The sequence below is a fragment of the Anabas testudineus genome, chromosome 16, assembly GCF_900324465.2.
Source record: "Anabas testudineus chromosome 16, fAnaTes1.2, whole genome shotgun sequence".
Lineage (NCBI taxonomy): Eukaryota > Metazoa > Chordata > Actinopteri > Anabantiformes > Anabantidae > Anabas > Anabas testudineus.
The window spans coordinates 19,355,656-19,499,834 of record NC_046625.1 but is presented as its reverse complement, the minus strand read 5'-3'; the positions used below and the strand labels follow the sequence as shown (position 1 = coordinate 19,499,834).

The window sequence follows — 144,179 nt, the reverse complement described above, 5'->3', positions numbered from 1 at the left end:
ATGCATGGACTAGTTTTTCAGCATCACTTTGAGACGGGATGCTCCTAATTTCACCAATATTCCTCAGGTGGAATGTAAGGTTTTATGTAAAGGAGACATCCTGGTCAAAGATAACTCACAGTAATACGTAGTATTAAGAAAATGATCAGACATCATGTCGCTGATGTTTTTAGGACCTAACCAAATAATCTCTGTCCTGTCTGAATTTAGGAGTAGTTGTGATGTGAAATGAATAACACTGACATTACTGGACTGATCAAGTGATTTGGAATTACATCTAAACTTGCAGCATGGCAGCAGCATCAGACATATTGTCTGTTGTTTTAAAACATTAACAGCATTGAAGCATCCCCTATTTTTAACATTTAAGATGGCAATCCTATTTTAGTAGAGTCGGCTGTGTGGAGCATGTTGTTGTTGTTGAGAGCAGGTGGTTGCCGAACTGGTCTCTTATGTCATGTGTGCATGTGTATAGGGCCTCCTGTGTTAACCAATGTTGACAAGTGAGTATAAAACCTCTCTGTCCCACTGCCTGAGTAAACAACATTACACCCATATCAGCACAATACATTGTGGTTATGTATGGCTGGGTGTGCATCTGTGCATGACGTGTTTGTGTGTTTGTCTGAAATAGAATTAGAAGGTGGGGGGGGGAGGGAGAGGTGGTGGGGGAGGGAGAGGTGGGGGGCTTAAAATGTTTTTATAACCAGAGACCAGAGTCAGGTTTTAGGTTTGCAATAAAAACAGGAAGGTGTGTGTGATGATATCTGAAGAGTGCATCACCTCGTGTGATTGAAATTTCTCGCTCTGATAGTCAATCTTTGTGTAATATAACCGGTTTCATGTCAGTCATCAGTGATTGCTGAGCGAAAACAAAACTGAGCCTGTTCAGGTCCTGCATGATCTGTGGTGTGAGAAGGCGTGCTGCTTTCAGGGCGCTCAGTCTCTTTCTCTGAGGATGCTACAAAGGTGCTCCCATATATGGCACCCACAGGCAATGATGGTGAAAACAAGCATAAGGCTACAGGATTAGGCCACGTTATAGCAGCTCTAGGAGGCTGCACTTAGGCAGAGCACTAACAAGGAAAGGGTACTGCTAACATGCTGATGTCAGAAGTTGAGCCAGATGTCACCAGTTAAGTCAGTCAGCATGCAAACATTTGCTAATTTGCAAACATCAAGTGCAGCTGAGGCAGATGGAAATTTCTTGCATATTTGGATTTTGGTCATGAACACACATGTAGTGCAAACTGAAAATTTCAACTGGTACCGCAACAAATGAAAGAACTGATCCTACAGAGAAACTGAATATCTGCAGTAAGCATCAAGGCAGTCCATCAAATAGTTGTCAACATGTCCCTGTGAATGGCACCTTTCAAACTCATGGTGCAAAAGGAGAAGTCACAGGCTCATCAGAGTCAGCTGGCTTCATCCTTTGGGGACCACATTCACGGAAGAAACTGGCAGAAACATTGTTGAGCTCCACCTCCACCTCCACCTCCACCTCCACCTTCAAGACCTGGAAAAGAGGACAGTCTGCACAAATACACGAAGGGCAAAATCAAAGCACACTGTTCACACATGGGAAAGTGCAGCAACCACAGAGAAGGGGAGAGGCAGGCCCACGAGAAAACAAAAGAGAGAGAAAGGAGATGAATGAAACAGGTTAAGCTGCCTCAGGGGCAAAGATCTAGTTCCAACACATGGCCAATGGTCCAGCACAAGGTGTCACTTGCATTGACAAACCCACATACATTAAACTGCCCTGCTGTTCCCTGCAACTCCCTGGAGCATTTTAGTGTCTTTCTGATGGCCGCATTGGCTTTACAGTTACACACTTTGGTGGCAGCACTTTAACCACAAATGTCAGTGACGTAAGAAGAGACCAGCCAGTAGACTTCATGTTAAATGAAAACCAATGCATCCAACAGCTGTGTGAATATTTTATTCAAGACAAATCAGCGGATGAACAGCCAGGCCCTGTGTTCGTTCAGTCACGATTGCTGGCGTGGCTAAAAGCTCTGTTCAGAACCTTCAGTTTGAACTGAAGTGGTGCAGATCGTGGTCACGACCCAACAGAAGATGGCAGAGCGGAGATATGAAATGTTTATCTGTGCATATTTTGTTCCGTCTGATCGCTGTTATTCTTTCGTGGTTTCTGTGGGCACTTAACAACAGGCCAGGAAAAGCCTTTCTGAACGTCTGTCATGTATCATTGTGCTTGTCGCTGCGCCGCCACTCTTAACCCCCCTTCACAACTGTCTTTCCCTCTGAACAGATGACATAACTGGCTGTGATTCAAGCCAATGGTTTGAATATACCATCTGCTTCATATGAATGCATTCTTTGGACCACTAATAGCAGCCTTAAAAATCTATATTTACATGCTTGCACTGCAAATTCGCAAATACTGAGATAAAGCATACCATATTGTACTTACCAAACCATCTTGGCAATTTGAAAGGTATTTTAAGCTTTGAAAAAAAATATAATCAAATTCAGTGGTGTCACTAAAAGCCACCCGGGTTGTTTATTATCTGACCTGCCGTGATGCACTGTACAACACGGAACTCTTATTCAATTTCTGGCATTAAGATAAGAATGAAAATAGCTTTACATTTACAACAGGCTCAAAACACAGCTGAATAGATGAAGCCAAGCAATACAAAGTATGTTTAAGCTGGTTCCATAACAAACATAACCTTTCGTGGGCAAAACGCAATATTCTCTCAGAGATAAATAAAACCATTTCAGGCTGGTTCATCAGTGACTGAGGTGATAGGATCCAGATGGTAGAGCTGATATAAAAGCCAGGTAATTTCATTCAAGGGCACTGTGAAAGGAGTAACACTCCTCGTTTGTGTTGGAGCAGACAGAGGCAGACTCTACCCGTGTGTAAAACCACACTGAGATGAGGCTGTGTCCCCCCAACTGGTCGATCCTCATAAACACACTACAGAAGAAATGTCATTACTTTCCAATTAAATCTGACTGGTTGGAGAAGAGGTGTACAATTCAAAGAGAAGTGAGAACTCCCTGGAAGGGGCTGGTAAGCGATGATGATAATTTGATCATTGCTATGAAATTAAAAGGCACTAAAATAAGAACGCACACTCAGACGCTACATACAGGACCTTGATTGACTCATGTCTTCCTATGACGTTTATGACAACATGTACAAGTAATTCTGAATCATGAATGTGTACAGAAATAAACCGTTTTACCTGATTAATTTGCAAACGTGTCCAGCCAAGCACATCAAATTCTAATCAGGTTACCTGTGGTTTACCAAGAATGGTTGGTTCCAAGAATTAGCCAGAGGCAATTTTGTCATACCAGTTATTTTCACTTTCCATGTACTGTATAGTATCACTTTAAATATGTAAGCATATATTCATGTGGAGTTACAGCAGTCTGCAATATTCCCTCACTAAATGTCTACCATTCTTGAGTTATTGTGCTACCAACTGTGTCTAAAGATGAACAGATTCTCAGAGTTACACATGTCTGCATAATGAAATAATGACAAATATGATTTATGTCATTCAGCCTTTCTGTTCCGGACTAGTGACCAGCCTCGATGTCATTACCGACGCTGTCACTGCCTACTGCTCTGCCCTGCAGTAACCCACGTCCCTGCCTCTTTCCCCTGCTCTCACCTGCAACTTATTATTCACAAAGTGCATGTACCCGTCTGTTTCACTGTGCCCTTTGGCAGATTGTCTGTTATGTGTCCATAACCCTAAAGTCTTTCTTTCAGTGGTCGTGTCTATTTGCATTCTGCCTTTTCCTTTCCTGTTGCTAAGCATTTATTATAAAACATACATTTACAAAACGTGTTTTTTAATTGAAAATTTGCCATTTTATGTTTTTATGATTTTAAGTTGCTTCTCTGTCTAAACCACATGTTGTGGCCAACCAACCAGCCAAGATGTCAGCTGTTACTAAACTGCATAGATTACATGTACATTCACAATGAATATGTGAAAATACTGTGTTAAAGAAGTAAAAAGAATCTAATGCTACTTTATGTTTAATACAATTCTATCTAACAAATGTGCTCTTTTGTTATGTGTTGTTATCCTCTAATTATGTTTTAAAGCAGCCTTTCTCCCTGGCTTTTTGGTCTATAATCTTATGCTAAGCTAGGTTAAACACAGCCCAAATTATTTTGATCTTCAAGGAAACGAGTGACAAATTAGTATTTGACATTTTCATGTCAACCATCTTTTTTATATGTAATCTTTATTTGTTCAGTCAGGTGTCATTAAACTGTAGTAGAGGAGGTCGCAGCAAGTGCACTCCTGATGCAGATGAGGATGAGGAAAAACAGAGTGCATCAAACTGTCAGGTGGTGGAAAAGAAAATGTAGAACACATCATTTCTGTCCTGTTCTGCTTAGTCACGCTTCACTCAGATCTGTTTTGATCTGCTGCTATTTTTGATCTTTTCAGTTTGGTCACATGATTCATTTACATTTATGATTTCATTTGTTTCCATTGTGAACATAGATGATGGATGGATGAAGGTTCCCTTTGTACTTTGACACACATTTCTTTTATCACATGTTCCACAGAACAAAAAAAACCCAAAAAAACATATGAGGTAACTTAACGGCTAGCCCACTGCACATGGCCACGTAAATGTCCCTGGTTTGAGTCCAACTGGAGACTTTTGTTGCATGTCACAGCCGCTTGTCTTACCCTTGTTTCCTTTCTGTCTTTCTAGTGTCAAGCTATTAAATACCCCAAAAATCTTTAAACATAAATGGATGGATGATGCGAGATGGATAGCCACCTTTTAATTTCATTGTAGAAACACACAGGTGTGCATAATGAGATTAATGATAGCTAAATTTGTTTTAGCTACTCTGTCCTCATTGCCCTGTTATTGCTCACGCTGGATCACTGTCACATTGCCATGGTTACTGGCACAATAGATTGGAAGAGAGACATTGTTAATATTATTAGAAACACATGTGATTTTCTCATCTACAGTATAATAAGTCAAAATGTCTGCTGTGAAAGGAGGTCTATTATCCATCTACTCATCTTAAGAGGAAGCAAATATGGTGGTAGATGGTGTCTCTGTTGAAACAAGATAACATATTATGTCATTTGTTCAAAATGTCACGTAAGGATTCACTAAGTAATCTTGATGCCTAATCTCTATGTATACAGTCCGACAATTTGTTTAACTCCAATACACACATGGCATAACGTATAAGCCTTGAAGCTCTCAGCCAAGCTACTCTAAGAGCCTCTTGTGTGCTGTAAGACTGCTGAACTTCAGCTTTGTGAGACTGAGGCAGCATTGAGATCTGCAGGTTCGGTGTGTAGAGCCGTCAGCGAAGTTCACGGGGGTCAGTCTGAGGATGTGCTCTGTTTGCATTGCAAAGCCACGCTGCTGCCAAAGTGAGTCACACAAACCTTTTAGAGCTCTCATCAGAATTGCATTTTTGGAACGTCAGGTTTTTTTTTGGTCTCACGTCAGCATCTTACTGCACCACTGGTTAAGTTTTTTAAATGAGAATTATAAACTTTTACAGCTTCAATCCAGATAGGAAAAGTCATGTAATTAACTTTTCCCTCTGTATGGGTGGGAAAGCCGTGAGCTATGTATACAACGATAATGTATGTATACAATACAATTTGTATACTCCATTCCTTGGAAAAGCACTTGTCTGGGCGCAAAACAGTAATTCATTGTCTGACAGCTGTTTTCTTTACTGTGAGCCTGCCCTGCTTGGATCTTGGGGTGTAATTCTGTACTCACGGCCAGCTGGAGGTTTTCCTTTAAAAAAAAAAAAAAAAAAAAAAAAAAAAGGGCATGCGCCCAGTGATGACACATCCGCTAGCAAATAGCACCAGCAGAGCATCACTGGACCTGAACTCTACACACGTCTCCTCTCGTTTAGTTTCTATCCACTTGTTTCATTGCCAAAATACATAAAACCAATATCCAGTGGGCTCATAATTTAATTGCATTTTAAATTCAATTGTGTCAGTGGATTTTGCTTGTTTTCATACTTTTCTGGACATCTTCAGAAACACCTGCTTCACTGTCTCAGCTCAAAAACAACTCGTGGACGACTGCCGCAGAAAGCTGCATACTGTTTTTCATGTACAGGGCAGGTCAGTCACGCTATGTAGGATGAATTTGATTCAGATTTTGTATTTACATTTTAATCTCTACGCCCTTCTGTAAATTCATTGCCACAACGAGACAGTGATTGATTATTCAACATCAAAGATACTGATGATATTTTTAATCTGGGGCTCTAGTGAATTAGTTTTGGATGACAATTCCAAAACCTGCTTATTTTTCTAACACAGTACCTCTTCTCAGCCTCTGTCTGAAACAGCTTGTGCACTGATTATGTTTGTACTTAGGACTTTCAGGAACGTTTTGGGAGGGCGAGCGTCGACAGAGCAGACAGATTTTGTTTTTGTGTGATTTCTTCCACTCACATTCAGCACACAGGTTTAACCCTCTGAGGCTGTTGCTATTTGTTTCACCCATATCTGCAGTCATATGCACAGACAGCCTGAGAGGACACAACATGACTCCTTTAAGTATGCTGACATGCCACCAGTGGCACACTGCTATTCTGGGGGTGATTAGTCAAAAATTGCCACCACTATGTTGACATGTCAGCAGTGTACATTTTCTAATTACCATTAAATCAGTACTCAGTACATGTATATTAAGAGAACTATAATTCCAGCCTTACACTGTTGCAGTAAGTAATAGTAAGAAGCCCAAGCGCTGTGCAATAAAAGCATCTTGACAGTGTTACTACTGCTATGAATGTCACTTTTTTTCATTTCACACATAAACAAAGTAACTTATGACTGGATTAAAATGATGGCAAAACAGTCCAGGTTGTAACAAGCTGAGAGTCGCTGCTCTGCTCTGAGTGCCAGGTCTCTTGATGAGTCATGAGCAGACCCGTTTTATAACCATTTTCCCTTTCATTTCCTGTCTGGATGACCCGAGCATCTCTGGCGGGTAGCTTGTAACACAGCTATAGCTCAGTTTGGTCACCACCTCTGCTCTTCGTGTGTAGACAGGATGTTCAACGGACCGCACAGAGGGGTCATCAGAGGGGAAGCCCTGGGGTGATTTTCCCCAGATGGTGCAAAAACATCAGTGTATTCCCTCCAGTGTTTGAGAGTGATAAAAACCGCTCACCATTAGAGAATAATGTTGATCATTGATTGTCTCTAATATCCTCATAAAAATGGCTTAGGTGATTTTCATGGTTTTGCAGCAGCTGAATGATTACATGGCCCTCTGTGAGTTGAGCAATATCTCTGGCCTTTTGACCTGATGAAACACTGATCTGATCCACTGCTGTTCATCTCAGCTGCAAACAAGAGGCTATAGTGGAGGATGCAAATGCTCAGATAGAACACAGCAATAACTGCCACCCACAACATTGCTCTTTGAGGGAATTACAGCAAATCAATGCAAAGCAACAAGTGGAGCAATGATGAAGACTTTCAAAGATAAGGGCTGCCAGTAGCTTCGTCTTAATGTTTTACTGGCACAGAGTGCCAATTTTCAACATACCTCTCTCCTCAAATGCTCATTAAAGCTAAAATTACACCAGTTAAAGGCTTATAAACCGCTGTATTGCAGCAGCTTGACAGTGAAAGCACAGCTCCTGGAAAGCCATTCCTGTTTTCCCAGACAAGTCTCTGTGCTCCAGCGATGGAGCAACACTCAGATCCAGAATTGCTTCTCCAAAGTTATACTTACCTGAGATAAAGATGGCAGTAATTATCAGGTTTTCCATCGTCATACCTGTTCTAGCAGAATTCCTATCACATTGTACACACCTGTCTCAGCTCAGGTAAGTACAACCCTCATGCAGTGCAGCACTTCTTCAACCCAAATGACAGATGCTCAAACACCACTAAGAATTCTTGGTACAGAAGTCCTGCTTGTTAATGAAAACACGGATAGCCTGAAAAGATGTGACTAAAGAGCAGTAACTGGGGCACGTTTTGGGAAAAACACTTCATGGCTTTGTAGCCAAGAGTCGTCCGTTACTGTGGATGACAATGGAGATGTTGTTTTCACATCTGTGCATCAAACTGGAGCAAGGGGGCAAATTTCTCAGCTTAGCATAAATAGATAAAAAAAAATGAAAGATATGTGTTAGTAAAACAGCTTTACAGAGCACACCCAAGCTAGTCTCTGACCATTTGTCTGTTTCTTCAAAATACAATAAAGTATGTCCCGGGGTTTACTCTCCAAGTACAACAACAGTTTTTAATGAACTAATCTAACTATTTATGATGTGTATACGTGCCCAGTTTTTGCTTAGTGCTGTAAGTGGTTTGTTTTGCCTGAGAACAAGCCTTTCCCCCTGTGCTTCATGAGGTCATTGTATCTGAGTTACAGTCCCTCTTCGGGTCATGGGCCTGTCCAGTTCACGCTGAGGCCCTCATGTGATTGTTGCTGTTGTTCTGGGATCCAGCAGTGCCGGTCCTCGAGTGTTCGAATGTTGACAACTCCAGAGAAAAATCTGGAAAGCAAAAAATGGGGAATGGGAGGGAGAGAGAGGGAGAATGAGATTAGAGAGGACGCTGCGTGGAGAGAAAAAAGAGAAGGAAAAGAGGGAGAGCCAGCAGAGTTTAAATCTTGTCCGGTTGTGGTTGCCATGCCAAGAGCTAAACAAGCGTTTTATCAGTTTCTGGGGCTCAGATTTATTCTGGTGTTCTGAGTTTCTGCCTCATAAATTAATGCATGATTCAGCCTGTGAAGAGTGTTATGGTGTGCTGAGCATCGGCTGGATAACAGGCCCACTCATTCATGGAGACTAACAACAAAACCTATGAGTTCAATGTAAAGTCTGATGCTTAAAATCTTGAAGATGAACAAAATAAAGAAGACAAAAGACAATAGTTGGCCTTTTGATGTATCAGGCCAATATGTCCTTGGAATAGATTTTTTTCATTCTGGCCGCTCCCAAGTTCACAACTCACTTGATGTGTGCTGGACACCAGTCTCTCCGCTTTAACCACAACGGAGTGAGAACAGGCGTCGGCTGACTGCCTCCTAGTGCAATGAAACTGACAGAAGATGGGTGCTGTATTGTATTCGCCTCTCCTGACACGTGTAACCGCGCATGCAGTGCACACCTCTTTTATGATATGGCGCTATAATTGCAGACACTTAGCCCCACCGCAGAGCTTTTCTCTAAGGTTGCTGGCTGCAGATGCTCCTCAGCTGAAACAATAAAGGGATCAATGCCTTGCTTTTCTTCTCCTCATACCAATATTTTACTGACCTGTTTTATTTTACCCTTCCCCCTCGTCCTCCTTCTCCTCTCCCTCTTGTATGACTCCTTCATGTGCTCGGTTTTCAGACATGTCAGGAATCTATTTCTGCTTCTTATTAGGCGTGACCGCAACGACCCTGTGCTGTGAGCGAGCCAGCATGTCCCTTCCCACAACAGGAAACAAAATCACCTACAATTAGCCAACCAATACAGAATCTCTGGCTCTCATCACAAATCTTCAGCCTTGAAAATCACATTCTGTTAGACATGGCAGCGACTTTGTGGATGGGCCCATGGAGACGTAACACAAAACACGGGGATTGCCTCATGCTGTGGAGAGTCTTACCCCAGTGGCAAGATGGATCCAATATTGTGACCCAGCCATTAGCACCAAACGGAGGAACATTACTGCTCACCATCAGCCAGTCAAGACAACTTCTTGGTACTTTCATAGGCTGTGTCAAGATAGTGTAATGTGTATCCTGGCACCAAAAACAGAAGCTTTGAAATGGAACTTAAAATATCAGAATGAGCCATTGGTGCAAAAAGTTGAGGTTTCATGGGAAAGTCAACCACTTCTGTCTGATAGATTCACACCGACAGTGTCGTGAAAGAAAATTGAAATTCCATCTGCTTTGGTTCCTCAACCTCTTTTCAGGCCTAGTTCTTGAACTGAAGGGTCTGATATGTTCAGCTCAGTTCACGAATCACAGTGATAACGTGTCCACATATACTTAGCTATACTGTGTATAAGGCCACATTATGGGAAAATAAACCCCCTGGGGTCAAAGATGAGTAAGAGGCACCCTGCTTCTCCGATAGGACCCCCCAAATTACAGGTGGGTTTAAGACACCAACTGTACCAGATCCACCTATCTGAAAAAGCTTGGTCCTTCCTGCAGTTTCTGATCTGTTTCAAATCAACGTGATTAAAAAAAGAGAACAAGTGAACTCTCTCACTCAGATCAAATTATCCACATATTCCAGCACACAGCACACTAGTTTGGATGGTGACTATGCGAAACACTCGTAGCATGTACTGTAGTGGTTTCAGTTGTTCTCAAGTCCATCAGTGATAACATCACATCCCCCAGTAGCACTGGGAAAATCAACGTGGGATGAAGAATTTCTGATGTCTTCCATCCTTTAATAGCACTTAACCTCTGTATTGCTTCACTCAGATGATTAAATGGGTGAATGAAGAAGAACATTTGCACACGTAACCTCCGCTGCCTGTGGAGACTGGGATAGCACAGCAGCTTGAGTGCTAGTTTAGTAAGGTCACTCCCTAGGACTAGAGAGAACTACTGGAGCAGACACAGGTTCTGATTTCCAAGTGGCTGATGCCAGAACGCTAGATGGATGAGGACAGTTATGCTGGCCAAAAGTGTTTGACTAGTCCAGCTCAACTGGGACTGGAAAAAACTTTAATACACATTACTTTTGGTACATCACGAATACTGTGTCCTCCAGAAGATCCCTTTAGACACAAAACTAGCTTATTTAAAGCTCATAAAACATAAAATCTGTGAGAAAGCCGCACCTGAGAATGACTCAGTTGCAGCTTGCATGGACCTCCTTTGAAAAACCCCTGGAAGTCCCTCAGTGACACTGGAGCTCAAACCTGTTTTCAAGGTCAGAAAATAGGCTCATCCACAAACTGTAGCTACTAAGATAAGACTATTGGTGATAATTGTTATAGGAGTGGTGCACTCAGGGGGTTAAAAAGGCCTTACTAACACTTAAGCTTCAACCCTGAGGTGCTGAAGTGCAGATGTCTGTCTGCATTTTAAAAGCAGGAAGGAAAAAAGGGAGGTGAGGCACTACTTTTCCATGATAGTAAAACAATGCCTACTCATGTGGCATGCAGCAGCAAGGCACAGAAGAAAGATGTTGAAACATAGCTTATTCATGAACAGAGTAACTAGATTGATCACGCACAGGTCACGTTGCATAAAATTCCCAATTTATTTTCCCCATTAGACTAGGTAATCTCTTCGTATTTACCTAGCCACCTGTCCTCTGTGTGCCATTTGCATTGTTAACATGAAAGGTCACTGTGTTTACTGTCACATGGTGTTACATAAAAGTTCCCCCATTAATGTACCTGCACACAATAACAAATTCAACCCAGACTGAAACTACTTGATTATTCCTTTTTTATTGAGTGATACCAGTGCTCTACTGTTTTATGTTTGCACATAATGAAACAAGACACAGCCATGTTTGTCTGGAAAGGCCATACACTCCCCTTAACTGCAAAGTTATACTGTTGGTATTATGTAAAAGCTCATACTTAACATGTTCTTTTTCAAAGGAGAGAAGCACACATAAGTGCATTTTCATAAGGAGAGAAATTACTTGCTATTAGACTAATTGCTGATACACATCAGTGAGAGAGAGAGAGCAGACTCACTATTGGAAAGCTGTGGGATTGGAAGAGCAAATAGTTGTCCAGGAAAAATGAAATGAATAACAATCGTTAAGGTACCACTCACCACACATTTACAATATAATAGAATGAAAGCCTTAATGGTTGTGATGTCCGACAGAGATTCTAACAAGAAACGTATGGGAAAAAAAAGTGTTTAAAGTGGAGTACATCATATGCAATATTCAGTTGGATAGTGCATTAAAAACATGATGGAAATTCTGTTGCTTATTTGCATTTACACATCTACATTCATCTGTTCTGATAGCACTAGAGTCACAGCCTGGCTTTTAAACATAGGAGCATAGTGTAATTGTGTGGAATACAGTTGAGGTTGGTTCATCATAACTGGAAATATTTAGGATTTTTGTAAAATGTTGTCATGTAGTCATCCCCTGACTTGTCACACCACCAGGAGGTTGACATTTGGGTCTTGAATGAATTATCTTAACAATTATTGACTCTTAGTTCACTTATGATCTGCTACAGAGAGTGAGACATTGAAAACATGAAAATGGAATATGCACTAAAACATTTGAACTCACATTACATAATTGCCTCAAAATGACACATCGAAATAAATTGTGCTTTTCTAAGACACTTAGTAGTGTGCAGCAGCCGAAAATGCAACACGGTGTGGATTATTAATAGGGTGGAGAATAAAAACTCTCTAGAGATGTCACATGCTCTTGACCACGCTTTCCCAGAAGCTCAGTGATGAGGTGATGGTAAGAGTGTGTGTACCCATTAGCAGTGCTGTAGACTGACACTCTGAGCTCTGAGGACCCGGCATTAAGAGTCCAGCTGAGGACTATGGCTGAGACAGATTTGCCTTTGCAGAAGCGGCTGTATCCAAGCCAAAGTTTGGACCAAATACGCAAACCCTTAGCAACAAACCTGGGAGTCTCACCCTGCCAGATGAGTTTCAGTCTAAAAGCATTTGCTCAATAGATGTGTATATCTCTGAGTTGCTGCAGTAACTACTTTTTCAAAAAAGCACCTTTCAGTTCTAAAGTATTGAAGCTTAGTGTTACCTTTGATGTAGGTGGTGTTAAACTATACAAAAATATCCAGGTGTGGACCATGCTGTCCTCAAACAAGGTTACACAGAGTTGTTCCTCAGTCAACATGGAAACCATAGAAATGCCAGCCGACAGGAAGAGAGTTTCCCCGGATTCCTCACACTCTTCAAACTCTGTGTGTGTGTGTTTAGTCTGGGTTATGTGTGGAGCGTGAAGTAGGAATCACTTATGACTCACTGGTGAAGCTGAGCAATTACCTACGTCTGATTTGCAACAATTTATCCACTCTGATGTGTGATTCATCGGTCCCTGGGGACAAACAGGCAGCAAATGAAGTTCTAATGGATTTTGTGTTGATGGCAAACACAGAAAGACACACTGTACACTGTACAGACCCAGATAGGTGGGTGGAAGGAATATAAGAATAAAAAAAAAAATTAAATAAAAATACAAGGCAGCAGACAGAGACTGGAGGCTACTAAGGTTAGAAGGAAAAGTCAAGGGAAACATTATACACAAAGGAAACAAATTCAAGGATCTGATAAAATTATAAAGTTATATTTCAAAATATAATTATTTCTATGTAAGAGATACAAACTTGCGTTTAGATTTAAAATCTAATGTGATCTGGATGATCAAGTGCTGACTATGCAACGCTGTTTGACTTAATCACTAGTTTAATAGGATTTGTGGTCATGTTTCACCAGAAACGAGGGGCATACCTGTTACCCCCCAGGATGTGTCGACGTTTTCATCTTTTGGCTCAAATTTCTCACATGCCACATTTCATTGCATCAAAAGCAATAGTGCTTCAGGTGGTTTAGACACCCAACACAGCATATGAAGTATCATACATTTACACCAGTTAATACTTATTATGGCAAAGCAGGTCTTTTGATGGGGGAATCCCCAATGTCATTTGAAGATGTTACCTGGGCAGCATGAATGCAATGATAATATTCAAATCTAACACTATTTCATTTATATTTTTTAGATCCACATCACATTTAATGTCCAAAGATGGAATTTGTCTCTCAGTATAATCATGGTCAAAAAGCTAAACAGTTACTGTACATTGTTACAGCTGGTAGACAGCCAAAACTGAACAAAGGGGCATAAAAAGACTGTAGTAAGAAAAAAACAACAACACTTAAGCAATGCACAAATTACAACGTTTCTAAGAAGCTTTTACCAGGGACGCATTCACGGCATGCCAGCAGAGAAATGTGTAAAATTAGAAGGGCCACGGAGTTCAGAATCCCCAAAAGTTCAGCTCTATATGGACTGAGTCAAACCACTTTCATATGACCACAGCAAACCCTAAACAACAAGACAACAAACGCCAGAATTCAGAACTGCACAGTTTAAGGGAGAAACGGACACAGTGAAGTAGAAAATGTAAGGAAAAACTCTAGTTGTCTGTTTACAGCTAAACAATGGTAACACTGGCACAGCAGCAGGTATGTTTGTGATAAAGCTGTTCACACAGGGCTGCACTAGATGCTACTGGATTATATCGGAGTATAGGTATTTGTTGCACTGTCATACTTTTCTGGATTTACTGTACATAAGATCGCTGGATTTGATTTACACTTCAGCGACCTCAGCCAGACTCATGAGACGGTGTTGCATTTGCCAAACACATTGACTAGTGCTCATTCAAAATAAAAGTACGGTTTTGTTTCGGAACACAAACAATAAAACATAAAACCTAACTCATGTCTTGCCTGTCCAAGTATGTGAGCCAAGCAGGTTTATGATAGAATGAAATACGAGTGTGCTCTTTCATTTTCCCCAGGCGTTACTATATTCTACATGTATCATCGGCTGGAGAGTGTAAGGTAACTTTTTTTGCATGTGACCTTAGGTTATTCCTCTCTACAGGACAGCTTCACCTCAAGGATGTTGCTCAGCATTACTGCATGAACTGCCTGCCTCAGATCCTTCTACAACCTTTCCATAGGATTAAGCTCAGGGCTTCGACTGGGCCATTCCAAAAAGCTACCTAACTCTACTTTTAAACATCCTCGAGTAAAACCCATTGCATGTTCAAGGTCATTGTCTTTCCACACGATCCACTTCCTAATCACCCACCGATCATGATGAAGCAGTTCTGTGTTTGATTGTCACCAAACATAATGATTCTCATCCAAGCCAAAAAGTTTTACTCACCTGAACACAGTGTTCTTCCAGCAGCTTATTGGCTTTTCTATGAGCCCTAAGCAAATTGTAAACGAGAAGAGTGCTGTCAAAACCTAAATTAAAGTCTATGGGATTTTCTTAAATACTGTATGTCCACTTGTACAGTAGCCAGTGTCTTCTTCATATGAATATTGTGTTCGGTCTTAAAGCTGCACTGAACGTTTTGGGAGGTTGTTTATTTCAGTGTGTGGACGGCCTCTGTTTTTTCCCTTTCTCTTATATTTACTAGTTTTTTTTTTTGTCTTGAATAGTTCCCATTTTAAAAACTTGACAGAAAACTGAGGAAAATGGAGCAGCCTCTAAATCATGACAAGCCCACTATATCCATGCTGATACCCGTGCTGACAGAGATGTGTATCCACACACCCCTTACATATCTCACCCTTAGTGCAGCATGTAGTCTGCCAAAACATCTGTCCTAAAAAGTCAAATTTCACAAAGTTCCTCCAACCTGACAACTTGATACTTGCTGTGGGGATATATCATGTTGCATTCTATTGTTTTGTTAACCCCCTGTAGCACAACAAAGAAAAGAGCTGTCACTTTCAGTGGCTTGACAACAATGCAATCTTGGTGCTGATGTCACCTGAAGGAGCTAAACAGCAATGAGTTTGCTGGAGATGCAATTTACACTGTGACACATGAGAAAATATTAACAAAATAAAGGTACAACAATGCCCGATGGCTTACTCTGCCACCCAGCTAGTCATCAATAATAACAACAGAGAGTTTCAGCAGAAGAGTCAAAATTCTCTCACCTCTCATAATCAGCATATAAACAAAACCGTGGTGGTAACTGGATGTTTACGTCTGGCACGCATACTCAAGGTGTGAAATATGAAAGTGTGCGATTTTATTTCTGCATGCTCATATGTCTGCGACAGGCTGGTGGCGGTGTGTGTTTTGTTCGCTTGGCATGTCACCGTGGCCTCGCACACATGCAGCAGCATTATCACCGTCGTCTAGAACAGACACTTCACACAGCAGTAAACACATTCAGACCCAAGGTCAGCTGCTTGACGTCAGCCTCCGCTTCGCTTCTCTGCTGCTTGGAAACACAGGCACACACACACACACACACACACACACACACACACTCATACATAGAAATCACCTGGGCAAATACAGTGTGCATTAAGTCTCTTCTCCACACACTGTGAAGATGCTCTCTAATCCTCCCCCCTGTTTTCTGCTGCCTCACACATAAACACATTTTCTTCCCATCCTAATACCATGAATGTGATGAATGGCATTGTTCAGCCTGTTGTTAGTGGTTGATGTGAGACCACACGTTGCCATAGAAATCAATAGACAGCTTTCATGGATTAACCAGACTAACAGGCCAGAAGATGAAGGCATGAATTACTGCAAAACCGCAGTCACTTAGAAAAAGCAACTGATTCCAGGGTTGGGGCTTGGATTTACTCTGAACTTGATATTGAACTATATTGACATTTACAATATTAAGTTTAATATAAGTTAATGTTTTTCAAAATGTGTAATTTAGAGCAGAAAGTGAAAATATAACATTATCTACATTTATAACATGTAAAGTGTTTAATTACTGCTTACAGCTTATGCAAATAAAAAAAAAGCAAAATATTAAAATATTTCCCAAGGCAAATTAAAAAACTATATTTACAAAACAGAAATGTCCAGCTTCTTTTTTTAAATTTTATATTTATGACAGAAAGAAGCTAGATAAGAACCCACAATTTGACATCCATAGACATGACTTTTATGTAAACATAACTGCCTCTATTAAGGTTTCCTTAAGCTCTTAATGGAGGGTTCTTTAGCCTGCATCCAATGTGTTGCAATAGCTCTCACAGCAGTAAATGTGTTAATACTGCAGATTAACTTGTTAGCAGTACGGTGCTGTAGTAGCGAGTCCTAAAGCTTAGAAAACCCCCTAACACTAACCCTAACCCAGTTTGGGAACACTAACGTCACTAAGCCGAGACTGGTTGTATTTATACATGTGGCCTTGCAAACTATTCTAATTCAGATCCACCTTAGTAGAATTATCAAGATCTGGTCAAGCTAAGAGGAAAGGCTTTTGTAGAAGAGATAAGCATGTAAAATCTAATTATATGTTGGAAGCAAGGTTGTGGTGACGCTGACGTAATGCAATCCTGGTGTATTACCATACAGAACTGTGTTTTGGACAGTATTTTCTGTCTTTTTTTGTAACTGAGATGCTATTCTTCAGGAGGAGCCACTAAATAGATGGTTTAATGCCTCTAACGGTCAATGAATATGTGATTTTAAACTGAATTCTGGGACCAAGTTGTTGTGACGCACTTGCCTTCACTACTCTAAAGGGATTGAAAGCCTAAGATTTTTCACTATAAGCTATGAAAACTAAGCCTTATGTACAGTTGAAAGGTGGCTTTAAAATTTTTATTGTGGAAAACTGAGACTGTGTCACAATGTATTCAGAGTAGTTACAATGGATTGACCCAGTTTCATGGTGACAACAAAACACAGCAACGTCCAAAGACTCTTCTCAAATGACTCTTTTACCATAATACATTTCTCCACTGTATAAAATGCCCAGGAATAGGAACCATATATATTTCTAAAATATAATTGAAGTCACAACTTTTATTTCAATCCTGATTCTAAAGAGAAAAAAATAACAACAAAAATGAAGACTGCAAATAAAGTAATTGCTCACAATTTAATTAAGTTGGTTTCATTTTGTTTATGTCTTACATCCTTGCCAACTGCAACAGACATTGCACAGTAAATTCAGCAGTTACACTTCTGGACAGCACGTCTGCTGCTCATCTGACCTGACGCAGCTGCACCTGGTAGCTCTGACTCAGTAAATCCTTTCACATTTAACATTGACTCAATGTGTAAAATGTGCAAAAATATCTGGTCTTGACATGACGTAGTGTGGAAAACTGAACCCTAATTATTTGTTTCGTTGTGCACAAACAAATCACATCCCGTAAAAGTCGAGTCAAAGAAAAGGATCTCGGAGCTGACTGGAAACAGTCTTTATGAAGTTACGGTAATAATGAACACTGGTGCAAGCTGTAATTGTTTCCTATCATCTGGCATCCCCTTCGTCCCCCATCATCTGCTCACCAGGTCAAATACTGCAGAACTATCTTCATGCGCCAACCTTCTTAATGTATGCATATTTAGATTTAGTTGAAAATGTTCTGAGACTGCTGAAATGAGGCCAAACTAACTCTGAAAATAAACACCAGATTTGAGATGGCAGATTCTCTCAGCATCTTAATCATTTTCAGACGTTGTCAGATGTTATGTAAGTGATCTGAGAAGCAGGATCGTATAGTGATCTCTCTCCAATACTGAGAGAATGCCTCTTCCTAAGGTCGGACATTTGTTGGTCCTACATTTGGCTGATTTGGTGCGGAAAAAATGCTCATAAAGTAGTAATAAGCAAAAATAGCATTTGTAGTGGCAAGGAACATCATCCAAGTCCAGCGCAGTAATTGGTGGAGACAGTTCAAAGTCATTTCGCTTTCTGACAAACTTGCTCTTGTTTCTTTACTTGCTCTCCAAGAGACATGGGAACCAGATGACTGGCTGTGCTGCTGCCATTTAATCCCAGAATTCATCTGTGTGGCATTCATGCCCACTGATTCACCCCTGCTTGTTTCTTTGTATTTAAAAACACACATTCAGGCAGTAAATCGCAGGCTTTAGTGTCATGTTCCTGAAATGCTTCCTTTAGTCAGGATTTATCTGTGTTACTGTATCAGATATGCTCATCCTCTTTCCTCTAATCAGTGTGTGCAACTACTGCTTCCACGGTCCAAATATGCTCGTGAAATCCAAGCCTTTTGTGAACAAGCTCATGACCGCCACGGCTCGTTGGTGTTACTTTTATGTCCTCGCTGAAAGTGATGATGAGTTCTGGCAGCATCCAGTCCACCAAGACACAAACATTTCTTCCATGGGGCTTTACCAAATAAAGCAGTTATAAACAAGACCCCAGCTTTCCTACCATTCCAGCATCCGAAAACAAAACAAGATGCGGAGGCTGCAGAAACACTTCCCAGATGTTAGTCATGAAGTGTAAGAGACTGGCTGTATGGTAGGATCACTGTTCTGTTCATGCTGGAAAAAAAGGACCATAAAAACCTGTATGTTACGCTCACTGACTTCTGATGACTCCGTTTTGAATGTCCCATGTACGAAACAGTATAATTACACACTTATAATGGCATTTGTTGGATTCCACTGTTGTGAGCACATGCACAGATAAACCAGAATGTTCCCTAACACATGCTTAATTGACTAAGCCATTACAAATTATTTCCATGTGAACACAATTTTCACAGCAACCATTGCTCATATTCCAAAATTTGTGTTGTGCACATACAGTATTTCAAGGGTAAGAGTGAAAATATTATTTTGCTGCCTCATTTAACTTTTGAGGGATATAAAACAATGATGGTAGCAATGGGGATTTTTGTTAATATAGCATCCAATCCTTCTGGTTTCCAGTCTTGATCCCTGCAGGTACCTCTCATCAGTTCTGTCAGGTAGAGAAAATGACAGGATGTACTGCACATCATGTAACATCGTCCCTGGCAGGGAATGTTCAGACTGTCATTCTCTCATGGTCGTTTGCTGGAGCTCAACGGGGCCTCATACGTGGTATCTGTGGAACCTTGAGAGGTCCTACTTCGCTGGCCTCCCACTGCTGTGTGCTGGCTGAGTGAGAAGAAACCAAATCCCTTGAGACACATTAATATTTAGGCACACAGCGATGTGAGGACAGCTGCTGACAAGCCGCTTTGACTTTCAGGCCTGCCAAAGAAAACAAAGCAACACAATGTATGGTCCCATGTGTGACAGAGAGCAGTCAGATGTTGCTGTTAGGAGCTTTTATGAAGTCTGATCAGCTGACCATCAACTCATTTTCTATCAGTGCTATGTGGTTGATGTTTACTGAGTTCACGTTTTTGCCCTTTCATACCACTTTTACTGTAAAGTGGATTTTGAAGTGACAATATGCAATTCTTGGGAACGTGAGACTCAAAGTCAGGCCACACCACTCCTAATAGCCTGTAGTTTATCATATGTTTTCACATCATAATATATTCATAATATATTCTAGTAGGATGTGACATCTTTATGACAGTTCAAAGGTTTGACTCAAGTGCACAAAACGTTGTATAAGTTAGTAGGAATTTACAGTTCACTGAGTGTTGACTTGGTTTCTGCTGGGATCTAGATGATCCCTATTGGGTCTAACCCAACTACAACTGAACTGTGTCACAGGATATTTGCATAAAGTCGAGACTTTCTCAACTTTCCCCTGTCATGTAGCCAAGATCCTGTTGAATCCGTCATGCTCTGCGGGGAGACTCGGCTGCAAAGACAGCTCTTGTCGACAATGAACAGCAGCACTCACTGGTCCAGGCTGTTGAATCTCTGTGTGAACGCCCTGTAAAGCCAAACACACTGGTACTGTATATTGGCAAAGGCAAGAGACAGGGTTACTGCAGGGCAAACCAGGAGGGAGTGGCACGGTCTGAAACAAAATATTTTATTGACTTGTGGAGAATAGAGAGGCAGAATGCAATAACTTGACGGAACATGTCAGTGTAGTTGTCCTTCATTTTCACTCTCTAACACTGAAATCAGGACCTTCATTGCCCATGAATTAGCAAACACTCCACTCCAATACTAATTAATTCATTCTAATCAAATCTGAGGTAACTGAATATTTATCCATTACTCTTAATTATTTCTAATCATTTGATCCCATTTGATTCAATGTTTATCCTCTCTTTGCTAACATGTCTATTGCTTTGGCTCGCTGGAAACTGTTCATGTACTCTAAATAGTACCACATGGCTCATTGGTTGGTGGAGTTGTGTACTGTACAGCCAGCCCAGTGCAGCTGGATCACCTACTGCTTATCCTAAAGGTCAACATCACACCTATTTGCTTTTGCTAAGTAGCAGTTGGGAACCAAGGTTTAGGAAGCGGAGAGAAATCTCCAGCTTCAGTACAGTGTTTAAAGTAGATCACCAGGGCCTAATGTACTAAACGTGGCCATAACTTAAAGCATATCCGACTGACGTTAGGCCCTGCACTGGATGTCATTCTTGGAAGTACAGCTGTGAAGCAAGGGTTTTTAAAAACAGAGGAGGGATGTTTTATGCTCACCCATTACGTCCATCTTGGGGCTCCACATTTACTGTAAATGTCTACTAGCAAGGCCTTAAATATGTGAAGTGAGTATATCATTATGTATTTCATCTGGAAAGTTCCTTTCACAATACACACACACACACACACACACACACACACAGAGGAGCAGGTGTGTGTATTCTCACACACACTCTTGTACATGGATGGACTAACATTTCAGTATAACAAAAACAGTTGGGTCCCTGTATTTAGGTGTGGGGTTGTGGACCCGCACGTTAAACATTCCCATAAAGGCAGAATCTGGGGAATTCTCCATGGCACACATGCACGTTTCCAAGTATGCTTGCGCCTGCCTGCGGTACAGAGAGGATGACAGGATATATGAGCTGGGGTGCCCTAAGGCTGAGGTTTACTGTAAAGTTTATGTGAGTGTGTGGGCATGTGTGTGAATGTTGCAAGGTGTGGGACACTAATATGTACCTTTGCACAAGTGTAAATGTTTTAGAGGCATCTTGTGAAGCAGGCCGAAGCATCTTTGACATAATTACACAGTCTGCCAAAGCTAAAGACGAGGTTCACAATCAGATGAAGACTGCCAGGTCAGTGAGAAGTGCGGAAACCAGACTGCCAGAAATGGGGAAGTTGTTGACGAAAAGTGTGTGTCCATGCGTGATGGCACGTTTGCATGTGTTGAGAAGTGTTTTCTACAGCAAGCACCTCATGAAAGAGGTTGCGAGTTTGAATCGGTTCAAAATAAAATGCACGTCCAGTTAAATTTCAAACGTCCCTGCCCGCTGTTCTTTTGTTGCCCTAAGAAAAAAGAAAAAAAAAAACACAAATCATGAAAACCGTGTTTACTGTGCTCTGCTATTCATCATTTCATGTGGTGGCAAAGATCTCTGAAGAAGATTATGGCAGCTCTCTAGTAATCTTTTGCACTATCTGCAGCACTTACCCGCTCAACAACCCAGATGCAGAGCAGCAGATTTCTGAAGAATGCCTTCACCATACGCCTTACATTAGTCATTCATGTTCAGCATGTTGCCTCATTTTTGCATCAACTCTCTGACCTCTGCAGCTCTACCTCTGCACTGAAATCTTGCAAGCAAAAGACACCAGTTTAATCAGTCTATTGGACAAATATGCAGGCCCGCACCAGTTCAGAGACATGGCCGGTGGTGCTTGCAGACATGTTTCGTGCTCTGTCTATGTCGAGAAGGGTCAGAGCTCAGTGCTTCTTCAGTTCTCATCTGGGATTTATATCTGTAGTCTGGCAAAACATTTTCAACATCAGTTCAATAAAGCAAGTCTACCCTGTGGCTATACGTGTCAGTACAGCACTCACTGCGGCCGGTCTCTTCTTGTCGCTGAACTCTTGGTATTAACTAGTAGGCAAGTGGTTTCAGGTAATGCTTACATTCATTTTCTTTGTGCCCAATCAACCAAACCACGTGTTGTAACCATCTGATGAAATGTTTCTGGCTTGTGAGTTGAAATAACCACAGGCTATGAGAAATATGTTCAGAATAAATAAATGATATAGACAATAGACATAACAAAGTCTGTAAATAGCCTAAAACTATTTCACATTATTGTCTCCTTATTTTCTCTGAAGCTATCTTGAGGTATCAGTTAACAGTCTCACTAGCTCTACAGCTTTCTGTGTGCAGGTTTGTCAGTTCACCACCACTTTTGGTCCAGAACTATGGTTTATGGCCAAATACCTACGAAACTAACAACAATCCCATCAGTCTTAGCTAGACTTTGTGTTTAGAGCTAATTAGAAAGTGCTAGTATGTTAAAATGCTCAACCCAAATGGTAAAGATTATACCTGATAAACACTGCTACCTGGAGCATGCTGATGTAAGCATTTAGTTCAAAGCACTGCTGTGCCTTAGTGCAGCCACAAAATAACAAAGTAAATTAGTCTCTCTTGGGTTTTATACAACTGAACTGCAAAAACACTCTTTTAAGGAATGTAACTGACTGAATTTTTTGTTAACATAATGAGGACATGTCACAAATGACAAGCTGAAGATAAACTGATACTGAACATATCATTATAATACATCCAGACAACACATTTCTTACTTACAAAAATATCAGATTCTCAGCTGTGACAGATAAAAATGCCTCTAATATATCCTCCTTCAGAAAATAAAACTACCATTTGTCAATATTGATTGTTGTAACATGGCATGACATCAATATTACAAATGATTGTACTGATGACTGTTTTCTGTTGGACGTCATATGGGTGTCAAATTAGCTTATGCAGCACCCTTAAATGATGACTCAACGTGATTTACATCTTGTTCTCTTGCACAGACATAGTGGTACATCGTTAACATGTTTCTATCTTGCATCTCGTGTCATTGTTACATTACAATGTGTGGGCAAAACTTTTCATTTTTCTAACTCAAGCATTGAGACAATGAAATCATTTTGGCACAAAAACATAATTGTGCAGAAATAAACACCACTGTTAATCCAGTTCTGTAATGTGACACAATGATGCAGCTACAGGGTCCCAACACTAATGGCCAGAGGGTGCTTTAGCTGCTAGTCTAAGATAGCTGACGACAACAACTCAACGGCCTGCAAAACTTCCCATTAACACCAACGTTGCTCTTGATCTGTTGACCTTTCTAAATTAACTAATTACTTATTACTGAGACCTGATAGGCTGGGATACCTTGTGATAAGCGAAAGTTACTTTTGGCTTCTTATTATCAACTGATGCAGATGACACGTCTACATTCAGTATCTCTGTATTTTCTTGTGCTCCGAATTTCTCCCTTTCTGCCAGCTGTTGTTCTGTGCTGTCCTCACTGTTTAGATCCTCAGCTGCTGCTGCTGCTGCTGCTGCTGCTGCTTCATTGTATGGGTGGAACTCAGGTGCCTCTGCCATCAGATACCTTCTGACCTATTCACCATCTCTTGCTTGTGGGCCAATGCTGGCTTCCATCTTCAGAACTGTGATCTTGTTCATTTTGTTCCTGTTTACTAATTTTCTTTCTCAGTTTCTAAGGTTCAGCAGAGTCCATCTGTCGATAGGGAATCTAGGATTGAGACCTAACAAGAGGAAATATGGTGAATGGCACTCACCAACTTGTATGTTGGGGCGCTTGCTTTTCAGACAGCTGCACACATGTGATGTAATGCTCAACATCTCTTTGCATAAGAGGCCAATAGAAGCAATAGAAGTTTCTTATGAGATTCAAAACCCTTTTCTACTACGAGATGACCCATCTCTTCGTGGAGCTCCTTGTACTAAAGTTAGTTACTATCGTTTCAGGGATTTCTGCCACTAATATTATCATTTTATTGTTTCATTTTTCCTCAGTAAACATTGTGCATATGGTCACACAGCCAGGCTATGCTTTCTTGCAACTGAACAGCAACAACCTGAGTCACACTGTTCATAACTATTGGTAGTATGGCTTGTGTGCAGGTTTGCATGTACTGCTCCACATCTGGGGGAGAGACTGTCTGCATCCCGATTGACTGTGCCAGGGTGGTACTTGATAGAAAATTGGAAGTCAGCAAGTTCACCTATCTACCTGTGAGTGGTTGCAGTCCTGGGTTAATATATAATCACAGCCAGCTTCCCTTGTTGCCTCTGATAAAATACATTTGACTCCATACAAGACAATTCACAGGTCATTCAGGTGGTCTTCAAATGTTTTTGAAGGGTGTAATAAATGCAGTGAGAGGGCGGCTTCACTCTTCCAGGAAGCCCTGGTGATACGCCTTTCCTAGGTCAAGGACTAAAAACCAGGAACTTCCCTTCAGATATTTCAGTCTTGTATGTAGCCAACTGAATGCGGGTCAGGGATGGTTTTGTTTGATTCAGCTCCCTATAATTGCAAGACAGAGGTTTCCACACTTATTCAGCACACAAACGATTGGGCTGGAGTAGGGGAACTTGGATTTTCTTATCCAGCTTCAATTCAAGAGGTCTTCCAGATGCTCTTTTATTTCTTTATGAAGTGTTTTAGATACTGAGACATCCGTAAGTCCACCTCACAGGTGTGTGGTTTCCACATCCCCCAGGACAAAAAAATGTTTTGACCACATTTGAAGCTCTGTTCACACTGCTCTCCTATGTCACTGTCCTGCAATGTTTTCTCTCCATATTGTTACTTCAGGTGTCTGGGTAACTAGGGAAGTAGCTATACTGTGGTGTCAGAACATGGCTTGGCTCCTGGCTAGATATCTTGTTTGTCAGCCTTAACATTTCTTCTTCAGATTTTTTTGTAGCGGTCCGGAAATATAGCTGTAGTGCTGTATGTTGTTCCTGTTTGTTGGCCAATGCAGCAGCATCTTTGCTGGCACAGTGTCTTTTATTACCTGTGCTTGGTCCTCCCTCTCTCTCACATCTTTAGCATTGGCTATTATGTGGACCACCAATTCATGTGCGACCTCCTCTTCCTCATTTTCGATGGCTTTCTCAGCTCCTTCAGCTGTTAATCTGATCAGTGTGTGCTTTTTGGTCTGTTTATCAGTGGAGATTTTAGCTTGTATTACCAGGATCTCACTCAACTGGTCGTTCACTTCCTTGTGTCTCTGTAATCTCACACTGTCTTCTCAGTTGCCACTTCTGACACCAATTTTTGTTGCACTCTTGTTTAGTTCACTATCCTCACACATACCACATGTGTGAGCTTGGGTGACAGTCCATGAGTTAATGCCCTAAAGCCATGTGAGTTGAGTGTTCTTTTACAAATGGAAATAATGGGCATGACATGTTTTCTGAAGTAGTGCACATCCTGTCAACAAAACATCACAATACAGCCGAGCCAGCAGCTGCTCAACTCCATAACAAATATCCCTTCATCCAGCACCAAACTGAAGAACAGTTCAATAACTGTTTCCTTTTAGCGAAGTCTCCACCACATTGTTGATGTTGAAGAAATTTGCGGCTTTATGTTGTGCTGTTGTGTTCTTTATTGGGGATGGAAATCCGCATCAGTGCTTTACTTTCAGCCATAGCGTTGTGAGCCAAGCCTTGGTGCCAGCCACGACACATTGTGTGTAAACACGTCATGTGAGACCAATCACAATATGCCAATAAGCAGTTGAATTTGGGTTTGGTTTGTTTTCAGCTATTTTATTCATTACAGGTTGTTCCAGAGCTGAGCTGTGGGTAGTTTAGTAATGCATCAAGTCTTTAGTTAACTGATGCTGAGATTAGGAAACATACACCAGCTTCCCCTAATACGAAACATGATACCTTAATTCATCATGTTTTGTGACATCCTGCTAATTACAATATGTTGCTTAGTTACAGCTGGTGCATTTGTATTAAAAAGCCAGAGTTACGTTTGCCACACATAAAATAAGGACATTTGGGTTGTGCAGAGGTGACTGTAGTTTCAATTCTATTTCTCAGCACTTTTCTACCGTCTGTCAAAGTTGCATCCATCAGTATTTTGAGCTTGTGATCTACATGTAGATGGATTACAGCATGTCTTGCTTGGCATGTAGGTTCTCAGTATAGACTCACTTGTTGCATAAATGGATGTTAAAAGAAAATGGATGGCACACAGGATGACAATGCCCTGTTATTACCTGAGATGAGTCAGGATTTAATAACAAAAAATCTAATGAATGTCTACCCTCCTGCGACCCTTAAGAGGACAAGTGGTTAGGATAATAGATGGATTGAAGTCTTCCCCCACTCAAGCAATCAGCAGTTGTTAGATATCAAAAGCCATGGAGGTCATAGTACGTCTCCTTTTCCCTGACATTCAGAGTGTGATACCTGTTTTAATCTAGTTTCATTGGGCCATACACCGTTTTTATACACTGTTGTAAACGTCACCCACCATTTATAAGTGACGCTGCACGTGCAACCACGTGAGCCTGCCCAGAGCACGCTGAGGACAGTGCTGACAAAAACTGGTTGGACAAAATATTGAAAGCACCTGCTTTAGTCGAAGTGTTTTCAAAGAGTGTTCTTCAGCTTCGCAACAGAAAAGGGTCCAAGGCTGAGGACTAAATATGGAGAGAATTAACTTCACCACCTCTGATAAAAAAACTAACTGTGAAACAGATGCTTTTCTGGGCTTTTCAATAGGTCTTCTCGTGGACGACATTTTAACTTGTCACCATAGTAAAAGGTCAGGAGCAAGCAATAAAACGGTAATGTTGTGATTCAATTGCTGCTTCTGGTTCAGGGTCCAGCTATTGTAAATGCTACGTCACGTTGAGCTGTTGAGCTGTGCACCAAAACATATTATAGCGCACTAGCTGGAAGCTCGGCTTTACTTGCTGTTCAGTATAATTAGTGCTTTTCAACATGGTAGTAAAAACTAAACATAAACCGGACGAGTTGCGAGATGCAGATAAATCCATCACTGTAGTGTGGCTGCTGTTGCCTCTCAGCTTGACTGAGTAAAATCACATCACCGCTGAGCCAAAATGCAATTAGCAAGCATTTCACAGCCATAATGTTCACAGTTGTCTTCCACACTGTTGATTGCCGTTAAGGAAGCTCTCACCCCGTCCAAAGTCTTAACAGAATGGATTAATTTCTGTTCAGAGGATAGATAGTATTTTTGCCAAGATAACATGATCCAACGTTGAAGGAGAATTATTTGCTCTCTGCCCATAAAATAAAGTCAGATTGATGTGCTATTTGATCTGCCAGAAGGAAGCCAGTCTCTCCCACTCCATCTCCTTCTTTCCATCTCTCCCTAGAACTGACTTTAACTGACATGACTTATAACGCGGTGGCCTGCACAATCTAATGCACGACCCTGTTTGTTTCTTGGGGGGGACGCTCTGCATCTATTCTACATCAGGTCACACTATCCCAACACGTACATACAGCACGTTGCCATCATCGCTGGAATCTTTAACAACTTAGTAAACCAGTTACTCCGCCAGGCAGGCATCCTGAATTTCGCTCCTGTGGAGATTTTACATTTTGCCTGCCACTGCACTGAAGTCAGGATAGTAAAATCTGGAACAGGAAGTCAGGCACAAAGAAGGGCTGGGTATCCAGCTCCAGTAGCTTTTGGCCTGTGTATAGCGTAGCTAAAAGAAAACTCTGAATATAGTAGAACAGTTATATTTGCTAGTTACTTTGTAAGCTTTTACATCCATATTTGATGCATTTATTATTAAAAAAGCACTCAAGAGTCAGGGTCAGATTCAACCAACAGCCCAGTTGGCCCCAGCCCTGTCAATCCCCCATTCTCAGTTTTTATTTGCTAATAATAAACTCCTAACTAAATGTATTTACAGCAGTAATTCAGTTGCAGGAATGTAATTTTTAGACATGGCTGCAAATAAATTAAATCAGACACTTTGTTTTCTAATTACTTCAATTACAATCTTTGGTTTCTTTAAAATAAAAGTAATGTTGGTCTATAGGTATTAACTGTAGTAATACTGTAGTTTTTTTTTCGTCCATTTCTTCAGAAGTCCTCCAGATGACATTATTTTAACCTACAGTTTCTCCAGATGATGTTGGGAGAGCTAGATAATAATAGTGTAGCATGTTTTCTATAGTGAGAAGAATTATGCAGCACTTGATATAATTAAAGATATGTCTGCATTTAACTTACTATGTACTGCTTAACCTCTAAATTATAAGACGCCTACACATTTCTTAGTAGCGTACATTAATCCATCTCGACCCAGTACTGATTGGTGGCTGCAGCATTACAATGTCTTCCAGATGAAAATATGTTATATACAGTAAATTCCTTCCCTCCTCAGACTGCAGTTTTCCAGTGTGCCTGTCCAACAGGTATCCCATAGCACCTGCAGCTCTTTTGACCTCGAGCTTTGATGTAATGTTCAGAAGATTCAGCGTCAGCCTTACATATGGTCTTTTTTCCTGACAGCTAAATATAACAATGTTGATCTGAATTGTGAAATTGAAACAAATGATGCATACTGTAGCATAAAAAAACACACGTCTTTGTGTGCTTTAGGACAAAAGCCTTATGTTATGGTTTTAAAACGCTTTACCTCTTGAAACCATTATCGCGGCGCGTGGATGATTGAGTGAGAATACAGATCATGAATCATGGATCAAAACAGCATATGATTGAGGTTTTATGTTTTGAGACAGACAATATGTGATCCATATGGTGAAATGCCTGGTGTGCTTTTATTTAAGTTATGAATGTGAAATGTTCAAGAAAACACCAAATGCATCCTTACGTCCTATACTGCTGAGTCGGGTAACAAAAGTAAACCTGTGTTCTGTTTTTCCCTGTGATCTGTTGTTGTCTGCTTCATTACTGTCAATGAATAACATCTCCTGCTGTTTTTTCTGCGTTTATTGCTGCTCCTATGAGCTTGTTTATCACTTTGGTGGCCAGACGCTAACTGGACAGATGAGTTATTTTATGTGCATATTGTGAATAGTGTGACTGCTGTTGACTTGTCACAGCTCGCGCTACAATGGGACACACACACACACGCACACACACTGGTCAGCGTCTAACCAGAACAAGCTGTTTTCCATTGCCTCTTCTAGAGCCAGCAGATCATTATTTCTGTTTGGATGCCGGCCCTGTCACATGTGTGTCACACTCTCTGGATGTTTCATCCCGACTGTAGCCACTGGTGTGCTTTCTGTTACTGTTAATTATTTGTGATTAAGTGCTGGCATTACACAGAGGGGGTCATTAGGTGTAAGAATAAAACATAATACTTCTACAATTGAGTAAGGTCTTGGCATTAATTGTGCTCAGGCTATGTTTTTACAGTACCTTCTTTTATTTGACAGACATGTATGAACCAGGTGGGCTTCTGACTTAAACCACAGGTCTGAAAGGTTTGTGTCGTCTGACATCGGCTTTAAGGCTTTGAATAGACAGACCTCAATGTCATCACACCGTGGGATCATTGCTATTCACTTAATGTAGTATATCTGCATTAGGCGAGAATGTACTGTAAAAAGCCCAAAGCATTTTCTACTGTGGAACAGGGTGAAGGAGTCACAACAACAGAGAGGAGAAAGGATTAGAAGACTGTTTCACGAGGCTGTGAAGTATGAGATTCATGTGGACTAAAGCAAGACCATATGAAAGCATATGAATCACAAGTGGACAGTGCAGTAGAAAGTTGTATGTTTTCTTCAGAACAATGTCAGAATCCTGATTTTACAGTCACTATTTTTAAACCCACTAAAAGACAAGCTGGGACTTCTCCCCAAAATGCAGCGTAGTGCAAATGAAAAGCTGTGATTTGTTCATTCACTTGAACAATTACAAAAGTATACTGGAAAGATATTTCTGTGGTTTCACGGAAATATTAATGAAATAAATTGGAACAGACGATTAGTAGGTTAATTGGTCAGGTGCGAGGATATCATAAGTGGGCCTAAAAGCTCGGTCTTTGACGACTCACAACTTTGTGAGAGAATTGTCGATCAGTTCAAAAGGCATATTTCTCAGTGCGAGATAGGATTTAAAATCTTGATGTGTGAAATCTGTGTGCATAAAGGGCAGAAACTACTGAATAATGTGTACTACCTTTGAGCCCTTAAAGTGGAAAACCGTTGTCACTTATATTAACACAGTCTGTTGCTGCATCCAGAAATGCAACCTGAAACGCTATAACTCAGTGTGCACGTGAGATTTTAGAGAGACAGATGCTGCCATCAAAGCAATGTGTTTTCCCTGGAAGTCAGTGGTATATTTCACCAGGACAACTCCAGGCCTCATTCTGCATGTGCTGCATTAAGTTGGTCATCAACAACACTAAGGATAGTTTCTTTGTATTTTTTTCAGATAAATAAAAGTTCAAGCAAACTGACAAATGGCAGATTTTAGTGTCTATTACATTTAATAAAAATGGGGGTTTGCACACGTAACCTCTTATAAAAAAGAAATAAGCTGCACTAAAAGTACAGAGAACTGAATAAAAGTGTCACAATCTGTTTTGTTCTTCAGTATAAAACTACAATTAATCAATGAACACTAGGTTAAAGGACCAATCTTTCCAGCACATTCTAACATCAAATTCATTTAATTTTAATCGTATGAATCCACTTTTCTGCCTTTAACACAACAGCATCTAATTATCTCTAAACCCAGAGTCCTCATCTTTGCATGTCAGAGGGGCTAAATGTCCTTGCTCCTATGACTCACATCGTCAGATATCCATGACGCTGACGACATCAGTCAACAACAGAGCACTGCTGGGAATCAAAGGTGAAGGGACAGGAATTAATAAGAAATGGCTTGTATCTGAGACACGCACCTCACAGGTCGTCACCACCAACCAAAGATTACCGCCCTTGTGACGTTTGTTATGTGCGTGAATCATAGCACGGTGGCATGTGATACACTAGGAGGTCTGCTTGTCGTATGCAAGAGTATGTAAGAGCCACAGCTGCTAGGATTCTTAGGACCATTAAAGCTGCAATGAGCGAAAAATACGATTATTTAAAATTGGTCAGTGTAGCACTGTCTCATTATCATCACAAAATATAATTTGAGAATCTTAAAGAGAGCCACAAACAAGTCTGACCAATCAAATGTTAGAAAATGGTAACTGGTGATGTTGGAACAGGACAAAGGTTCAGATTAGGAATGTGGTCCTTACATAATAAAATAAGGAGGACCGCCTTCTTATTCAATTATTTAATGTTCTGAGGATAGGAAAATCGAGTTTAGTATAAAACAACTGTCTGTTATGGTGACGTGATGTTCGGTGCCTTGTACAGTCGTAATCCAGTAACATGATGCAAGTCATGTGATGAATCTAATCCCAACCTCTTTATTTATTTCCCAGCACCTTTGACCTTTTAGGGTGAAAATAAGCATAACACCAGCCACCATTTCGGTGCCTTTGTACGAGGCAGCAGCTTCCAGTTTCAAATGGTCAATGTGGTTGTATGACAGAGTGAGGACAAATAATCTATATGGGTGTCACAGTTGGAGGACTAGTTGGTTTGGTGTTAGGCAGGTTGAATACAACAGAGCTTACTAAGACTGTCAGCTTTCACACTTCACAGTTACTTTGGTTTTGTTTCTTTGTATATGAATTTATTATTTGCAACTGTAAAAAAAAATCCCCTTTCAAAAAATGTACAGAACACGTAAAGTTTTCACAGTGAAAACGTTGATGGCTTTCAGTTTTGTTACTTCTCTCTGTTGTCCAGGACAGTATTGAGGAAGATGAGACAGTAAAGCAGGTCAACATTAAATATGTGTCTGGTGCAACACTATAGTCAATTATAAGCAATCATAATCATATCATCTACTGGAGCTGCATTTGTCAGGAAAATCCCAGCAGAAGGTTGGGATCCATCTTGCGGCAACAGAGACTGCCTTTAATGTTCCACATACTGTCCATCTGAAAAGTGTGCAGTGCAATTTTTTGGTCACAATCCATGGAAAAACATCATTTGTAATTAGAGGTTACATCAGCATGGGGTGGATGTTTTTCCCTCACATGGGAACCCAATTTATGGTTGAATTCTGAGGTTGAAATCACAGAGAAAGTAAAGACACAGCTGTCCGTCTGGATCAGATGGGGCAACAAGGATGGAAGAAGGAACACTCAGGGTGGTATGGCACTTGAGGTTTTGTCATAACGCTGAGTTGGGCTGCTGACTCCATACATGATCGTACCCATTACATTAAAACAAGGGTTTTTTTCCTGTCCAGCTTCTTTGCTTCATAGCACAAGCATAATATACAAAGGATGCACCACATGGTTACATATATGGAGATATAATCTTCGTGATCTTGGGAATAGGGCTAAATGATACAGTGCACTTCTCTATGGAGGAGGCAAGATGACACCAAAACCTCTCACGGTATAATAGTGTGAAGTTTCCGCTCATTCAACCATCTTGAAAAGTGATGAGCTAAATAGGGCACACATGCAGCGGTAAATACAGTACGGTAGGCATGGCAGGCTGTGCATTGGTCAGTGTCCACACAGCCCCACTGTGATTATGACAGACCTGAGTAAATATTTTATATGGCAAAAATGGGAATTAAGGATAAAAGGAGGATAAAAAATGACGTATAATTACATCAATGCCAATTCCTTTGAAGCCATATCCCATGGTACCGGTGTGGTCACATTAGGACATGTCCTGTACCATACAAGCACTAGCTCAGCACGGTGCTATTCAAGGTCTTGTAAGAGGAAACACAATAATTTAATAGAGTGAGCAATCCACAGAGTCCACAGACAAACACAGTGCTGTGGTAATGGCTGCTGTTCATCTCCGAACACCTGTGAATTAACAACCAGGGGCTACAGAGCGACATCCAGTAAAATAACAAATATCAAAATGAAATACTGTTTTCATATTGTTCTTCAATTGATCTCAGGGTGAAACACTTCCTGTGGGACATGAAAGCAGAAGGCGATGCCGCGTCTCACAGGCCGCGCAGTGACTAATAGGAGTGAATGCTGCCGAGTGAGTCAGGATACCTGCTGCAACTGTATTCACCTCTAGTTATTCTGTGTCAACTTACATACCTACGATTTGGGTTTGCGGAACGAGTTCATTATAGAAATTACGGCATTCGTAGGAAAGATTGATTTGCCATTTTAAGAATGCGATAAAGGATTGTTTCATAATGATAAATCCTGCCTCAGTTAACCCTGAGAGAGAACTTTGGTCCATCTATCATACAAGTCATGAATTTGACACCTGTGGTCTCACATTTCCCTGTTTCTGTCTTTAATTTGTGACCTCACAGATTAATCATCTTGCCAGCATTTTAAGTTGAACTGTGGGTCTTAGAGAATGACTTTTTACTGCACTCGATATTATATGCTCGTCTGCAAATTCTACAGCACTGGATTATTTCCTGAATCTTACCTGCACTTTTAATCAGGCCAGCTACTTGGCATGCAGATCACTGGAATGTGGCAAGAATCAATTAAAGGAAACTTGGAGAGGAAGGCACAGACAAATCTGTGGGGAGGTCAGGGAAAGCACTATAAAACTAAATCATACAATATGTTGAAAATATTTTCACATTATCCCCTCAGTTGGTGGTGTAGACTGAGTTCTGAGGATATTTGAAAGCTGTATTTTTCTTTCCCTGCTTTAATGAATAGAATATTTTGAGATAAAAGTTCTCTGAAGCAGAGTTTTTATATTGCTGGGAATGTACTCCTGTCACCACAATGTCAAACTATCAGTCAGAGTGCATATAAACATATATTTTAAAAGTGTGTGCGTGTCTGGTCCCTGCTATGTGTACAGAACTGTACATGTGTATGAATATGTGGGAGAAAGAGTGAAAAGCCACAGGCATATCCTCAAATACACACGAGCAGGACTTTGAATTTTTAAAAAGACATGTGCAGAGATGTTGGTGTTGTTTGCTTTGACTGAAATATGCTGCATGCTATGTATACTACGCTGTAACAAAGAAATACCCTCAGTGTGCGTTTGAAGTCAAGCAACGGACAGAGGAGATAGCAGATAGACACGACTGGATCAGCTGTATTTAGCCATGTGTCAAACAGGGTATGTGGAGATGAGAAACAGCCGTCAGTGAGAGTAATCCTGTTGCGTGGGTGGATAAACACAAGAATACAAAGACAAACATGAGTACACTGAAAGTCAGACAAAAGGAGATGCACACAAAGGAATGAAACCAGTGGGTTTAATTCATGACATGTATTAAATGCAAATACTTAGAATGGAAATGAACTGAATAGCGAACAGTGAATAAACATAAAGGCTCCACTTCAAGAAAAAATCCTACTGGGCAACAGGGAAAATGTATTGACTTAACAAACTCGTGACTTTAAATAAAGCAGAGAATGAGGTAATAGTACTTCTGGTTGTTCAAACAAGTCCCACACGTTGATGCAGCAGGTGAATGCACAGTCTGATGTACTGTTATAAAAATAAGTTTTCTAGTTTTAAGCTTCCTGGTCAAGCTTTTATATTCAAGCTTTTCTAACGCCTAGAACCTAGAACGGGTGAGGTTGGCTTTGCCTGTTCCAGGGAATTCCTCATCTTCCAATTAGGATTTCAAATACGCTGTTCTCATTACAATCCCGTCTCTCAAAAATGATGTTCCTATGCAACAAAGCTGTAATTGCAAATATGCTTTATAGGAAACGTAATCAGTGGCTGGATTAGGTTCCAGTGCAGTACATTAAGTGAATACAGCCCTACAGTTATTACAGAAACAGAGTCATACGGACGTGATTGGGGTCTGATTACAGGTGCACAAAGAGCACGACTTCAACACTACAGACCCAAGTTTGTCTGCGCAGTCCGAGGTATAGTTAGGTTAGTTTAGGCACAAAAACCATTTTAGTTAAGGTTCAATTTTGCATGAACACATTTTGTTTGCACATGTTTTCTGGTATGCCAAACCATCATCATTCCTTAACATTAACCAAGTATGGTACATACTTACAATGTATGTATGATACTTTACAATTTCCTATTTGTTAATTAACAACATATCCCCATTGTGGTAAGACAAAACATAATCAGTTTGTATTTATCATACTTACTAAATGAAAGTGCATTTGATGAGTAGTCGTGTAGAAGCACAATTTTAGGAGACAGTGCAGCTCATTTGAGTAGTATTAATGCTAATCACTACAGCTGGCTCACATTGTCAGAAACACTTCAGTGGTTAAATGTACTTTAAACACTACTGGTTTCTGCACCAACTGCTGTGAATTACATAGGGTTCATTGCTACTTCCTTAAATATTTGCTGTATGTGTAGGGGTGGTCAGGGGCTGGGTATTGGGAGCCGGGAGGAGAGAGGGTGTGTCTGTAGTGAGTAAGTGCCTTTGAAAGGGGATCAGAGCAGATCACAGTTTACACCTATGCATGTGGGCTTTGTCGTTGTCTGCTGAGGGATGGAAAAATATCATGGGAGCAGAAAAATATAACAAATTCAGGACAACAACGTGAAAATGCTGAAAATGTGAAAATGAGTTATTATTTTGATGCCCTATAATTTCACTGAGAAATCGCAACTCCATCTAAGGTATTTGTCACTGCCCGGCTGCTATGCAGATTTCCTAAATATTTAAATTATAAATGTGATGGGAATTAATTCCTCAAATTATAGCGCTGTAGAATTAGACTCCTCTACTGCTTACTCATTTGTGAACCGCAGACAAGAGTGTGTGGAGACTTTGATTCAAGTTTCACTTTTAAAGGAGTCTCAGCAGGGAGGCTAAGGGAAATGTCTGCCAGCTGCGCCCACACTTCCTGCTCGAGCCTGCCTCCATGGAGGACACACGCAAAACAACTATCAGTATTAAGACACAGCTTCCTCTTATCAACACTGCCGCAGGGAGATTAAAACAGTTTGTTCCCAAAATGTCTATTATTACGCCCTAAATCATCCATGTCACCCGTGATTAGGGGGAACAAACACTTGTCTTAATTACAAGCAGCCACAATATTCATCATTTAAGCTATGATTCATTATTATTTATGCAACGGAATGTGCCAAAAAACATTTGCTTAAACTAAATCCTTACCAGACATGGTACCACAGCTATTCATGCAGTGTGTAAAACCCTGCAGCACAACAATCAACTCCCTGTCACTGGAGAAAATAAACTAGCTTTAAGCTTCTGCAGTGAGTGAGTTGTTTTACAGTAGCTCAATTTGAACTGGACTGTCACGTCGAAGGGATCTACACTGAGTCAGTGCTGAAGACCTTGCTTGCTACAGGCAGCCATTGTTTCCTCCATTGTTCTCCCTGGTGACTTAAATAAAGAGAGTCTCCAAAGCCACACAGCTCTAAATATGTATTTCTGCTGTGCTAATTAGAGACTGTCTGTCAAGCGGGCACCGAGCCCAGAACGAGGGATGGCTAAATATACCAAAACAAAAACAAAGCTTCCAAACGGAAAATTATAAACATTTAGACAGAAACTCATGGATAAAATTGCAAATATAGCTGGAAAGGTGCATGTGATTGTTTTGTTGAAGAAAGAACTGAGCAGTGACAGGGGTCAGTGAGACGCTGGTGTACGGTGTGTTCATCCCAGCTTTTTTTTTTTTTAACTGCAACTGTTGGATATGGTTCAATGAGACTGGTGAGATTTGAAAAGCAAAGCAAAACAATATGCTAAAAGATGCTGCAATTCCCCATAAATGTGAGGCTAAACGTTCTGTCTGGGTTTGTCAGTATAAATGACCCTGTTCACATTTTAAAGTCATAATTCATTTATAATATAAAAGAAAGAAATTGCAGTGCAGCTTTAAATGCTTACAAAACTTAATTGGCTTACTGTACTAAATGAAATGTGTTTTGAGATATTTTATGCAGTGCTCTAATATTCCTGTCTGTGACATTTTCTAACAGAGGAAAGAATTTTGATGCTATTATGTACTATGAAATATTATATGCATAAATTATGAGGAAAATATTGTCTGTATGCTGGATGTAGCCCCGCAAACCCGTGCTGGATTCAAAATCATACGACATAGCTCTGAGGAAAGTTGGCGCTGTGTGTTAAAGGCATTCTTAGCAGGAGCATACCAAAGTATGTCTGGGGTCTAAAATTTTTGTTCAACTCGGTTGCATCTCCAAACTAACATATCATCAAAGTAAAACTCCAAACCCTGGGAACGCTTCAAATTTAAATAACTGCAAACATTTGGATGTCTTCTAATTCAAATAATAGGGAATATATAGACGTCTCTACTGCACAAAAGTGCACAAAACAATACACCAACACAACCATATTCAGTAAAGCACTTGTAGTTTGTCATTTTTTTTCTACAGGCAGTCAGGTTTGCATTTTTGTCTTCGAGTAAGAGCAGAAGAGTAATAAATTAACTTACTCCTTCAGTGCAATATCTCAAGAATCAGTCAATTGCCATCAACTGCCATTACCACCCCTCTCACTTATGCCTCACTCCCAGCTAAGAGAGACGTGCTCTGACACAGCCTCCAGGAAGGTGAAATGTTTTACTGTTCACACATTTCCCCCTCGCTGACCTCAAATTACTCTCCCTCTTCCCTCCCTGCAAAATAGCGTTCCTTGAGATCCTTCAGCACCGCCGCTCAACGGCACATCTGACACATCTGGGAACCAAGAGCGGATTAAATGCACTGTGTCTACAAGTGTTTTTGAAAAGGGAGAGTGCGTCAAAGGCTGGAGGATGGAAGCCATGCCACAAGTCCTGACTGGCATGTTCAAACCGTGGTAATATGTGACCAAACATTTAAAAGCATAACAGCATATTTACGAGCTTGACTCGAAAGCTAAGAGTCGTGCTGATATCACGCTGTTCTAATGGTTTGGTAAAGCTGCCATTACAAGCTACCGATTCACTAATATTAGAACAAACTGTTAGTATAATAAATTCTATGTAGTGAGTGCTGGGACTCGTTACAGTTGCTCATAAAAATCTACAGTTTGAACTTGTGTCGGAAACTACTACAGCTGCAAGACTTACAGAAGAAAATCGTAAATAAAACTTGTGGTTTTAATCGTACTGTATATTAAACTTTCCGCGTCCCTTTGTAGATAATGTCTGGACTGATTAGCTAAACAATCTAAAATGAGTCAGCTTCCCTGAGGAAACACTTTATCTTCTGGAATGCAGAAAGAGATGTGGCTTTGTTCATCTATAGATAGAAATCTTGGACATGAAGCTGAAATCAAAACACCAGGAGTGATACGAGTGGTTTACACTTGTCCTTCTCTGTGGGACCGTTAACACAGATGGACATCAAAGTGTTGGATGGAGATGAATAAAGCGTTGTGGATCCAGTTGTTTATGCACATCCTCACTCCTGTACCTACAGTTTGTTGAACCTGTCTCCAATCAGCGAAACTGTATACACACATAAATGCAAACCACAGGTAAACACTTAAAGCATAGTAGTGCTTCACACCTGACCCATAAATCCCAATAGAAACCTAACCTTAATGATTAGGTTTCTATGCTTTCAGCTTCAAAAGGGATTTCACTTAGCCTGAGATTGTGAGTGCTGCTCGTCACTTACTCCACAGCAGAAACAGTGAAAATGCCTGCGCTGTTCTGTATATTGTGCTGGAGCCACCATGCGTCTGTTAAAAACAGTGGGAGTAGCCAACAGGATGGAGAAGGGAAAATGTAGGAAGAACTGATTGTGACAGCTTCAGATTTAAAGCCACCATAGAATTTGAAAAATTCCAACTCTGCCTCTGCTCAGCGGTTTTATCAAAAAAGCATCTTAACCCAAGGCTCCGAGATGAATGAGTTGAAAACAACCCATAAACAACCATTTTTAACTGTCCACATACAGTTTTGCCCATTAGACTATTTCTAAAACATGTTGACATTTTTCTTCTGAATGCTTTTTTGAATCAGCTTATTAAAGTCAAATCCTTTTCAGCTGAATCTATCCAGCAGGTTTAGTTTTCAACATTTGTGAGTAGTTAAATTTACAACTAACTAAAGCTCAAGGACCTGGTGTACTGTAGGTCTTAAACTGTCATACTTGCGTGAGGCCACACAAGTCTGTGTGGGAACGCTCATGTGAACTGACTGCACACTGAGCAAACTGGATGCTCGTCTGGTTCATCAAGTGTTCCACTCCTATTCTTGTTCATCTTCTTTGACTTTGTTCATGTTCCGTCAAATATTACAAACAAAGCAGTTTTTCTTCCTGTTTTGTGGTGTGCATGTCTTCCTGAACATTACCCCTGACTGTAGAATGAATAGAAGCACATCCGTTACAGAGCAAGCGGAAACCATGGACGGACCTTTGGTGTCGGACCTTAAGGAATCTGCGTATCTTGCCAACTGAGAAGCAGATCTCAAAATGAAGCTGTCCTTTGGAATCCAACCTTGTCCCTAGACAAACTGAAGATTCTTGACCTTTCATATTTTTAAGATAATATTCTAGGATATTACTGTGTATCCGACATTAGTCCTACTGGCGTAGGTGGGGATTAGTCACGGTCTGGTAAATGCGTGGACAACCTGTTGGGAACATCTAAGCTCTACTGTGCTCGTCCTCCCTGCTCTAATGCATTTAAATAGAGGATCCAGTGATCCAACGGTGAGAAGCTGTGCTTGAAAAGGTGACTTTCCAAAGCAGGTAGTCAGAAGCTGTCAAGATTGTGTACCAGTGACTCTGTGGCGCAACGGTAGCGCGTCTGACTCCAGATCAGAAGGTTGCGTGTTCAAATCATGTCAGGGTCAATGGGTTTGAATGTTTGGGGTGACATGTCTTAGCACAAGACACTGAAACCCCCAAAGCAGTACCATCATCTATTGCAGCTGCCCCCAAAGGGATGAACAAATTATTTATTAATTATACCTAAGAGCCCAGTGCAAACAGAGCTGAGTGTCTTCGCTGCAGCCAGTGATGACATAATCTCATCCTTAACTACGACGCTTCCTCGTGTCTACAAAAGTTCAGTCCAAGCTGGAGCTTTACAAACATCATGTTCCCTTCCTAGTCAGTCCTAGACAGATGGTAGACATTTGTGTGGTATCAACTTTCACAGGCAATATTGTGTTGCTCTCACCAAGCTGGAGAAATGTTGCCCTTCTTTAGTGGGGAACAAAGTGTCATCTGTGACTTAGTAACAGGCTCTCTGTTTGCCATGCGGGGTGCAAACATGTGCTGCTTCAATTAGGGCTGGAAATTATTTCATTGCCACACAAATTAGCGCCACTTACACATGTCAGATGGGACCGAGCGAGCGTCAGCGTCCAACTAGATGTCATTGGTACACAGTCGCCCTGTGTTTTTGTCTATGCCCCCCTCCCTCTTCCCTTAGCAACCATTTGTCAGCCCTGAAAGCCACAATCAAAAACAAACACTTGCCTGACTATTTTTTTTTTTTTTTTTTTTTAACGCTTGGGTTTAAAAAGGCATCCAACCACAGCTTGAAAACCCAGAATATGCTGCGCAGTGAACTCTTTCTGTCTTGTGGCATCTGGCAGCTAACGTACAGCACATGCTTTATGTATGTATGAACTTGTGCATCTGTTGAACACTGCTTGCAGGTAAATGTTTGATGGGATAATGAAGCTTCGGATAAACAGAACAGAACCAGCTGGTGTTCTCCATCTATCCCCTGTGACTCTAATAGGCAAACACTGCAGTCTGTGTTTTTATAGCCGAATACACATAGTGAAGGTATGACTTAATATTCAATATTATATTTGGAGACTTGAAGAGGTTTCATTTGTGCCCTTAAGGATAGGATTTGTATCGCTAACACATAATAAACTTCTTTCCTTTAGAACACAATGTTTTTATTATTATTATTAGAATTGACCACAATAGAGGGAACTGAACTAAAATGTCTTTTATCAGAGTGCAATAAAAGCTTAGCATCACATTACATAGAAAGTTGCAACTCATTGTTTAGTTGTATGGCTCGCAACTTAACCCTCACTGTCAGGCATACAGTAGCAGGCAGCTGTTTGGGATTTACATTTAATAGGTGCACAGAAACATAATGGGATGGATGTGTACATAAGCAGCTATTTGCTAAACATATCAACTTTCAATATCTTGTGACTGTGGTTTGCACAGATTATACCTGGCATTATGGCAGGTGACAACCAGCCTCAGACACGCTGACAGGAAACGAGATGTCAGGATATGCTAGAAAGGAATTGTTGATCATTTAAAAATGTGATTTAGAGAAATGAGAACCTATCAAGGTATTTTTAAAATGAGCTATTAGCTTCCTTAATGACTGCTGTCAACACACAGACCTTTAAGTTGTCATGGTTCTGTGGGACACCACTGTGGCTGTGGCTTGTTGTGTAATGAATAAAAGTTGTGAATGATATTCATATGGTGTTCTGTTCTTTTTTGCTTTTCCAAATAGTGTAAAGGACTTAGTTTCCCAGGGATGAGTGTCTAATTCAATAATAGCAAGAATCTAAGAAAAAAGCAGATAGAATCAGCACCTGATGACCTCTGTCCACCACACATCGCGGTTTCACCATCGTCATTTTCCACTTAAACCATGAGACAAACTATCTCAGGCTATTATAATTAAGTATGAAGATAAAATATCCAGTACATGTTGAACAAATACAAATCATAGCAATCCCATGAATTTGTAATGATGCTGTAAAACATGCCCTAGCAACCATTAAAAATGCACAGCAGGCCACATTACAGGCTAAGTGGTTCTATAATCCTCAGTAATCTCTGGTTGTATGGTTCGACATGCACCAGAGCATCTTCACCCCCCGTAGCTTTACGTAGTGACCTACCACCCCTGGTTTTTGCGTTTCATGTAAATATAGTGTGTAATGACACACTGTCAAGAGCACAGATGCTATTATGGCCTTCCTACCAAGCAGAGGTCATCTTTGCCACCCCGCCCAAAGGAGGGCCCGCCTCACCACTGTGGTTAAAGGCCCTGCTTTCACCCAGACCAAAATGACAGACATGATTTTATCTTTACATTTTGACCATGGTTCCTTGTGGAGAGTGCAGAGAATCCTATCTGAAACTTTATGAGGATTCAGCAGGACACTCACCGATCAGTGGAATTCTTTCAATATATGGTTATTTTTTAACATTTGCTCAACAACAAGAATCTTTGCTCTCATCTGCCTGTGAATGCTGACTTCAAATGCTGCAAAATTCCCAAATTTTAAGATAGATGCCATGCTGAGTCTCAGCCGTTATGGGCAACAAGTATCCGAATTTGAGCCAATTCAAGAAGGCATTCACAGCTGTTGCCCTGTGAAAATGTAGGTGGTGATAGACTGCGTATGTACTGCAGAGATGGTCTGGTCAATGTTACCATGAAATACAACAGTTCAGTTCTAGCGCAACCACTCCAAATGTATTATTTTTTACAAGCCACAATTTGAAAGACATGCTGCCAACTGGTTTTTATTTAGCAACAGAGAGTATTACTTGGACATCCAAAGAACATCATGATGCAGTTTTTACTCCGCTGCTCACAAAGCTGTTGTCGTTACTTTCACAAATTGTTTACTAGGTGACATATTAGAAGCAGTTGCTCCAAAATATGGTGAAGTTGAACGAGCTACAACATACAGCTTTATAGCTATACTTAAATATTTCCAAATCATACAAAGAAACAGCCAAAGGTACTAACTGAGTTATGCTCATGACTTTATCAGAAGATTTTCCAGATGGCTGTGTTGCATAAAAACCACTGGGGTGTTTCTCTGGTGCTCAGGTCTGACTTTTTGTCAAGGAATTTGCTAACTCTGTTCATTTATTAGTGAAACTTTGAAGTCCCTCTCACCTTTCACCTAAACTCAGCTGATGGGTTGAGTTCTGCACTTACAGTGAAGATTAAAAGCAGAGACCCGAGGCCATCCGGTTTAGGTGGTGTCCTATGTGCCTCCTTTGCAAATGTTTTATTATCAGGTTAATTACTCTCACTGTGCAGGGAGCAAGTGACCATGAGGACTGTAAACTGAACACTGAGGGGAAAAAACCTAAGGAAACATACATTAAAGAATAAAGAAGTCCATTTAGTTTGCAACCGGGAAGAGAAGATGGTTTCAAAACTGCGCTGGTCTTGGTGCTGTGCCCCAACACGCTCTTATATGAGATGAACGGCATGATACATGGAAGCGGACTAATGAATCAGCAATTGCCTCGAGGTCTGCATGCCAGGAAGTATCAGACAAATGGTGGCAGTACCCAATATTTAAATGCAAATTCATGAAATGCTTTGGGGACACATTGAGCTAATTTTTAGTGGTTGTAAGAGGAAAGTCTACCTGGAAATATCACCAACATTTTTATAACATTGTCCTAAGCTTCAGAATCCAAATTTATAAATTTACAAGTTTGCAAATTTCTCCGACACACATGCAGCAGTACAGAGGCTTCCAGCAGGGTCCCTAATTGATTCCATGACTCTCTTATTGAAATTTAAAATGGGGAGAGATAGATAAGTAGTTTAACAAGGGAAGACAACTATTTGTTTTTGTTTTAGGGAAGCACTGATACAAGTGGAAAGGTCATTAAACTTTACAGCTGGACAAAAGTTACAACTGTGGCCATGATCTGAACTTCTAAGACTTTTCCATGGTTTTACAATTTTACATATTAAATTCAAAGACTTACTGTGACAGAAAAATGCTCATTTCTGTTTTTCTCTATGTGGACAAGCGAACATCTGGCTAAAAAAACATGTAGTTAATGTTTTCAGCAAGTTGTAGAAAATGTCCCAACACTGTAAAATTCCCCATTATTTATCAGGAGATTTATTAAATGCAGATCCTTCTAGTCTTATAAATATTTCTCTTAATCCCATGTCCAGTAGCAACCCCACAGGATGTGTAACTTGTTTTCTCGCTTTCTGCTGCAAGAATTACAGTAAACTCCCAACAAACTGAAGCAATAAAAAAAAAATCACCAAACCAAATGTTTTCACCAATTCTGATTTTATTTATCTTCCTTTAAAACCCCCATATCCATTATTTTAATACAGTGAGTGTCAGTTAATGTCAAACTGAATAAAAGACACATTCAATCAAAAGTTAGTCTATGGTGACTATGCAGGTCTTAATGCTCAATTGACTTTTTTTCTGTTGGCTCCAATTTTTTGAGTTAATGATTCACATTCAGTTTTGCAGCGGACATTTTTCCGGCTCTGATGTGAGGTCCTAAACTGCCACGCATGCACAAACCTGACTGTCACATGAGACATGTGCTTACAATAATAATATCATTTGTGCAACAGACAAAAACAGCTTGGTTATGATATTATTTCTCCTATTGGCTTGAACAGACGCTTCTATATAAATGTCCAACAAATCTGAAACTTCCTCATCGGGTCACACACACTGAGATCTAACACCACATATAAAAGTGGCTCAGGTATGTTTTGACAAAGAGAATAAATAAAATAAAAGGAAGAAATCTGATTTGGGTTGTTCACAGCTATCAGATCAGAGTCAGATGGGGGTGTGTGGGGTCAAATTCAGGCCACTTCAGTATGTAATGTGAATTACAAATGCAATCACAGCAAAGTTATGTCCACATAACCAACTTTTAATGATCAAGTCACTATTTTTCTTACAACAGAATGTGATTTCCTAATCCAAAAGGTACTGTAACAGTCTCTGTTCACTGCTGGAAGACACACAAGGACATGGAGCCCATCTGGATGCTGCTTCTGATTGGATGGTCAACAAAGTGTCTTTTCTTGGCTGTTCTCCACCGACTGGATAAATGAACAGGAAAGGGGAGCCAGTGGGGGTGGGGTACTGGGGTGAGGGTGGAGGTAGAGCTCAGGGCTACCAGAAGTTGGCTCTGCAGAAGGAGAGAGGTTCAACAAGTTAAAGTGAATCACTGGACTTGGCTGTCCACGGTGGGTGGCAGAGAAGGAAGAGCAGAGCTGGATGGAGGTGGTGATGGAGAAGTGACGATGCAAACTTGTTGGATTCAGTCAAGTACTTTATTACTTACCATTAACCATAACCATAACTCAAGATGCCATTGTTAGTTAAAAAGGGGATGTCATCAGGCCAACTGTCCCATTTCTATGGGTTATTCTACACTTATACATGAAATTAAACACAATAATCCAACCAACAGTATGAGATACTATGAGGTTATACAACTCTTACCCATTGCATGTACAGTGCATCCAGTATTTTTTTTACACATTTTGTTATGTTACAGCCTTATTCCAAAACAGATTAAATTTGTTATGTTCCTCAAAATTCTACAATAAATACCCCATAATGTCAAGGTGATTTTTTTGGTAAAAAAAAAAAAAAAGAAGAAAAAATCCCATGAACAGGTTTTCATCAAGAATGTCTGCTGCATTCATCCTTCAGCTGCATTTTGGCAAACTTTTATTGAGGAGTTGTTTCCGTCTGGCCACTCTCTGATTGTCACCTCCCTGATTAAGGCCCTTCGTCTCGATCGCTCAGTTTAGCCACTCTAGAAAGAGTCCTAGTGGTTCCAAACATCTTCTACTTACAGATGGATGGAGGAGACTGTGTTCTTTGAGATCTTCAATGCTACAGAAAGTTTTCTGTAGCCTTCCACAGATCTGTGCCTCAATCCTGTCTCTGAGGTCTACAGACAATTCATTGAACTTCATTGCTTGATTTGTGCTATAACATGCACCGTTTAATGTGGAACTTTATATAGACAGGTGTGGACAGGTCCACTTTGACATTATGGGTTATTTGTAGAAATTTGGGTAAAATAATGAATAATAATGAAACCATTTTATAATTAGGCTGTAACATAACAAAATGTGGAAAAAAGTAAGCACAGTGAATACTTTCTGGATGCACTGTATGCCCTGTTAACACTGGGCACTGAGTCTTGGGTGGTCTGATTATAGGTCAGCAGCTCCAAATGCAGGTGTGAATGCACCCAAAACAGATGCTTCAGAAACCTACAACACATGAGCTTTACATTGGTGTCAGGGAAGCATGACCACACAGAGTAAACACATCCCTGAGCACAGTGAATGCTTGTAGTGAAAGGATATATACAACATGGAGAGTTTACTGCACAAGATGCAGACAAAATGCACAGTAAAAACAGTTAAACAGGGCTACTAAGAAAAGCAATCACTGTACAGTGCTTTCCAAATCGCATAAGCTGTACACCAATATAAAAATCCACAGTTTCAGTTTGTGATCGCTGCTGCACAAGCAAAACTATTTTTGCAATACTGAAATTTTAATGTGTTTATTTTGTGACACAGCCTGTTCACTTTGGCTGGAGTATTGGAACAGATGCGGCTGCTTCTTATCAGTAATTTATAACTTGCCACTCCATGTACCATTAATTAATGCCACTGCCATGACTGGCATTGAAAACTAACTGGGGTGCTGAGTCAAACAATGAACCGATTAGGTCATCAACAGAGTGAATGAGCAACAATCCATCTAAGGCTTTGTACATTTCCTCTTTAAGGTACAGTTGCCTGAATTTTTATTGCGTGCCTCTAGCCAACATTAGGTTGTGTAATGGGAAATTACGGCTTGAGTGCTTTTTAAACTTGACCAACACTTGGGACTAAAAAGGTAAGGTTATCTTGACTTATCTTGTTATCTTGTATTTAATATGTGGGCTGTCATATTATTAAAGCCACTTCAACAACATACTAGTTATGTAGTTGACATAGATTTGAGTAATAGTTTTCACATGAGATATTGACTCCTTTGTCTTGTAACATAGGTTTTTGATAAAACCTAAAAAAATATGATACTCTGAATCATATTTAACCTTTTAAATAAAAAAACCCTAACCACATTCTGTTGTGGTATTGACTGGGCAACATTTTACATGTCTCCCTAAAACTTAAATCATTATTGTCGACAGTAATTCCCCAAAGTAGCAAATGTGTTGAGTGCACATGCTTTAAAGTTCCCATAAATTCTTCGGTGTCGTTTTATCATGTATACAGCTAGCCACCAATACCATCTTCTGTAACTCAATTCAATCCAAATTCATTCAAAAGATAAAAACTATGTGAGCTGGAAATTAGAAACCCCTCAGCTCCATTTTTTAAAATATCATATAATGTCTGCAAGAGTGCCCTTGAATGTGTAATAGTCTGTGATGGCTGGAAAGTCTAGTGGTAGGCTAGCTAAAATATAAATGCAGTCAGGTTTCCTCTCTAATGATGGCTTTGTTATTGATGAAAGTAAGTCCCAATTTTCTGTCTTCACAACTGAATTGCTGGAATAAATAATGTAGATTACAGAGCAGTGGTTCACAGGCTATAATATACACTGTGTGGATGAAAATTACATTATGTCCCCTCATAAATTAGCTTCAAAGCTCCTACCTGACAGGGGCTCAGTAGTTGATCATCTTCTTGATTGCATCAAAGCACTTCCATTTGTCTGGGATGTAGAAGGGTTCAAAGATGTGTGGGAAAGGGGTGTCATAACCGCAGACCCTCGTGATGGGAGCCTCCAGGTTTAGGAAGCACTCCTCCTGCAAAAGCAAAAACACACATGAGGAAATCTACTCTCATGATTGATCTAATGATATTAAAGGTAGGGTTATGGCAGAGTTTGGATCCTCTGCCATGCTGCTCTCGATTTCTCCCACCAAAGACATGTAGTCTGGTTACTTTGTTACTCTAAACTGTCCTTAGATGTGACTCTCGGTCATCATTCGTCTCTCTTCTGTATGTCAGCCTTATGCCTCTTGCCCAATAACAGTTGGGATCTGCTCCAGTTGCCTTCACTTACAGACACAAATCTGTTTTTTTTTATGTCAAAGCCTCCTAATACATATACAGTACACCAGCTACTGGTTTCACAATTAAATTTAAAATAGTCCCATAAAGGGCTCCTACGTTTTCTGCCTTAATTAGGTGTCCTTCATTGATAAGTTAGCGCAGTGTATCTACACTATATCCCCATCTAAAGCTTGTAGGCCAAATCTACACCAAATTCTGGGACACCCCACTGTTTTGAAAGGAAAGAGATACGGAATGATAACAATTTTGTCTTTTATTTTAGGGTTCAGCAGCTATTGTCTTACTTTATTCTAGTGTACCAAAATATTTCAAAACCAATAGTTTTCATATGATTTTTATAATAATAACCCTGGTTAACATACTAATTTAACACCATATAAAATTACAAACATGCAGATTCTTCTTTGATAAGCTGTCAGGGTTTCCCGATTCTCAGTCTTTTCCTCTCCACCACATCCTATCAAGTGCAGACAGTTCTTTGGCTCTGCAGTTTTGTCCCAGACTAGCATGAGCCTTCTTCTTGGCAATCCAGCACCAACCCTTCTTATCACCATCATCATTTACCCTTTCCCTAAACTTGTGCATAGTCCCAGTTTGCAAAACTATCCACTGTGGATATATGATATTGATTAGACCAGAAGTGTAGAACAGAAAATTAATAAGTGGTCAGACAACTTGACAAAATAATTGTATTTTTATTATCATACCTGACCTACATACAAGCCAAGTGTTTCATTCAGACGGCTCAGAGGAGTCCAGTGCTCAGGCAATTTGGCCAAAGTGCAAAACAAGCCATCACTCGTGTCTCTATATTGGCTTTTGACCTCTTCCCATGGAGACAAAGCAGATTGAAATTGGCGAAAACACTCCAAATGGGACAAACCCCCTGATGAGTTGAATGAACACACTTGGATGCATTCACACAGATTTGTAGAAACAAACCTGAAGTACCCTCTTTCAGATTATACTGACCTGCAAACAACTCAAGCAACCAAACGTTGCACAGCACCCTCTGTGTGCACTGCCTGTTTGTACAGTCTGACATGGGACACACTATGACATGTTTCCTGTGACACTGACAGCATCACAAACTCAACCATCCATGTAATTCCACATTACGAACCCACCAATTGGCTGCCATGGAGCAGTCTGGCGTTTGGCAGGACAGGCCTTGTATGTTTCACACCATTTTTTTCCATTTCTTATAAAACATCTGGCAGAGACAGGGGGAATGTCAGACTTGATGAGGAGGCCTTTTGTGCTTTGGTACTTTTACAACCGTAAAAATACAACACAACAAGAGAAACTGCGAGAGTCTGCAGCAGCTTACTGCTCTGTGTCCCTATGGAATTGCTATGGCAAAGAGGGAGCTTTCCAGTCTGGATGTCTGCTCCTGGGGATGTATTACTAAACGCATATCATTTCCAAGTAGGAGGACAAATCCAGAATGATCAAGACTGGATGAATGAAGCAACCAATGTAACAGCTGAACAGGAAAATATCAAACCTATAAATCTAAGCAAGAGATTTTAGGGGAACACCAGGACAGTAACAGTTAAAGGACATGTGGTAGAGAGTGATGAATATAAATTTTAAGAGACCATCTTCTTTTGCACCAATGAAAGTTCATCAAAAAGTCAAACATGCTTGAAGACCGAGTCAATAAAATTACAAATTTAAGTCACACACTTTTTAAAGATCCAACTGAAATATTTTGAAACATTGAGTTTATTGAGAAATGCATCACATTACAGGAATCTGAGGTGCTTTTAAACAAGGATCCCCTGTGTGCTTCATCTTTACCCACAGTGTTGGATTAGGTGAATTCAAAGATGTTAAAAGAGTTTTGCGGTTGGAAGATCATAGATATGAATGGACTAGAGCTGTCACCATTCATTTGAAAGCTGTACATTCATTCATACAAGGGAAAATATTCAACCTGCAATGACTTGTTCAAATTCAAAATGTATAGTCTTTGAGCACAACCCTGTAAGCAGACTGTATTTGAATTAATTCAAACATATTAGTCAGTATGAGTTTACCTACACTTTAGCTGTCAGCAATCTAGTGGGTTAGATTCAGTCAAGTCACAGTGTCCATGAAGTCTCCCCCTAACTGGCATTTGGATGCCAGCTAGAATGAAAATGGGAAAGCTTGACCAGATTTGCTGTGTGGGGCTCAGTGCTGCTGGCACTGTTATCTGCCTGGCAGCTGGACTCCTGCACCCTAGGACTGGCAGTCTGCTCCACCCAGCTAATTAACTGTGATTAGCTTTAATGAATGTACACTGAATGGAGACAACCACCACAACAAACCCTCCTTTCCTCTTGACCGCCATGTTTCCCCCTTCCTTTTGGACTCCAGAACAACCTGAAACTGATTCTCTCCAACAGATCCTGATACCAGCCACTGTCCTACTACTACCTACTGTTTTGCCCACTTTTTAACCTTGAAGTTTGTTTAAGCACACTGCTTTCCATCTGTGCCAAACGTGCATGACATTAGGGTTTATAGAGTACATTTAAACTTTGTTCTATAAGAAAATATATAAAAAGAGAAAACAAGTCAGTGGTTGTGGATTCACAAAATATTAATATTTGAAAACCTGAGTGTGGTGCCACTTTTTGTGTTTCTACATCTTTCCAGCAGGCTGAAACAGGACTGTGATGTATATTTCTCTGGGTTATGACACTGTTAGAAGTTGATTTTAAATTAAATTCCCATGAGATCACTATAACAGTTCACTCTTGTTTTAATTATTAATGCATGCAATAATTGGCACCAAGCTCACAGATAACTGATGTTTTCTCTGGAAACATGCAGACAATGGAATGTCACATTTAAACACAGTGTACTTGAACAGAGTCGGCCTGGAGCAAAGTTGCATGTGGATGTCATCAATACTGTCAGAGCATTTACATAATTGTTGTGCTGTGCAGGCTTGATTCAAATTACATTATGACTATTCAACTGAAAGCACTGAATGAGCTTTAGTTCGGTGTATTATGAAATGGTGAAATATCTGCCGAAATATAAAGAGTAAGGAACGTTTCCTGACAAAACAACAAAACCCCACAAGGAACTTGCTTTTGTTTCATCCCAATGTATTGATGAAAATGACTATGTGATACCAGTGTTCACTGAGATTCCAACCTCAAGATCTATTCTCTGCCTGACTACAGACAACCAGTCAGACAGTACCAGGGAGTTTGGTCTTTTGTTTGGATCTGTCTGTAATCTCCTCTAAATACATTGACTGGAAGTGGGAGAAAAGTACAGTAGTCTGACTGTCTGCCACCACAGCTGGACAGAGGATGGCCACACAACTCAGATTTCATTCAAATCAGTGTTTATCTTTTGGGAAGTGCATCATTATATGTAATATACTTAAATGTCAGAATAAAAATATGTCAACATGGTAGCACCAAAAAGCTTGCAACCAGCAGTGGTGTAGGATTTAAAAATACTTCACAGCTGGATCCTTAGACTTGCAGTGATGATATTATGTCTCCTGTCACACAAAAATCAAAGATTGTCAGAAACACCCGCAGATTGGAGGTTGCAGTTAGACACTGGTAGGAAAATGCCAAGACAAAGCCAGGATAGACCAGTTTGATTTTGACTGACAACTGGCAACTGACAATGTTTCTAAAGATGTTTTCTCAATGTTGTTCAGGTTAAAGAACATTTATTACAGTGGTAGCCTGGTGGTTACTGTGCATGCCACATAACAAGTCCGGCTGGGCACTTTTGTTGCACATCATACCCTCTTTCCCTGTCTCCTCTCTACCTTTCCTTCCTAGCCTGTGATACATAGATGTGGGAATGGTTGACTAACATATAATTTCTCATCTTTATAGAACCTTAAGCAGCTGGTACTGTATGGTACTAATTTATCATTTAGCAGGTGTACCTGCATTCTAACCTGCCAATTTTTAAGAGTCAGCATTTAATGCTTGGCTTGCCTCAGCTACACAAGCTTCGACATGGTATAGCTGGTCTTACTAAGCAGAGTCAAACCTGACAAAGTGAGTCTGCATTGTGCTATTAAGTACTGTATAATGTACAGTGAAATATACAGACAATACTATAAATTATTATAAAATAAAATACCGGGGTTACCATCTGGTTTTCATTTAGGCACCTGCATCTGAGTTATTGGTTATCTCGGTAAAGGGGTTAGGAGCTCAGAGTGACATTTATACAAACCAATAAACACTGGGACCAAGTAAATGGCCAAAACAAACATGTAATATTTTAGGTCCATAAAATGCTTATTTGTTCATTTTTCCATATAAATCAACAGAAATCTTTAAGAAAAATAAAAAATTAATCCAAAAAAAAAAAAAAAAATACAATTACTAAAAGAGAAAAGAAATAATTGGATTTAAAGTGCAAACATCACTACCAGTTTCTCATGCATTACATAACTTTGGTGGAGGCCATTTATTTTAGACATTATGAACTGTATGTCTAAAGACATTGAACACGTCAGATCAAATGCCATAGACTTGGATTAGAAACTTTAGTCCAGAAGTTGAGAATTGGCTTTGGAGACACCTAACACCCTGCTGGTTTACAAAGGGAAGAAAATGTTAATAAGTGAATTCAGCTTTAGGCTATTAAGAAATGGAGAGGAATGAGCAGCAGCAGTCCAAGATTAAGTAGACTCCATAAACCCTTACTCAACACAGGGGTACCTGTATCCAATTCTTAAGTCTTTTAAAGAAGCCTTCTTGCAGAAACACTGTGCTTTGAAGGGTGTTTAGTGTATCCCCTAAAGGAAAAGACATGGGGGTGCCCTTCCATCACTTTTATAGTGGAACACAATCCACTAGGGTTTGGTTACTCTACCTGCCATTCACTTAAACCTAAAAGGCAACCAGTAGCAGACTCTGATTTATGGGCAAACACATGCAAGCTTTCATTCTCAGCTAACGCCAACAGGGTCAGAGTCGATAGTCTTTGGACCACATCCCAGAAAACTACCACAACGCTGGCAGGAAGTGTTGGATCCTGTTAGGTCAAATTACACAACTAGAATGGAAAACAAAACTAGTAGAAGCAGGCAATGTAAAAAGCTATGAGACCAAATAAATGACTGGGGGTCTCAAAGTTACACACACACACACACACACACAGGCACACACACACACACACACACACACACACACACACACACACACACACACACACACACACACACACACACACACACACACACACAGGCACACACACACAGGCACACACAGACACAACCAAACATCATATGCAGTGTTATACTGTATGTATGTTTCTGTGGAGAATGGACAACTCCAGACTGCCATAGCTATAAAACTACAAAATATCTTTACTGCGGCATTGTACATGTGTTATAACACGTTATCTGTAGTGTTCAAAGCAGCCAATTGTTCTTGTAATGCACCATGTTCACAATTATACAGCACTCCATTATTTCTTTGACAACCAATGGAAAAAAAGAGAATATTTTTCTGAAGCAAACGGATCAGCCAGAGCTTGTACTTTTTGGAATCAACTATAGTCACGTCTGTAGTGCTTTGTAGAATTATTAGGAGGAGGGTGATTCACCATTTTGCACTGTGCATCCCTGAGGTCCATGAAAGCATTGTCTTTAGCCACATTTCATTTAGCGTTAACTCTGTACTAGTCAGTCATCAGCCAAACACAAAGGAAAGGTCCAGCCGTTGACACATTTTAACTCACACCAAACACTCCTCTGCTCTTAATACAAAAAAAATGAAAAGAGTGAAGTTATATAAAAACTGTGAAAGGCAACATATGGTTACATCAACATATATAGACAAATATACAATATAAAACAGCATTTTCAGAGTAATGAGTTTTAACTACAAACACTAAACGGAAAGCTGAAGGGTTTAAGAGGCCCAGAGCTCACATCTACATGAATTACCGTCTCAAAGCTCTACCCTTTGTGTGTGACTTTGATTAAAGTCCATGTAATGATCTCTCATTCAACTGCCTGCCCTGTTTGCAGCCTTTTTTCCTGCACACATGCTCTTGCAAAAGGATGATAAGACATTTACATGGCAGAGGAGAATCCTCTTCCCAAACACAGAAAGCACATGTTTCATTTACAAGAAATAGTGTAGTATTTTTAATAAACTTATTCTACTTATTTAACAGGAGTGATTGAATGAATACGGAAGCACAGACTGCAGCTCTGTGGCTGTTGAATGGTTTGAGTAAAGCAATATTTAACACATCCCAAATTGCAAAGCTAAAATGTCTATTCTTACATTTAAGAGATATTTGTTTCATTCCACAACAGTGTAATGGCTGAAAAAAAGATGTTCTGTAATTTGGATACCCTTATCTTATATTACAATAATCTGTATCTTTTATCTTACAATCTGTAACTTTAATACTTTTAGTAATGTTTATGGATCAATCTTAAGATGTAAAGTGACATTCAGGTGTTGTTCTGTGAGCTGAAGGGGTAGTTCGCCTTTACTTTAGTGGCTATATTTGGACTGCCAGAGGGAAAAGTGGGTGTCTGACACCAAAAATACAGGGGATAAAGGAAAAACGACCAAACCACTTACACAATATTATCCACCTCTATTCTGCACAACTGTCTTCAATAATAGACATTTGCATTTATGCCAAAATATGGTTAACTACACAACTTACATTTTGGTTCCCACAGCAAGATAACTAAAATATTAAAATAAGACAAAGCTTGGAGGTTTAAAAGTGCAACAGATGCCTTTACTGTAGGATAACCTGCTTCCTCTTAAAACATAACCAACCATACCAATATTTTTTTCTTTTTCCAACAAGAGTATCCAAATTGCTTGAGGCCATGTGAAGACTTCAGATCAATGGAATCAGTGAACACACCAACAACTTACATCATCCGCACACAATGCAAAAACAAGGAAACATGGAAATGAGGCGGATGACTCACTGGCCATTTGGGCTCTCACTGACAGAGGGAGAGAGCAACATCAGTCTGACAGTAAATTAGGAGAGCACTGATTGGTTTTACATTGTTGACTGTGACTTTATGCACATTAACAAGGAATCTGCACCACGTTCAGTGTTTTGCATAAAATTAGTCTGATGACTTTTAGAGAGGAGAACTCAATGAGAGTAGAGGGGTTGTCACTGCCTAGAGCCTCACTGGGAGAAACACCCCACATACTGAAGATAACTATCTCACCACACAAAGATAGATGTAATTAGGATAGTAGGGAGGAGAGGACTTTGCATTTAGTCATACATCACACTTAGCTCATACTTTGTCATCTACTGTCTCTGGCATGTATTGGTTACAGTGTCCTGGCCTTTTCTATTGCCAGCAACAAGTATTAATTTGTGAACCTTATATGGGTAGTTAGACCTACTGTGTCAACTGTCTGAGTAGAATAAACTTACAAAACACCTTCTGTGCACCTTTGGAAGCTACTACTTGCCACAATCTAACTACATTCATGTAGTATGTCTAAGTATGTGTAGACACACACACACACACACACACTATATATATATATATATATATATATATATATATATTCCTTCTACTTGCAGTACTTTCTTAGACAAGTCCTTGCACTTGAGTACTGAATTTGTGTACTCCTACCACATCTAATTAGTACACCTTAAGTACTGTATTTTTAAGCGTAAATATTTCATTTTTAGGAAGCACGTAAAAGGGTGCGTTATTAATATCGAATTACTGAAATGTTTACACTATGCAAGGTAGATAATGGCTTTTACTCCTCTAATCGAGAAAATATATATATTGAATTAAATGACGCCACTGTTGCTCATTTTAGTGGGGATCACCTAGAAGATTGGACTGGCATGTGAAAGTGTGTCTCGTGGGTAGCAAAACACCCGTGTTGCTTTAGGGCAGTCAGTGAAATGCTATTTTAACTTTATTATAAAGTGGGACTTTTATTGACAAAACCATTGCTACCAGTTAAGATCCGCAACTTTGAAAACCATCTCTTTTTCGCTGAGAGCTACAGAGCCCAATGAAATCTTGTCAAATTGATTATACAGTATTCTCATACGCAAACACAGACACTCACCTGGACTGTTGAGCTGATTTCAGCAGCAAAACCACCAGTTACTGGAGCCTCGTGACTGATGACCAAACGACCAGTTTTCACCACTGACTGAAAAACAGAGACAGAGATTAAAATAAAAAGTTTAGAGTTTGACTAATTTATAATGTGAAATCATCAGTTTTCTATAGAATCTAATCACTCTAATCAAGATTATGATGTTCATACACCTGCTAATCAAAGTCAGCTTTAACAAAGAAAGTTGTAGTATGAACATATTTCTTTCAATGAACGGAAAAAAATAATGATCAATCTCCTCTTAAACATGTGCTTAGACAGGATTTCTCTGTGAGTCTGTGCATTTTGTGCATGTATTTGTGTTTGTGTCCTATAAAGGTGAGGGTTTAACTAGTAGAGGTTCCACTAGTGAGGTTGTATGTGGGCTGGGAGACGAGTGTTACCAACTAAGAGTGGTTTACTTGGTGCCTCCTGTGGTATGCTATATCGGCTTACTTCCCACGTAGTGCACAAGGGTGTCTGGCTATGGTACAGTGTATGTGTGTTTGTGTGCGTGTGCATGTATAAAATGGATATGACACAACAGTATGAGCTGGAGGGCTGATTTAGGCTGGTATACAGGGCCAACAGGACAATCATGGACATTAGAGGTCTCAGCCTCCCAGACATTTGCATTTGGGTTTTCTGAAACCTGACATTACTGCAGAAGGATGCCTCTGCTCCACCCGTTATCTACCGCAGCATAAAACCAATACTATACTATAATCTCATCCACTTGCTACTGGTCCAGACCAAAGCTATGTCTGTTCTCTGCAACTTCAGCAAACCTTTTCTCTCCTATGTTGTAACTCTTGTTTGTTTCCAACAGTAAACTCTGTAAACACCTTTGAATGTGCACGTTGTTGTCCATATTATTTTCAGAATTTAAAACTCCACATAGAATTTACTAATATATACTAGTGAAAGTTCTGATCCATGTTTAAGGTTGTGTGTTGATTTTCCACTTAAATAACACCATCAAATACACACTTCTTTTAAACACATTGGGGTACATATCACATACCTCTCTGGTCCCCCAAAACCACAAACCACACCAAGCAGCTATTGGAACTAAGTAACCAGCTGAAAATAAGCATCACATTTCCATATGCCACGGTATATTAGGCCTGACACTTTTCCTTCCAAGATACCACATATGGCCACACACACACACACACACACACACACACACACACACACACACACACACACACACACACACACACACACACACACACACACACAGGAGCATTTTGGGGCTTCATGCTGATGTTAAAAAGGCAAATGTTTATGTTGCTGAGATCTTGGGTTTGGCTGTAAAGTACTAAATAACTGTGGCCAACTCTGCCACTATCACTAGCATTAGGGGCTAAATGCATCACTGAGCACTGTAACACTAATATTTGACAAAGTGCCAAATACATCACTGGAAACAATGTTTTATTTTATGAGCTATTACATAATAAAAACACTGTTTTGGGTTAAACATTGGTGGGGTAGGTGGAGTAAATTCAATGCTTGTGTCACTTTAGTGAGCCTGCATATTTAGCAATCTTTAATCAGTTGAGGTAAGTGAGTTCAGTGTGCAAAATTCACTGATTACATGACACCATCTTCAGGAATGTAGAAGCTAATAACAACACTAGAAGACAATAACAGCAGTTGGCAATCTGCACAGCGAGGAGGAATCAAGTGGTGGGTTGAGAGCGGGGAGATGTCTTGATATGACATGTTGCTGTTAGGTTCACCATAGCGCAATGACTCATACAGGTCTGGTGAATCAACAGAGCTGATGCCCAATCGTCTACCACACCCTGCTGAACCCCCACCTTGAAGAAACACAAACACACACATTTTTGTTTAACAGTCAGTGTGAGGACACTTATTGACTTATTGCATTTCCTAGCTCCCTACTGTTGTGCAGGCCATGCTAATCTACTCTAATTTTACATGTACTGCCTTACCCTAACCCTAACCAAAACCTAATCCTAAACCTAAACCTAAAACCTTATCTTAACCCCAAAATTGCTCTTTAAACACGCTTCTCCTTGTTAGGACCGGGTAAAATATCCCCTCTTAATAAAAATGTCCTCAGTATAACGGTTAAGAATTCATGCTGGTACTCTAATGATAGCCATACAAACACACACGAACATAACAGTACATAACAGTTAACATAACTTCCAATTTACACTGTCACATCAGCATCGCCCTGTTGGTCATCTCCCTGAGGGGAGAGCCATCATAGCACTCGCTGCATCAGGAGTGCATTCTTCAGATGCTTTTGACACAAAAGGAGACTGCCACTGTTTTTACAACATCGTGGGATAGAATTTCAGACGATGGGGCCTGGGAAAAAACTTGTGACCCAGTTAACAGATTTGTCCTAAATTCGTGCTGCTTAAACACAAATGACAGTTTCTAGGAAAATGTCCACTAGTTGGCATAAGTTAGTTCAGTAGGCTATTCCAGACATACTGGTGCATGCCAGCACATTATACGAAAATATGATCACATAAATTGTATAATGCATCACTGTCTGGTGCAGCAAAATAACCCACAATAAACGGTACCGCTGGTCCGTAATGCAGTTTATGTGATGATTTGAAGTCTTAGTATTTTAGTCAAAGGAAAACAGGAAAAATATAGTTAATAGTAAAAAGCACTAAAACAACACTAGATGCACGTATGATACAGTAAGGTTTAATATAATATCTCTGTTGATCTGTAGAACTTAACCAAACATCAAGGAAGAAATGAAGAGCCTACAGCCATGGTAGAAGTTCTGCAGATTTAATGCTTAAAATAGTATAGTCACCACCTTAGCTTAGTATGCTGGCATTCTGATATGTAATATTTTAACACAAAGCACAAAGTAGAATTCTGATCTCATAACAAGGATAGAGAGAAAAACGCAGGGGATAACCAAAGTCATTACAATTCATCATCTGGGAATCATGAATGGAACAAGTTTTGCACTGATCTTCAATAGCTGTTGGAATATTTGATTGGATAGAAGAAACAAACTGACATGGTGGTTGTGAAAAAGAAAAAACTTTAGTGAGTTGGATTCATCCTGTGTGGACTATTAATGTCAGCCATCTGGAACCACGACACCACAGTGGCTAAATTATGACTGGGGTATCTCCTTCCAGATCTGGACCAGGGCATCTGAGGTGCAACCTGGCATGTCAAATGGATTGAAACATGAAGTTGTAGAGGTGTTTTTTTGTTTGTTTGTTTGTTTTTTAGGCCAGGCAAGTGTGAGGTCCAGTCAATTCATTCCTTCCAGAACTGCCTGCATACTCTCACCCCATGAGGCTGAACATTGTCGTACACCAGGAGGAACCCAAGATCCACTGTCCCAGCATAGGGTCTGACAATTTAACATCTGTCTCATGTAGTCAGGGTGAACCTGCTCTCATCTGTGAAAAGCCCAGGGTGCTAGTGACAGATCTGACAATGCTGGTGTTCTATGGCAAATGGCAATTGAGCTCAATATTGCTGAGCAGTGAGCACAAGGCCCACTAGAGGACGTCTGGCCCTCAGACCATCCTCTTAAAGATCTCTGGCAGTGCTTATACTGTTCCTCCTAGCACAAGGGGCAGATACCAGTCCTGCTGATGGACTAAAGACCTTCTTCTCCCCTGTCTAGCTCTACAAGAGTAACTGTCTATCTCCTGGAATCTCTTACATGCATGCTTGAGACTGTGCTGGGAGCTTGTGCAACCTCTGTAGGGTTCAAGTATTGCCTTATGCTACCAGTAGTGGACCTAACCCTAGCCAAATGCAAAAACTGGGAAAAACAGTCAGAGAAAATGTCAGTGGCCTCCACCTGTAAAACCATTCCTGTTTTGGGGGTTATCTCATTGTTGTCCCTATAGTGCACCCGTTGTTAACTTCTAATATTACAAAAATGTAACTGACTTGATGCTATACTCTTTTTTTAATTTTTTTTAAGCAGTGTACAAAAGAGCAAATCAAATAGCTTCAGATTACTACCTATTCACAAACAACCTAACACCCCAATTGCCTGACTCACCTCACTGCCTGAGGTTCAATTACACACAGTAAGACGAGAGGCATAAAAATGACACACAAACATTCAGTTGCTTTTACATCTCTGACAGGAGACCATAACAGCACTCAAACTTCTACATAGCAATTGTGGCTACAGCCTTTAACCCACTTGCTTCCGGTTGCTGGATGAGTTTTGAGGAGACAGAAACATCCACTCTCATTGTGTGGTTTGACCCTTTTCTCTAATGTCATCCAGTCCTCTTATTTGCCCGTGACAGCCACCTTTCATGTCTGTAAATTTGGGACTCAGAACAGGGGCAAAGCCGTTACTTTTAAAGACAGCGGTGGAGCCAAGGGAAGTACACAGGACACTGTAAGAAGATGATCAGTTAGACGCATCCAAGGAGAGAAATTATATGCCTTGAGTGAGGACAGCATGGTTAAGCACATCATAAATCTTGCAATAGAACCTCAGGAAGACATGCTGGCAGGGGGATCACTTTGTTATGGTTATATTATGGACACATGCCTGATGAGTTTATTACTGTGTGGCTCGTGCCCTGTGAAAGAAGGAGCATCTTCTTACCAAAACAAAAGCAATGAGAAGAGGCTTTGTAGATACGAAGACTAGCAACACTATGCACCAATTTTATTACAAATACTTACAGTGGACAAGTTCGCAATCAGACAAAAAACAGGGTGATCATGGTCATTTGAGGATAGAGGCCAGAGTTTAACAGGTCCTGAATATGGGTTCAATTTAGAATAGATCCTGTTCAGTTGGTGAAACTGTGCTCTTTCCACGACCAACCAAAGACAGAGAACTAAATGCTGGAGAGAGGAAATGGCAGAACTGAGAAAGAAAATGGTAAAGTTGCCTAACAGTAGACTTTCGGTGAATATGGCACTGACATTATACTCACATTTTGATCTGCTCTGAATCAGCTTCATTTAAAATGTCTCCTAATAGTGTCTATCTCCTGGGAAAAGTCAACAATCTCCAAGGAAGTGTAGACACAAGTACGGCTATAAATTAGTAAACTTATCATTTACTACTAAAATTTTCCCAGACAATAATTACATGACAAAACAAGAATACACACCCAAAGCTGTGCTTGACTGAAGTGCCAGCTAGGACACTGTGGCATCATCTCAGTGACACTAGCTTAGTTTCAGTGGAGGGCAGACACTTTCCAATGTAAGGGTGGGCAGATAAACATAATTGTTTCATACAGTAAGTGATTTTTATGATGAATATTTACAGTTGGCCAGAACACATTAGATTGTACCCTTCTCCCTAGTTGATGTAATACATGAGGTCAAATGGCTGTACTGTAATTTTTAAGACAGCCTCTCACTTCTGTAAGATGTTAGCTTGATACATCCTGCTGTCTGCCCCAGACCTGGCTTTGAGTCAAAACGAGGATTCCTGGTTGGTGGTGGCTGGTGGTAGTTGGGCTGGGCGACAGCTCTGGTGGATGCAGCTTTACTACTCATTGTGCAACAGGGCTGTCATTAGTTGCCGGAGTCGTTCCACTGGCTGCAGGGGAAATGTCATGTTTACTGCCATTCCCATACACACCCAAACCTAATGAGCAGCATGGAACTCATCCTTCTGCATTCAGTCCACCCTGACTACTTCGTCCTACGTCAGACTCCTTCCTTCCTGACTCCATCGTTCTTCAATGCTGTGGTCAATCTTATGCTTGTCACTCATTTTTCTTCTTACTCTTCCTTCCATCTGTCCCTCAAACCATCCATTTATTCTACTCTGCTTTCATGAAGCCTACGCTCTGTCCCAGCGCTCCCCATCATGTGGCCTCACCACTGAGAGGCTGGCGGCCACTGACCTGGCATAGCCTCAGAGGCTAAGGTCAGAACTGTCACTCTCCCATGGCATATGTACTTGCGCACACATAAATGGTGGCTTTACAAAGATGTGTACATATACACACACCACAGCCACATATTCATATGTATGTAGTCTACCCATGTAAACACATGACTTTTCATGGATTGCTTATAATTGATTTACATTATATTATATATTATATATTATATTCTGACAGTGGTAGCGAGTTACTTTCATAGGTCACCTCCTTTTGCTAATGCTGTTATGCTATTTCGGCACATGAAGAGTCATTTTAGTTAAAAGGCGTTGCATGTGTAGAGGAAAATTGAAATATAGAAAAACAGTGGTATATTTATCCAGTGTATAGTTATCACAGAGCACTAAATCATTCTAAAAAGGACAGTGTACAGACGATGGGGATGAGAAATGAGTAACTTTGAGCTAAACTGGGATGTGGTTTTACTGGTGCAGAATCACATAATGTGCTTTCAAAGTTTTCAAAAAACATGCAAATGTCTTTCCAGAGGAAGCTGCCAACACTTAAAGGTCGAATCTGTATTTTTACACCACCAAATTGGTCAAGAATTATTTAAAAATAGTGGTGATGACAAAAACAAAATCTGCTTGTGCTTGTACTGTATGCAAACACACACATACACACTAGTCTGGAAGTGACTGCCTGTGTTCCCATATAGTATGCCTCCCTCCTCTTTCCTCAAGCCGTCCATCAAAATGTGAAAGGAAGAGAAAGTTTAGTTCAGTGCCGCCACCGAGGAGTCTCTAGACCCGCTGGCTTCGCTCCCTTCCGCCGACCCTGTAATTGTGCGGCTACCACAGGGTCTTAACTCATGCCCCACCATGTGATCTCCATGACAAATGAGAGTCGGGACGAGGCTTGACTACTTGCTGGGGCCTTTAAAGTGGCACTCTGCGATTAGCGGAGACGGGTGAGTGCTTTGCAAACCGGAGGCCCTGTTAAATCACAGTGCTGAGAGTGAAACAGGGTGGGAGGAAATACAAACACTCACTCTTTCAGAACCACACAATCGCTTGCACTCTGTTTCTCTCATGACACAGAGAGGGAGAAAGTGAGATGGAGAGCGAGAGAGCAAGAGAGAGAGAACGAGAGAGAGCGAGAGAGAGAGCGCACAAGAAAGAAAGAGCAGAAGAGGGTGCTGGGCAGAGGGCCAAGCCATCCTCCAGAGGAGCCAGGACGCCAAGGGAGACCTCAGACAGAAATAACTCCAAACATCCCATAAAGACCCATTAAAACCAATTCAACTCAATTACTCCCTGACACACACACACACACACACACACACACACACACACACACACACACACACACACACACACACACAGTACCTTTCTGCCCTGAAACCACAATGTAGTGCCGTCTGTGCATCAGGGAGTACACACAGGCACACGGGCTACTATTGTACATGCTCCAACTTGATGACAGCTCTTTATGAACATCTCACAGGCTGTTGCATGTATGAGCAGACAGTAAGGCAGTAAAAATCCATCAACGATTTTTTAAAGGCCTTATAAAGTGCTGCAAACTATAACAAAGGGGTGGCTTCTGTGGATGCAACAACCCAAATATTTCTTTTAAGGAGGATTTTAACTCAGCAGGATAACCTGTATAAAGTGAAATTGTATAAAATTGAAATAGAATAGAGAGTTTTTGACTTAGGATGGAAATATTAAACACATAGTCAGTCACTGTAAAAAGCACTATCCTGTACTACACAGATCTTCCTGGTTAGGCCATGCCGTTTGCCTGCAACTATGAGTAGGAGGGATTCTACAAGGGGTGCACAAAATAAAACATGATAATTCAACACCGTAGCCTTGCAATAAATAGAGCCAATTTATCTTTTCAAATTAAAACTATAGTAAGCTATGTTTTTACAATTGTTCCTTATGTATATAAAATGTATGCATGAGAAAAAAAAAATCAATGTAAAAAATCCACTTTATGATGTATAATTTTCACTTCATTAACTGCTTTGATTATGTCACCAATTTCATTTGAATGACTCCATAAAACCTAGTGTCACAATTACACTGTGGCACAACAACAGCAGCAAAAAGTTTTTGCAAAGAACCTCAGTACACGGCTAAGGTTTTCCTGGTACGAATGATCACCACTCTAAAATATTAAATAGGCCAAATAATTAAGATGAGGATGTCCTGTTCATGTAACAATGAGTATATACAGTTAAACCAGTGGTGTTTAGTGGCAGTGGTAGCATCACAAGAAAACACCCCAATTCCATTAACCCATCTTAAAAGCCACTGAAAGACACAGTGCAAATTGAGGAAGCTCTGAAGAAGAAAGCTAACGCAAACCTCCTGCTCCAGCACAAACCTTCACAACAGGAAGCTAGTTTAATGCATCCCAGTACCCGTGACATTCCTGCAGGAACACGAAGGCGACGCACAGGACAATGCTTCTGGTTCCCTTCAGTACTGTGCAAAATGAGGGTTTGAAGTAATTGTTCATGTGCCAAATGTGTTGTGACTTTTATAAATACTGATTAACGTGTTTAGATGTGTAGTGTATGTGTGTCAGTGTCCTCAATCAACATTTACTACGTTTAGATTAATTTTCATTTCCTGCATTAATCTATTGAGAGGTCTTTTAAGTTTCAAAAAGCCAAATTTTAAACATTATGTTGTTCCGAAAAACACAATAATGGTTCACATTACACCGAGTCCATAAATAGCCACTTTTTCACCTGCTGCGGAACCAACCAGGTACAGTGGTGATCCCAAATGCTTATTGCAAAAGGAGTGAATCATCTTGTTGGTAGCCTGTACATGCTTATATGTTAGAGTTGGTACCTCATCAAGGAAACTGTTTCCGAAACAGTCTCCTGGTCTGTGTTCAGTCGGCTGTGGCTAGATCTCAAATGTCAAAAAAGTATAAAGCTTAGAGCTTAGATGCTGTTTGCACAAAAGTCAAAAGATGTTTTTTATCCAGTGGAAAATGTGCACAATATCTACAATATCATTACATTTCTCTGTCTATTTCCTCACAGAAATAGTGATGAGAGGTCAAATTTCAGTTTGAGTTGAGAAAACTCTGACTTCAGTAAAAACATATCTGAGTGCCAAACTGTGAACTCTGAAGTGCTGACAAAAAGTTGTCAAAACTTCAAAACTGAATTGAGCCAATGGAAGTTCAGAAACAAATGAAAGTCAAAGAAAAACATGAAAATAATTAAGAGTTTAATAAGTGCTAATAATTCACATTGAATTTTAAAGGGTATTTCAAAATATTATACACAGAAAACACATTGGTAAATTTGTTTTATATGAATCATTAATGCTAATGTGAAAAAAAAGAAAAAAAAACATAAAAATATCAGCTTGAGATTGATGAAAAATTGTATTACTCTTTGGTTGTTTTTCAGCTTATGTAACTGACTTGATGATTTATAGCTAACCCAGAGAATCCTTGGGCAACTGACTGTCTATGTGACGAGGGGACCTCTTTGATGCCTCTCAGCCTTGTGACTTGGGACTTCAGACGTGCCTCTTTTTTGCTCACTTCTGCTATCAGCCTACTGACTGACCTCAATGATCTCAGTCTGCCTACACCTCTGGCCAATGCTACTTGACTAACCCGTCCTCTTCAGTGGAAAAATGATGATCTGGCCTGAAGAAGCCAACAGCCAGTCCAATAGAAAATGCTTTTTGCTTTTAGAGGGTTCGTTTCAAAACAAAAACGGTCACTGCCATCATTATGATTACAATCATCATCACCACCATCACCATCAGGTATCAAAATTGTGTTTCAACTCCCCAACAATCACTACAGGAAACAAATGGAAGCAAAAAGAGAGATTTCCCTGTCTAATTTAGATTTTTGTGCCCATTTGCAACACTCTGTGGTAATTAATCTCATCTGTTTGATATGGATGGGAGAAAGCCTGAGGTGAGTGACACAGTATACTGATCTGTGGTGATGACTGGTTAGTCCGCCTCTCTGAAAAAACAACAGAGCAGCCACTGCTTATATTGATGTGATTTGCATTCTGGGGGTCGACCAGCATGGTGAGCCTATAGGATTTTTCAATGTCTCTTAGTGTGGATTTGCCAGACGTAAGGCCTCATCTCTCCAGTGAGTGACAGTGAGAAGAATTTGAGAAATCTCCAGTGCCTAGCTGTGGAATGCAAAGAGTAGCTACTGCCAGGAGGAAGAAAGGAAAAGAACTCAGTAGCAGACGAAACTGAAGGGATTGGAGAAGACACAAAGAGGAGATTACTATACCTTGAAGATTACTGGTAAACCACAAACGGCTTCATCGACCACAAATTCTGTGATGCAAAGGTCTAATCTAGATAAATTACCCGAATGCTATAAACGGGAGTGCTGGTCAAGAATTCTATTCTTTTTGCAGTGTTGCATTACGCCATGCTTTTTACCAGTAACACCGGGAGAGAGAAAGAGGAGCTGGATCCATCACCGAAAAAACAACCATGAGTAATTTTCCACTGATATAACCATTGCTGCAGCACGACACATGACAGAATTATGACACACGCACATCAGCCAAAAGGCACATTTAACCCCCCTCCCCTGCTCCTTCTTGCCCCACATGTTTTCTTTCCTTCTCTCCACAAAGTCCTGCTCATTGGATTCACAGTGCTCAGTGTTAACGAATATGGGGAGTGGGGCCCAAACCTCTAGCCACTTTCCTCCTTCACTATTTTCCTCTACTGCATTTGTGTTTTTGTGTGTGTTTGTGTGAGACAGCGGGTCAAAGACATTAAGAGTGTGGTGGTGGGCCCGGCAGCAGAAACTGGATGGGACCCCTCCACAAAACAGGAAACATAGGAATGAGCCCAGTTTGTCTGCTAATCGCTAACAGGCACACCACAGAGTCAGGCCGTCACTGAGCTGTGTGTGAAAACTGGACAGGTATCACCAATTTTTTAATCTCTCACCAATTAATACAACACTAACACGCTGAACGAGGTTTTACATTTGCAGTTCTAAACAGACTGTCTGGTATGTTTTTCCTGGGAACAATCCCCTGGCACACAACAGGGGTTCCCACCTTTTCACAAAAATCTTTTAACTGCACATTCGCATCAAACTACAGACTAAAAATGTTCTCTGAATTTGTTGAATTTACAAATGTTTGATGGGTTAACAGTTACTTTAAACCCTGATTAAAAATTAAATGAGGCAACATGATGGCCTATGGGTGTCTTGAGATCCTTAACATGCACATGAAAAGGTTTGCAAAGGTTAGTATTTGATTTCATAACATTACTTACTCTCTTGTATTTTCCCCTCTTTCCACTACTGCAGTGGCTGGTCAAATAATCAGTTAGTCAATTATAAGTTAGAAATAATTTTAGTCAATAATGTCGCAAAAAACTAAAATGAATTGGCGACTTGTGTCTCTGGTCAACCGTAATGAATGAATTACTATTCTTACTACCCTTTCTTATTAGTGTTAATGCAAAATATGACAAAACTAAACAAGCATAAAACCTGATGAAAAGCAGTGGTGTTGAAACTTCTTCTGTCTCACCTACACCCCCCCGTCAGAAGTATAACTACATCAACATGTCTTCTTCTGAATGGGTTTTAAATTAGACGTTATGTAACATCCAACTACAATTATAGAAAAGTAGAACTGTCTTTGTTTAGGCGTGGTGCCTTTTTTGATTGAGGTTGTTCACAGGCATGTTCTTTGCACTTGAAGCTGGTAGTTTAACGATCTTTGTGACAATAGACAAATCAGCCTTGCGCCGTTAATTTTTTGTTCAAATTAACTAGAGACTATCTTAAGAGAGACCATGGTTTTTCCACATCTGGCAACCTTGTGTGGTAGGAATACTTCCCATCAATCATTTTTGTCATTTTAGAGCAACTGTTAAATAGTCAAAAATTAACAAATCTAAAATGTTTTATAGTTTTTCAAGAACATTCACATTAAAACAATGCTTTATTCTGTTATGTGCAAATGCCTGTTGCTATAGTATGTTTTACTGATCTTTTTATTTTACTAAAAAATGAAAAGCTTGTTGAACCTACTTAGGTGTAATTACTACTGCCAAGTTACTTGTTTGCAGATAGGGTTTTTCTCTATCCTGCTGTTATTTGAATAACACTAATCTAAAATATAGTGGAAACAAGTCCTTCTTGATAATAACACCAGTCCTCAACACACAAGGAGAAGGCAGGTCCTGGCCCATCATCTGGGAGGCCACCTATTAATAGCTATGATTTACTGTTACTACATCATATTGCAAGCTCAAGGCTCATCTTAATTCGAAAATCAAGAAAAGGAGGGTGGGCTATCATTTAATGTTGTTCAGTCATGGAAATGCAAAGGTCATAAGAAGCAGTGGGCGCAGATGTTAAATGACTGCAGATGAAAAGCATAATTGCCGGGTTATGGATAATGTCATTGTATGGTTTGTTTGAAGTAAGACACCGCCAGATCTTTACTGAAGAGTAGACATGCATCATCATTTAGTTGGGTACAATCAGTGAACAAGTTTCAAAATTCAGTGAAGTAACAAATTAAATAAAACCTGCTGCGACCCGTTCACATGCAACAGGCAAATTAGCAATTGCCAGCAGACTTGCTTCAACAATTTTCCACATGGCCGTTCAGAAACCTGGTTTCCTTGGATGGAGTCCATACATATTCCTAACTCAACATGATTGTAGCTTAAACAAATATAATGAGGCTGCTTTGAGTGCTAGATGTCGCAGCCGACTTCTTAAGTGGTGGGGTAGGGAATGTGTCCAGTTCTTGTAAAATATAAATTTGTCACTTTTCTCTGGCTCAGTGGCTTTCTCAGTGATCACCTGACAAAAAAATAAATGCTTCAAGTTGTGGAATGGTTAATAAGCTGACATCATCATTAACATCACCTATTATTCTGCAACTGAGCTTTGCATCTCTTGTGAACAGAACAGAGTCTTGATTTTTCTTATGATGTTATTAAAAAAACGCTTCTGCCAGATGTGGCAGAACAATCCTGTTCAAAATTGGGAAAAACCTTAGCAGATTCTTGCCATAAGGAAAACTGATCAACGTTATTGAAAGCTCACTTAACCACATTCAAACACTGACATTCGGTCAATTTTTCCAAAACATGTTCAGAAGAGGTTGAGGGGAGAGAGGTTGGGGAGGGGGGGTTAAACGTAGATATTACTTATTTGGTTTCTCACTGAAAGAAACAGCCAGACTCCTTTAATAGTCATAAATATTATAGTTATGGTTTAAACTGCTTCAGAGACTGTTTTTATTCATAACCAAAGAACTATTTCCATCCAAGGAAGCCAGAATCAGTTTTGCATAAATACAGACAATCAGATGTTTAAAGAAATAAAAAGATTCTCCTCAATTGTAATGTTCCATACTAATGTGTGGTGGAAATTTCAGCCAATGGTGCATTGCTCTGGTTATGGCAACTTCAAGTGACAATAAAGTGATTATTCAATCCCATATAATTACAGCAGGTGATATTAAAAACAATGACCACAGCTATATCTATCTATCTATCTATCTATCTATCTAACCATATATTCATTTTGATCTTGACACACACATATATGTATCTGATGACAGACACTGGTGATACTGGTGTCTCCTTCAGTCCATTTGCTTCCATGTATTTTTCCACCTCACTGAATGTCAAGTGATCTTGGCAGTATCTTGTGTCCTGCCTGAGTACTGACTGCTTTCACACTCTGTATTCACCTGACCTGACTTAGGACACGTACTGTAGCTTGAACCATTAAGAAAATAAAAAGGGGGGGGGGGGTTGCTTTGATAAGCATGTCTTATCTGTCCAGTAAGTCAACAGAGCCCAGAGCACTCAGAACACACAGACACAGCAACCTGCATCACTTCCAAGAATCCGAACAGCTGCTGCTCCTCCTCTATTATCCATCCATTAAATGCTTGCTTTTGTTTGTGACTGACAATTTTATTTGTGTGCGGTGAAACTTGACATACTGGTGCACTTGTGAACTTAAAGTCCTTAAGTGACTCCACCTGCATGTGTTTTGGGGGGGTTAAACAGGTTCAGCCAAATTGCTTGCATCACTAAGAGGGCTGAGATCCAGGCAGGGCTGCAGTCAGAGACTTTAACTAGAGCGCAGGCCAAGAGACAGATCTATTGAGGGACGAAGTTTACACACATTTAAGAGAAGACAACCATCTGACGAAAACTGTTACCAGGCACAACAGGGACCTAAAGGTCATCTCCTGTCCTGATAGCGTGTCATCAGAGTTGGCACTGCTCCAAAATATTCATACACTAGAGCTGGTTCAGCAAATCAAGGTGTCCTAGTATGAAAACTTTAAGGTCAAGCTCTTTAGCGTGACTGGACACAAGTTGTCTGATGTGATATAAACTACTTAGATGTAATAAATCATAACTCTAACAGGTTTGAACAGCAACTGCAACTGCATTATATTAAACCATTACCAATACAGTGGGAATGATGAAATGTTTCTGCATCTGAAGTAGCAGATTATAGGTTTTTGTTTTCATAAAGCAAATATTTCCCTTTGTTTTTGCAAACCACATCTTCGTGGCTATATTGTGGTGTATGAATATTTGCCAGCAGCCAAAGTTGTCCTAACATAGAGCTGGTCTGCACTTTCACCATGTTTACTCCTTAGGGGACAGTCAATGTTGATGATGCCAAAACACAGCACAGTGGTTTGTAAAACTCATAGACAGGATCGAACTGGAAAGTTATGATGGCAGCAGCTGTTTAATCTTTGGTTGTGATGATCTTGCAGCAATTCAGGCGCATGTTACTTAATTAACCGTGAATAAATGCTTGCACACATGTGATTGGCCAACGCAGCATATTGACAGTACACGCCATGTTTTGTTGCAGGAAGAAATTTAGCCACATCCATACATTGAACAGCGTCCATTTGGCAGCATCCAACGCCCCAGCGCCCGCTGCATGAATGCACTTCCCCATTCAAGTGAAATTGCATTTTTTCATGCACAGACAAACTGTCCAAGCATATCTTACGAAATCTAAAAATATCCGACATAATTAACATTACCACCTACTTGGACAGCAGATATATGAATTATGCTAGAGAAGGATACATTTTTATGATCTTTTTGATGCTTTTTCAGCTGTGAGAAATTGTTGCCCTTGGAAAGCATGGTAACTGACATAAATTCAAGCTGACGACAGCTATGTGGGGGTGAGTGTAATGCTCAAAAGACAGTTTGTGGATGGAATATAATTTAGGTCTTTCATAGGAGCAGATGGGACTTGCAAACTCAAAGGCTAGCACAAACCTGCTAAGAGGACATGCCCCGACTAACATACTCCCTATGGTTGCAATGAAGAAAAAAAAAAAAAGAAGAAATGGACGAGTCCAATATCACTGAGAGCTGGAAAGGTAGAGATAAAGAGAGAAAGAAATGACAGATCAACCCTTGTGTTCTGTGAAACTGTTCTGTGTAACTAAGGCACAACAACAGAACACAACAGAGATTTCAAAAAGTGTTTCTTTTTAACCAGAAGTTATCATCAGTCCTTAGGGTGACAACCTTTTGGTGAACCGTATCTTGTGTGGTAACATTTAAGTCAAATATTATAGATTAGCAGTCAGAAAAAGAAGGAGGACACATAGGACCTGTGTGTGGTGCTGTTGGAAGTGCCATCCCCCATCATGTTTAAGAAGCTATGACTGTTACAGACTGGCCCTGGCGAGCTGCCCTATTCTCTACTGGCCGGATCTGGAGTCTGGAAAACCTGAGAATGAGGCTGAATCACCAGCAATGAACTAATAAAATAATGGGAACAGATATTTCTGTATGCTGTGGACTGACCACTGAATAACAGGGGGTTAAGCAGCCCACTCAGTGAGGAATAAGAGAGTCTGTATATGTGCATCTTTACATGTCCTAGCACAGACCAAGCATGACACGGAAGCTCTCCACAGCATATCATCTGAGCCATGGGTCTGGCAAAGATAAACCAGCTATTTTGTTTATCCCTTAAAGAACAACTATTACATTTACTGGACCGCTCTAAACAGCAGGACAAAATTTAAAAAACCTATTTTGTTTTACTTTCACAGAAATTTATGCCCACAAATCCCTTTGTCAACAAGGAGGTTGAATAAACGTATATATAGATCCAATTATAGCTGGTGGCTGCCAAATTAGATCCTTGAGAAAACAGAGGAATCTCATGTTCCTTCAGAGCATTGCCTTAATGATCTTTCATGCTGAAAGCATGTGCTTGCTCTTCGTTCATTTTATACATCCATGCTCAAAAACAACACAAGGGCTACGTACAAATCAACTCACCACATGCACGCACATCCTTGACTGAACAAGCAAGGTACAGGTGACTCATAGCACACGAGATATTTTAATTGGCTTCCAGCAGCCGGATATGCGTTTGTGGTCTCTCTCACTGTCCACACACTCATTGCATCTGTGGATGACGGCCAGTTAATAAGTGCTACAAAAGGCCAGCTTTAGAGGGATGTGTGCATGTCAGAAAAGCTGGACACCAGGTGTATTCCTTTGAATTAAGACGCTCATTCAATGTCTTGGCTACTCCCGCTCCAGTGCTAAGAATAGCACTGGGTCCAAAGATTCTATGTATTAGAGAATCACACTTCTCTGGTGGGTGCCAACGAGTCTCAACCATTTATTTCCTAAGTCAAAACCATGTCAGTTGTCAACTAGTGTGTGGTTGTGCCTCAGGACTACACAATGTGTACAATATATTTGTAATGAGAATACTACTAATACATACTGCTAAAGCATGTTAACTGTATTAATGACCTAACCATAATTAAAATAAATTAATAAAGACAAAGCTCAAACACACTTTGAACAGGAAATAATTCTCACTACTTTCAACAGTCTGACAGTGTGACTCTGCTTTCATTCATTTCAGATTCTGCTTTTACGCCTAACACTGTATCTTTCACAGTGCAACGTGAGCAACACATTAGTTTACTTCAGTTATGGCTACTGTGTCTACACAGGAGCCAGATACAGTGCAAATGTAGGTCACCTGCCTTTTGGAAGCGCTCAGAGCCCCATTCACTGTTTCTGTGGCTATACGCATAAACACAGGAAAACAGACGAGCGTTCATGCTTCATGACGTGAGTATGTAAGTATAGCATGCATGTGTAGAGTACTGAAAAAAGAGAGCATTTCTGCTGTTAGAGATGCAACGGTAAGTGCATCTCTAACAGCAGAAATGTGGTGACAAAGCACAAAAAGCGCTTTTTGTGCAGACAAAGCTTTATAATTAGGTCTGCCTAATATTCAGGCCAGTATAGTAGGCCAGTATATATATATATATATATATATATATATATATATTTCTTTAATACTGAAATGCTGATCTGACAAAAACGAAATCGCTTAATAACTTATAACCAAGCTTGTTATTTTTTTAGATTAAACAGTTCATCAGTAACATAACATAACATAACATCATAACAATTACATAAATGTATCGGTGTTAACTGTTAGATGCACTTCTATACTTATGTGGTTATATTATTTTGTGTAATTCTCCACTTAAACTACTTCTGCATGATTGGGTTAAAGAGCGACAATAGTGAAAAGTAAACCCACCAGCAGAGCTGCAGCCACAGAACCATCCTGATGTCACGCCAGTCCAGAGCAGCTGTGCAGCACCCAGTAGTTAGGGCACCACTGTGCAGGGTTATTGAGGACACACAGGGCCATGTTTCTCATTTTATCTATTTGTGTCTACTCTGTATGATGTTGCAAAAAAACATTTTCATTGTTTCTTTTTAATGTCTGTTGCTATGAATTTAACAGCTTCGGGGAGATTCATAATTTCTGCACAACATATTTAAGCTCAATTGACTATGAACAGAACATTGTGTTTGTTTGCATCAAATTGGAAAATTCAATCCATTTGACAAGCTCCAAGCAGAGATTTTTTGAGTACGGAAAAAATTATTTATACAACAACTTACTAAACATTTTTGTGATTAAGCTGCTGTAATTGTCTTTATGTAAAACAGGCTAAATGTAAGTGGTATCATGCAAACAAGTCTAAATGCATCTGTGGTGTTATCACTGTAAATTAATTTTAAACTGATAACACCACAGAAAAAGGTTTATGCCTAGAATTGCAAATAACCATTGGCTACTGTCAGATAACCAAAGGTCACCTCTGTGTTATGCCTTCAGCAGCTTTCCCACCACCTTTTCTTTGTGTGGACTCTTAGGGAAGCTCAACAGCATAGCACTCACATTTGCTTTCATTTGATTAATGCACATCTGGATATTTGCATCTGTGCCTCAGATTAATTAAAAGATAAAACAAAGGAGTGCATTCTGATGCATTAGCCAGGGTGATAATAATCATGATTTAGCCCAGAATGAATTGTGAGCCTTCACTGAGATTTGATAATTGCTTGATTTAAAAGGCTCTTTCTATGCTCAGCCAGTAGAACACACCAGAAAAAAAGGGTCTCAATGGACAAATGGGAAACAAACAAACAAAAAAAAAAAACAAAAATTAACACTCTCGGGATACCAGTATTAGCGTAATGCAAGAGTGGTTTTACTGCCAGACATGAAAGAGAAGACAGGCTGTGTGTGCATGTGTGCCTGGGGGTTGCGGGGAAATTGGTTTATGGGTTTGACAGACATTTAAGGGGCATTTGGTTGGAGAAATGACAAGGAGAGATGTTGTTGACAAGCCTGAGGTGACAGGCCTGGCATTAGGCCCACCGAGTGGCACATAAATGCAGTGTACAATATCAGTGCAGTGGTTTTAATTGAGCACGACTTAAAAAAAAAAAAACAAAGAAAAAAAAAACCTGCATTTACTTGAGAAGTCCCCTCTTTGAACAAACAAGCTGCAAATCCTTCAGTGCCAGCACAATACTACAGTCTCAGTCATCAGTTCCAATTGACTCCTATTAAATTACTACCCTCCTACCGCAATTTCATCCTGTGCTATAACTGTTGGTTATAAGATTTGCTTGGCAGAAGGCGCAGCGCAGTGCTCGCTGACAAAGTCTCATGTTTCAGCAGAGGAGCACGGAAATTGGACAATAAATATGCAAAATTAAAATGTATCGAGCGGAAAAAAAGCAGCACTGTTGACAAAAGAACACCGCATATGACATAGTCAAGGGATATTTAAAAAAGTGTTCAGTGTTCCGAGAATGGAAATCCCTTAACACACACACACACACACAAGCGCGCACACACACACACACACACACACACACACACACACACCTTAGGTTTTCATTTCCTTTAGCTCTGCAGAAACACCAGACTCTGTTTTGCTGGTTTAGTCTACTGATACTAACCTCTGTTTCTATGCCATTATTCCCTAAACCTGACATACACTGTGCTCCTTACTCCTTTTTCAAAATACATGGAATATTCAATGAAAAGCAACTGCTTCCTCAAAGACCTCCCAAATTAAATATTTAGCTTTGATGAGTGCCATAGCCTGTATATGGCTGAAGCAACATAAACTAGCAGTCGAGTCTTACCAGCTGTGGAAGGAATCCTGTTTATGAAGCACCAAAGAGAACCACACTGTCCAGAGGAATATTGCCTCATATTGCACCACAATAAACACATCTACAGTAGGAAGATGATTCCATTGAACAACTGCTCTTCAGTGGCAACAATATTTATGCCAAATGATGATCGTAGTGTCAAAGTAATCACTTGGGAATTCAGAATGCGGATACATTGCCCATCCCCAAAGATTCAGAGCACTGACACTGCTTTGTGCCTTTTCTGCTTTTCTGACGCAGCTTTGCTCTAGCCGCTGGGTTTGTGATTATATGTGTGTGAATGTTACCTTGCAAACTGTTTCAATATCCCAGGGCAGGATGCTTTGTAGATCGATGACCTCACAGGATACTCCCAGCTTCTCTTGAGCCATATTGGCCACTTCCCTCAGCACATGGATCTACGTAGAAAAAGATTGTGTTAAATCTAATGAACTAGTGCAGTGTATAGTTTAGCCAGAGTTTAATCTGTGCTACAAAATAAACTCTGCATTACATTTGTTGAGCATTACACTGTAAGTGTTTACATTCCAAGAGGCTTGCCCAAAACAAAATCTAAGGTGATGGATAATAAACATGTAAATTTTCACATTACTTCCAGATGCTGAAGTCCTGCAATATTTACTGTAACACAAGCACAGCAAGCAAGACTGTGCATCTTTTTGAGTGTTAATACAATTTTAAAGCTGGTGCAACAAGCCCAACAAGCAAAGTAACAATTATGTAATAAGACAAAAAAAAAAAAAACAAATCAAAAAACGAACATATGTACACTGCCCACAAAGTCACACACGCTTCTGCAATGTCTCAACATTTATTCCTGTCCAGAGATTCATTCTTTTTTTGCCAAGATCTTGTGTTGATGATAGGTCTTCTTCAGCACATCCCAAGATTCTCAATGGCGTTAAGGTCTGGACTCTATGGAGCCAATCCATGTGTGAAAATGATGTGTCATGCTCCCTAAACCACTCTTTCATCTTGGAATATGCCTGTGTCATCAGAGTAGAAAAAATCCACTGGTGCAAAAACCTGGTCATTCAGTATATTCAGGTAGTCAGCTGACCTTTTTCTTTGGACACATAACGTTGCTGAACCTAGACCTGACCAACTGCAGCAACCCCAGATCATAGCACTGCCCGCACAGGCTTGTACCATAGACACTAGGCATAATGGGGGCATCACTTAATCAGCCTCTCTTCTTAACCTGATGCTCCCTTCACTCTGGAACAGGGTAAATCTGGACTCATCTGAACACATGACCTTCTTCAATTGGACAGTTCTTAACCCAGTTTTATTAGTTTCAGCAAACTCCTCAGATGTTTTCTTTGCTTGATTCATGACAATAATTTTCTGACATGGTTGTTTAGCAATGAGGAGCTACTCGTTGCATCAGTTAGGGTTTAATAACTTGTTTCCAGCTAAAACAATCATCCACGCAATGATTATCCTTTGGAAAGCTCTTACCTATTTGCTTAGTTAAATCAAGGTGGTGACTTTTCTTTTGGATGCACATCTTGTGTCAACAGTGTGGAGTTAGAATTAGCCCTACAAAGTAGTATGTAAAATATGTGCAGTGGTATCCTTTTTTTAGAATTTTTAAAAACTCCTTTACAAGCAATTACAATTGCTTTGAATCTTCAGGTCTCCCCATAGATATTATGTAGAGTACAAGTCTGGGTTTTGGCAGGGCTACTCAAGGATATTCAGAGACTTGTCCTGAAGCCACCTCAGCATGGTCTTAACTCTGTGCTTTGGGTCATTGCTATGCTGGAAGGCGAAACATCGCTGCAGTCTTTGAAATTGTTACACAAATGGCTGCCTGCACATGCTCACAGCTCACAGCACAGCCATGCTCATACACTATTTTTGGCAAAGGCCTTAAATTAAAGCCGATAGTCTACACTTAAAGCACAGTCCTTTTCAGGCACTGGACACATAATATTGATGGCATTCATCAATTTATTGATCATCATCAATCTTGATCAATCTGATTCTTACCTGTGTTATTCAAACACCGTTTAGTTGCGGGCATTATTGGCACCTTTTCAAATAAGAACTTCTGTGATCCTGGTTGTTGCTCCTTTCACACTACTCAGTGCATTTCGTTTTGTTTTTTGTTTTATTTTTACACTTAATCTGCCGGAGAGCCCAGATGAGTGATGAGATGAGAAGGTGAAGTGCCATTTCAAACAGAAGAGCCATGCTTTCCACTACTTTGCTGTATCCTCTTTCTTCTCTAACCACACTTCAACAACAATACGGTTTTTGATGGAGATGTTTTCCCCTGAGTGACCTCTGACCTGCCATAATGCTGCATGTACATTACAGTCTGGATGAGCCTTTTAGAGTGGGTGTGTGCAATCAAAGTCAGGGAGGAGTCCTGGTGAGTTAGAGGAACCTAGATACAGGGCTGCAGATAATAAAATCTCTCGGATGAAAAGGAAGACAACAATAGGAGGTGTGCAGAAGAAATGTGGTGTTATCACTTGGAGAGCCCAGAACAGCCTTGATGTTGTGAAGATGTCTGGGCTGATACAGCCACAGACTGTTAACTGAGAAACCCTGCTGGGACAGAGGGGGCTTGTGATCGACTTAAAGTTAATCCGCTGCTTGCCTCTATGGCTTTAAATGACATTTAATGGAGATGAGACCAGGCACATTTTCTTCCTGTGGCCATGGAGAATGATCCAAAGATAGATGACAACTTAAGACTGCTCAGATCACCCATTGCGAGGGCTGCCAGTGATGCATGGAGTTGGGTACCTGTGTCCCCCAGGCAACCAAGGTGACATCGCTTCCTTCCTGTAGGACCTCGGCCTGCGTGAGTGGGATGGTGTAAGCCTCCACGGGAACCTGCTCCACTGAGAGGAGAAAAAACAAACAAACAAAAAAACACACATACACCGTTGTGTGAGTTTATGAGTATTACATTCAAGTCAAACAGTAAAGTCAATGCTGAGCACATTCATCCATCATTTGAAAACACAGTTTGTGGTTTTCATGTAAAATGCTTAGATTCCAAACTGACCAGACCTCTATATGACAAACTGGTGAAATGACAGATTGTCCAAGAAAACAAAGTGTCTTCTCTAGAACATTTCAACTGGCTCATTTCAGTTGCTTTTACATGTTTTTTTTTCCCAGAACCTCATCTCAAACCAGAGGCCATATGTGCTTTTATCAGCACAATCTACTGCATGATCTAATGATAACCTCTGCCAGCTACAAGCCCATAGCCGTGACCATTAATCTTGATGACAAAACATTGGTCAGATGGGACATCAGTCAAAAAAAGGGGCCACATATATGGGACATGAGTCCAAAGAGAGAGGAGAGTCGCAGCCAGCCTCTATTCGAACCAAAGTCCAAGACAAAGTGCATGTAAGTGTATGGTTTGAATAATAGTTAATAATGTCTTGGAAAAGAGAAGCACAGGCATGGAATTCATTACAAGCAAAAACTTATCATAAACTGAAACTGCCATCACTTTTTGAGCCTATTATTAATATTTATACTGCTCTGACACAAAATACAATCACTGAAATGTAGCATTTTAACTACCTTTAAATCTTGTTCACAATTTTGGCTTTTGCCACAAAAATGTGCAGGGCACAAGAGTGTGAGCAGATTTTTGGGGAACTAAAAAGCTAAAAGCATTCTTAAATGGCAACACATGAAGTCAAAATTACAATTAGGCAGAGTAATTATACCCTGGGCACACAGGGAGACATAGAGGCCTTTCTGGAAACCTTCCATGATCCTTTGGAGTCTTCAAGAAGTCGTAAAGGAAAGAAAAATTGTCCATCTCAAATTATTGTGTTAAAACAACATAAAGGGCTCTGGTGAAACATATGCAATTCCTGGATTAGCCTTCCAGACGAGACAGAAATGTTAAAATTGAATTTCGAAAACTAGGTTATGGTTTAATAAGTGGAATCTCATGCCTTAAAAAACACTATGTGTGGTTTTTAAACTCCTGCACAAGAAAGGAGAGGCTGTTTCAGTTAGAAACATGACTTCATAATCCAGGCAGACATCATTAGACTGTGGACCTGGCATGAGAGCCAGTTTGCTCTGTCCCTTTAGGAAAACAAAATACCTACCAGTGCTTAACCCCCCTATGTGAAGCAGATGAGTGATTTGTTACACAACTGTCAAAAGATAAAAAAAAAAAAAAAAAAAGGTGGATAAGATTTTATCCAGATACAAAAAAGGGAGTGGAGCTATAAAGTCATGAATTAATTTCAATGTGATAAAAACAGGCCCAGCACCTGACAGGCCCCTATCACAGCTTCTTAAGAATGTACCTTACTGTATTTTTTAATTATTCCACGTAGAAATGTTGAAAGAAATAACACGATGACCATACATACAGCACATTACTGACGATCATATCAGTCCCCAGAGGGCTAATAAACCATGACTATGACAATAAAATGTCAACTGAGTGCCAGTACAAACAAAACACTGCCAAATACCCAGACACCTGCTCTTGGCTGCCCTGTTGAATGACATTGATCTCATTCATGTTATCATATTCACCGACTTGCTCTGACAGAGCTCTTTGCATTTTCCAGCACAGGGATAAAGGGACCAATTAAACGTCAGTCAGTCCTTTAAGTGAGCTAATCAATCAGCTTGCATCAGTTACTGTCCCATATTTGGACTGTTTTGTAAAGTTCAGCTCGTTTGTAGTTAAGAGAACATACCTTTATTATTTCAAAGCAGATTTGTGGACGTTTATTTGCAAGAATAAATTTCAGTGCCAGTTGCTGCTCTTTGCAGATGAGTTGGCTAAAGTGGGACTCGTCACTCACAGCTATGAGATCAAGTACAGGCAGGGTGTGGAAAACGTGGAGGCTTTGTGCAAAGAAAAAACAATCTCTCCATTCATGTTGAAATAGAAAGAAAACCAAGGAGAAAGTTGCCGACTGCAGCAGGCAGCTTTCGAGGTGGTCTCCTGTTGTAAATAACGGGGGGTAAGCATCTCTGAAAAGAAGAAGACCTTTTTACTGTTTACTGTAACTACTCTGCTCACAACCACCAGGCTGAAGAACAGCTTCTTCCCTCAAGATATGAGGCTGACAGTTTTCATCCTACTGACAATCTGCTCTCATGACTATTATCTTACACCAGAGTACTGCTCTAATTTATGGTCTTTACAGTACGACTGGACATTTTGGTGCACAAGTGTAATAAAGAACCGGAAAGTCTAAAATAAAGGAAGTTATTGTGGCCAATTAGTTTCTTAGCACCATCGGGTTTTAATGTGTCTGAGAATAATCAGAAAATCAAAAGGTTGTGTGAACAGCAGTACATTATTGGTGTTAGCAGATAGCTTGCTAACTACAGTTTTGTCGCTTGCTTTGTGTAATGTTAATTATATCAATACAATTTATAAACTCTGTGTTTAGTCATCTGTATCATCTTATTGCAGCCAGTTGCCATGGACTGGCTAGACCTAGATTCTGGTGTGCAACCTGTCTTTTTTAACTTTTCTACATGTTTTTTTTTTTGTGGTTAGTCTTCAGCTGCTAGAAACAAAAAATGTCATGGAGATGCATGGATGAATTTTTGCTCTGGCATCTCACATGTGAAAACTTCCACAGAAAAGAAAAAGAAACAAGAAGAAACAAACTGGGAGAAGTGATGGATGGAGTCACTCCCTGTGAGCTGCTGAGTGGTTTTCAGACAACACTGTAACATAAAAAATGTTTTGGACAATGATCACTAACCTACTGCCATAATTGAAACAGTCTTAGCAGTCAGCAGTAATATTTCACAATATCATCTGGCTCTTATCAAAGAGGGAAACTAACAAAGCTTATGAAAATCAGAGGCTTTGCTTTGAGGCTGGTAGTACCAATCTGTTCTGGTTCTGCCTTTCATCGATGTAATGACCTCAAACATCATCTTCAAGCATCCACAACTGTCTTAATCATAGATATCAAACAGTTTTCATGTAGCCATGGCAGCGCTGTTTTGCAGGAGTTGCTAACAACTGTTATGGGTTCATCACAACTTTGTTGGAAACCTTTTTGCATGGCAGACAGCCCAAAGCCACGCTAGTCTTAGTTTAACCATGCTACCTCGAACACCGATGCTCCTTTCATACAGGCGGAGGGGGTGGAGAGGATTCAGCTCGGCATGGTCAACACTTCACAGCCCATTTAGACAATCTGCTTCACACTTGTGATCCTGCTGGGCTCGCTCACATTGTTTGCAGTCAAGCACATTTCTTTATTTATCTTGTCTCACACCTCTAAAAGGGTGGACATTTGCTTTCAATAAATAATCCAGAAAAACAAATAGAGGGTCAGCGAGGCTGAATGGTGGAGGAAGCTCCAAACTAGGGGGGCACAAGTGAACAAAGCTAACATGGCCTTGCTTTTAAGTTGACTATTGAATTCTAGTCTCATGTGATCCAGCTTACCTGCTGCTCTGTACAGGATCTTGGGCTCAAAGAATATACAAGGGTTCTCGTCAGCGATGCAAGAGAGGAGCAGCCCCTTTGCCTGCACTGGGCCACGAGGTATTACAATCTGAGGACCACAAGATGCACTTCATTAGATTTCTGTTTACTGCACACACATATCCAGTGCTATGATCAGTTTTATGAATGCTTTATATTAATCAGAAGAATAAAAAGATCTCTGTAAGGAGTTTGGCTTCAGACAAAATTGAATCTAAACTCTTCATGTCAACTGCTTGATAACATTTCTTATCTCTTCTTCCTTCTGGCATCGTAGGTGGCATTGGTAATTGGGGAAATCACCCAACACCAGACCAAAGCTGAAGCAAACCTGTCAGATTGTATGTTGGAACCGGCCCTGAAAAGGATGCAGCAGTGCTGATATTATGCACAAAGATTAGGATTTATCAAGCTGACCTTTGCTCAGAGGCGAGATGTGTATTGCTCTCAGTGACTGAGACTGTTACTCACAGTGGACAAATTGCAGCTGTAAACCATATGATATGGAGCTTTTAGGAATAGGTCTGCTTAGATTTTTTTTTTTTTTAATGTGGGATGAATGTTATATTTGGCATTTCAACTTACATTTGTTTATTCTGTGCATGTGCTGTTAATTCCATCTCAGTAATACCACCAGGGTTCAAAGCAAATTGTACTCTAGGTCATACATCTGTGAGCAAGGAAGGGCTCTGTATCCCCACCTCAGGGAATGTTGACACATGCAAACTCAAAGTAGCAGTTTCTTTCTTGTTTTGCAGCTTGAGCACCAAGTTTATACCGCTCATAATCAAAATGGCAATGATGCACAACAAAGTTGTTTAGACACATCATTTATCCCTTTAAGACCTGGTAGCTCATTAAAACGATATCATACTGAATGTGGAAGTCGCTGACTGAATGAAATACGCGATTGCTATCGTGCTATCGTGCCACGATAATACTTGGTCATTGCATTTGCTATGAATGGCAGCCTGTTGCAGCTCCAGTGCAACACTGATATTTAAAAATGAGTTATCAGTAGGCGTAACACTTGTTATTAAATAAATAAATACAACTGTTCAAACATAAAACGTACACGTGCATTGCACCGTTAGGAGTACTGACAATGTCTTCTCTCCATGCTGCATGTATTAAACCTGAGACCATTTATCACACTGAGATTTTGATTCTCTTTTGAGCATCAATCTTCTTATGTCTCAACTCTCACATTAAGACAGAAAGATTTCCAAGATAATAATCGCAATGCCAAGCAACAGAGTTAAACTGTTTATCAGCTGTGAGTATTTTGTGTTTTTCCACTATCTATGGCTAAATCTGTTTTTTGGGTTTGAGTAAAATGCGAATGACTACATAAAGACTATCAGCTAAAATGTAGGCTGCAGGCTGCACTATGTTGAATTTAAAGTAGTATGAATGAAATATGTGCTGGTTCAAATTCATTCAACATGATTTTCTCTTATTGTAACTATGCTGGAGCCAAATTGCTTACATCATAATTTCGAGCTACACTTTATGCATACTTCATTATGTGTGTAGATTTAATTTTAAATTGATGCAACAGCCATGTCTGCCCATGAATCTACATAAGTAGATTTAGAGTAGTAACTCAAAATGATGAACTGAAGGGAACAGCCAAAATACTTTCAGCCAACAAAGAAAGAAACAGAGAGTCCTCCTACTCCTCATGTATATGAGGCAGGATTAAATAGTAGTTCTGTCCTTGGTTTTTATCTAACCTACCCTCTTTGTCACTTGTTCCTTCACCGTTGCCTTACCTTCTCCAGTAACTGTGTGATTTACATTCGCCTATATTACAGCATTCCTCTACATAATTGTTGCTATGTGTTATGGTATGTGTTATGTGCGAGACGTTTTAAGTATCTGGATTTATGGCTGTCAATTCAATTCATGAGAGACAACAGACCTGCAAAACTCTAAAGGCTCTAAAGTTTTTATTTTTCTTTCTTGTGTTATTTTGTGGAAAATGTAAGGCCTAAAAAAATGCAATTTAATTATACACCTCTGGCTGTGCGGACAACATTCAAGTAAATACAGATATAGATGGAGAGATATGGATGGATAAGAACTTGACGTGGATAAGTTTTTTCTTGTTGGACCACTGACCTTCAAAATCATTTGCTTACATTCTGCACTTTGTTTTTCCCCCATTTATCTTCAATATTACGCATTAACATGGGTATATTAACTGACTGAAAGCTTGGACTGCACCCTGCACCTTGATGTTCTGCCAGAATACTTCTAATGTCATTTGCGACATTACAAAGCTGCACAAACAGCAACAAACTATAGCAATACAGAGAATAAACTAGTCACGGTCTGCACTGCATGTCTTACCTTGAGGCCAGGGCAGTGGGCAAAGAACGCCTCTGGGCTTTGAGAGTGGTATAAAGATCCGTGACCAACACAACCCCACGGAGCCCGAATTGTGAGTTTGCCACAGTCGTACATGTTGCCAGAGCGGTAACGGTACTTGGCTGCTTCATTGACGATCTGGAAATACACCAATATGATTCAGGTTAATACAACGTAGGAGTTATGAGAAGATAAAGATTTACTGAACTTCGTGTGACTTGTGGGATGTCGCAGCGGCAAAAGCAGTACGTTTCAGAATGTAAAAAGAAGGGGAAAGAGCAATATCTACTTCTACTTTTATGAATTAAGACCACACCAGTGGAGGCTAGATCTAGGCCTCATGTGCTGAGCCATTCTCTCAGTTATTCCCTTTAAGGCCTACAATATTTTTAACGAGCACAGTCACCTCAAGTGTCTGGTTTCTTTTACCCATTTTTACAGCTTGTGATTCTGGGCGGCCTCCAAAAAGGCGTCCCAAGTTTTCCTACCTAAAACTCAGGTGGCCTGCTAATTCAGCTTTTATGTCTCTCTAAGGTCAGTTTGGACTGCATCATCTTAAGTGAGAGCACAGACGGGGAGAGACCACATTTAATCCATTTTATCTCTAAATCGTAATACAGAGCCTGTTAGAAACAAACTCCATCGTCACATACTTGGTTTTATGTAGCCTTGACATAGAGTGGACATTTATCTTGCGGAGTAGCAGAATACACAGGATGACACTTGTGTCAACATGTATGCATGGTAAAACAGCAGTGCTGCCCTCCGTCCTGGTCACACTGTAAGTGCCACATTAATCTTGCTCAGGAAAAAATAGAAAGGCATTGAAATGACCTTCTTTTGTTTAACATATTTAGACTGTAGAATATGGTACAATATTACATTTGAGGTTGATTTACTACAACTGTTGCATGTAAGAACAATTGCTACAACTGAGACTGAAAACAAGTTAAAAAAACATAAATCAGTGGTCATATTAGCAGTCAGGGTAGCAAATGGCATTTAATACTTAACACCTGAAGACATGTTTGCAGCTTTTACTAGAAAGCCGGATAGCTTCAACCCAAAAAGAACACGGATGGGGTGAATCATATTATTTGTATCAGACCACTAGGAAAGGTGTTAGGAAATAAAACTGTAGTTAATAAATGTGAATATTAAACATCTGATAATATCTGCCTCAACTGTTTTTTAAACTTTTAAAGGCTGTTTTTAAGTTTTCCTCTTAGGCTTCACAGATCAAACATAGCCACTACGTGTCTGTTATTTGTATTTAGGCAACTTTGATATGATCATCACTCTATAGAAGACCATGGGAATAAGATATAACCTGCCTTAATAATAACAATAATAGAATAATAAGCTCATCTGTTATTCCTTTGTTCATATGTTTGGGTGATGCAAAGAGGAAATATGATGTTGACGTGCAGGTCACACTTTTCATTTGGGCTTCGCTTAAGCCACAAGAATAGTTTTACACTTGACAATAGACAAGTATGGTGTGAAGACCTTTTTTTAATAGAATTAGTTTTTTGATTCCTCGAATTCTTGTCTATGCACCCTGCATAAGGAGGCTGATGCAGAAAGGAATTACTTTGCCCAAATCTAGCCCACCTTTTCTCCTAACAGTGAACAATTAATCACTCAGATAAACCACCTCAACATTAGAACAAGATGCCCATAGAAGATAAGTTCCTATGCAGTAAGAGACATTAATATTTCTTGTCCTCGTCTGCATTTTGACTTGTCACAGCAGGAAACGCACTGGTAAAACAGACATTCACTGACAAATTGTAACTAGCTCACATAAAAGGAATGCAGTCATTTTTTTCAGTTGTCAGTTACACCTGTGCTTTCCTGGCTTTGACAAGCCGAGACGTCCGCCCTACCTGGTCAAACGCAGGAAAGATGTAGTCGGCGAACTGGATCTCAGCGATGGCTGTGGCACCGGCAGCTGCTACACCAATACCAAATCCCACAATCCCCTGCTCACAAAGAGGGGTGTTGAAGACTCTGTCCTTACCTGGGGTGAAAGAAAGATTAGGAAGCTGGAGTACTTCTGTGACAACAGTTTACCTGAGGCCATGTTGTTATATTCATCAAGGTGCGCACTGAGATTTGCTCACAGTCTCTAAACTTACATTTGCAAAATACAATTAAGTTGGCCGGTGAAAACAAATCAGATAAATAAGTCAAATCACATGCTGCAGGTTTTATTTCATTTTATCAAAGAGGTTTGTAAATTAAGTGACAAGTTGTTGACTGCTCCTCAGCTGTAGTTAACCAACTAACCAAAGCCTGTGATGCACACACATCCCCCATGGAGTTATGAAGAAGAAAAAAAAAAACAATTTTCCACTCTCCACCCTATAATCTGACAGAGCCGCAAGAGTTAGTCTCTAAATTTGGATTGAGAGTGTTATTTCTGCTCTCATCTTTGTGTATTTGCCAATCTAGTCTTTTTCTGTATTTCTGGGAAGCGTGCTTCTCAGCAGTAAAAATCTGCCCTTATGTGCCCTGCTCTGTGCACTGAAAGTTCAATTAGCAACCACAGCACCACAAACCCTTGGAGGAATGAACAATTAAGTGATCAAAATTTATTGCCTTGCCGCTCAGACTGAAGCCAACCTCAAATATGCAGATTCATGTGAAAGTGACAGTAAATAACACGTGTGCGCTTCTGTGTGTCATCAAAGCAAATGAGTAGTAAGGCAACTAATGGCAAAAAAAAAAAAAAAAAAACACCCACAGAGCATACACGTAACACAATGTGTAAATATCAGATGCATCCCTGTGCTGATGTTTTTGCCTCGGCCTTTCACACGAGTCTAGAATGCATTTTTAAAATAGACGACATGTTTGTGTAACTTTTATAGTCTGTGCTGTCTGACACCAACACTGCTTTCAGTGAAAAAGGCTAAAAACACCAGTGAGAGAAAGAGAGAGAGCCAGTCGGAGCACAGAGTCAATGTGTGTGCTGTTGTTTTCAGGGAAACAGCACTCAGAAGTAGCCAGCATCCAGCGGCGGGAGAGCTGGATGGACCAAGGTAAATGCACCCGCCTTGTAAAAAGCCATTCACGCAGCGTCCGCCCTGCATTGGCCTGCATTAACCTCTGTTCCGTACAATGGCTGCGGGTGGCAGAGGTGTGCACCATCCTTTTCAGTAGTGAGAGGGATAAAAACAGCTTTGACGCCATCACTGTACACAAGGATGAGATGGAAAATAATGATCCCTCTCCAAAAGGTCAACACTTTTGACGTCAATGAAAACAAAAGCCAGCTACTGTAGGATGGATCCGAGACAGCACATAATGAAAACAAGAAATAAATACCATTCTGTTGATGTCCAATTATTTTACATCATGAACAAGAAAATAATTCAACTAGTGTTATTGTTCAGTTTATATATTATGTGAACTGATTTGGAGTTAGCTGAAGAAACAGTGGGACAAATAGGTTGTTCCCAGATTTGCTGAAAAACACTTTGATAAAGACAATGTGTGTCCTCCAATAAATGTTAACATTACTCAATTTCTCTTCTAGGCACCAATCTTAGAAATATAGAGAATCGACTTTATTCAGAGTGCTGCTTGATGCTATTGTCTGGTAATTAGAAATGTCTGTCCTAAAAGAGGTACATTTCTATAAACCTAAACTGGAGCTACCATCTAGTCAGGTTATGACTTCAGGGTAAATCATCACTGAATGAATAATAGATAGATACATTTATAGTTGCTTCAGTTTTGGGTTGCTGGTTTTGTGCACACTGGCTCTCTGTCTGTCACACTGTCATGGCTTCTCAATAGTGTGTCTAAATAGTCTGAGCCCTCACTGACGTTATTAGTAACACCTGTGCGTTTCCTGCCGTGACAAGTCCAAGCGTCAGCTGGGAAGAAGAACACAGCAGCAGCTTCAGTCTCATGTAGTTCAGTGATGATTAGCCTGGTACAATCTAAAACCTTAAACAACGGCCAGCACAAAAAAAAACATTACAGCATAATGCAAACTAATGAAGTGGCACTGAAATACTATCATAACCACTGAACAAACCAATATCACATCATAAGATAATGCATAACGCCACTATATTGCAAACAGAAGCTTGATAATTGCCATAATGTTGAATTGCCATCTCTCTGACTCTAAACCTTTATTAGAGCAGTTTTACTAGCACAGATGTTGCTACTAACCATAACATCTGCTCTGTTGCATTTAGGTGTGTGAGGAGAGTCAACAACAAACTCGCACCAGTAAGCTTTGTCATACATTTCATTGTGTTTAATCGTGTAAGACTATCTTTGCAGAGTGCAAACAGATCCTTGTGGTCCTCCAGGTGAACAGTGAGCAGTAATATGACCTCCCAAGAGAGCTGGCTGGTGAGACACTGTTCACATTCCTATGCTGCTCCCTAGTGGCAAAATCGTGTAGAGCAGCCGTGACAACAGGTTGCTGACAAGACAGGAACATTAAATATCTCACCATATTTGTCTCTCAGGCCAACTGTGCATCGGAATACTCCACCAAAGGCAACATCCTCCCCGAAGATAACTGCAAATAAACAAGACAGAGCAGTTGGTGTATACTCCTCAGCACTAAAGAAATCCAACCTGAAAATTACAACATGAGATGAAGGGGGAAAAGAAAATCTGCCAGTGCAGTCTCAAGGGGCTTGACAGTTTTGGCATAAAGCAGTGATTAAGAAACATTTCTTACATTACAAGTAGGAGGCTGCTGGTTCCAAAAGTTATTTTTTCCCCAATTTCAGTTTTGTATTTCAACTAAAATTATCCTTAATGCAGTTCGGATAATGTAACCATCATAAAGGTTTATTTCCACCAGTTCTAATGATTTTGGCACGGTGGACAGCTCTAAATGTTATAGCCCTCGGCCGCCAATACTACGGAAACAACGCCTGTCAGAAGTGCAGTAGTAAATTCTAATTACTTCACTGTTGAAGTTGTTCACACAACATGACACTTTAATGGCTGAATTTACCTGGAATTAACCCATTCCAAAGATAAGTTGATTTAAGCTGCAGGTGTTGGTCGTTTTTCAAGCTAATGATTTAATGGGGAGTTTTGTGGCAAACCAAGCCACAAAAGAGCTCAAACTATGACTCACCGAACACTGTCTGTGGGAAAAAGAACGGGGATTTTTACTTTTGCAAACAGGGACACCAAAAACAGTTTGAGGGTTTCATTTGAAAAATTAAGGTAACTGTTGGAAGTAACAGTTCATTACAATGAAGATACAGATAAGATTTAAATCCTTAGCCCAATGTCCCTGCAACCTGTTTCATTAATTCCATTCAGCCATGACTTTATGCTACACCTACCATGTTACATTGTCTACTGTAGCTCTTAAATATTGGTCCCAAATTGCAGTACTGTTACCAAGATTGTGCAGGCGCAATCCGTGCAGCAGTCTATTGCTGTTGCTCTCTTCCTTGTGATGTCTTTTCTTTAATTTATTTCTGGGACATATGTAACTCGTTTTAGGAAATCAAGTTATACTCTCTGAGATATTATTATTATTATTATTATTATTATTATTATCTTTGTTTTTACTTCGAGATCATACTTTCACTTCGTAAATCCAGTGCGCAGCAGCAGCTTCATCACCATGAAGCCAGCCCCTTTATTTACAGCTGGGATCAGCTGATCGTACGGAGGACAGCCAGCATAAAGGATTTAACCTTGTCAGGGACTTTAAACAGTCCCAATAAGATCAGAAGGAGGACAAAGAGGGGATGCAGGGGAGGCAGAAAACAGCGAGGGGGAAATAAAGAACTCTTGTGCTGGAACTGGAGGCGAGAGGAGAGCAGTAAGAGGACAGGAGGGGAGCTTGCCGTTTTCAATAACAACAGGTGGTGCCATCCTGGTCATGTAACTGTGAAAGAGAGTGCCTGTAGCTCTAATATTGAACTACTAGCCAGAGTTTTCCCACACCATTATTTCCCCCTTGCTGTTTACGTTCCTCCATCTGCTGATGCTGCTGCTGCATGTGATGTCATAGAAACAGTCACCACCAGTCTGCAGACCAGACACCCTGACACCTTCTTTATGATCTTTGGAGACTTTAATCAAGCCACACTCACTAAGACAATTCCAGCATTTACCGAGTTTGTGAGCTGGCCCCCCTAAGAAGGAGAGACATGTATGCTAATGTTAAGAGGCCTACAGCTCCACTGCCCTTCCTGCTCTGGGCAAGTCTGATAACAACCTGGTATATTTCCTCCCACAGTACACAGCTTTGGCTCAGAGGCAGCCTGCCACTGTTAAAACTGTAAAGAGGTGGACAGAGGGGGCAACAATGCCCTGCAGGTGTGCTTTGAAGCTACAGCCTGGAAAACTTTTATGAACACTCACGTACCCATAAAAACTAGAAATTAAAAAACACGCAGGTTGACACTCCCCTGATGTTGTGGGTAATGGACTACGTCCGCCTGCAGCACTGTGTGTCTTCAACTCAACATCAATAAAAAAAAGGAGCTGGTGATGGACTTTAGGAAGTCTGGGAGTCCTGTCATCCCTCTCTGTATGCAGCGGGAGGAGGAGGTTGTATCTGAGTACAAATACCTGGGAGTGTTCTTGGACAGCAAACTGGACTCGACTAAGAACTCAGCAGCACTGTACAAAAAGGTTCTCCTCAGATACTTTCTGAGGAGGCTCAGGTCCTTCAACGTCTGCAGCACCATGCTGCGGATGTTCTATGAGTCTGTGGTTCCAGTGTCATCTACTATGCTGTGGTCTGCCAGCATGAAGGTGGCAGATCAGGAGGGCTGGCTCTGTTCTGGGGGAGGAGATGGATCCTCTACATGTTGTACAGCATGGTTCACATCAGGCAGTGCTTCTTGAAACCAGTAAACCCAAAACTGGTGTTTATTCTTAAAGGGCAGGGCTTCTTCAGCAACACATCCAATATCATCCCACTGATTAGACTCAAGGTTGGCTCACTCCTGGCTCCAATTAGCTCTTGGAGACGTCATTAGGCTAGAGATTCACATACTTTTTCCATCCTGCACTGTGAATGTTTACATGTAATGTTCAATAAAAACATGAAAACATAAAATGTTTGTGTCCTATTATTTTCAGCAGCTGTGTTTTTGTATTTTTGTGACTTAGATAAAGAAATTAATGCAGAAAACCATGGTTCACAAGGTTTTTCTTGCCACTGTAGGTGAGAGGAGGATGCTGTCTAAACCTCTCAATCCTGGACAATCCCTCCCACCCACTACGCAGTGTGCTGGGAACTGACCATCATTATTTGAATCATTATTTAGGTCATATCTTCCACCCTGAACTATTATTATTGACCTATTTCTATCCATCTTCACATATTCTGTGTATATATTGAGGTTTCTGTATTGACGTTATTCTGTATTTGTGTTTGAGTTTTCAGGTAGGTTGAGAAAAAGTAACAAAGCAAAACAATTTCCCCCTGAGATTAATAAAGTGTTTTGAATCAAGAATTATGTAAGTATGAAAGCCGGTCTCCTGTTTTAGCAACCTACCTGCTGTAGGATCACTGGCAAGCGTGTTATCCAAGGCACTTGTAATTGACTGGAACAAGTTCATCTTCTGGGTGGGACCTATAAGATGCAAAAAATTAAATAAAAACAGATCTGACAGGTGCAACAAATTAGTGTCATACACAGGCCATTCAGAATTAACACTAAACACTACACTGCTGATAAATTTTAAGTGATCATGTGAAGTGTGATTACAAAAAACTGCAATATCTTCTCAATACTAATGTTGTCTCTCTGCAACTAGTATAAAGCTCGTGAAATTTGTGAGTGGGAACATTTTGGTCAAATGTGCCGCTAGATAAGCAGTAAGCTGCTCAAACCTTGTTTGGGACAGGCTCACACTACCACAAACGTGTTCCTTATTACTGTCATCATACAACTAGTTATGGCCTAAAGGCTAGAGAAGGTTGACGGGTCAAGCACTGGTCCAGGAGGATTAAACCTGGGTGGCACAGTACCTACTGGAGGGCATCACCTTCAATAAGTACTGTAGTCTCCTTGAGCAAGACCCTTAATCCTTTCACATCAAGTGAGATGGAACACAGTTTGTTTCACACTGAAAGGGGAAAGCTTCACCTTGATAAGCTTTTGGAGAGCAGTTTAACAGAGGACTCAGGAGAGGACTTCAGTCACATCAGAACTACTCTGGAGCCAATCGTGTAATATGCAACCTGACACAAGGCTAGTGTGACATCCTAAACCTCCAGTGCACAGAAACCGTGAGTGAGCTTTTCAATGAAGCAGGAGATACATACAACAATTAAACCTCTGAAATGAACAGTATTTGACATCTTAATGTTCAGTAGTGAGTAGATCTAAATGCATTCTTTTGTATCCTGCTTAGGGTATATTTCTATATCCTAAAGATTGCTGGAGCACATGTTTAAGTGCTTTTCTGTAGCCCTGTATCAACTGTGCAGTGAAATGACAGCGACCTAACGTTATCTGCCTCCAGACAGGTTTGACAGCTGAACAGATGGTGCAAATAAAAAGCTTTCATATTTAAAGCTTTCAGAGGGGTTTTCTCTAATTAAAAGATAACATTAAGCTGTTGAAACGTCCAGCGCTACACATTTATGTCGTCTTAATGTAACGTTAGCTAGTTAGTGTTAGCCACCGGCTGGCCAGCCGCTCACCATATTGTGTCGGGACGGGGTCAGGCTGGTAGGTAAAGTGTGCTGCATGTCGTCGCTGTGTTTTGGCCCGAGAACTGCAGCTCGGTGACAATTTGAGCAGAGTGGCTCGAAAAGAGCTGTGAGCCCCGGTGACAGCACCGGTGATGGAAAGTTTCGAGTTTGCTCCTCGGATGAAAAACCGTGCAGCAGCCGCCATGACTGTTGTTATGTCTGAGCAGGAAGGGCAAAATGAATCAACGTGTGAAGATCGTCTAATAGTGAGACAGGACACCTTCTCTCAGGAAAACTAAACTACATTATCAAGTAACGGGCCAAATTCTAACCCACTTCCGGGAAATATATGGGTATATGTGTGTGCATGTGTTTCACATTAACCTGACACACGATGTGGGGTTTACTGAGTTGAATACACGAAAGCATTGGCTTATGTATTTCATAATAATAATAATAATCTTTCTTGCCTCCAACGATGATATTCCACAGAGTTTTGAACATTACATTTAGCAATGTACCTCTGTGTTAGCGTTATAGATATATATATATATATATATATATATATATATATACAGTAATCGGTACCAATTTATCTTAAAATACGCGAGAATTACTTTATATCTTGTAAAAGTCGTCGTAAATGTTAAACAATAACTCGGCTTTCTTTGGTACTCGGGAATAGTGGCAGAGTGAGCGCTCCTGTTTTCACTCTCTACGCGTCAGCCTCGTTCGGCATTCCACTGTTGTGATTGGTCAGAAAGGAGGGCGGTGTGCGTCGCGGAGATTTGATAAACGGATCACATGCGCGCTGCAGCAGGAGCAGGTGGAGCGCTGTGTGGATCTGTGTGACTGAAACACAGCAGCACTGCAGTTTCACTCAGTTGTCTTTCTTTACAAAGCTGCACGATGACTCCGTGACGCGAACTGAAGTCCTGAGCCACATGTTTAGTATGATGGTCAATACCTAACATTTGGTCCCCTGGTGTGGCAAAACTGGATGAATCATGGATCAGGGGCCAGATTAACGCCTCACAGGGCCCCAAGGTGACAGTATGTTGTTGGCCCTTACTGACTCTCACTGTACAATTATTACATTATTTGCTTAGATACACAGAATCTGTGAAAAACAAGTGGAAAAAAATCACAACATGCTTCTCACATGTGAATATAGTATAAAACTTCTCAAAACAATACACACGATTGTGTGTGTGTGTGTGTTGGCTGTAGGCTAATTATTTAACCTCTTTAGTAACAATGCGACACTGCTGTATTTTTGTAATGTTTTTTTTTTTTAGCCCGTTAACCTTTCTGTGCATATTTCAAAGAGCAGTTGTCTTCTATCATTAGCACCATTATTCTTACACATTATCAGTGTTAAATGCAAACGGAGACAACAAGAGCCCAGTTTTATCTCCCTCTTGTGTTACTTTCAACAGTGTACTTGTGATTTTGGGTTAATATTTTTTTTAAGACAAATTATTTCAGCTCTCTATTCCAGTTAAGGTAACATTCCCAGTTCCTAGGACCAACTGGAAAATGCTGCTGGAGAGTAAAACCTGGACTACTGCAATTCATCTGCTGCTGATGACGAAAAAATAGTGGATGGACAAGAGACCTGTCCTTTAGAAAAGAACCCTTATCTCGCACACGTTAACACGACACAGCTCGTCTTTCTGATATAACCTTTATATCAGCTGAGACAAATACACAAACACCTCCTAACGATACAGTTTATTTGATTATGCTGTATGCTTACGTTTATTATCAGAGTGCATAAGTAAAAATGAAGCTAAGTAATGATCTTGTTTCAAGGAAACAAGTAACAAATGTACAGATGTGTTAGTTTCTACATCATATGACAGAAAATATTGTTAATGTACTGAAGTAGTTAAGTGGAATTAACAGAGGTTCACATTTCTTAAGATCGGCCTTAAAACATCAGTCAGGTGCCCGCATGAACACTGATACAGGTTTTGCTTAATAATTCAGGTCTTTAAGAAATTCCTAATCTGATTAATTTAGTATGCCAAAGCCTCATATTAGCTTTTAGTGGTACATTTAAATGCACTGACCCATTAAATTATAAACCATTAAACCATCACATCCAATGAAAGGACTTTAGAAAAAGCTCCACCTCTCGCCGATAGAAACAGAAGGGTTATAGCAAGCAAGTTCATATGGGCATCTCACCGTTGTCTTAAGACAGACCAACTATTGCGAACCTATTCTTTCACAAACAAACAAAACACCAGCAAAAAATAAAATACAAAACAAAAAATATCCACATTACATTTTACAGCCTAAGATGATGACTTGGCACACTCTGCAACATCCAACTCCATGCCGCTGTTGCACATTCTGGCCAGATTCTGTGAAAAGCAGAAAGTAGGATTACTATTGACCATACTCACGATTGAAAAACAAGTTTCAACTTCTACCATGTGCATCTTACATTAGCAGCTCGGATGATGCTGTTTGGAGACTGGAGGGCAGCGAGATCTGTTAGGATTTTCTTGAGATCGCGGTTATATGGACGTTCTGAAACAATAAGGATGGGCCAGAGTCACATAGTGAACAGCAAAGTTGGCTTCCAAGTACACAGAGTGGTACTGGTGTGTGTGTGTTTACCTGGTTCAGGTGATGCTTGTGGCTTCAGCTGCAGGTACGGATGCTCCAGCAGCTCTGCAATAGAGATTCGCTCTCTGGGGTTTCGTACCAAGCACCTCTGGAAAACAGATTTAACAGAGCTTATTGATGATTTGTATAACTCTTGTATCTTTTGATTTCTCATTATACTGATGGCCGCTCACCTTCAACACATCCAGCAAATCCTTCTCTGAGATGTCAGGAAATTCGATCTTATGGGACGGATCAATGATGGCGTGCAGCTTGGTAATCTGATTGGTGATGCTCTGGAATGGAGTCTTCCCGTAAGTCATACAGTACAGGATGCACCCAAGGGACCACACGTCACCTTTGGGGCTGATCTGTCGAACAAAGCATAAGATCTTTTAACCTTCAATCACGTTACAATCATTGTTGAATCAATAAGACGGAGCGTAAAGTACCTTTGAGCGTGCCTTTCCTGGCTGAGACGAGGTGTCTTTGATGGCTTCAGGGGGCATATAATTCAACGTTCCCACCTGGGTTTGAGAAACGACCATGTGTTACACACCCAGGCTGTTTGTTAATGCTACGCGCAAGAGACTGAGTGCACTCAATAAACGACATGTAATTAACAGAAAGACTTACTTGCGAATCCTTCATGATGCTTGTTACATCTGGTTGGATTCTGTTTGCGATGCCAAAGTCAATCAGCTTCAGTGAAGCGTTCACAATGACGAAATTAGCTGGTTTCAAGTCACTATGGACAATTCCTACAAAGAAGGCACAAGATATACATGTGGGGAAGTGAGTAATGAGGATTACATTAGTGCTCCGTTTAAAGCAGTGAGAGTTTTAACAGAGAGACAACCGTGTTTGTGGATGGTGTGGACGGCCTCCAGCATGTTCTTCCAGTAGAACTTCCTCTCTAGTGGATTCACACTCTTGCGATTTCGCAACCACGTGTTGAGATCCAAGTTTCCACACTCCATCAGCATGTAGATGTAGCTGGTGGTTATTTCACTGCAAACGCACAAACACGAATCAGCAAATCTGCAGCTAAGGTCCTAGTTACAGGTAAATTGGTTAACCTGACAAATCACATCTTCTACTGTGTATGAAAAATACATTTCCATTTTTCTCTTTTGTATTTAACACTACATGACTCTCATTGTTATTGTCTTATGTTCTACAACTGGTCTATTTTCAAGAATTGCTATAAAGTCACAAAAATTATTTTACGTTTCATTAAATTACTTTTTTGTAAATTGTAATCCTGCAATACTTTGATTTACTAAACAATTAAATACAATTGCAGATTGTTTTCAATTAATTGATTAGAACAGAAATGTCAAAACCTTTAACCTGTAAAAACACATGCATTCGTCATTTACTGCTTTCACCTTCTCAAATATGACAACTGGATGCTTTCCTTTGCCATTCATTATATTAAATTCAATACCTTTGAGCTTTGAACTTATAATATGATGAAGCAAAACATGCAAAGAGATCACCTTGTTGAGCTTTTTTTTATTATGAAATTCTATTCCGTGGACTAAATTCCTAATAGAGAAAACTGATTAATCTAATTAAATTAACTTGTTTGTTGCAGTCCTACAGTTAAATCTTAACAAAGACAAAAGGTTATTGTTGATTTCTATGTTACACATTATTATTATAATAAGTCCATGTACTCACTAGTCATAGAGCTTTATGATCTGATCGCTGTACTGCTGCAAGTGGTTCAGATGTTCGATTTCATTCTTATAACTCTCTATTGTCTGAGCATCAGCCTCCTCAAGGTCGACATATTTCACAGCAAACAGTTGCTTTTTGTGATCAAGGACCTGGTAGACCTGGAAAAAAACACAATAGAAAAACAGCCATCAACCAACCAATACTGTTGAAAAGACAAATGAAAATAAAGCAGTGGAAAATAAGTTAACAAATGTTTTCACACATCATAATAATTCTATAATGTTTACCTTGCTGGATCCACCACGTCCAATCATCTTGAGGATGAAGAACTGCTTGCCCTTAATGGTAATGGTTTCATTTGACAACGCAGTGAGAGAGGACTAAAACGAAATGAAACAATGGTATAAGAAACACGTTCTTTCTTCCATTTAGTTACAACACGTGATGTGTAATTTATATTATATATATGCACAATAACAGAAAAGTCAGGGTATGAAGATACAGTACCTGTGGGGTTTGGAAACATGTTGCTTGGTTTGCAGGTGTGCAGGGCTGCTGAACAGGTCCAGCTCTGTGGGCTGCTATTGCAGAGTTAAACACCTCCGGACCTCTTTTTACAACAGGAGTAATAAAGCTGCAAGAGAGACGTATGGAGCACGCGTTATTTTATTGATGTTCCCAAAAAGCACATAAAAACAAAGAATAAAAAAACAATATTGTAAAACCAAAACAAATGTAAGATCTTACGTGTTAGCACTGGGGTTCCTGTAGCTGTTTGGGGTCTGGCAGACTGTTTGTGGGTTCAGTTTGGAGGGAGGCTGGAGGGACGGAGTGGGAAGTGACTCCAGCACACGAGGAACAGGTCTGGGGTCAGGCGGGGTTGTACGTTTATCCTGGGAATAGTCATTTGTGAGGATCTGATTAGCATTCACACACGTTTTTGAGGAGCATCTGGTTCACATGAAAGTGATCTGAGTTCTCATGAACTAAATATAAATAAAATAAATATTACATCAATATTAAGAGAATGATTAGAATCTGAAAACAAAGTCATTATGCTATCATATGTGGACATTCTGTCTTGGTGAATTGTTCAAAGTGGGAAAAACCTATAAGTGACTAAATGTGCCAGCAAATGGTAAATATAACAAAATAAGCTAACCAGCTAAAAGGAGCTTTCTAAAGTAACATTTTTAATCCTTCTCAAATGCAATGTTGCAGAGTTAGTAGCAACAGATAAATGATATTATCACACCTGCGGAGAAACATGCCGGTTGACGAGAGTTGGTATCTTCCACTCTGGTAAAGGCTCCTTGTTGGCAGGTTTAGGATGATCCACTGAGCGGTTCACAGGGACCCGAACAGGAAGCTGAACTTCCTGGTTTCCAGAGTATGTACTTACTGGAACAGCTGTTTGTGAATCTAACAGGAAAAAAAGAAATAAATAAAAGGAATCAGAAAAATAAAACAAATATCAAGAACAAAAGCTGAAATTACAAACCATCTCCTGTATTCTGACTTTTAGGCTTAATATTTGCTTCTGCATTGAACTTATGCATAGCCTACACTTAAGTGACTTCATCATGGTGAGCATTAGTTTGAGTGTGTTTCTCTGGAATTACACAGCCAAACACCACTAGGCAGTGAAGTTTCCACAGCACTGTTTGAGTTGGAGCTAAGACATATTGCTGCAACTCAGAAAAGACAAGATGCCAAAGGACACGTACTGCTGCAACTAATTCGGACCAAAGCAAACGAATTAAGGTGTAAAAGCAACCATAGTTAAAGAATTTCTACCTGTGAGGTGTTCCTCATTTGTGGCGGGCACTAGCCGTTCTTCCCCAGCTTTAAGGTTACGTATGGCCATCTCCAGGAGCTCGGCTGGCCTGGCATTTGACGCCTGGGCTTTGTGCAGGATTGAAGATGCTTTGATCACATTACCTTGAAGAGAATGAAGAAGAGAGCTTTAGCCATGTTTTGTAGAAAGGCTGGATAGACAAGTACTCACTTCACAGACTAAAGTATTTGATAAACTTACAGTATGTGTCTATGTAATCCATATATCAGATTTCTGCATAACTGAAAGAAATTATTATCCTTGTTACCTTGAGAAACCTCAAACTGGGCATGTGCTATGTGGACAAAGGCAAAGGCTTTGCAGTTGGACCTTGCAACTATGAAGTGGTCCTGTGCTTCATCAGGGTCTTCAATCCTGCAGAAAAAGAGAATTGGTTACAGTTAAATAATACATGACAGATGTTTTGCAGTTTGGCAACAGCAGCCTTCATGGTCTGTTTTCTTCCAGCAAAAAATTTAAAAACAAATTGAGAAACTTCTTCCACAAAAAAAAAAAAAAAATCATTGTACTATAAGATCTGCTTCTACACTCACCCCTTGAGTTCTGCATATCTGACCAGCATTTTGGCATAACTGCTGTTTTTGCTGTATTGTCTCATTGGCAGCCTAGAGAAGATTTTAGAGTAACAATCCTTGAGCTTGTTGAGGAGGTTGATGTCCGTGTGAGGATTGCCTCTTTTCTCCAGGTTCAACAAATATGTCCAACATGACTCAGGGGAATTTGTTTTGATGACTTGGTCAAATCTGAAAGTTACATCTGCCAAAGAAACAGCATGTCATTGAAAAAGTATAAAAATGTTAAAAAACACAAAACACACATTGTATAAAAGGGTTTATTGAATTCTCCAGTGTAGAATATTTCCAAGGTTATTTCATACCTTCCATTCTCAAGGTGTCCCGAGTGTGAAGGAGTGTTGTGGTGGAGTCCACAGCTGCTTGGTCTTCCCATGGGCAATGTTCTGGACTGACAGTTAGTGGCTGAAAGCACAGCAATGTCAGACAAACATATTATTCTTCTTTCTTTGTCTCAGAAAGAACATCATTGCTAAGCAGAGCAGATAATGAAATCTAATGACTTAATTTTGACATTGCATAGACCCAACTTACTGTAGCATGTTTATACTCACTTGAAAATGTACAAAATCTGCATCTACAGCACTTTTCTTTGAGGACGACAGCCCAAATATTGGGTTCACATTTGAACCAGATGTTTGCCTGAGAAAATTAAACAATTTAAATATTAGTAACTTGTAAAACATTTGAAAATGATTGTAACCATTATTAAAAATGTGCGTCAAAAGTGAACAGAGGAAATAAGGCACATCAATTTGTATTGTATAAATTAAATTGGTATCTCGATATTCACTATATTTTTAAGTTGTTTCAAACCCACATAAAGTATAACGATTTTCTGAAGTAAAGCTTTAGCTGTCAAAAGTAACTTCAGGGTTCCTCCTGGGGGATAACAATATAAGTAATTTTAACCTGCAGATATTGTACTGCAGGTACAACTATTCTATTTAGCATCATAGACATAACCAAAAAGGTTTGGGGAAAAGATGTAATAATAAATAAAAAAAAATAAAATAAATAATAATAATAATAATTAAAAAAAAGACACCTGGACAAACTGGTGGGGATTGATGAATCATTTGTCTTAGAAGGCTTCCTGTGAATGTAGTCATCATCATCCTCCTTTTCCGGGATAGAGAAAGGCACAACAGGAACTCTACCAGGCTGTAAAGCAGAATGAGAGAACATAAAAACATTCAAACATTATTTGGTAATTTGTGTCATACAGTTTTTAAAAACTAATGCATAGAAAAGTAATGTGTAAAAACACATGCAGGGTAATATGTAACTCACCATGCCAACTGCTCTCTTGTTTTGAGATCCAGATCTCCAGCCTGGCAGCTGGTCATCTGATAATCCAACAAGTGACTCAGTCCTAAAGGCCAAAGGTCAATATAAGATGTTGCATTAAATAAATCAAGCCAACTTTTGTTAAACATTGACAGCAGTTTTATTCTTACCCTGAACCAAAAATACTGGAGAGCTGTAAATCCCCTGTCCCGTCTGATTTTCTGCTCAATTTTTGGACATCTGACCCTTTTTTTACAGAACTGTTAACATTACTGTGAAGCAATCCTAGAAGGAAGAAAAACAATTACATTAAATACATAAATCAATAACAAATACAAATCTGATATTAGTGAATTAACATGTTATGTCAGTATTGTTATGTAACAGAGACCTTTTCTGTTTTTTGTTGTACATCAATACAGTATCTAACCATACAACATTGTGAATATATACTCACGTGGTACATTTTCTTTATCCTCTGATAAGGAGAATTGTGTTTTCCCTGCCTGCATGCTCTGCAAGGCAGCCTCCAGCAGTTCCTTTGGTTTGGCACCCACTTCAAAAGCATTCTGCAATATGGCAATGCCTCTCTTTGTGTTGCCTGGTAAGATGAATTGACAGATGCTATAACACTGCACAGAACACGTAATAAAGATGTATCTGTATGTGCAAGAACAACAAAAAGCAAAGTTCTCTACCCTGAGACTGCTCAAACTCTGCATGTGCAATGTGGACAAATGCAAAGTTCTGACTGTGAGATCTCGCAACGTTGAAATTGGCTTCGGCCTCGTTAACATCTTGAATTCTAATAAAAAAGAAGACACAAAAATATAAGGACATTTCCAACTTATTATTTCTGTTTTCGTTAAATTCCTCTCACCGAATTGTGAAGAGTGGAAAAAGGTAAACAGACAGAAAATAAAAACTTACGCCTTCAGCTCTGCAAATCTGACCAACATCCTGGCATAGCTCTCATTTTGACAGTGTTTTCCCAATGGCATACTGGAGAACACTTTGGTATAAAAGTCAATGAGTCTAGTAAGGTGGTTACAGTTTAGGTGGGGGTCCCCTTTCTTCTCCAGATCCATTACATATGAGAGGCATGATTCAGGTGAGTTTGATCCAACGACCTGGTTAACATTGTCAGTGTCATCTGTAACAAATGGAAGGTTTCATGTTGACTTTATAAAGCACAGACACACAGTATGGACACATCGGTAGGTGGATCCAATTGGCATGTTACCTTCATTGAGAGACTTTTTAATTTTGTTGAGCTTTTTATAAAGCATGGCCAGCTGCTGCTTTCTGTCTGTGTGCTCCTCTTCCTCCATCTGAAATGGAAGTAAATGACAATGTCTATATTTGGTATGCGATATCATAAGCAGACACTGCATGACTTCTCTCTTCTAATTAATCGAGGCTATAAATTACATTTACCCCGTCAATAGATGGGACGTGAGCATCGTAAGTTTACTAATAATTTATGTTGTGCAGCTTTCTGGATCTGGATTTCGACACTTTTTGAAAATATCGAAGACGGCGAGTTATTGACAACTTCCCTAATGGTACATTGCATAAAATGTAAAGTTATACTCACTGAGAATCAAGAAAGAGTCTCGTTAACACGTCTTAGGTAGATTACTAGACACTATTTGTTCTTTAGAGCCGGTCTAAAGAATAATGTTTACACTTTGAAGCTAACGAGCTAACATGTAGCTAAGCTAACGAAATAATCAACGACAACTAGGTAGCGTTAAGCACATGCATGTTAATTTCCTCGTGAGACATGCATCCCGAGATGAAATTAAATGTTTATATAAAAGCATTTAGAATACCAACAAATCAAAGGTTTCGTTTTCTAAACTCTCTCACCATGTTTTTGCTGTCATTAATCCTCTTTCTCTTACGGACACGAAAAAGGCTCGACTTCAACTGCTAGTTTTCAAATATGCCACTTCCGTCGAAGACGAGTAGTGATTGGGTAGACTGCCGTGACGTCATAATGCGTTCAGGTTACAAATACTCACGGGACACGGTGGTATCCGTCAAGAGTTACACTTTTTGTAACATAAATCATACATTTAAGAAGGAAAAAAAAATAATAATACATTTGTACAAATGTTAACAGCAGACCTTCCTGGGAAAAGCTGTAATCTGTAGATAACCCTTCTAAACTGCATTGTGTGGAGAAATTATGCTTTAACAAACAAAAATCCTGTTTCACAAACATACATTATAGGACAATCTGTGAACAGAAATGTGCGTTAATATAAGTTCAGCTAGAAAAGAAATGATTTGAAGTGTAAAAACTGACATCCTTGTACAGTACATGCTGGGGTTACGCAGACATCACTCCCACTAGTCATAGTGTGACCTAAATTTGTGAGGTGAATTGTATTTCTCCTCTTTCATGCGTTAGTTAGTCTAGATCAGTCCCTTTACAAGCTGTGTGTGTATTTTTATATGCAATCTATGATAATCCACAAATTTAAATGTTCACAAACTGGAATAAATCTTTGACACTGATTAGAATATTTGGTACTCCTCCCATTTCCAACAGGACCTGAACGCGGCAGGAGCACGCTGTACTTCCCTGTTCCTGCTCCTCCCAGTTCAAAGATGGCAGCCACGGGACAGACGTGATCGACGAGACAGATATTGGAGTTTTGTCATGAAACCACATTTGGATAGGCAGCTGTTTGTTTGTTTTGACATGACAGCAATATAATCTCACGCTGCCACTGTGTCGCTTCAGAAAGCAAATCCAATGATTCAGAAATACCATGTTTTCCAGTGGGCTAAGCTAGCAAGCGGTGGTTAGCAAATAAATGAGCTTTCCTCTTCTACCACGTAAGAAGAAAGCAGCTGCTTTGCATATGGTGTACTGACATTCGGCAAGGTGAGTGTGCATTTAAAAGATAGCTAAGACGTGCGACAATGCTATGGGAAGGTACTTTGGTTACATTCATAAAGCTAAATATCGGTAATGTATTTACCGTTACCATCAACACTAGCATCGGTTATGTTTTTGTTGCTAATAAATACACATCAAGCGGCTTTCTAGCTAATAATTAAGTATGGGACATACTGTTCATTTAACTTTACATGCAACACTGTTATTTATTGTTAAATTCTTACTCTTAACCAATGTTATCAGTGTCATTCTAACGTTATCCTTTGTAAATCTCTCTACTGAAGGCTTGTGCTGCTACACAACCTGATGTTGTGGAGCAAAACAGGACATGTGTGCATCCCCTTACATCTGAATGGTAACCTTCTTTTTTTCTTGTTCCTCTTCCACCAGCTGAATTTCATCATGGCCATCACACAGTTTCGTCTCTTCAAGATCTGCACATGTCTAGCAACCTTACTTTCTTTCTTTAAAAGATTGATATGCAGGTAAGCACACCTTTTGGCAGAGGTTTTCTCCCTGTTGACAGAACAATCTCTGCACAACAAAGAGATCTGATCTTGAAGTTAATTTTAATAATTTTCTGTCAGCTGCCGCTTTTTCTAATATCAAATTAGTTCCTTTTGACTTTTTATTTGTTTGTTGTTTGTTGTACTTTTGTTTTTTTATTTCTTTGCAGAAGTGGAAGGGGGCGCAAGCTCAGTGGTGATCAAATAACACTTCCGACAACAGTGGATTTTTCATCAACAGTACCAAAACAGGTCAGTGTCGCATCAGTCACGACCACCTGCACCCAGTGTTTATAAGATCAGAGATGCAGATATAAGCAATATTTCAGTTATTTGTAAATTTGCATGTACAATCCCTTAATTAAATATTCAAATCACGTCGCTTTTTGTACACTTGATGACATTGTATATTAAATTTTAAATGTATAATTCAATCTCCTGTGCAGAGGTGTGTAGTCTTACCTCAGGAACAGTGATCTTCAACTAAAATTTCTTTTTAAAAATAATATAATCTACTCTGCACAGCCAGAGATTGAAGAATGGAGCTCCTGGGATGAAGAAGCACCTACGAGTATTAAGATTGAAGGTGGCAATGGAAATGTTTCCCCTTCACCCAACGACGTAGAAGAAGAACCAGACTACTTCAAAGACATGGCCCCCACCATCAGGAAAACGCAGAAAGTATGTTTACAAGGCAGTGTACCACATTCAGTGTTGTAGCACAGTTAAACATGCTTACTGTATAGTATTGGACTTTTTGTGAGGAATTGGTGGCATGTATTACTCGCCTCACTGACATTTTATTCTATCTTTAAAGAGTTGAAATACTGTATTCGCAGACATTTAGCGAGATGTGTCTCTTTGCTGCAGCTCTACATGAGATCTGTGCATCTGTGTTGATGATAAAATGACCATAATGTTTTTTTTCCTGTTTCTCTGATGTTATTTGAACCATCAGGTTAAACCAGAAAATAAAATATCAAGTGACTATTTGCTCCTATTTTTAAATGATTAAATAACTGTCTGTTTGTTACAGATATTGCTGAAGAAAAGGGAGCCTTTGAACTACATGGTGCCTGATGGCTCTGCAGGATTCTCCAGCAGACTGGCAGCCTCTCAGGACATGATAACCTTTAGCCCACCCTCAGTAAGTTACAGTTTTATAGTGCTGAAATGATTCCTTAAGAAAGTCAATTAACTCTGTTACTAAAAATCCTTGATGCAGAGTGTTTTTTTTGTTTGTCAAGGCTTTGTTGAATACATATATTTATACATAGTTGCTGATTCTTATGGATGATTATTGTTCAGGGGTTGCTGGGATTAAAAGGGAAGTTAAAACTTGTGTAGCTTGTAAAGATGTTTGTAACTGTAAACTGTAGGCGGTAGGCTTCAACCTTCAACAAAGGCTATTTTATTTATCCTGTTACTTGATATGAAATTTCTTGGAATATTTTAATGTTTCAGTGTGTTGAAATTTGATTGTGCGCTAGAAGGTCGGTTAGTATTGTCATTTCTCCCTTGTACATTACACTGTGCAGCCGTTGCAGTTAAGCGTTAATTAACTAGACTAGGACATTAAATAGTTACTAGAGGATGCAGCAATGTGGAAAGAAATGTTGGCTTGAACCACATAAAGTCAAAATGATTGTCTAGTGAATAGTTGAGACTTGATGTAGCATGTCTAATTTGCTTTTCGGATAATTCAGATGCTGTTGTAATTCTAGTAGTGTTGTCATAGATATAATGAGACACCTTCCTTTTGTGCAGGCTGAGCTGGGAGAAATGGATAACTGGCAGGAGGACACAAACGCATGGGAGGATGAGTCTGATGCCGCCTGGGAGGCAGAGGAGGTGCTCAGGTAATTTATAGAGAACATTGAACAACTGTCCAATGTATTTTGTGAGTAGAGAGCAGAACAAAATGACACCTTATACTTCAAACTGCAATAACAGTTTTTTTAGACACGTGGTGAACAACACTGACTCATAACTTCCTTTTAAGTTGATGCAACTTGGCAAAGTTAAGGAGAAACATTGATTTCAAGTTGTACTTGTAGCCTCTTAGTCAGTCTTCTTGTAGCTCTGTTATTCTTCTGTCAAGGAAATACAGTATTTTAGTTAATATCAGACCAGCTGTTCTCTTGACTTGTCTGCCGTTTCACTAGGAAGCAGCTGTGTGCCTTGGCTAAATACAAAAACAGTAAAGAACATTGTCTGTAGCTTGATCACTGTGAGTGACCCATATATTTATATTATCACAGCTTTTACAAATTGTAACATTTCCACTTTATAACAAAATAGGTTCTAGTTGCTTTAAGGTGCCTTTTTAAACCAGTGTGCAAACATAGTCTTTTGATTATGGGCAGTGCACCAACAAACACGTACAGTAGCCTTCATAACCATTTCTGTAATGATGAATGTGGGTTGAATTTTTTTAAGCATGTTATTTTATTTTAATAGTCTGAATTTTGACACGTGAGGCTCTCACTGTACATTTACTCCATGGCCAGCAGGTGACAGTAGAGACCATTTTTGAAATATTAAGCACAAGCAATGTTTTCTTTTTTTTCCTCCCTCTCAGCCAACCTAGCTTTTATTGATGTGCTGTGTAATGACACCACTTGCAACTGTGCGCGTGTTTTGCTTCCCTTCAACAGACAACAGAAGATGGCTGAGAGAGAAAAACGATCCATGGAGCAGCAAAGGAAGAAGATGGAGAAAGAGGCTCAGAGAATGATGAAAAAGGAGCAGAAGATTGCCGTCAAGCTCTCGTAACATTTCAAAAACGCTCACTTTCGAGCCAAAAGGGATGGATAAGACACTAAATAAGTCATTCTGTCTTTAACGTCATCAAACCGACCTGGATCATCACCCTACACCACGTATCCATCAGAAAAACAGTTTTCCTTCTCCACCAGCAGCCATTTTAGTCAGTATAAAACACATGATTGTTAAGGGCAGATAACACCAGGTGTACTCACTGGTCATGTGGCAAGGTCACTCTGGTCTTGAAGGGAAGGGTTGTGCTTATACAACGCAGTTCACCTTTGATCAAAAGTTAATGCAGCATTACAGTAGACGACACCATTTAGATTCTGATTAAATCTGTTGGGTAACTTAGTTAAATGTTCTTTTTGTTTGTTTGTTTTTTCCCCCAGGGACATTTGTAAATAAACTGGTACCTGTGCTACCCTGTGGAACCAAGATAGGGAGTACAATTGCTTTTCTTTGTCTTATTTATGACCTTCGGAGGACAAAGGAATGCAATTATTTTAAGCATCACTGTTTAACAGCGACATCCCTTTTGTTTGCTTGACTATTGTGCTTTTATATTTATGTTTTTCTTTGAATCGTTTTTTTTTTTTCTAATGAATATCGCTTAATATTTCAAGTAATCTCCATGTGCTGTGCGGCCCTTATTACACTGGATATCTACATTAAAATGAAGACTGATCTTCAAAATGAGTATGAAAAAGTGACCATAGACTAGAATCTAGCCCAACTATAAATGCTACTACTCAGATTAAGATTGCTTAATTAATTTGTCTTTTATTCCTTTTTTTATTTTAAGAAGAGGGAAGGCTGTGTTGCTCCTAAATAGGTGATACACTCATTACACAGATGCTTTCTTTATTAAAAAAAAAAAAAAGGTCATCAGTACTGCATAGTCACAGACTGGCAATTTGGCGAATGAGAAAATAAAAAAAATAATAAATTGTTGCTTTTTTCTCATTTGAAAATATAAGGCAGTTAATGTTTTTACTGAGAATTCATCATTGTAATGAAATTAGCGGCCCAAAAAAAAAAGCTAAGCTGTCGTCATGGAAACATTGGCATAAGTGTGCAGACATGATCAAATGTCTTTGGTTCATGACTTCTGATGGTTTGAAACAGTGTGAGGGAGGAGAGTGTCTGCGCTGAGTGGTACAATTAGAAAAGCTTTGCAAGCAGTGTGATCTCATGCTAATACTGAGTTAGTGTTATCTATCAAACTGTTTAATGACTCACTCAGAGGCGCTGATTCTGTTAAAACTTTGATAATCAAATGAATGATTAGTGCATGATCAAGCTTAAGAGTTTAATTGAAGGCAGGTGTTTATTTTAAGGGAGTTCAGCAAAATGTGATTAGTGCTTTCTTTGGAAATGCTCTTTTCCCAACTGGTTTTCCATCGAGAGAAGCTGCATGTTGTTACCTCGTGTCATTTTGCACTTTTACGTTTTCCAAAAATGAATCACAGAGAGCCCATTGTTTCTCATCCCTTTTTTATTCACATCGATGAGGGCGGCATCACGTTATAAGGTCTGTCGTGGTTGATCGCAAACGGGGACAATGAAGTAATAAGTCCACAAACTCAGTCCAGAAGGTTTGGCTGACTGTATACCTGCTGTATCAGTCCTACACAGGTTTTTAATAAAAATGATTTGATTTATACCTCTAGATGTGAATAACTCATGAGTCTGCTGCCTGGTGTGTGATCTGAGGAAACAGTATATGAAGTTACATTACTGTGGTACAGGTATTACGAGTAGATGGTATTTACGTACAACAATTATCAGGCTTCTGAAATGGATAAAGCACACAGTAAGGACAGTGTTGTTTTGGCCCTGACGGACATTTAAAAAACGGTTTGTCCTGGAATTGTGGAGAGAAATACATGGTCCCTAGAGGATTAAGCAGATTGACTCTGACTTTTCCTCTAGCATCACTGTGAGGTTGACATTTTTCTTTCTCACTGAAGGATGCATTGAAATTCAGTACACACATTTGTGGTCCCAGTGCCATCACTGGATTCAAATTAAAAATCTTTGCAATGCTTCGATATTGAATTAGATTTAATTAGTACTGGATAACCCAGAATCATTGACGATTGTCATCACTCATGACCCCCATTATAATGATGTCATTCCCATCTGTCAGGGGACAGTGCCTCCCTGACAAAAACCTCTCAGAGACTGACCCACTTTCAAAAAAAGAAAGTGCACGTCATCAGTCTTCAGAAAGGGAACAAGCTATATAATAGAATGACTCTTTGGCTGGGCCATGAGAATCACACTGAAATTAAAGTATACACTGATTTTACAACACTGGTGCGTTCTCACACTTGACATCTCTGCTGCCCACTCAATTAATCTAACATCCGCAGAGCAGTGTAGGGATTACAATTTTGTTATGACTCACACTCAGTCTGAGAGGTCACAGTTACATAACTCAAAACACACAACCATATGGCTGAATTAAATTTTAAAAAGCTGAAGTAACCATAGCAGACATGCCAAGTGTTAGTTCATTTAGACTTTTAATTTTCATTAAATGTATTTGTTATGCAACAATTAAAGAAAGGTTGTTTTTGTGGGTAGACTTAGAGCTGCTTGGGCACTGACCCAGTTTCTACTGCTGTAAGGGTACAGGCAGCATTTAACAGCTGAGAGGTCCCAGTAAAATGGATCTAATGCACTTTACCTCATCAGCTCTGCAACCCAAGCGACATTTGAAAGTACAGGCCGGGAAAGCTTTTACGCAACATGAGCCGTCATAAGACAGACTTGTCCGTTTATTAATTTATGTCAACATCTTGCACAAACGGAGAAGAAGCAGCTTGGGTCTCCCCCTGTTCACCCACCTTTATAAATAACCCTATTACATAAGTCAAGCTTTAACAGTCTGTGCTGTTCAGTCCCATTTACCACCATGACAAACCCCAATCGGCAAAAACTACAAATCACAACAAATAGAATTTATCATGCTTTAATAGTAAAGGTACAAGGACATTTGATGTAAACCACCAGTATTGCACATAGCTCAGGCACATAACAAGTGTCAATTGCTTTGAAGCTCCAACTTATTTCTATGAACAACACACAGGCTGTACCGAATAAAGCTCTACTCCCAGGTAGAAAACAAAAATATATATACTTCACAAAAAAAATAAAAATAAATAACAATAATGACTTCACATTAAAGCTTTGGCTGAAGGTTTAAGGTTTCTTTTTGAACAAAAACTCAAAACAACTGAAAATCCAAAACCGTTAAACATAAACTAACATTCAGTTTTCACGTTCTAAAATCCTGGTCCTAACATAAAGAACTTTTAAACACAAGGACAACCAGGGACACCACAGGACAACGAGGACATGTAACCATCTACCCAGACGATTACCTTACACTATAAATGATAAATAAATAAATAACCCTTTTTATAAATGTTCCCTTTCATGTCACCATTATTCTTCATCTCATGGCAACTGTACAGTGCAAAGTATCAGTGCTGGGACCAAAATAACTGCATTGATATCAAGTGTCAAAAAAAAAATCTCACCAATATTCTTGACAAGATGCTTAAGTGCTTTTAGTTCAAGGTTAGGCGTGTGCATGCGGGTTGGAGGCCATTACGCCCTGTGAGCAACATGACGAAGAGAGTGCAATCCCATGATGCAACAGCCCCTGATAAGAGCGGCGATGTTGTACACCGGCGCGCTTCCGTCTACACCGTGTCGCGAGTAGAGCCAGGCTACCGTGGGTAACACAGGGGCTGCTACAGCGACCAGATCTACCAGGAAGCTGTTGCTCCAGTAACGTTTGCCGACCACATCCAGTCCTGGTGACAGACACGGTTCCTCCTCGCAGACGCCAAAGTCCAGCTCCTCCATGAACCGTCGACACTCTGGAGGCTCCGAGTGCAACGTGCCAGAGTTGGTGGAGCTGTGGCTTTTCTTTGTAGGAGCAGTGCTGAACATACTGGGTTTAGGAGGTGTCGAGTCAGACAGATTGGCAGTAGTGGAAGTGGCGGAGGGCAGGTCTGCGAGGCCCAGGAGACCGCTGGAGGCTGATAGAGCTGCATCCCCTGCTGTTGACCCATGGAGCTTCAGCAGCTGGAGGAGCAGAGCCTGCAGGTCTGGAGACATGGGCGTTGCATCAGTCTGGACTAATTTGTCTTCCATGGTAAGGTGGGGACATGTGCTTGGAACTGTACTTGGTGAAGCTGGTGGGGTTGCAATGGATTTATCAGCCAAATGTCCCTCTTCAGACAGCGTAGACACCCCAGGGCCAGACTCTGCATCAGCCATCAGCTTGGCACTAGAGTCCTGACTGTAATCCACTGCAGTGGACATGAAGATGTGCTCCAAAATGTCTGCCCTGTTGGCCATCTCATCATTTATCAGCAGCCCGCTGTCTGCCATTGCCTCTGCCCCTTGATCACCCAGCTCCATCCCACCCTCTTCCTCCCCTACCTTCTTTACACCGCTATCGGGGCTGTCACACATGAAATCTAAGGTGTTTTCATCGTGGAGGTTGGTGCCACTCTGAGCGAGCTCCATGCTTTGCAGCAGGGACTCCAGCTTTCTGTTTTGGATGTTAATGTCAATGAAGTACTTCTGTATTCCCTTATCCTTCTCCATCAGGCTGCTCTTCATGGTCTCGACCACTTGACGCAGCTGCTTGATCTCTTTGCGAGCCTCTTTGAGTGACAGCTGAGCCTCCACCCGGTGACACTCCTCTTCAATCCAGTCTTCCCTCATTCTGCCAAGCTGGACCTTAAGCTCCTCAATCTCTGTCTCTCTATTAAAGAAAATATCCAGTTAATGTCCAGAATAACTGCTTATTCACTTGTTGACAGCTAAAATAAACAAAATCCACCTATCAGCATCTAAGGTGCAGCCACAGAAGATTTCACTCTCTTTCTAAGACTGCAGCAAGATGTACACACTCAACTTATACAACTCTAGTTAATATACAGTGCCAGCTCGTATCCAGAGCCTCTTTAAGAAGTTAACAGTTGAGCATTATATGATAACCATGGTATAAGTTTCTCCATATATGACCACTGCACTAAAACCAGAAGAAGCTACTAACCTGTCACGAACTCTGTTCTCAGACTCCAGCAGCCTAGTCCTTAGGTGTCTGATGGCTACCTCCTTCTGCTGCAGAGGGGTGAGGTACTGCTCAGGATTCGGGGGTCTGATACCATGGTTTTCCCCACAGGAGTGGTAGCGGCTCAGGCTCACTCTTCTGCAGGGGTAGAGATATCATGTTGGCATTAGTGAAAAGGCCCAGTATACCCACATGGAACCACCACATCCATCAATACTCAAGTAGACAGTTTGAAACAACAGCAGAAAAACAAGCCCATTTAATGCTTAAAAGTAAAATGGCACCCTGTAGAAGGTAATTAGTCTGGCTGAGAGAGTGCCGTCAGGGCAGATGCTCACTGAAGCCTTGAATTACTGTCTGACACAGGATTACTGGCATGCAGACTATAAGCCAAAAAACTAAAATGCTGGTTTTATCTAAATACAAGCAAAGTTAACAAGAAAAAATGCACATCAAACTTGATACCACAAGGTAATTGCATTAGTATTCAATGCCCTCTGAATGTCCTATGATAATGCTCAAAGGGAACTGCTGAAAGGATTCGGGTTTGTTCTATAAAGGATGAGTGGGTGGATTTTGACACTATGCAAAGCAGCATGCAAGTCCCCTTCTACCACTAGCACAATATCCTAGCAACCTGGAATACTTGAGGCTTTTACATGAGCACCCTGCATCCCAGCCAGAAATAGAAACAGCCCAGGAGAAGGTAGCACATGAAAGCAAGAGATGTCACACAACACGTAGCCAGGCAGAGGAAAGCTGACAGCAGGATGTCTTAAAGTGACAACGGTGCAGAGTTATGGAATCTGTAAACACGAGATAAAAGAGGGCAGATTCTGCTACTGCATAGAAAAACTCAAAAAAAAAGGCATGGGGCTGAATGTCTGTCATTTATACTGCCGAGAGAGGATTTTAGGCCCAACCGTATGCACCACTGAGCAGCCAAACATAAACCTGCAGAAAAGCTTCCAAGTCCTACACAGCCTGAGGCACCAAGTCACAAATTCACGGTGGTCCCAAACACTTGAGCTTAAGGCTATTCAGTTCACACATCAGTTCTGCTACTCTGAAATATTTATGACCTTCTTCTCTCCTCCAAACCAAGGTGCATTCACTCTAATCCAGTTACGAGTTGGGTGTAGCCAGTAGGGTCACAGTCTGGCTACCATTATTAGACATTTGCTTTTGTTAAATCCTCATTAATCCTGACCACAGCCAAATCATGACCGATATAATCCCAACCGACTGCAAGGGAGGAAATGATAAAACGGTCTGAGCTTAATCCAGCCACCCACTCACGGTTATGCCGCACATTGTCTGGGCCACAATCCAAAAACCTTCAGTCTGTAAAATTTCTACTCTCTCTGCCCTCAGAGTGAGAAGGTTGGATTTGTAGATGAATTCAAGTGGAGAAATGAGGAAGAGTTTGACAGAGCCAGGAGGAGGCAACAACTGTAGTATATTTTACTTGTAAATCCTAATCCTTGTTCAGTCGTTATTATCAGTGCATGATATGAAAGTAATGTTTGGTACCCGGAGGTGGGGCTGGAGTTGCAGCTGCTGTTGGTGGAGGAGGCAGCTCTGGGAGGAGTCCTGTAGGGAGCATAGAGCTCTGCATCGTGGTTGATCATAGGGCTTCCAGCTGGTTTGAACACTGGGAGAGGTCTGATGTGTGTGCCCCGACTTGAAAAACGAACAGAAAAAATAAAACCCCATCAATTATTAACACTTTCAGCTTAATGCAAATGTAGCTTCAATTCATGTGTTGTTCGCACAGTGACCAAAGAGAGGATACTGACACGCATACAAACGTCATACCTTCGTGAAGGAGCCTTCTTTCCAGCTGAATTGGAAGGGAGGCTCTGCCTGGCCTTGAGACTCCCAGTGCTGCTGGAGGAGCTGAAGTCTGCCTCACTGCCTGCAGGGAGAAGCATCAGAGCCTTAGGATGACAGAGGACCTCAGGCGAAACTATGAACATTTAAAATCCAGAGGCAAGTCATACAAAATGAAATGCACCTTTGTTTAATTCAGTGCCCTCCCAGCAGCCAAACACAAAGCTGGTCTGATCAATGACTAATGCTCACAGTTAAAGGCTTGACACTCTTTACAACAACAATACACACTTTGCAATCACCAAGAAACATGTTCCTGCTTGTGGTCTGGCTCAGATAACAAAGCCTCAGTTGAAACATTGCATTTTAACATTTAGCTCAACATGAACACATTAGGTCTTTTGTATTAGGTAAGTTGTCCTCTTGCTTCTCAAGTCAGTTCATCTCAACACCACAGTCAAACAGAGCTGTCACATTTTCTCTAAGTGCCAAACAGATAGGACACCCTCAAACAAATGCTCTCAAATGACAGGACTTTGAATGAGTCACTCCTTTTATCTAAACCTTTTGTTAAACTGATCGGAGTTCGAACTGGGAACTAAATGTTATGCTGAAATGATAAAAGTCATACCTGAGAAGCATCTTTTGCCTTCAAACAAAACCATATTACTGTGTCCAGTGATGACTGTGAACAAAATAGCTCAAAACTAAGTGATCCTTCACCAATCTGTGATTCAAATGAGGGGCTGTGCACTTTCAGTTAGTGTAGTAACCTCCTGCTAATCAGCCTAATTGACTGAGCTCCCAGACCTTCTTCTTCAGCCAATCGGCTTTCTTCCTCATTTTGACTTGAAGATCAAGCAGTATGCTCTCATGGCCCCAGATTTAGACTGATTAAAATAGAGAAAATTTAATTTTGGGATAAGGTCTGGAGTGCACTGCGTGTGAACAATGCACAGATGACAGATCCACTACAGTTGTTATCCTCCCGTTAGGAGGGCAGCTGCTTCTCAGTCACTGTTTGTTGAACTCAAAAAGTCTGGGACCACATGACAGGTACTGTGCAAATTGTACTTTGGTCTGTGGGGAACTACTGGCATGCAGAAGTACATATGTGCACTGTGTTGCATTTAATATATAGATGCAAAAAAACATTCATGTAGAAATAACATACAAAATAAAACGACTCCCATACAGAATAGATCAACTCATGAGGCCTAAAGTGATCATTTCAAAAGTTGTGCATGCTCATTCTGTCTCTTTCTTCTTTTCTATCTTTATCTCTTGTTCCTATCTTACCTCTGGCTTTCATGGCCGACCTCAGCTCCCTCTTGTGCCTCTGCCCGCTCCGTGGTTCTCCGCTCCATTCTGCCATGACCCTGACCCTCTTCACTTTGGTCTTGCGTTCAGGGAGTATCGGGGAGCCGTGCGCACTCTGCTCTGAGCCTGACGGGGTTTTGGAGGGGGACACAGACTGACTAGTGGGGCAGCCGGTGTCATCTATTGTAGACAGGCACACAGACAGTAACAGCCAAGAACAGGCAGCGCACGGCAGGCAGCGAACACAAGCAAGATTCAGCCCGGGTGGTATCTGACGGTTAGCAGCTTTCAAAATGGCTCATCACTTTCATAAATTAGCTGTCGAGTGGTTTTTAGTGTAGTGTAGTATTTTCTCTGTGTGTTAAGGGGCCAATTTGGCTGAGCATAAAATATAAATGCATTTCCAGTTTGAACTTGGGTACTACTGCAAAATACCTTTTGTATCCAGAGTTTCACAATAATTTAATTTGATTGTCTACCCAAACAAATCATGCCTGGTAACTCTGCCATCCTTGGACTGGAGCTGAATGTCTTACCAGAGCAGAAGCTGTTGGTGCTGATGGTTCTTTTGGAGTGGCCAGAGCTGAAGTCGCACTCCTTGCCTTCCTCCTCTGACAAAGGTGAATCAGACAGAGGCGATCCTTTGTCCTTTGGTCGGAAAGAATGGAGGACCAAGCGCGGGATGCGGCTGCGGGGGCTTCCTTTCTCTGGCGACTTCTTTTCCTACTCAAATCAACATGTGTCAGAAGTAAAGACAAACAAAACAACAACAAAAAACAGGCACGTGTGTAAAGTACTTATATTGGCAAATCATGAATCATGCAGAAATCTATCACCACTGACATGCAGCAGTAAGACTGACCTCATATTCTTGGAACGGTCCCATTGTACTTCACGTAGCTTTTCCCTCTGATGAATGAAAAAGAGCAGAAAAATCAAACAAGAGCCCTCTGTCTGAACTCTGTCCCCCACACAACCACCGACCGTATACACACACACACACACACACACACACACACACACACACACACACACATGCTGCCTGGTACAGATGGCACAAGAAGCTTGAACCTATGATCACACAATGAATTTTTGACCTGATGTAACAAATGGTACACATAAACCCTAAAAATAACACTCTTTTAAATCAGAATTTGTAAATCTCTTTAAACATTAAATAGAGGAAAATGAATGTTAAAAGCCAAAGAAAAAGTCAGGGGATTACCAAAAGTGATAAGGGTTTGTCCTCTTGGAACCATGAATGTCCAAATTTCTTTGCAACCTATCAAATACAGTATACTCTGTTGTTGGCTGATAGTGTTAGAGGACAGGTCAGAGGATCACCATGTCTTCAGTATTAATTTACATTGAATGTTGGATGTCTGTAGCAAATTTCCTGACAATTCATCTAACAGCTGTTGAGATTTTTCAGTCCAGACCAGACTGGTGAACCAGCTCCAGTCAGTGAAAGAGATAAGACAAAAGCAAATTTATGACACAATCGATTTAAAGTAACTCAATCAACTGAACAGAGAATGGTAAAGACTGTACGGACACAGCCATAAAGAAGAAAAGAAAAAAAAATATTTTTTTCATTTTGTAGCTTTTCATTACGATCATTTTGGATTAAAATGATGAGATATGGAGCACAGTAGATAAAAGGTGTCTGACTTCACTGTGTAACTCTGCTGAGCATCAGTCAGCTGTGCCAGAATCAGTGGGGCTGCCTGCCAAAAGCTACAAAGTGCCTCTATCAGGGAGATATGATGTATGATGGAGTAATATTATACCCTCCTTAAATAATGGTTTCAAGTAGAAGGCAAAGTGGAAATACAATCTAGTCTGATGCTGAGCTCTCTGCTTTGGACATGAACATTCAAACAGGGGAGAACCATCTTCTATTGACGCTTTCAATCTAAATAATGCAGAATTCCCCTCATGCTCGAATAAACTTTATACAATCACGTCAGTACTTCTCTCCCGTCGATTGCCTCAGCTCCATCACCTAAGGGGGTCAGTTGCGTAAGTGCATAAGTGATTTTTTTTTTTTTTGCATCACAGATGATGTAATTGACCCCAAGGCCTGTGAGTTGCTGTCACATCAATGAATTGGAACCTGTCTTCCTCAGTTTCATCCAGATGGTATCTTTTTTTATTATTTATGCTGGCACTCCTACCAACAATCCTCCAACATTAGAACAATAATATGACTAATATAATTCCCTCTATTAGACTTGTGAAAAAGCTGCTTTCTTCAAACTGCCGAGAACCACAGAGGATTGCAAAAATAGACCAGAGTTTCACGGGAATCAAACTCCACCTCCTATTATGAGGCTCAAAAATAGATCTGAGCTCTTGGCGCTCTGCACCTCGTTGTCTACAGTTTCACTTTTCTTTTCAGTTTCTGCAGATTCGCAAACATCCAAACAGTATCATCATACTGTAGCACACAGTGACATGGCAGGCTCGGATTAGAGGCACCAAGGAGGGCTGAGCAACCAGGGCTGTGCCATAGCAACAGTGTTAGCAACCGAGGGAAAAAGCTTCACGAAGGAGCCCAGCCTCTGTAAATGGAACCAATTAGAAGTAAATCTGTGCAGAGTGAAGGCTTCTGCTGCTCAGCCTGGGATGCTGTCCTTCACTGAGAAAATATCTCGAGTGTGTGGGTGTTCAGAATGAATGAACATTTTGTCCTCGAGCCAGCATGTATGAGCTTAGGGAGCACAGGCATATACTTAACCAAGTACTAGCAGATTCCAGCACACTGTGTGATATATTTCAGAGTTTACATGAAATAGGTATACATTTTTTTCACAGATTACGGGGGGGGCAATGGATCACCTTTTTTTGAGAAATCTCTAAACAAACGACAACTAGTGAAGACGATCAGCTTATGAGACATAAAGTCGTGATGATAGCTGGAGAAAAATATCTTAAGAGATGGAGAAATAATTGAATCGACAGGGTGTGGCTGAGAGGATGAAAGCGAGCGTGAAATATGAAGCTCCCCACACTGGCTTCGTCTAACTCTGCTTATTATCACTCAGAAGCTTATAGCCTGAAAGCCTGTGAGGTGTTTGGATACAGACGGCTGTCTATTCCTGCTCTGTTATCTTAGTTTTCATTGTAACTGCAGCCACACATTTTTCCTGTTTCCATTGTAAGTGCACTTAGTCTTATTCTGACCCTATAAAGTAGGATTATGCCTTCAGTCCTCAGTTTGACTCCAGACCATGTAGATTGGCTACCTACTGAGCAGCAGGCTAAGCATGATCTAAGTTGCAAACACAGGCTGTTGGGCTCTCCTAAGCCTGAGGAGGAGCCGAACATCCTGTGATCCACAATCACTCTGAAAACTCCTCTCCGAACTTAAGCCTGGAGGGAGGGAACTGATCTTGAAAGTAGATGTAGTCGGGGAAAGGGACCTGTCAGTGGGATGCTGAGAGAACATGTTCATCACTGGCAAACAAGTTTGTAAAGCTTCCTCTGGAGCTTTTCCCCTTATCCAGATGGTCTACTTTTAAAAACAGCATGGCGTGGGCGTGAATAATAATTCCCTTAAGCCATCCCCACGTATCTTCTAATGTTGATCCTGCACCGGGACAGAGATATGAAGATATTTACTCCATTTGGATACTAACCCCATGATGCGCTCAGTCCAGACTGTGCATTACGTGATTCTTATTGTGTTGTGTAATTTCAGCGATGACGACATTTGAGCCCTAAGGCACATAGCCTGGATAGAATGAACTTAAAAGGCACCATATACTTTATATCCATGTGTCAATCAGAGCTATGGCACTTGCTCTGATTTCATTGACCCTTAAAAAAACACTGCATCACTGAGTTTCTTTTTTACTTTCAGGAATCAGTCATTCATACTGAAATCAATACAACTTTCAGAAAATGGCTTCCCCACAGTAAATAAAACATGTATTAGGAAACAGGCTGCTAACTGCTATGAGAATCTCTATCCAAGTAATTTGCCTTATTTTCAAATTGGAACCACATGATGCTGTTAAAAACCCCCTTTTAAATAATAAATACATGAAACGCTCCCAACAAACGACATGTTATTTGGACATGCTCCTCCATGTGCTCACATGTTTACATGCCTGCCTTTGTTTGCCACATCCCATTGCAAAGCCCCCTTCCCTGAGGGCTGGGGAGGATGATTATTATGAGCTGTTGGCGTCCTGGCACTAACCACATCTCCTCTGACACTGTCACTGCTTCTTTCTTATTCTCATCATGCTGTATGCAGCTACAGGGGGTTTTGTTTTGTTTCATGTGGCGCCCCCACAGTCCCAGCTTTAGTATTATTCTTATTATTATGATATTCAGAGAATAACAAGTGATGATGTGAACATTCAAGTTTAAACCCGTCACGCCTGATGTCACCCAGCACCACCCTGACCTGCCAATACTCGACTAGTTTGTTTAAACAGAAAATCGTATCTGAACTTGGAAACAACCCACCTGCTCCCATCTGCTACTAGTTTCGGATCTGTTGAGCTTAACGGTGACCACAGATTGATTGGAAACAACGGTTCATTAAAACGTGTATAATGGATAAACCGCTCGCCTGGGGGTTGGATGCTGGATCCGCCGACGAGGATGCGCGTTTCTCGGTGAAACACAAAGGGTCGTTGCGCTGGTGGTGATGCTGCTGCTCCGGCGGTGCCAGCCTCCGCTCCGCTCTGCTCCTCTTCTCTCCTCTCTGCTCTCTGCTGTTTGTTTGGGCGTCGGGTGGAGGAGAGCTGCGCGCACGCCGAGGACACACGCGATTGGACGAGCACCGAGACCACTGACAGAGCGCAGGCAATATGACCACCATCCCCAAGTGTGTTACATAACGTGTGATGCGTTGCTTAACCAAGGACCACCGTCCACGTAGACACAGACACGCACACGCTGCAGGCAGGCTGGCGTATTATAGACCTGGACTGGGTTTGTTATTTGGCACCGACATGTTCAGAGACCAGCAGCATGAAAGGAGTCTGCTGTACGTGTAACACTGCGGCGTACGGAGCGTGTGTTGGCTCTCCATGGTGCTGAAATCATGCTGAAATCATGGAAGTACCCTCTCCAGTCCTTATTTTAGATACATAATTAAGAACAGGAGCAGCTACCTCCAGTTGATCACATAACATAAAAGGCAAACACAAGACGTACAGACACAATTATAAATACTACACACAGTGGTAAGAAAGAGTATGGGAACTGCATTTTGAGGGTGTGGACTAGAGCCACTTAGACTGAACAAAAACTGCTCAAACTTTTTGAGCTGTAGCTACTCTACCAAGAAGTGGGCAGTCAGTTAAAATGACACCAAACTCAACCAGGTATCACTATGAGGATTTGATGGTTATTGTAGGCAAATTATATTTGTTAATACTCTTGACTTAGATGAAGATCAGATCACATTTTATGATAAATTAATGCAGAAAAGCATGAGATTCCAAAAGGTTCACATACTTTTTTTTTGCCACTGTACAACAGCGGCACCTTTTGGAAACGCACAGAAACCAAACTGCCAATCGCGCATCAGTCAGTCAGTCCAAGAGAATCAAATAGTGTCACTCGTCAGAAATAACCTGTTGTTTATGTTGGCCGCTTCTTATCATCGCTGCTGCCCTCTGCTGCCCTCTGCTGCCCTCTGCTGGAGCTGTAACAAACTGTCACTGGCAACAAAAACAGGCAACATCTGTCTGTGTGACCAGAGGCTCTGATCTGTGCTGTACTGATGACACAGGACTCATGGCTGTAACCTCAGATACAGTAGCTACTCCTCACCATGTCCCTCGACGTTAATAAATAAATACAGTGTCAACGATCCTAGGATGAATAAATAATAGGTAGTAAGACAAGTCTGTAAAAAAACTGAAACTAAATGAAATAATCATTTGAAATACGAAAGCACCACTAAAATAAACCAAAGAAATTAAAACTATTCTAATGAGGACAAACTTCAAACGTGAAGTTACACGTCCAGATTTTCTCTGGTGACGTGAAGGCGCCGTTTGTCCTGGTTGTAATGAATAACAATGAACACTAGAGGTCACTGGTGTTATTTGAACTGCGCTTGAGAAGGTCTTTGTCTGACTCCACATCCAGGTTGGGATGTTGTAGCTTCACTCAGTCTACACCTACATGTTACATTTAAATGCCTGTGACCTCTGCCATCAGCATTTTTAACCATGCCTCATACTTTATTCTCTCTTTTTATTCATGTCATCAATAATGTTGTGCTTCCTCTTCTCTGTTCTCCTCTGCAGGTATCTTCATACCTGGACACCCCAGGTATATCTCCAGGGTGCAGGTATTAGTTCTACCGACCTGCCCAGTGTTATTGGTTGCTTCTTGTTTGTTTGATGGTTTGTTTGTCTGCTGTTCTTTCTTCTCTCCTCTTTCCACTCACCCCAACCTGTCGAGGCAGATGGCCGCCCACCCTGAGCCTGGTTCTGCTGGAGGGAGTTTTTCCTCTCAGCTAGTGCTGCTCAAGTGGGGTTTTTGGGTTTTCTATGGAATTCTGTATACACTTGTATAGTCTGTATATAGTATAACAGTTATATTTAGTAACGTGTTAAACCTTAATCACCGTAAAGTGCCTTGGTATGATTTGTATTGTGATTTAGCGCCATACAAATAAAATTGAAATGAATCAGCTATCAGCCTCTGACTTTTCATCTACTGTTCGTTTTAATATACAGCTCACAGAACACGTTATGCAGTTTGGAAGTCAGACACAGGATCCAAAACATTTCTTTCATATATGTATGTCTCTTTAAAATCTGTGCGGTTGGACACGTTGGTCAACTGTGGAAACTTGGTGACACAAACGTGTCTTTTGCGCTCAGACATGTGTTCCTAATAATAAAAGAAGCACAATTATAAAAATAACGCTGGTTTCATTTTATTCTCATTTGATCCAAATGAAGCGGACTATTATCATCTGTGGACAGTGGAGACATTACATGTAGACATTTTAGCGCAGCCAGCAACAACACAAACTTCCCCTCGAGTCTTTATGTTGCGGCGGTCCGTTGGCTCTTGTGCGCGTCTGTGACTTGAAATAGTTTGGGAAGCCCTACACTGAGCGACCATGTGGGCGTGTTTCTCTCGGCCCAGCATTCTCCGCTCTTGTGTGGAGTCCAGAGCGCAAAACGCACTTCTTCTGGTGCGAACGGAGAGCGCAAAAGTAGCAGCTCCGCGACCCTGAGGCGCATACCATCTCCGGCTACGGCGGCTTCCCTGAACTCCACTTCACTGAACAGGGGGACAAAAAGATTTTCTCTAAATCGCCCGCTGTCTCTTCCAGCCATGGACGCATCTCGAGTCGTGACGTTATATCTGGGCCTGCTCCTTGTTTTCTTTGGGAATATACCGTGTTTCCAGTCTGCTGCTATCATCTCTCCCTCTGCGCCGCGGAGGAACAGAGGAGCCAGGATCCCTCATCAGGACGGGCAAAGGTCAAATAAATTCCTAAAAGACATCTTCGCGTCTTCGCATCCTACAGTGGGCCATCACAAAGACGAGCTGAAGGACGCTATTGTGCCGCATGAATACATGCTTTCTATATACAGGACCTACTCGACTGCAGAGAAGCTCGGACTAAACGCAAGCTTTTTCCGCTCCTCTAAATTTGCCAACACCATCACAAGTTTTGTGGACAGAGGAACAGGTTGGTTTCGGTCCGCTGCCACCTCTTTGAACCCAGTCTTGCATAATTATATATTATTCTCTCTATTACTCTTCTGAAAGCTTCTTAAAATAGTGAAAATATACAGAAAAACACAGCAACGTGCTCGCAGCGTCTGCTTTTACGCACGAGCAAAAAGAATGTGCAAACGCGCTTTTACGCGACAGAGCAGCAGTAAATCATGGGATTGCACTAAAGCTAAATATTAGGAGCTGTGGGGATTAGTTGTTACTGTAAGTTTCATTGGGGTCGGTTTGCCTCACAGGGGCTGAAACGTGTAACTTTTTCCAAGTGTTAAGTTATATTGCACTTAATTAACTTCTGCGTAACACGACAGTAAAACACTAATTGAATTGCTCTCTAAATGAAGGCTATAAATCTCTGTCAGCGCTGGCTGCAGCAAAATGATATCCCGCTGCCAACCTCCACGTGAATAGGGACGAAACTTTTTTTCAGTTATCAGACTAAAGCACTTGCTGCTTGTTTCGTTTTCGATTTTTCGCCGGTTTCTGAACTCAAGCACTGAAATACGCCGAAAAGGTTTTAAAGTACAAACTGAAGTTTCCCCGACACCTATTAGGAAGTAAGTTCTGTTGCCGTGATGGTGCCCGTTGTGGCCAGCTTGTGCTGACAAAGGCAGCTGGGCGCTAGAGGCTGGAGAGGCTCGGTGTGAGAAGCAGGTGTCTGGGTCAGTCAACATGTGTAACCTAGTGATTTGTCCGGCCTGCGAGGACAGAACAATCACACAAACACATCCAACACACACACACACACACACACACACACACACACACACACACACACACACACACACACACACACACACACACAGACACACACAAGGGGGCATAAGCCGAGTTAATATTTGCAGGAGAAAATAAGGCTATCTTTTTTTGCGTTCACTCAAACGCACTGGGGATAAAAATGTCCATTCAGTCATTTAGACCAAGGATGATGTGAGGTGTAGCTGCAGTTGTATTTCAATACAAATAAGTCGTTTATCTGGACTTTTGTTCAGCAAAATCAAAGTAATTAAAAAACTCTGACTTCGACGTTTGAGACTTTTCCCCTAATAAAATTTCATCCCCTCACACTTTTGCTCCTTTTCAGAAAACAAAGGTCAACGTGGAGCCGAACGGTTCATGCGGGTCTCTATTTCTTGCAGTGTGAACTGATTTGATAGGGAAAACGCCTCACTTTCTCCTGTGATTTTGATGTGATGTGTCACTGGCTCTGACCCCGAGCTGGACCCTCTCAGAGCCGCTTGGCATCGAACGGCTGATTGGAGTATTTGAACTCGGTGATCTAATTGAGTGTTCATGTCATAATATATCAAACACTGTCCATTCTCCCATAATGACCCAACTCGGCCACGATGGGCACATCCCCAAAAAAACGACGAGGGAGAAAAAAAAAAAAAAAGAAAAAAGAAAGAGCACTTCCTCTGCTGTGAAGTGGTTCATATTTTCTGTTTTTTCTCTCCTGCAGAACCTCCCTTTGCGACCGCCACTTTAATTACGGAAAATTATTTTTCTTCTCGTTCTTCCAGCTCAAGCGCATTTGGTTTTCTTTTGGGATTCATCCCAGCATCCCTTAAGTGTTGCATTGCATTAACCCGCAGACTGAATCTCAACTGGGACTTTTCGTTAGCCGGGCGGGTTTTGATGCGTAAAGTAACACGTTTCGCCTCTTTTTACGCATTATTCATCCACGGGCAGCGCGCGCACATGATCTGTAGCTTCTTCTGCTTTGTCATTGTTGCAGGTAAATGAAAAAAATACAATGATTATAAAAGGAGGCAGGGTGTTTCCTGGAGGTCAGAAAAGCCAAGATCAGAAAAAGAATAACCCGAATCTGGAAATTACTTTTGGCACTTTGGGTAACTCATTAAAGCGCAGATGGTTCGGCCTCCCCCTTACTCTCTCTCCCTCCCTCTTTCTCTCTAACCCTCTCTCGCTTACTAAACAGAGGCATAGATGACAAAAACATGTTTTGCATTTGTTCAAATACAACCAACAAGGTCAAACTAAAGTGCACAGGATGCCGCTTTAACCAGGCAATAAAAAAAATATCCACCGCGTTCCCTCCTAATTATCCAGCGTCAAACATCTTAAGCGTAATGGAAAAAAAAAAAAAAAATCCCCTTTTACATAATAATGAAATTAAGAAAACTCTCTACACTTTTAAACTGTCATCACGAATACCTCTCAGTAATACCCTCAGTCTGTGCAGCGGCGTTTTAAAGGGAATGTTGTCGTTGGCAGGATGGGATGAAATATAAGAGGGGAAGTGCTTTAACGAGGAAGATGGGAATTGAGAACTGTTAATTATTTGGTGAACTTGTATTCGGTTTGTTTGAGGTCTTATTTAAAAAAAAAATAAAAAAAAGAAAGAATCCTAATTCAGACCATACGCGCAAAGTCACTGAAAGCAGCACAAGGTTTCAATCTGCTTTTACTGTTGGACTCGGCAGGAGGGAAACTGACAACTCGATTAAATATTTCTCTACAACACGTTTTACAAATGGTATCACAGGAGTGTTTAGATGTAGACACGTCACTTTTCCTTTTCTTTCTACCTTTTCTTTTTTCTTTTTTTTTTTACAAAAAATGAAAAAGAAAAAAGAAAGAAATGGAGACAAGCAGGCAGCTGAGCCAACGGGCTTTTATTTTCTAAAAACACAATAAATCATCCATCTTAACCAAGATTTTTTTTTTAATGCTGCTTTTAGTTTCTAAATCTTATTTTTAAAAAATACATGCGTAAAGAAAAAATGCCATTTAAAAGAAATGAATGAACTTTTCCCCAGCCTACATCAATTCTCTTAAATTCATTGAATTAGGTTTTGCTGTTTCCCAAACTGCTGACGATCGTTTGTGAAAGGTCGGACTGACAGATTTATTTCATCCCTATATAACATACATTTCCACCTACTCATAGAAGACATATAACACAAATAATATTAAACAACCTGAAGAAACAACATCCATACAGAAACAAGAAAACTGAAAACTGAAGACGCAAATTCACTTTAAACAAACACGAACAAAAACCCTGTTTATTACAACGTATTGTGGTGTTTTATATCTCTCTGCTGCCCTTTCATGCACTGTCTCTCAGTATTACATTCCAGTCTCACTAGTTTCCCCCTTGATGAAATATTTGCAGGCCTCCTGTGTCTCCAGCAGGGAATAATGCATTAATTGTGTATTGTTCAGTTGAGTGTACAGTATGTCGCTTTTGGTCCGTTGTGTCTGGCAGCACCCAGGGGCCTTCACATCACTAGGCCCCTTGTTTTGTTTTGTTTTTGTTTTTTTATTCTTCCTTATAACTCAAAGGAAAACTACACACACTATTCTCATGTCCTGTCTGCCGCGCGGATTTAAGACTTTGCAAGGCTGTAGGGAAGGAAAAGTTTACTTCCACTCTGCCAAAGTGGTGGAAATTAATAATCAATCTGTCATCAAGTCGAATGAAAGCAGAACCATTTTCAGTGAAACGCGCTGGATTTGATTAAGAGTGGCGTGGATTTCAAATGTGGCCAAGAGGAGTTGGATTTCTGCTGCTGCGGTATCAGAAAACGAACTTTTGACCCATGTGACAGGTGATAAGAGAAAAAAGCAACATGTTACCTCTTTTTTTTTTTTTTGGAACAAGTGAGATTAGACACTTCCTGCACGTGATCGCGTTTACATCACTGTGTCATTTCAAATTCATGTGCAACGAATGTGCAGGAAATTCAATTTCAATGTGAAGGAAGCCTGAAAGCAAGTTTTAGCTTTTATTTAGCCACTAGATATTATTTTTTTTTATTACCAAGAACATTTTATTAGAATAAAAGCTCGGGTCAGATTGGCTTTAGGTGTAACGCTGGCCTGGATTCAGGAGGGATTTCCAGCTTTAAAAGAAATTAATACACAAATCAGGCATAAATGTAGTTCTGTTTCGTTCTTTACCAATCTGAGGACTTGTCAGTTGTAGTTTGTTTCAGGCAGGTTCAGGGTGGACGTTTGAAAAACAGGAAAGAGAGGAAAAGAGAGAGAGACAGAGAGAGGGAGAGAGAGAGGGAGAGAGAGAGAGAAGGCCTCTGTGGGAGAATGCGAGTCCCCCTCACTCCCTCCCTCTGAACACTGTACACCCTAAGTGAATCTGACTGCAATTATTTTCTTCTTTTATCCCTGCAGACGATCTTTTGCACTCTCCTCTGCGAAGACAAAAGTATCTGTTTGATGTCTCAACCCTGTCAGACAAAGAGGAGCTGGTCGGGGCGGAATTAAGGATATTTAGGAGAGCGCCCGGGGACTCGCAGACTTCCCTGCAGACGACGGGCCTCTACGACATCCAGCTCTACCCCTGTCGTTCCGACAGGCTGCTGGACTCCAGGTCCCTGGACCCGCTGGACTCCACCAAACCCGGCTGGGAGGTTTTGGACGTGTGGGAAATGTTTAAAGCACATCAGCATCATCCTCACCACCCTCATCATCACCACTTTCAGAAGGGGAACCAGCTCTGCTTCCAGCTCAGGGTCACTCTTGGCAAATCAGACACCGAGGTGGACCTGAGGCAGCTGGGGCTGGACAGGAGCGGCCGGTCCCAGCAGGAGAAGGCCATCCTGGTGGCCTACACCCGCTCCAAGAAGAGGGAGAACCTCTTCAACGAGATGAAGGAGAAGATCAAGTCGCGCAGGTCGGTCAGCGAGAAGGATGAGGCGGTGGTGGTGAAGGCGGCGGAGGAGGAGAAGGCGTCCCTGAGGGGGGTCAAAGGAGAGGGGCCCCGGAGGCGACGGAGGACCGCGCTGAGCAACCGGCACGGAAAGAGGCACGGGAAGAAATCCAAATCCAGGTGCAGCAAAAAGGCGCTGCACGTGAACTTCAAAGAGCTGGGCTGGGACGACTGGATCATCGCGCCCCTGGATTACGAGGCGTACCACTGCGAGGGGGTGTGCGACTTCCCCCTCAGGTCGCACCTCGAGCCGACCAACCACGCCATTATACAGACGCTCATGAACTCCATGGATCCCAGCAGCACCCCGCCGAGCTGCTGCGTCCCCACCAAACTGAGCCCCATCAGCATCCTCTACATAGACTCGGGTAATAACGTGGTGTACAAACAGTACGAGGACATGGTGGTGGAGCAGTGTGGGTGCAGGTAGCGGCCATTGTTTGTCAAAAAGACATTTGAAAGACAGAGAAATCAAAGATAAGTCTCGATGGGTCCCGGGTTGAAGATATAAAGTCCTCATGGTGTGAAATGCTTTGACGCACCTCGTCTTGGTTCAAAGGGATGCACAGAGAGGCGATATCTGCTATTTATTTCAACTCAGTACGGTTATATTCATCCACACTCTCTGCCCACTCCATGCAACAAGTGATCACTAATCAGACAGGCTTTTGTTTCCCAGAGGGTGAGACGTGTCCCCGTGGCACAATGAACGGGTACACGGTGTGTGATCTGGCTGCAGCCCGCTGAGTCAGACTGTGCACCTGTTATAGCCGAGGCCAGAGGACAGTGGGCTTCGCCTGCAGCTCTGCCAGGCCGGACTCTTCTGGGTACGATGCACCCAGGCCGTAATTACCACTGTCCAGCTGGAGTCATTACAGACCCGAGCAAGTGCCTGTTTTCCAAAAAAGAAAAGAAAAAGAAATAAAGGGGGTGAATATCTAACGTAACCAAACACACACACACACACACACACACACACACACACACACACACACACACACACACACACACACACACACACACACACACACACACACTGGTCAGTGAGGAGGAGATAAGATGGTAGTGGTAATGCCTTGAAGAGATTTTTGTTTTTGCCTTACTGGAGACCAGTGGAAAAGGCGCAAGAAGAGGCGACACAAAGGACACAAACCCAGATCTGTGCCTGACTGGGGCCCTGTTGTAAAAAAAAAAAAAAAAAGTAAATAAATAAAAGCACATATTACTGAGGCGAACTTTTTGCTCAAAAGTCTGCATCTTTACGAAATGCACTTCCACAACTGACTGCGCCAAGGACGTGCGGTCAGAGACAGAGAGACAGAGACAGAGACAGAGACAGAGCGATGGAGCTGCTCCTCTCTGATGACGAAAGTAGAAGAAAAAAGACTCGAGGCGATATTTAAATGCACATTAGCTTTGAATGCACTGCTGTTCATTATTATTTTTGGAGCTGTAGATATTTGTACAGTCGGAAACTTTACAAAGTGCAACGAATGAAGAAATGAGAAAACGGCATTTCTTTGTAAATATACAAAATGCACTCAAATCGGTATAATTTCTATTCTATAATTATTTTATTATTTGTGATGTACAGAGTTTCATGATAATCATATATTTCTTACATTGTCAAGAGTAATTTAAGGTGTATTCGTTTTCTGTTGTTGTTGTCTACCTCATAATTGCATATAGGATCTGAGTTTTGAGGTGCATTCAATTAGAGTGTAAAGAGCTTTTACAATGATATATAAGATCAATTATAAACATATATTACTGGATAATATTCCACACCATTACTGTACAAATAAAATTCAAAACAAAGTCCACCGGTCTGGTACTTCTGATGATTGATACTACTTCATATTCAGCATTTCATTCATTGGAACTTGTTTTTTTTTTTTTTTCTTTCTTTTTAAAGAGAGTTTGAATCACAAAACATCCAATAGGACTATTGTACTGTAGGGAATTTTAATGACTTGAATAAGAAGCCAAGTTTTTCTTCATTTCATGCATGGGTTAATGAATAAAAAAGTCATATTACTGGAATGTCTATATATCATGTAGGTCTGAGCCACTTTCTGTACTCAGACTTAAGCCTTCAGCCATGTCTGTGCACAAAAAAAAGCACATTTCCTTTTTTATGCTAAAGTTACAAGCATAACTTAGGAAATTAGGACTTTTTTTTTCTCAAATTTGATCAAATATCTGGCAATTGTAGACCGGTCGCTGAAGGTATAAACGTTAGATGTGTACAGTGCATATGGGGCAACATATACCTTTGCCTTCAGGTATGCTAATCTGTTCTCCCCATCCTCTCATCTCTCGACAACAGATGTCACTGCTCAGTGACTGGCTTGTACCGCAAAAACCAAATAAACATATGGTGACCATCCAAGTAGAAGCAAATCCACTGAGTGACTGTCACTGATATGGCACTGAATGTATGAACCTCAGCTATTTCCCAATGAATTAGCCCTGCCTGGGTCAAGTTTACTTAACACTTTAATGTTTCCCAATCTGTGGATGAAAAAAAAAAAAAAAAGAGGTTTGAAAGAAGGGATTGCTTCCATATAGGCTATCGACCTTGGCCTGGAAACAATTAGGAAATTGCTTTGAAATGTTATATGTTGTCCAGGCTCTTGTACAGTATCATGTCACTCCCCACATGTTTGCTAGGGGGAAACAGAGGATGCTAAGTGCACTCTTTAGCGGCTGTTGCAAATGACTGACACAACAACTATTCCCCTGAGTATAACCAAATGGCCCCCCAGGCAATATATCTGGAACACCATTGCCGTGGTGCTACTATGCTATTCCCTCCTGCTCAGAAGTGCACTTTGGGTGATACGGTGCACCACCACCCATGAGGGTCCTTCCTATTCTGGATTAGAAAAGAAATCCGTGTGCTAACTTGTGGAATAAACCTTTACTTTTTGATTTATATTTATTTGACAAGTTCCCCGGTCTGGTGGGCACTGGCCTGGAGGTGAGACTGAATGTTAAGGGAACAGTTAAATGGTGATGAAAGGGAAAGGAATGCTTTGTTTACCCGCTTCAATCCCTCACTCTTAAGTTAAATGTTACTATAAAGTTCTTCATCACAACCGCCTTATTGTCCCCCCGTTCCACACTGAGGCAGAGAGACCCAGAAAAAGAGAGTTTTGTTTATTTGAAACTTGGTCCTAATATATTAGTCTAAGCAAGCTGAAATTGGCTAAGAGAGCGGGGTCCTTTTCATCAGAAATGTGGAGAATGTATAACACAAATAGTCTTGACACCCCACATCTGTGCTTGGAGACTTCTTGTTAGAGATCTGTAAGGCAGCATAAGTGAAGATCTACCAGGTGTTCCAAGATTATTTTATATATATAATATATATATATATATACATGTATATACACACACACACAGCCTTGACTCAGGCGTGGACATAAATGTTCCTCATGCTTAACCTCTCTGTTATCAGTGTCCTCATCAGCGACAGGAAAGCCGTTAATCACGCTGATCTCTGAGACAGCAAGCACCTCTAATTAAGTGGAAATTTGTTAAACAGGCATTCAGGAGCATTAGAAAATTTATCTTGAGGACTTAGATCTCATGCTTTGAGTTCTTGATTGGATAGAATTTAAGTATAGAAAAATAGAGAGAAGAGAGGAGCATGGTGGCTGCCAAGGTCTGACTTTTAAACTGCTACTGATAAAATCCAGCAAGAGCGTATTATTTATTTTTTCTGTGACTGTTTCCCCTCCTCACAGAACCTTTTTGCCTCTAGGGGGATCCCTCTTTCTCTGGTTTCTTCTGGTTCCCACCATTATGCTTTGCAGATATTGTAGCTCCCTCTATAATAAAGCTTGACACCTTTCTCTAGCCAAGAACACAGGCCAGAGCAAGGTGGTGTTTCTCTGCGCTAAACAGATGGAGAATAAAACCACCCTGACACACTCTACAGTATTTGATGTGTGCGTTTGACACGCAACAGAGTTCACAGGGTGAGTCTTCCCATAAGTATTTGTGCTTGTGTGAGTAGACAGAAGGACAGCAGTGTACACAGATGGACAGATGAGTGGTGCAGAAGAGCAGCAGATGCCTGAAGTGACCCTTCCTGCCGTTGTTCATTGAACCACTGGCTTCAAACACAAAGGCAGGGGCTGCCCCAAGCATTAAACACACTTGCTTGTGCCTTAATGCCAGAGGTCACTACGTTTTTTTTTCATTTTTGAAACTCGTTTTGGTGGAAAAACAGAAAAAAAGTTTTTTACAATTGCTCTTTATAACTATAACTGTAAAAAATGTGGCCACTCTCGGTAGCTGCTATTTCAGTGGAGACACACAACAAAGCGTGGAGAGAGCAGCCACAGTGAAACAAAAGACACGGGTGATTTGCTCTAAGGGGGCATCTGCCCTTCTCTTCCTCTGCCTCTTCTTCTATGGTTCTGTCAGACCATACGGTAACAGGAAGACAGCAGGCACCTCCACTTCACCACAGATTACCTGCTAATTATATTAAGCTCACTCACAAATGGGATATGGAAATGTGAAGAAGCAGCCGGTGTGGCTTATTTTTAGTTGTGGAAAAAATAAACAAACTACACTTTATAGTTTGCCATAGAAAAAAGTCTTTGGGATTTTGTTGCAGGGAACGTCAACAGCTGTGACGTTAGATGCTTTTAGAACTCAGAACAGCAACAACTAAAGTCAACTTGATAGATTTGCTTAGAATACCTGTTGAGAGAAACCCGTTTTTGTTCTGTTTATTTTCGAAAGGAATGTCTGGAGGTGCCCTTTCACCCCACCTCGTCCATTTACTGCCCCTGGTCTATGTTACAGATGGTGACCCGGGTCCTCGCCATCCCTGATTAACAAGTACACCTCTAGATTCTCCTGCAAACCCTCGCAGAAAGGAAGATTGTCTTTTTTGTATGTTCGTAGTCCATTCCTTCTTTGTTGAGTGTCTCTGTGTGTTTGTGCAAGGGTCTGAATGGGCTCTCGTCAAAAGTAAATTTACTCAGTTAACTCTGACAATGCTTATGTTTGGGAGCAAGGCAAGGACATGACCTCGCTGCCAATTCACATCCACCGAGAGGAGAGGGAGGCTGGACAATGGCAATCACTGGTCTGGTCTGGACGCTCAGGCCCTTGGAGGACATATTAAGTCAACCACACGGGCTATGTAAAAGGAAAATGTAGGAATTAAATAGAAAAAAAAAAAAAAAACAGAAGAACATTATGGCTCAAATGTGTAAAACAAACATATAAAACAATAAAAAAATGCAAAGTCAAGGTACAATCCTTCTCTTTAAAACTACGCTTAGTCAAATTACATCTAAGCATAAGACATACTTTAATTTAAAAGGAGACTTGGGAGATAAAAACGAGGTTTTTGGTTCTGCATTGTAAAACGAGACATGTAGGCAAACAAACATAGGTCAGGGGCAATGAGGCAGCAAGACAAGAATCTGACTTTGGAGAGGGAGGGGTGGGGTGGGGTGGGGGGGATGATCATGATGGGATGGAAGGTTGAGGCAGAGCTTTCACTTAAAAATGGTGCCTGGCCTATCTCAAAAGGTCAGAGCCCAGAACACTAACACACTACATTAATCATGAGAGGCTGCAACTTACCTGTCTAGCGTTTCAGCCGTGCTGTACAGTTAACCTCAATTATGCTTGATTACGAGGTGTGGAAGACTCAGGACCGGACCTGAGCTGTGCAATAGATCAGGCATCAATAATGCAGTTTCAGATTAGATGTGCCTGTCTGTCACTGTGCAGGACGGACAGTGAACGGGGTCAGTGAAGAGGCAGCGGTGGATATTGTTTGTGATTCATTTTTAATGTCTTCACGTAGTGCTCCTCAGCTGCAGTGAAGCACAAACATGCATATGTCTATGCATATGTCTGCGCGGATGCACAAACATATGCTTTTGAGATACAAACACATACACCAAAGCATTGTGTGGTGTACCAAAGAGAGCTAAAGGCTTTATGCTGTCCCAGCCCCCCTCATGGTAATTGCCCCATTATGTGTTGGTGGTAGATGGAGCCATTACAGATGTTTTATGACGGGACCGTTTTCATTTTGTCTTCCCAATGAGGGACAGATTTGTGGTGCAAGGCAGTCTTATAAACAGGGGTAAAAACCCCTGACCACCACATTCCCTAATGCACAAACACATACACACATGCTTGTGTTTACACACTGAGAAAGAAATACACATCATTTGCCTGCATTGTCTTTTATATGACTGTCAGAACGTTGTGACCTGCCCTCTCTTTGCCCAGCTCTCTTCAGTGCCCATGGCTGGCAGCAGCTAATGAGATGAATACATTTTTGATGGCCCCGTGGAACAAGGCACACTTCCAGGTCATCACTCTGTTCCCAAGAGGGGGTGAGCGGGTGGTTGCTGGGGAAAGACCTCCTCGAAGAGTCCTTGGTCTGTGGGGAAGCAGCAGGCCTCGAGTAAAACCGAGTCTGACACTTTCTCACCAAACGTTATCCTACTCAAAGGAACCATCATCGAGGGCAAAGTAAACACCAGTTAGCTTTTCAGTATGCATCTCTTTTAGCTCACGGTGAAGTGTTTGAAGTGCCGAAGACTCTCGGCTGCGTGGTTTCTTTTCAGAGGCGGTTTTGGTGTGGTTCCTCAGAGTTCCCGTTTGGAAATCAAATATTTAGCTCAGTAGCTTTTATGCCAAGAAAAATATTGGTCATAAATTGATGCCTGAATAGGCAGTGTAATTACAGGGCTGCGGACTGAAAATTTACCCTGCAGCTCATGGCTACAATTATTAAGGTTAACAATGGGGACACTGGGGTAGCGTTTACAAAGCTTCAAAGAGCTCAACTTATTTTATGACTTGTTTAAATGGTGCCGGGAGACGTTCTATACAAGGAGTGGGTCCCTGTCTGTGTCAGGATTAGTTTTTCCTTTCGTGCACAAAGTGCGGAAAGTTGTCAGGTACAAGTCTTTCAACAAACAAGGTCAACAGAGGAACACTCATTATTAATCATTTACCAGATCAGCACAAAGAGAGCTGGAGAGACTAGATAGCCCAGAGGAGCCAGGGGTTTGGGACTGAAACATTGCCTCATTGTGTTACACACTGTGGCCACTGCGATATTCCTGACACCTCGCTCCTAGCAATTGTAGCTGCACTGCTGGCGATTGATTTTCTCATTGTGGCGATCACCTCAGTCTGGACCACCTTGTCTTCTCATTCGTGAAAACCCCACTGCTGTGTCCCCCCAAACATCACATTTCTACCGCCGCTGTTTGAGCTACATCAGGAAATGTGACCTGGCTTGAAAACCTGGTGCATGGATGTGGAGTTGAATGAATGATGTATGGCGGACCATGTCCGAGGTTAGTTTCTGTCAATTCTCTCAAATACTGCCCTTTATTCACTACAACATAAATTCTCCCGCTCTGGCATGAGGAATGGAGTGAGGTTTGTTTGACCAGATGTAACTTTATCAGGGACTCTCTCTCCCCCTGCTATTCTTGTGCCTCTCACATCTTTTAGCTCAGGCACAAAAAAGTGAGCTCTCACACAATATTTCTGTTTGCCGTAGTCTGACCTCTTTGTGAACTGCGATAAAGTGAAAGGCACTTTCAGCCGGGGGGAATCGGATGGCAGTAACCATATGCCTTTCAACTGATACAAAGGTGGGAAAGGGGGAGACCAGGGGTGTGTGTGTGTGTGTGTGTGTTGGGCAGGGTGTGTGTGTGTGTGTGTGTGTGTGTGTGTGGGGGGGGGGGTTGCATGCTAGGGTAAAAAGGAAAGTGCCGTGCTGCATCTTTTTGTGTTGGTAAAGTGGTGGCAGTTTGGGGTCGGGGGGTTTGGGGGAGGAGAAGTGTTGTTTGCTGGATGTGGCGCTGAACTCAAGGCAACGTCCGGCTGACTGACTGTTGAGATGGAGCCCTCTTATGGATGAGTGCAATGAGTAAACAGCATTCCTTTCTTTCTGTCTGACACTCTCTGTCCCTCTGTTCTCGTCTCTCTTTCTCGTCCTTCTCATAGTCTATCTACGTTAGCGAAGGCATTTCACCTGCCAGGTACTTTTTTGCTCTCTGATGTTACCTGATCTCTTTGACTGACCATCAGTCTCCTTATTAAAAAAATAAAACTACATATTGTAAACCATGATAGAAAAATAAACACCTTTTGACTTAAAATAATGAGCTGAATCAATGCACAGTCAGGACTTCACTCAACTCATTATATTAGGTTTCTTGGGACAGATGATTTGTGTATTAGCAGACTGGCCAGACTGCATTATTTGAAAGCTAACACTCTCCAGAGACTCTTCTTTTTGTATTTTTTAAAAACAGTAATGACACAAACTTGCATGGTTGATTAAGGTTAGTATCAATTTCAGTCGCTACTCTTACACACTTTTAATTTAACAAGGTTTTTGAGCTTAGCCTCGAACGGTTGAGACAAAATACTCTGCTTCTTCAGACAACTAACATTTCTGTTGAATTGGGACACATATAAATAATGTCAGACACTGAGGTTCACTCAGTATCAATTTTTTTGAACCATTATCAACATTAACTTATGTGAAAGAGTAGCTGTGCAGTTTCCAACACCAATATTGTGTTTGCCATAACAAAAAAAAAGGACTAAAGGTGTGCTCAGGCAGGAAGCGACAAGTGGAGTTGTACATTAAATGTGTCCATGCACATCTTTCCACTGACGTTGTATGCTATTTTACTGAATCTAAACATTGAGTATTGCCTGTACTTTATTTTAGACCTGCGTCTTCCAAGTGCTCCAACTTCAGGGAACTGCCACAGTAAACTGCTCCAGTGGCCCTTTATGTCCAGCATTTATGTCAAACGTATACGACATGGACAGAATGTGAAGAAAAACCTGTCGCCGCATTTGAACGCTCACTCTTTTTTTTTTTTATCTCCAGTACGCTGACAAGGAGGGGATTGAATTAAAGGTTGATGATTAAAGGAATGTTTATGTGGCCAGTGAACTGTACGGTATGCGTTCACATGCCTTTCCTATTTAGTTGGCATAACTCAAAGGCATATTAGTTTAAATCAAGATTACATAATGGGATAGAGACGCAAACGTTTTGAGATATAAAAATTAAGCGCAAATGCTTAATCAATTTGATATCATCAAGAGCACAATGCACATCTTAAAATGATTTGCTTCCTTATAACCACACGCTCAGTAATCTCTGAGTATGGTTACAGTAGATGCAGGCAGCCAGCATGTTTAGTAGGAAAGGAGGACAGACAGGAAGAAGGTTTGGTACAGAAGCAACATTAATCTATTCCTCTCGGCGCTCTTTGAAGAGCAGCAGCAGCTATGACAGGCTAAATGTTTCCAGAGATGTCACATTTCCACAAAATCTAAAAAGGCTCTTGCGAGCACTCATCCTTTCATGTTTGATTGTGTGTTGGAGATCCTATGATAAACAGACGAGGGTGGTGGTTGGAGGGGAAAGGGGGTTGGGTAGAGGGGCTTTGGATGGGAACGTACCGCGCTGCGTGGCCTTCTTCGCCACTGGATCCAGATGCGAGTTACCTCTTTGTCTACTTCAGAGAGGTTTAAAATGCAGGTCTGAATTCAGACTTCTAGGATTGCAGGGTTAGTGCACCAAATCTGAAAGTATTCCATCCACCCCGGTCACTTATACACTTTCTAGCCCTAAAAATGCATTGGATTCGTTAAACATATGCTGCAGAGCTTCTGTGAACCATTAAGCACGTGAGATGCTGCTCATCACGTCAAACTAGAGTAGAAGACCTGGACAGAGCAGGTTAATTTAACACCATATGTTCTCTGGAAGCCAAACACACACTTCCTGTGAGATCTGGAATTGACTTATTAAATAAAAAGAAATGCTTGGTCATCATGCTGAAACATGTTGACCGCACAGAAGCACACACACACACTGTCTGTCTCTCTCTCTCTCTCTCTCTCTCTTCCTGCCTGTCTTCATCTCTCTCCTCCTCATTCCTCCAAGGCTTTGTGTCCCTGTTTACCATGTCCCATCCCGCTGTCTTTTCCAGCGCTGCTTAAGTGTTTTGTGTCTCAACACTGTGTTAGAAAGTCATAAAATTCTTGTGGAGAAAACAGAACACTTCCAGCTGAACTCCGGCGAAGGAGCAACAAGGAGAATTTAAACCGAGGCGAAGAAACAAACAAGAAAGGGAAGTCAAAAATAAGTGAAACATCCTAACAAGGGTGTGAATTAATAGGTGAACTATTATAACACCCATTCACTTATATGAATTCATTGAAACCGAACCAGTGCTTCTCTAAAGGCTATTTATGAATGAAATCTTCAGCAGTGATATGAAATACGAATAAACTCTTTGAACATCTTGTCGTTTTCTGTTTGCAAGGCAAAAAGATTTGTGCTCCCTGCATGAAACTTCATGCTCGGGGGACATGAGACTGCCTCCCATTACATTCAGCTTATGTAGAAATAGCACTCTGGCATGCACAGATAGAAAGCACACAGATGCAAGGCATTTGGGCTCATAATCCTCCACCTCTGGGGAAGTTGGTGGCAATCTTCTCATGATTTTGAGGACGGTGCGGTCACAGATCTCCTGGTGAGTTTGGTATGAGCCATTAGGAAAGGAAGGAGGCGGTGGCGGAGGAGGAGGTGGCAGAGGGCGAGGAGGTGGAGAAGGAGGGCATTCCTGATTTCCAGCCAGGCCGCTCAGCAAAAGCCTGCTCCTCATCTGTCCCACAGAGGCAATGCTCTCTGCAGCCAGCAGGGTGTCGTGTGACTGGCACATCTCGTTAGTGTGGGGAGGAGGGGATGAGTGAGGGTGAAATTGAGAAAATGAGATTGGGAAAGCAGAGTTCGTTTGTTCTCAGGCCCACAGACTGTTTGCTCTGTTTTTAAAAATGGGGGATGAGTTCCATAAATGCATCAATTCAATGCATGGAGCACAGCAAAATCACAGAAGAACTATAACTCATCAACATAGGCCACGCAAGAGCCATTCTTTCCTTCACTTCCCAACAATGTAGGACACAAAAGAACTTTCTTCTGGGGAAAAACCTGAATCCATATTTTATGGCATGTTTAACCCCATAATGTACAGCGCTTTCAAACCTTTGTCTTTTGTTGACATTGGATTCACAAAGTTGACAAAAGAGGTTGATTAAAATGACCATAAAACATTGTTGTTTTACATTTTAATATATTTGTTTTTGTATTTGTTTTATAGATCCATGAACAAAATAGTGCATACACTGTAAAAACTGGCACTCATATTCTTTGGCATAAATAAAAATAAAATTTAGAGAAACTGAAACTATAAATATTGACATCAAACATCATATTCTGTATGGTAACCACAATACTAGATTCATAGAGTTCAGGCAACACTCTGCACCTATTGAAAAACTGGAGTTTTCTGTTAATCCTCAACTGTCTCTGGACTGTTGGAAGAAACTGGATCACCTGCAGAAAATCCACACAAACACAGACAACATATGCTGCAGGGGCTCCACAAAGAACGCACTGGCATTGAATTCAACTGTATTCTCCCCATTGTATAATATAATGGTTTGTCCTTGTCTGAAGATGAGAGACATAATATACAGTCAACCATGACTTGGCTTAAGTTCCTGGATGCAAACTGGATCTTGAATGCATCTGAGCACAGTAAACTTTTCTGTTTTCTGTTCAGTCTGGCCGCAACAGTCTACTGAATGATTATGAAACGTGCCTCTCCAAAAAAAAAAAAAAAAAAAGAAATAGGAAGACAGATGCACTTCCCTTAGCTCACTTCATCCAAAATCTGTGCAACTAGTTGAGAATGTAGTGAGAAGTATAGAGTGAAATAGCAGAGAAAGGCACTGCCTCTATGAATTCACGTCAATAAATGCACGGATTTGCAGACATGTCAATTTTACGAGCCTCTGGCTGGAGTGCCAATGCTATCCACTAACCGTGAGTTGGCAAAATGAAACGGCTCAACTGTTTATGATTGACTGCGCTCACAGAACAACAGTTAGAGCTTGGCACACCACGTCTGCCAACCTAAAGCGAGTTTTTATGCCGTGTACGTGTGCGTGCACATTATTGCCATTGTGAACATCTGCTCAGAATAAGAGCCATGCAGTTTTTGTTTTTTATCCATATGTCATACAGATGCACAAGTTTACACACATAATTCACATTTCACTTCTCTTCTCAAAATGAACCAACATTATCATTAAACCTTGTGATCTGTGCTTGTAAAGAAAATTACATGGACTATTTGAAATTGATAACAGAGCCCCCTCCACCCTCGTCCCTCAACAGAAATGAGCGGGACTGTTGTGGTTGGCTGTTTGCTGATTTATTGCCCTTATACAGTATACTACTGTGTGTACTTAACTTGCCTCAGAAAACATGTGGAAAGAAGTTCCAGCTCCTTATTTCACACAGACCACATTGTGCTCTTCACCAATCACACTGTAGGCTTTGCGATGTCATTTGAGGTGGGAACCCTTGAAGGAGGCGCTGAACTGATGCTGGGTGGGTTGGGTGGATCGGGAGGGGGAGAGTAAGATGCGGGGCGGGTGGGAGTTAGTTCTTAGCCAGACACTAGGCTGAATAAATAAACCTGGAAACATTAAAAGCCCTTTTCCCCTTCACCTTTGAACTTGTGCATTAGATTGTGTAAATACACATCAAGACATTTAGACACAGCTTGTCCTGACACTGTGCTACACACGCCGCTGCTTCTTCCTCCTTTGCAACTGCAGCGGCTACTCTCTGTGTGTGCGAGCAAAAGGTGAGGAATAAAAGCAACACTGAATATGCATGGGAGGAGAATTGAGCTTTGTTGAAAAAACGAAAGCGTGGGACTCTGCTACTGATCACAGCTTTTTTGGGCTGCTTGTATTACCCTCAAACAAAAAAATGTTTGTTTGTAACCCTTTGTTACTGGTTTCATGTTCTGATTTAAAATTTTGATCCAAATAATAGAAAAAAACAAAAAAAACAAAACAAAAAAAAAAAAAAAAACTCATGAGTGTAAGAGTGAACAACAAAACAATACGGATGAAATGAGTGAGATAACTCCAAATAGTAATGCTGGATTATGCACTGCATCGTTTTGTATAAATGCATGAAATGTATTATTTGAATTGAGTATGCACCAATGAAAACGACCATATAATATAACAACCATAGGTTGAATGTGATTGAACTTAAACCTTTAAGAGGGTTTCAGTTCATAAAACAAAATTAACTTTAACGCATAAATTAAGTAAAACACTTAATAAGAATAGATTATATTTGGTTTAATGGGGTGTGTTTTTAGTTCCATTTCCTCTCCACTTAAGTTGGCAACTTCACACAGTCAACAGAACCATATTTAAGTAGACAGAGGATGAAGTTACCATTGTGTACTTCTGAAGAGCTACCTGGGTGGGCAGAGAAGAGAGAGGTTTGCAAATGGGCAGTCAACACGCACACACACACACATACTCATACACACATTCATGCTGGGCTAAGAGAGGAGGAGAGGACCAGAGAGGGAAACAGGTCTCAGGTAGAGAATTTAAATTCCAAAGCTTTAAAGAGAAAGTTTAGTTTAGAGGGAGGCGTGTCTTTGTCCCCCAAATAGGGGACAAGTTCCCATATTGAATCAATGTGAATAAAAAAAGATCTGCACGCTGAGTAAATCCAAATTATAGATTGGTGATTGGAGGAGTCATTAACATCGCTCCAGTCAAAAAACAAAACAAACAAAGGTGCGTGGGGACATTAAATTAAGCTACTAAATTAAAATTCCATATTATATTAAGTACCTGCACTGACCACTCAAGTCTCCAAAAGCTCATTTTCTTATTTGTTTGTCCTCAACAAATTATACGTTCATGCTTCTTGGTGTGTGTCACTGTGTTTGTGTGCATATGACCTGCATTATCCTGCTTTACTTTGGTTACAGAATCGTCTAGATTCCCTTTTTTTTTTTTTTTGACTCAGGAGCTGGAGCCCCGAGGCAGACAGCAGGGGTTCCATACTTAGTTTCCTGTAAAAAATACCTCCGCACTCCACATCCTAATTAATGTGAAGGGCATGCCCAAGATCCCTATAAAATCATACAAGACTATACCAATTTCCTGGTAGCTTGCTTGCTACATGTGCTTCTTGTTCCTCAGCATAAGAGTTTCCTTCCCTGCAAACCCTATGAGTATTTATACACAACCACCATCCCTGCTCCCCCACCTTTCGTTCTTCCTTTTTAAGCAGTTGATTTGCACTTTATAACATGATACGCACAGATTAGACTTTCTGTCCCTTTTAAACTGAAATAAAACATGAAGATCTCGTCAAAACAGACTGTCCAGGGCAACAAGAAAAACACATGGTGCCTGCTGGTTGAATGAGGAACTGGCTTAAATCATTTGGCTTCGCAAGACATACAAAGGTTTTTCTGTGCGTGTTTCTTTGTATCAGTGTGTGTGTTTATGCACGTGTGTGTTTTGGAGAAGAAAAAACACACACTTAGTGAAAATTGTAAAGAAACATTGAATGATTGCATGCACCGCTGCACCCCAACACTCAGAAGCTGTAACAAAGGTCTCAGTCTGAAATGTAACAGATCCCCCTAAAGACACACACACGCCCACACACACGCACACACACACACACACAGGAATATAAAACTCTGTGCCATTGTTACCATGCTTTTCATGCATATATTGTATGACTATGTGTACATAATCTTTTGTCTTCCCTCATTCACCCTGGAGTTACGAGATGCTCATAAAAATCCACTGTTACAAACTGACGACCTGCCGACCCGTCTGACTGAACTACCAAAGAAAACATGCTTTAAACCGACCGTTAATGGCGGCAAAATCATTTTGTCTAGATTTCAATCAGCTTTAAAGTTGAATGTGTGTTTATTTCACGCCTTTCCTTAATACCGTGTTAACACATACCACCACTTGTGACACAATACTGCCAGCCACAGAGTGCCCTACAGGTCAGGACGTTTAGCATGTCTGACATTCAGACAGGAGACTGGAGTTTGCCTGCCATCACCATAACCATACCTACTTTTTTTTTACTAATCCTAACCAAATGTGTTAGTTACGTAACCCTAACCCTGCTCCTAACTTTCTCATATCTCTGCTGAGATTTCAGAGACAAGAAGTTACCTCACCAGGCCAAGAATAAGATTATTATTTTCACACTAGTTTTGTTCAGATAAACATATATCTTGCCTTTAAAGTGTAAAACTGTGATTGGAACTGGTTGTGGTTGTGTTGATGTACAGTCATTAGCTCATTAATACTAACTTAGCATCAACAACGACGAAATATCTTGTAATTCACATATAAATCTTTACTACTGCTGCTTTGAATATTACACAACATGGCTTTAAATGGATTGTCTGGATGTTTCCATGTTTCTCATTAAGACTCAAGTATGGTAGTGACCAACATGTGCTCATGGTTTTTGCTTTTATGGTGGCTCAAGATGAATCATCCCCACTCACTAAAGTCCTTTACACAGACCAGGTCCCATCTGAAGGAATGTGTGTGAGTCACTGCCGCTCATCGAACGACTGTCTACTGCTCGCCTGCAGCTTCTCTCCCTGATCACTCCCTGGAGACCCATTCAATCAAACCCCCATATATTTTCTAATTAAGTCTAACTGATGACTTTGTGCAATAGTTGTGTTTTACTGTCTCCTTTAAATGCTATTTATCGTCCTCTGGGTTTAAAGGTCCAAAAGACAAGACCCTCCACTTTGATTCGATTGAGCCTGTTCTGAGCTGTGATCTTGCAGTCCACCACCTCCCTCTACCATCTCCACCCACCTCCCTGGGTTAGGGCAGGTCTTAGTCTTCTGACTGACCGAGACAGTTTTATTAGCATCCAACCAACCTGGAAGGAAAAGGGGGGGTGCTGTTGTAGGGTCTTAGCAAACAAGCTGGCGATCACGGAAACAACTGGTAGAAATGAGATTTTCACTGATGGAGTAAGAATTG

At 40.7% G+C, this 144,179-nt stretch overlaps 5 protein-coding genes across 7 annotated transcripts; 2 read left to right on the top strand and 3 right to left on the bottom strand.

The window, feature by feature from the left end:
• Positions 1 to 44,436: 44,436 nt before the first annotated feature.
• bckdhb (branched chain keto acid dehydrogenase E1 subunit beta) lies at positions 44,437 to 93,538 on the bottom strand. Its single transcript, XM_026372433.1, has 11 exons — positions 93,316 to 93,538; positions 92,162 to 92,239; positions 89,128 to 89,196; positions 86,537 to 86,670; positions 84,630 to 84,785; positions 82,236 to 82,344; positions 78,566 to 78,663; positions 76,093 to 76,203; positions 56,326 to 56,412; positions 47,825 to 47,976; positions 44,437 to 45,318 (listed from the first exon to the last, which is right to left on the bottom strand). Exons 1-10 carry the CDS (start codon positions 93,509 to 93,511, stop codon positions 47,836 to 47,838), a joined length of 1,179 nt encoding a protein of 392 aa, XP_026228218.1. The 5' UTR covers positions 93,512 to 93,538; the 3' UTR covers positions 44,437 to 45,318; positions 47,825 to 47,835.
• Positions 93,539 to 94,977: 1,439 nt separating this feature from the next.
• ttk (ttk protein kinase) lies at positions 94,978 to 103,283 on the bottom strand. The gene is made up of 25 exons (XM_026373457.1): positions 103,204 to 103,283; positions 102,575 to 102,662; positions 102,262 to 102,484; positions 102,030 to 102,136; positions 101,789 to 101,932; positions 101,502 to 101,616; positions 101,335 to 101,416; positions 101,090 to 101,205; positions 100,596 to 100,683; positions 100,347 to 100,446; positions 100,003 to 100,225; positions 99,717 to 99,823; positions 99,409 to 99,552; positions 98,867 to 99,033; positions 98,359 to 98,504; positions 98,119 to 98,245; positions 97,899 to 97,991; positions 97,612 to 97,769; positions 96,785 to 96,936; positions 96,562 to 96,686; positions 96,378 to 96,452; positions 96,120 to 96,296; positions 95,938 to 96,034; positions 95,762 to 95,847; positions 94,978 to 95,678 (listed from the first exon to the last, which is right to left on the bottom strand). Exons 1-25 carry the CDS (start codon positions 103,204 to 103,206, stop codon positions 95,610 to 95,612), a joined length of 3,012 nt encoding a protein of 1,003 aa, XP_026229242.1. The 5' UTR covers positions 103,207 to 103,283; the 3' UTR covers positions 94,978 to 95,609.
• Positions 103,284 to 103,943: 660 nt separating this feature from the next.
• Positions 103,944 to 109,197, top strand: ebag9 (estrogen receptor binding site associated antigen 9). Its single transcript, XM_026373247.1, has 7 exons — positions 103,944 to 104,230; positions 104,636 to 104,730; positions 104,922 to 105,003; positions 105,277 to 105,432; positions 105,788 to 105,898; positions 106,519 to 106,610; positions 107,409 to 109,197. Exons 2-7 carry the CDS (start codon positions 104,648 to 104,650, stop codon positions 107,524 to 107,526), a joined length of 642 nt encoding a protein of 213 aa, XP_026229032.1. The 5' UTR covers positions 103,944 to 104,230; positions 104,636 to 104,647; the 3' UTR covers positions 107,527 to 109,197.
• A 1,761-nt stretch (positions 109,198 to 110,958) lies between these two features.
• Positions 110,959 to 120,490, bottom strand: sybu (syntabulin (syntaxin-interacting)). Of its 3 annotated transcripts, none has more exons than XM_026370355.1 (8): positions 120,360 to 120,490; positions 116,637 to 116,683; positions 116,311 to 116,497; positions 115,754 to 115,954; positions 114,440 to 114,539; positions 114,155 to 114,304; positions 112,604 to 112,759; positions 110,959 to 112,309 (listed from the first exon to the last, which is right to left on the bottom strand). In XM_026370355.1, the coding sequence occupies exons 2-8, from the start codon at positions 116,658 to 116,660 to the stop codon at positions 111,139 to 111,141; spliced, it is 1,989 nt and encodes a 662-aa protein (XP_026226140.1). In that variant the 5' UTR covers positions 116,661 to 116,683; positions 120,360 to 120,490; the 3' UTR covers positions 110,959 to 111,138. The 3 variants fall into 3 exon arrangements, with proteins under 3 accessions (XP_026226140.1, XP_026226141.1, XP_026226142.1); XM_026370356.1 differs by having other exon boundaries at positions 115,754 to 115,900; XM_026370357.1 differs by lacking the exons at positions 115,754 to 115,954; positions 116,311 to 116,497; positions 116,637 to 116,683; positions 120,360 to 120,490 and adding an exon at positions 115,086 to 115,353.
• A 2,484-nt stretch (positions 120,491 to 122,974) lies between these two features.
• gdf6a (growth differentiation factor 6a) lies at positions 122,975 to 128,628 on the top strand. The gene is made up of 2 exons (XM_026372427.1): positions 122,975 to 123,458; positions 127,661 to 128,628. The coding sequence occupies exons 1-2, from the start codon at positions 123,098 to 123,100 to the stop codon at positions 128,626 to 128,628; spliced, it is 1,329 nt and encodes a 442-aa protein (XP_026228212.1). The 5' UTR covers positions 122,975 to 123,097.
• The last annotated feature ends 15,551 nt before the right edge of the window (positions 128,629 to 144,179 follow it).

Bases quoted from the DNA above. Each gene is read 5' to 3' on its own strand.
- gdf6a (XM_026372427.1), top strand. From the start codon at position 123,098: ATGGACGCATCTCGAGTCGTGACGTTATATCTGGGCCTGCTCCTTGTT. The intron at 123,459-127,660 runs GTTGGTTTCGGT...TTATCCCTGCAG, and splicing joins TTTTGTGGACAGAGGAACAG to ACGATCTTTTGCACTCTCCT.
- sybu (XM_026370355.1), bottom strand. From the start codon at position 116,660: ATGGGACCGTTCCAAGAATATGAG. The intron at 114,305-114,439 runs GTATGACGTTTG...TCGTTTTTCAAG, and splicing joins AAGAAGGCTCCTTCACGAAG to TCGGGGCACACACATCAGAC. The intron at 112,760-114,154 runs GTACCAAACATT...CTACCCCTGCAG, and splicing joins AACTCCAGCCCCACCTCCGG to AAGAGTGAGCCTGAGCCGCT.
- ebag9 (XM_026373247.1), top strand. From the start codon at position 104,648: ATGGCCATCACACAGTTTCGTCTCTTCAAGATCTGCACATGTCTAGCA. The intron at 105,433-105,787 runs GTATGTTTACAA...TGTTTGTTACAG, and splicing joins CCATCAGGAAAACGCAGAAA to ATATTGCTGAAGAAAAGGGA. The intron at 105,899-106,518 runs GTAAGTTACAGT...CCTTTTGTGCAG, and splicing joins TAACCTTTAGCCCACCCTCA to GCTGAGCTGGGAGAAATGGA.
- ttk (XM_026373457.1), bottom strand. The intron at 100,447-100,595 runs GTGAGTATAAAC...CTGTGCTTTCAG, and splicing joins CAGATTTTGTACATTTTCAA to CCACTAACTGTCAGTCCAGA. The intron at 97,770-97,898 runs GTAAACATTATA...GTTTTTTTCCAG, and splicing joins GACGTGGTGGATCCAGCAAG to GTCTACCAGGTCCTTGATCA.
- bckdhb (XM_026372433.1), bottom strand. From the start codon at position 93,511: ATGGCGGCTGCTGCACGGTTTTTCATCCGAGGAGCAAACTCGAAACTT. The intron at 92,240-93,315 runs GTGAGCGGCTGG...TGCATCTTATAG, and splicing joins CCCCGTCCCGACACAATATG to GTCCCACCCAGAAGATGAAC. The intron at 78,664-82,235 runs GTAAGCTGGATC...TTCTCCTCTCAG, and splicing joins GATCCTGTACAGAGCAGCAG to TGGAGCAGGTTCCCGTGGAG.